Here is a 138,653-nt window from a genome sequence, read left to right as displayed (position 1 = left end):
AGCAGGGATTTGGGGAGCTGGGCAGGGATTTGGGGAGCAGGGCAGGGATTTGGGGTGCACAGCAGGGATTTGGGGTGCAGGGCAGGGATTTGGGGTTCATAGCAGGGATTTGGGGAGCAGGGCAGGGATTTGGGGTGCAGGGCAGCCCCAGCTCGTGTCTCTGTGTGTTTGTATTTGTGTGCACACCTCCATAATTGTGTTTGGGGTACGTGGAGCTGCGTGTGTGGGTGCAAATACAGAAGTAAATGCTTGTGTTTCAGAATTCTGCATTTTCCTGTCTCAGCCATCTCTGGCTCACAGTTCAAGACAGGCACACCAGCCTCTCTCAGCTGTCAATCCCTCTCTCCCTCTTGAGCCTGACTCTCTGTTCCAGGGCTGAGGGTTTTCAATTTATCTGCAAAAGCACTTGTGCTCAGGCTGGAGGCTGCAGGGACATCCTCAGCCCTGGCCAGCTCCAGCAGGGCAGCACTGACACCTTTTCTCCTTTTTTCCTCTTCTTCCTTTTGGGTAAACTGGAGCCAAACAAAAACCAACCAAACAAAACCCAACAACAAATCCCAGCCAGGTTTTCAAGGCCAGTGTGCTACAGGTGACCCTTTTCCCTCTCCTCTTTCAGTGTATTTTGCCCCAATATTCTGAATTCCCTTCCCTGTCACCCATTCTTTCTCTGCTCAGGAATGTCTGGCTGTGGGGACAGGGTTTAGTGCTGGGTTTCAGAGCTGGTTTAAGCTGGGCTCAAAGCTCTGAGGGCTTTTCCAGCCTCAGGGATTCTCTGTGTGTCTCCTGGGTGCAGGATCATGACCAGGGCTGTGCCCTCAGCCTGGGGCTCCTCTGAGCTGGAGGAGGAATCCTCATTTGTGCTTCCAGGTGTCCAGAGAGCTCCTGTCCCTCCCCAGCCTCTCCCTATGGAGCATCCCAAACTCTGAGCTTTCCCCCCAGGCACCTCCAACCAATGCAAGGCTGGGATGAGCCACATCTGAGCACTGGAACACAGGAGAAACATTCCCTGGGGCTCTTCGAGGATTCCCGGCACCAACATTTCCATTTTAACAGAAAACACTGGGCTGAATTTGGAGCCAAGGCTCTCTTTGGGGCCTTTTATTTTCTTCTGTGATGGATATAAGAAATAGGAATAAAAGCACCATCTGAGTCGTTCCTGTCCAGGTTAATAACCAGGTTGAAGAAGGCAGAGGCACTGCTCTGACTTGTGTTTTGGGAACAGGGGCACACAGTGGCTTGGGAAGAAAATCAAGATGTAAGGAGCCAGTGAGGAGGATGAAGGGGCCACTGAGCAGGGTATGATTAATCTGCAACCTGCTTAATCGGCCTCAGGATAACTGAGAGTTGTCTCTGGATAATTGAGATCAATGGAGCATCATTAGGCACTGCTTTAGAGAGCAGCCAGCTCTGAGCAAGGCAGGGGAGAGAGCACAGGCTGGGGAGAGGGGGATGTGAGAGCCCAGGGAGTGCCCTGGAGCTCCAGGGGATGCTCTGAGAACGTGGCTGGTGGGGATTCTGTTCAGGATCAGAGCCTGGCACTGCCCAAGCACTGATCTCTGCCAGGGGATATTTGGGAGAGTTGATTCCTGCTGAACAAGGCTGCAATTCCTGCCCATGCTGAGAGGACAGGGCAGCTCAGATTGGTGATGAGTGTGAGCTGTGTGTTCCCTGCTCAAATGTGCACAAATCCTTGGTGCTTCAGCCAGAGATGTTTCCCAGAGCAGCTGGGGCTGCCCTGGATCCCTGGCACTGTCCCAGGCTAGGCTGGACACTGGGCTGGGGCAATGGGCAGTGGGAGTGTCCCTGCCATGGCAGGGTGGCACTGGCTGGGATTTAAGGTCCTTCCCACCCAAACCATTCCAGGACTCCATGAAAGCTGCCCCTGATGGGAGCATTAAACCTTCACTTCATGCAGGTGCTCTGTGTCCAGGCTGTGCCTCTGAGAGAGGCTGGGTCAGACATTCCTGAGAAGGGTTTTATTCCCTTCACCTAAACTGTCTGAAAAGAGAAAATGTGTCCAGTTTCTTGGTTTGGTGGGTTTTTTTTTACCCCATTGTGCTGATGAGGTCAGGGAAAGAAGGTTGTTAATTCCAGAGTTTATAAGAGGAAGCTTTTAGCCATTGGTTCCTGTCCAAGTCCTGGCACAAGAATCAAACAGGCAGAAAACAAGACCCCAGTGAGGGAGAGAAGTGTCATTTCACATCAGGGCAGATCCGAGTGCTGGTGGGCACAGACAAAAGGGCTTTGGCAGCCGTTGGCCAGGCAGCTTTTCCTTTCTTCTCTTGCCCTGTGGCCATGGAAACTGCCTTGTGTCCTTGCTGAGGGAATGCAGAGCTCCCAGGGAAAACCAGCCACGGGCACAGGGCAGGAGGGGCTGGGCAGGGGAGCAGGGCAGGAACCCACTGGGACAGGGACAGGGATGGGGCAGGCAAAGGGACAGGGACAGGGACCCACAGGGACAGGGACGGGGCAGGCAAAGGGACAGGGGCAGGGACCCACAGGGACAGGGACAGGACAGGGCAGGGACCCACAGGGACAAGGACAGGGACTGGGGCAAGGACAGGGAAAGGGACAGGGATGGGACAGGGACAGGGGCAGGGAAAGGGACAGGGACAGGGCAGGGGTAGGGACAGGGGCAGGGAAAGGGCTGAGACAGGGACAGGGCAGGGATGGGACAGGAGCAGGGACAGGGACCCACAGCACTGGGACAGGGATCTGCTTTGCCTCCCTGCTCTCCTCTGGTCAATCCATCACGGGGAAGGGAATCATCTCCAAGGCCTCTCCCAACCCAAACCTCTCTCTGATTTTCTGTGGTCTGAGCCTGAGTGGCCACGCTGCTGGTGCTCACCAGGAGTGACCATCTCCCTTCCCCATTTGATTAATTTTAGTGACTAAACTGGAGATTTTTAAATCTGATTTTTAGTATCTGTTATCAGTTTCCTTTGGCTCTGGGTGGTTGGGTTTTAAACCCAAAAGCCCTTTACAAAATACTTTCCACAATCTCTCATCTATTGAGGATTTTTCCCAATGCAGATCCCTGGACTCCAGAAGCTCTGGTTGGAAAAATGGAAAACAACTGTCGTGAGATTTGAGCTGCTGGGCTCAGGGATGGGGGTGAGAAGTTTGAGGTTTACAGATTAAATATCAGGGAAGCCTCAGGGTGGTTTCAAAGGAGCATATTCAGTGTTCAGAGCAGAGTCTCTGTGAGGAATGGTCTCTGATCAGCAGAGCAGGAGCACTTTGGGATCAGCCCTTCTCCTGCCCTCTGCAGTGCAGGTTCTGAGAGGCTCCTTCCAGCCCTGGCTGCAAAGGAAGTCGTTCTTTTGAGTGGTTTGCAAAGGTTAATGAATAAGGAATCAATTAATGGTTTCCTAGCTTTGCACTTTTTCTTTTCATTTAAAGGGTTCCCTTTCCGAAGATTAGTTTAATGTTGAGAATAATCTGGGTTTGCTGGGAGCTAATTAAATGTGGCACCTTCTCTCCTTGCCCTGTTCTTGCTGTTAGCACTCTGGGACTCCAGGGGCTGCAGCAGGAGCCCCCAGCCCCTTTCTGGGGCAGCAGGGAGCCCCCAGCCCCTACCTGGGGCTGCAGCAGGAGCCCCCAGCCCCTTTCTGGGGCAGCAGGAGCCCCCAGCCCCTTTCTGGGGCTGCAGGGCTCCCCCAGGGCCCCACAGCTCCTCAGGGCAGCCCCCAAAGCCTTGGCAGCTCTTTCTGGCTGCAGTTGCTGAGCCTGTGGCTGCAGCCCAGGGCAGATGCCCCAGGGGTGCCCCAGACAGGGCCTGGGGGTTTGGGGCACTGGAGCTGGGCAGGATTAAAGCCACACGAGTTTGGAGGAGCCAGGGGCAGATTCCCCTCCTGCCCCACCAGGGATCCAGCCTGAGGCTCCCACAGGGCAGCCCGGGTGTTTCCTCACAGAGCAGGAGCATCACAGGATGCAGGAGCGTTCTTGGAGCTCCCTGCAGCTGTTCTGCAGCTGGATCCAGCAGAATGGGTCTGCCAGGCCCCAGCTGGGGCAGAGCCATGGCAGAGCTCAGGGAGAGCACTCACAGCTCACCTGGGGCTTCTGGGCATGGCAGAAGAGTTACCATTCGAGTTACTAACTGAGTTACTGAGTTAGAGTTACCATCTGAATTACCATTTCAGTTAGAGTTACCATTTCAGTTACCATTTGAGTTACTATCTCAGTTAGAGTTACCATTGAGTTACCATCTAAATTACCATTTGAGTTACCATTTGTTAGAGTTACCATTTGTTAGTTACCATCTCAGTCTCCGAGTTACCATTTTCCCCTAACTCAGGCACTGCTTTACCAGAACATCTCCCCATCCCGGAGAGTCTGAAGTCATCACAACCTTCTGTGACCCAAACCCAAAGCCATCAAATGCACAGGCAGGACCCACTGAGCTCAGCACACTTGGCTGAATTTCCCCATTAATCTGGTCCATTTTACAGGCCCAGCCTTGGAATGAAACACTCAGCACATATTAGCAGCAGCACCAGAAAACTCAGGGGTTCAACTGGTGGCAGTATTTAATCAAGAAAGTGCTTTTATCTCCCCTTCTGCATTGGAAACCCATCACACCTGGGCAGAGCCTTTTGGTCTGTACTGCTTGGCTGAGATTTTGGTCTGATTTATTAAAGTAGTTCCCCTATTACCGAAGAGCTGGAGCAGAAACACCCATCAAAGGTTTAAGAGCCTAAAATGGGTGTTAATTAGCCCAGCAGGGAAGGCAGAGTTTCAATGAGGTTTGGCTTTAAACTACTATTAAGTTTGACAATGTAAAGAGATAAATCTGGTGCTTAATCCCAGCCTCACCTAATCAAATAGATTATGGTTGTTACCCAAAATGTAAATAATCTTTAACTTCATGGGGTGTTGGTGGCAAGGGGATCCTGTTGATCCTTGTGACAGAGCTCTGCTGGGCTCCCTCTCGTGCCCCTGCACCAAATGCCCCCAAATCCCCCCTGGACCCTCCTGCTGGGGGCACTGGGAGAGGGGGCTGGAGGGGGCAGGGTGGGACAGCGAGGGCAGGGCAGGGGTCTGGTCTGGGGGATTTGGGGCACAAAACATTGCACCAACCTCCACTGGAAGCATGCACTGGTTTGGCCACAGTGGGGCAGATCTCAGGGTATTTTTAAGGGAAAAAAGTCTATTTTAGTGATTTTTTAGAAGTGAGATAAAAACCCCCAGATGCCTAAACCTTGTCAAACTCTCCATCTCAAAATTCTGCTTAAGGACACATCTCTATCCAGCCTGCAAGGAAATTCTCAGCTTGAGCATTGTGCCAGAAGGAAAAGCCACTTTTCTAAAACTCTGTTCCTTTTCTTTTCCTCTGTCTCCTCTTCCCCCATGTTAATCCAAGTCAGGAAAAAAGGCAGTGGGAATTTACATGCAGCAGATTTTCACTGGTGCTTTTAGATATTTACAATACCTCAAGGAATAAAGAAAACCATTATGGATTATGGACTTGGAAACCAGGCTGTGCACTGTGTGTGTGTGCATGAGTATAGGCACTGAGATATTAGCCACAGACCCAGAAAAAGAGCCCACAACAAATTTATCTTTACAACTCCTAAATTATCTTTCAGTTGACACTTATTAACCTCCTGCCAAACTCATTATCTACGTGAATAAAGCCCCAGCTATCAAACAGAAATGGCTCATAAGGCTGCTGCCCATGCTTGGGAAAATGTGATTGTGAGCAGGCAAGCTGAAACAAGGTTTTATGTATTATTTTTATTTCTCTAAAAAGCTGCATCCTAGACCTTGCTGGAGGAGGCTCCCAGCAGGACACAAGAGAGAGTGCAAGCAGCGAAATGGCCCAGAGGGAGCAGAGATCCGGCAGGGGAGGCTCCTCCTGCTCTCATTTACACATCCCTGGCTCCGAGCAGGAATCCTCCCACCCCTCCAGGCTGGTGCTGGGAGATTCCCCGGGCTGGTACATGAAATTCAGGGATCAGGAGGGGAGGGGGTTTTGTTGGCTAACAAGGAGAGTTTGGGTCTGGGATTTGCAGCCTTGGTGAAGGAGGAATATCTGTTACTTCATGACGATTTATCAATGGAAATAAGCATTTCCTTTGGCCAAATAGCAGAGCCCCAGGGATTTAACTGCTGGCTCTGGACCTGCATTTCCCACCTGCTCTGACACTGCCTGGGTGACTCCAGTGCAAAAAACAGATTACAGACATGTTTCAATACAGCCCCCACTAAGGGCACAATGAGGGTTAATGCCTATAAAGACCAAGAATTGAGGTTTTTGGGAAGGGGTTTTGTTGTTGCTTAAAGGAAAGAAGGGATTTGCATACCCCAACCTTCTGGAGAGGCAAAAATGCCCCCACTCAGCAGCTGCTTGTTGAGTCTTGGTATTTGATGGCTCCAAATTAATCGAATAAACAAGGCATCTCTGCACAAAGAGCAATTAGAGACAGCCAAGCCTGCTCCTTCCCCAGCTGCCTCTGTGACAGGTTAAACCCTTCCCTGAGCAGCTCCTGGAGCCTGCAGAGCTCGGGCTGGGGGCCAGGCTGAGCTCCCCCTGCTCAGCAGCACCAATTAACCCGATGGAGGGAGGAGGAGGAGGGTCAGCCAGGGCTCTGCAGGGCCCTTCCACCCCAGGAGAGGAGCAGAGACAGACAGGAGCAGCTCAGGGGTGCACAGAGCCCCTTGTGTGACCTGCTGGTGTGTGGGACACCTCCACTCAGCCATCCCTACAGAGGGCAGCCCCTCCTGTCCTGAGATTTCCTATTGCTGCTTCTCAAAACACTCCCAGTGTGTGTGCACATCCCAGCTGTGATTCCCAGGCCAGGGATCCCTGTGACACCACGGCAGGGGCTGCAAACAGAGCTGTGAGTGGCCACAGGAGCTCCCAGAGCTGTGAGTGACCACACAGGAGCTCCCAGAGCTGTGGCTGTGCCTGGTTTGCAGCTGCCCAAGGCTGTGTGAGCCAGGCAGCAAACATCTTTAGCTGAGAGCTGCAAAGGCTGGGCCTGTTCTGCAAGGTCAGCCCATGAAGTGGTGCAGGAGATGGGAGGATCAGGAAGAAGCCAGACTGATGCTGAATCCCTCTGTGAGTCAGAAAAATGTGCTCAGAGCACCTGCAAAGCCAGAAGGAAATCAAGCCCCTTCTCAAGCATCTGGCTTTCAGGCTGAGCCAGGGTTTTTGGATTTCCCCTTGTTAGGATCTCAGTTACTTCCTTAATTTTCCCTGTCACTCCTGGAGCTGTCTCAGCCCCAGGGCACACAGGGACTGATCCCCAGTGAGCTCTGGTGTCTGGGGCACCTCAGAGACACAGATGGACTCGGGCAGGCTGAGGCATCATCAGCCACATCATCACATCCATCACATCAGCTGCATCCCTGACACCCATCCCATCCATCCCATCAGAGCTGCCAGCAGAGCTCAGCATCCAGCCTGCCTGCCCCTGGCAGAGGCTGCTCCTTGCCCAGTGCCACCACAGGGAATCCAGGCAGTGCTGAGGCTCTGAGCCTGCAGCCTCAGGGCTGGGCCCTTCCTCCTGTGCCAGCACGGGAGCTGCAGCTCAGTCTGTGCCACAGGAACTGGGGTGTTTGTTGGCAGGGTGAGCCCAGCCTGTGCCCCACGCCTTGTCCCAAATCCTCTTGTCTCAAATCCCCTTGTCCCAGCTCTCATTGTCCCAACTCCCCTTGTCCCAAATCCCCTTGTCCCAACTCCCCTTGTCCCAAATTCCACTGTCCCAGCGTGCAGCACAGCGAGGGTGGCAGGCACAGGGAGCTCAGAGAGCTGCTGCTGTTGGACTGGACACTGCTGGGCCAGCCCTGCCTGCCCAGGTGAGCCCCTGAGTCCCTGCAGGCAGAGGAGACTCTGCCCTGGGCTGAACTCCCTGCTGCAGGCAGAGCAGGGGCTGCAGCGTGTTTAATTCATGGCTCATGGTTCTATTTCTGGCTGGGTGTTCAAGGGAGGCTCTCAGGAGCTCCTTCCCTTCCCTTCCCTTCCCTTCCCTTCCCTTCCCTTCCCTTCCCTTCCCTTCCCTTCCCTTCCCTTCCCTTCCCTTCCCTTCCCTTCCCTTCCCTTCCCTTCCCTTCCCTTCCCTTCCCTTCCCTTCCCTTCCCTTCCCTTCCCTTCCCTTCCCTTCCCTTCCCTTCCCTTCCCTTCCCTTCCCTTCCCTTCCCTTCCCTTCTGTCCTCTGGGTGCTGGGGGCAGCTTTGGGGTGATGTGGGGGCACAGCAGGGCAGGGTCCTGGTGGGAAGGGTCACCCCAGCTCCAGGCTGCCCCTCTGCAGACCTGCCTGAGCACCCTGCCCCTCTCCACGTGCCCGTCCTGCTGTGTTGGGCCCTGATTCCCATTCTGAAGGCAGGAAAACTGAGACTAGAGGTGTCCAGGTTGTACACGAGTATAAATTTGAGCTCAGGCTCCCCTGAGTGTGAGATAAGGCTGGAGATCAGCCCTGATGGGTCAAACCCTCTTCAGCCTGGGCTCAAGCTCCTGTTTGCAGCATCGTGAGGGGGCACAGGCACTGCTGAGCTGCCCCTCCTCATCCACCGGGCTGTGCCCGGGCTCAGAGCTGCCCCCCCGACCCTGCAGCCCCCCCTGCCCCCGGCTCCTGCGGGAGGGTCCTGGCAGGGCAAGCTGCAAGATCGAGAAACATGGAGATACAAACAGATAAATGCATTTGTCTCTCCTTTTCCCGCGAGCTGCTTGAGAGCAAATTCATCGTTGTGGCATGAACGGGGAGCACCCCGGGCATCCGCCGGCGCGGCTGAATCCCCCGCGCCCTGCTGGTTCCAATTTGTGCCGTATTTTAATTCCCGGCCCCACTGTTCCCTCCCCGCTCGGCGAAAGCCGCGGCCCCGCCCGGAGCCGTTTGCAGCCAGATAATGACGGAGATGCTTCGCTTCTCCTCGGGGCTCCAGCCGATTCTGCTGCTGTGCCGCCGAACGACAGAGCTGCCGCTCCGCCTTTTACCCTTTTCCTCCCGCTCCTCTTCCTTAACTGCAGGGCTGTTTTTATTTTTGTATTCTTATATCTGAACCCCGCATCGTGTTCTGTTGGAGGTGGAGGAATGGAAATGTTTGCAAAGCAGAAACTGCACCAGCTCTGCTCGTAAAGCATCCTCGTGCTGATTTAGAGCAGAGTAATGCTGCTGCATCCCTCCTCCCCACCACATGACACAGGACTGTGAGAGGCGAGCCTCATCTCGCTGCCAGTCCCCAAGTGCTCGGTGGATTGGTTTTGCAGGCAGAAGCCTGGGAGGGGAGCGAGGGGAAAACGCAAAACGTCACAAAGCAGGAGCAGCCACGTGGAGAGGAAGGCGCTGGTGGAGCATCCCCTGAATCCATCCCCTGCCCTTCATCTCCTGCCCTGCATCCCCTGCATCCATCCCCTGCCCTTCATCTCCTGCCCTGCATCCCCTGAATCCATCCCCTGCCCTTCATCTCCTGCCTTGCATCCCCTGCATCCATCCCCTGCATCCCCTGCATCCATCCTCTACTCTTCATCTCCTGCCCTTCAGCCCCTGTCGAGCATCCCCTGCCCTGCATCCCCTGTCCAGCATCCCCTGCATCCATCCCCTGCATCCATCCCCTGTCCTTCATCCCCTGCCCTTCATCCCCTGCCCTTCATCCCCTGTCCAGCATCCCCTGCATCCATCCCCTGCCCTTCATCCCGTGCCCTTCATCCCCTGCATCCCCTGCACCCCCTGCACCCCCTGCATCCCCTGCCCTGCATCCCCTGTCCAGCATCCCCTGCATCCATCCCCTGCATCCATCCCCTGCATCCATCCCCTGTCCTTCATCCCCTCCCCTTCATCCCCTGCCCTTCATCCCGTGCCCTTCATCCCCTGCATCCCCTGCACCCCCTGCACCCCCTGCATCCCCTGCCCTGCATCCCCTGTCCAGCATCCCCTGCATCCATCCCCTGCATCCATCCCCTGCATCCATCCCCTGTCCTTCATCCCCTGCCCTTCATCCCCTGCCCTTCATACCCGTGCCCTTCATCCCCTGCATCCCCTGCACCCCCTGCACCCCCTGCATCCCCTGCCCTGCATCCCCTGCATCCATCCCCTGTCCAGCATCCCCTGCATCCATCCCCTGCATCCATCCCTGCATCCCTCCCCTGGTTTCTGCCGCGTTCCAGCCGCCAGAGCCTCCCCGGCACAGCTGAGCCCCCCGGGCAGGGAGAGCCCGCAGGGGGATGGGCACAGAAAGGTGCCAGGTGAGAGCTCAGGTGATTCTGCAAGAGCAGTTCCCGTTCCTGGAGGGTCCCAGCAGGCTGCTGGAGCCCTTGGCTGGGTGCTCAGCTCTGCTCTGCCCTCGGAGGGGAAGCACACAAAGGATCTGCCCGGGGGCGTTCACAGCTCTCACTAGGGGTGAATATTTCCCTGGCTCCATCTCACACCCTCCTGACTCTCTTCATCTCAAGCAGGTGGGCAGGCATCAATGGATACCCTCTCTTTCTTCTGCTGCTGGCTCATGAGTAAATTCAATGAAATTGTGGGAGATTTGTTAGGATTAAGGTCAAATAAAAAGTGAAAAGGCAATTGGATTTGTTTTATGATTGATTATAGAAAGTGCATATATTTATTAACAGCCAACAGGATAACTGTCAAAATGATTCTACATCAACAAAAAGAACCCCCAGCAGATGAGTCAAATGTTTTCAGCCTTGTGGGAACAAGATTAAATCAAATACAATTGATGCAGCAAATAAAGATGCCAATGTTAACAGCTACTATATAATTTCAACTGGTCACTCTCTATTTATTTATATATATAAATGTATTATGCATTTTTTCACTTTTTAAGGAGTTTTTGCCAATTGCACACGCTGTCAGTGCCTTGGGTTAGAAGTTGAGTCATTTTGTCTGCTCATCATCTGATCCATGACAGAGACAGGGAGCAGAAGAGCCCCAGAGTCACAGGGCAGGGACCTGCAGCTCTGGCCACTGCCAGGTGAGCCTTGGCTCCATTTCCCCAATTTCTGTTTGTTTTAAAAGAGAGTTTGAGCTGGCTGGGTGAAACAGAGCTGGGAGCCCTGGGCTATGCCAGCTCCTGTGTCCACAGCTGCCCATCCCCAGCCTCTGCCAGCTCCCAAAATCCCATCCTGGTGGAGGGGAGTGGGTGCTGAGCCTGCTGTGCCTGGACAGCCCAGCCCCCTCCCCCTTGTCCTGATCCTCCTGCTCCCCTCTCTGAGTGGCTCCTGGGAGTACAGAGCCATTAAAACTTAAGGTCGGATTTGATTCCATATTGATCATTACCAGGCAAATTAAAGACATCTTTCTTCTCTTCCTCTCGTGTTGCAGAGCCAGGTTCTCATTGTTCATTTCCACAGGAGGCTGCTGCTGCCCCAGGGTCTCCTTGGGTGGGATCTGCTCCTCCACCTAGGCTTCGTGTTTCCTGCTAAGGAGAGATTCTCCAGGTTTTAACAAGGACAAGAGTGACTGTGAGTTGGAAATGCTGTGGGTTCAGATCTCTGGGCTGCAGAGGAATGCAGGAATCCCTTTCAGAAAGGATGAGTGCAGGCCTGAGCAGCTCTCTGCTGTGCAGGGTCTGCTCTTCACGAGCAGTGTGGGACACCTTGAGACTGAGATTTCCCCTTCTCCCCTCCCCATCCAAGCTGAAATAAGCAGCACCCCGTTCCCTCAGTGCCCCAGCCCTGAGGGGTCCCACCCTGGCTGGGGGGGTCTGGGGCTGTTCCTGCCCTGAGTGCAGCCCCAGCTCTGCCTGCTCTGCTCTCCCGGGCTCTGCCCCCTCCCAGCGCTGCTTGCAGAGCTGCCCTCCCCTGGATGACAAATTCCAGCTCTGACCTTACACGGAGCACTTGGAGGGGAGTCTTGACGCCAGCGTGAGATCAAAAGAGAAACTCTCTGACAAGTCTCTTTGTAAAGCATCTTCCAAATTATTTCTGTTTATTCTTTGCCAGTGACTCATGCGTTGATGTTCTGTCCTGTAGGTTACTCTAAAAACAGGAATAATTACACTGCTAATTATCATCTGAATTATTCATTTTGTTCCCTTCTTCCTTTCTCCTGGAAGAGGGAGATGTATTGTCAGTCGTGGCTGTCTTTGTGGCGTGATTAGATCCTCTCTTGCGCAGTGACTGGGGAGATCTCATCAAAATCTGCTCCCAGAAAAGGATCCAGGGTGGGGAATTTCACAGGTTCAACAGGTCAAACACCCCTCCCTGCAGCTCTGCATGGCCACACAGAGTTTAACCAGGCACTGAACCACATCCATCCCTGCCAGCACAATCCCCTTTCCTGGGGAGGAGAGGGAGCCTCTGATGAGCCTGGGAGTGTGTGCCTCATGTGTTTGTATGTGTTTTCCTAATTATTGCCTTTCAAGTAAGATTAAACATCTCTCAAAGCTGGACATCTTTCCAATAGGTGAATGAACTCCAGGGCTGATGGTAACATGAAAAATTTTCCCTGTCACAGGCAGACAAACAAATTGTGTTGGCTTTTTTTTTTCCTTAGGAAAAACATTGCAGTGAAATTACCATTCTCTAGTTGTTGCCAGAAGTTCAGCTGAAGGGAGCCCAGTGCTGTTCTCACTCAGGCTGGGGCAAATCAGGACAAAGAACAAAGGGGGTTGTGGCAGGAGGAAGGTGTGAAGCTGCTCTGAGGGTGAGTTTGGCATCTGGCTCTTGCTCCCAGGTGGAAGATCCCAGGGTCAGGGCCCTGCTCAGTGGGCTCAGCATGGGCTGGGGATGGAGCTGCTCAGTGGCACAGCTGAGAGCTCAGACTGAGGTTGTGAAAGATGCTCAAACCCCATGTCATCCCTCTTTCCCCTTCTCCAAGGGATTGAGGTGAGATCCTGCAAAGCAGCCCTGAGCCAAGACCCCTCTGCACTGGCCCCTGCTCTGTGACTCAATGCAGTCCTTGTCCAAAGGCCCAGCTGAGGTCCAGCAGCCCTGAAAACCCAAAGCTCCTCTGCAGCCACTGCTGGGCAGGGTTGGGGCTGCTCCCCTTGGCTCACCCCAGCACCTTCTGCCCTGTGTGTGCAGAGCATCCCTTCCTCCTGTGCAGAGCATCCCCTTCCTCCTGTGCAGAGCATCCCATCCCCTCTGTGCAGAGTATCCCCATCCCATCCCCTCCATGCAGAACATCCCCTCCCCTCCCTGCAGATCCCCTCCCTCCTCCCTCTGCCCTCTCAGGGCTCTGAGCAGCAGCAGCCTCAGCAGAGACCCCCAATCTCTCCTCGCTCCTCTCTGAGCAGCACCCGAGGATATCCATTAACTCGAGCAGGCTCGTTCCGTTATCAGGGATTCCTGAGGAAGATCTGGCTGCCTGGGAAGCCGCTGCTTCAGACAATGTCTGCACTTCACAGCTTCATTTGGGGAACAGGCTGATAACAGCGCTGCCTATTGCACCGCGAGAGCCCCGACCAGGCAACAGGTTCCTTCCTTTATCTGCATCAATCTCGGCTGATTTCACCCTGGAGACTCTGGAAAAAAGATGCACAGTCAGGCTGTTCCTCTAACAGCTTTGTGTTGATATTGGGTTATTGTTTCACTGTATTTAAATTAACAGAAATGAGGGACACGGTGTGTCTCTCCCTTTCTCTCCCATTATCCTCTGCTGAAGAGAGACAGAGGAATGTGTCAGGGAAAGGATTTATCAAAGCCAACAGTCCAATAGTTTTATTTCCTTCTTGTCAGACACGGGGCCCTTATTCAGCTCTTTTATAGGAACCCAGGATTTGCCAGTCTGGATCAAACCCAGTCTCTGTCTCTGATAGCAGGCACTTCTGCTGGCTCCTGTGGCAGCACAGAACCCCTGGAGCTGGAGCTGGTGGCAGCAGGAGCCCTTTTCACCATGGGAAGGTGCAGGCAAGGCACTGGAGCAATGATGTTTCTGTCCTTTCTGGAGATTTTAGTGCCATCGATCCAGTGCCTCGGCCTTGTGCTTTGTTTACTCCAGAGGAAAGCAAATAAATCCCATCAAGGTGGCTAACAGGCCATTATCCTGATTCCAAAGCACAAGCACTGCCGGGGTGAGGATGTGTTTCAGGGTGGACACTGGGATGGTTTGATCAGGCCACTGAATAGTTTAACTGCCCCTGTGCATGGCCAAACACGAACTGCTTTAGTTTTGCTTTGCCTCTGCCCCAAACAGGGTTCTGAGGCCAGGCACCCCAGGGCTGTCAGACCCTCCTGCCCCAGCCCCAGCTGAACGAGGCTCCTGCTGCTGTGCTGGGTTTGCAGCACCTTCCAGCCCCTGCCCACCTGCAGCTCCCTCCAGCAGGAGACGAGCCCAGGGGATGCAGAGCAGCAGGAACCATCCAGCCTCAGCCTCTCAGGGTGACACAACATCCCCGAGCCCCAGCTCACACGCAGAGCCTGGGGGAGCTGGGAGAGGAGCTGGGAACAGGGACAGGAGCTGGAGATGGGACAGGAGCTGGGAACAGGGACAGGAGCTGGAGATGGGACAGGAGCTGGGAACAGGAACAGGAGCTGGGAACAGGGACAGGAGCTGGGAACAGGGACAGAAGCTGGAGATGGGACAGGAGCTGGGAACAGGGACAGGAGCTGGAGATGGGACAGGAGCTGGGAACAGGGACAGGAGCTGGGAACAGGGACAGGAGCTGGAGATGGGACAGGAGCTGGGACAGGAGCTGGGAACAGGGACAGGAGCTGGGACAGGAACTGGGGGAGGAGCAGGAGCAGGAGCAGGGACAGGAGCAGGGGCAGAAGCTGGGACAGGAGCAGGAAGAGGAGCAGGGACAGGAGCAGGGACAGGAGCTGGGACAGGAGCAGGGACAGGAGCAGGGGCAGGAGCGGGGACAGGAGCTGGGACAGGAGCAGGGACAGGAGCAGGGGCAGGAGCAGGGACAGGAGCAGGGGCAGGAGCAGGGAGAGGAGCTGGAGCTGGGACAGGAGCTGGGGCAGGAGCAGGGACAGGAGCAGGGACAGGAGCTGGGACAGGAGCAGGGACAGGAGCAGGGGCAGGAGCTGGGACAGGAGCAGGGGCAGGAGCAGGGAGAGGAGCTGGAGCTGGGACAGGAGCTGGGGCAGGAGCAGGGACAGGAGCAGGGACAGGAGCTGGGACAGGAGCAGGGACAGGAGCAGGGGCAGGAGCTGGGACAGGAGCAGGGGCAGGAGCAGGGAGAGGAGCTGGAGCTGGGACAGGAGCTGGGGCAGGAGCAGGGACAGGAGCAGGGGCAGGAGCTGGGACAGGAGCAGGGGCAGGAGCAGGGGCAGGAGCAGGGGCAGGAGCTGGGACAGGAGCAGGGGCAGGAGCAGGGGCAGGAGCTGGGACAGGAGCAGGGGCAGGAGCAGGGGCAGGAGCAGGGGCAGGAGCTGGGGCAGGAGCAGGGACAGGAGCAGGGGCAGGAGCTGGGACAGGAGCAGGGGCAGGAGCAGGGGCAGGAGCAGGGACAGGAGCAGGGGCAGGAGCAGGGGCAGGAGCAGGGAGAGGAGCAGGGAGAGGAGCAGGGACAGGAGCAGGGACAGGAGCAGGGACAGGAGCAGGGACAGGAGCTGGGGCAGGAGCAGGGGCAGGAGCAGCAAACTGGGAACCCCTGGAGCAAAACAGGCAGTGAGGGGAGGGCAGCAGGGACAGGGAGGGGAGAGAAGGAGGGAGAGCACGGAGCAGATGGCTGGGGGAGAGATGGTGGAAGAGGAGAGAAGCAGACAGATGGAGGACAGAGAGGAGTGGGGTGAGTGACATCAGCGATTCTCTGTGCTTGTTCATATTTAATCAAGAATTTGCTGTGCTGCTATTTGCATGTTGGCATTATTTGCTTTGGAGGAGCCCCAGTCTCTGCCAGGGGCCAGAAGCTGGAGCTGTGCTGCTGCTCAGGGAGCTGCTCCTGCCTCGTGGGCTGTGCCCTGGCCAGGGGCAGGGAGGGCTGGTACCCAGAGACACAGACCTGACAGCAGGGAGGGCAAGGGATGGGATGGGATCAGGGGATGGGATCAGGGGATGGGATGGGATAATGGGATGGGATCAATGGGATGGGATGGGATGGGATGGGATGGGATGGGATGGGATGGGATGGGATGGGATGGGATGGGATGGGATGGGATGGGATGGGATGGGATGGGATGGGATGGGATGGGATGGGATGGGATGGGATGGGATGGGATGGGATGGGATGGGGATGAGCCTGAAGGGAACAACGCTCTCAGCACAAAATGTGTGGTTTTCTATCCAGCAAGGGACTCTGAGTTTTAGAGATAAATTCCAGCTTTTTCAGAGTTCCACACAAGCCATGATGTGTTGCCCCTTTGACACATCCCCAGCTGATGATGCCTTAGACCAGTTCTAGGAGGAATAATAAGAGTAATCATTATTATTTGTCACATCTAATCCAGCCTCATATCCTGTGGGATCTCAGAGCTTGTTAGCAGAGCACAGGGCTGATCTGCTCCTCTCTGCCACCTGCTCCCTGCTCCTGGAGGCAGCCTGAGCACTTGTTGGGAGCCTGTGGCATTCTGGAGAGACAGAAACAGACCCTGAGTGCACATGGGAAACTGAGGCACAGTTTCCCTCCAGGGGAAACAGTGGTAGAATTAATTACCAGTCGAGTTTTGCACCTTGGAGCTAATGTTGCCTGGTACTTTATCAAAAGAGGGGGAAATGCAGGGAAGAGGTGGTGCAAGGAGATAAAAAAGGGAGGATGGACTTTCCAAAATGGAGCTTGGGCTTTTTGCAGAGCACTGAGATGAAACCTCCCTCTCCTCTTGTTTTTAAAATATGTTTAAAGCAATCCTTTAATTTCTGGGTGACAAAGGCAAAAGCATCTGAAAACCTCTCCAGTTTTCTCTGGCTCCACTATTTTTTTTAATTGTAATTATGAAACTGTCCTATTATCATATTGTGATGTGGAGCCTTTCAAGTAATGAGAAATTCAAGTGAAGTCTTGATTACCTCCCTTGAGAGCCAAATGTGATGGGGAGGACAGAGAAAGGGGGAAGGGAAGACACAGACAAGTTTTATAATAATAAAATAAAGAAAAAAATTAATCATGGATCCATTAGTGTTAATACAAATGCTTTATGACTCACCTCAATCATTTCACATTATTTAATAACAGAAAGTCATTATTTCCCAGGAGAATTAGGATAAAGATTGTTGGGGAGGGGGGAAGGGTTGTGTGGTTTGGGGATTTTTTTCACAATAACTAGAAATGGGGCTTTGGGTGCAGTTAGAGCAAGACAAGGAGCGTGGCAGGGAGGTGTTTAACCCCTCACAGCCCCCACCCTTCTTGAGCTTGTGCTGCCAGGGTGGGCTGGGAGGGTGACCCAGGAAAGGGAGGGGGGCACAGCAGAACATCCCAAACCCTCCTGGGCAGCTCAGCCTGGCTGGGGGTGCAGGTTCAGTTCAAACTGGATTTCTCTCTTACATTTGCAGGTTTGTGACTGCACAGCAGCTTGAGGTGACCTTGCTGCTGAAACTGAAGCTGTTGATGCTCTGAGCATCCTCCTGCCCCATCAGGTGCTGTTCTTGTGGGGTCCTGGCTGCTTTAAGAGCCCAGGTCAAAATTCAGTGTCTGCTCACAGACAATAAGCAAAGGAGGAATTATTCCTTTCACCTCATTGTGAGGAGCAGAAGGACAGAGGAAAGGTAATTATCTGGGGAGCTCAGCTTCTGCACCAGGGCCAGGGAAGGTGCTGATTTCTGAGTGTCTCAGGCAGAATTTTAAAGGAGAAAAAATCCCAAGGAGACAAGGAGACACCAGCTGCTTAATCCAGCCATGGAACCACGGCTGGAGCTGTTCAGAGAGGGCTGGGGAGGATCCTGCCCTCTCAGGGCATCCTGAGGACACTGCCAGGGGCTGTTTACCTGAGCTCTGTAATTGCTCGAGCTGTTTGCTACTCCAGGAGTTGAGAAAGTGGCAGAGGCAAACAGGACACCCAATTTTCAGTGGAAAGTTAACTTTCCCGATTGCCATTGAAAGCCTGGTTCTTTTGACCTAATTTCACACTCCAAGGGTTAACTGCTCTCTGTGGTGCAGCAGCCCTCCAGTGAGTGCAGCCAGACAATGCCATTTAAGTGAATATTCCTAGCCTACAGAAGTCCTGGAGATAGCTCCATCTTGCTCACAGTAGGTGTTACATTAGCTGCTCAAACCATATTCCAGTAAATTAGAGCTGGGCTGATTTAGACAATCACTGGGTCATTCTTTCCTCCAATTCCCCATCTCACACAGAGATAACAGCAGCTGGGGGAAGCAGGGCGGTGCACGAGTGGCAGTTTGCTCCTTATTAGGGGTTGGATGCAGTCTGAGTCTGTGATTTGCAGTACACTGACTGATACCAGCCACAAAAGCCTCCAAGTTAAATGATGTGGTATTTGTTTCAGGTCTCCTAAAGACAGTTAAACAAGTGCCAGGCACTTTCTTCCTCAGGAAGTCAGCGCGTTAAAATGTCTTTGTAAAGCAGAATGAAAGGTGGTGAGCAGGGATTGAGGAACTGAGTCCCGGGGGAAGGGGGCTGCAGTCAGAGCCCCCTGCCCATGGCGTTTGTGGTGTTTGTCTCCCTCTCCAGCTGCCACAAACCTTTGCAGAGGTTTGTAGTGAGCCGGTGCCAGAGGAGCCCGGTGTTCTCCTGGCTCTGATGGGGCAATCCCTGCTGCAGCTGGGATATCAGAGCTGTGGTGCCAGCAGAGCTCACGGCAGCCCCTTCATTGCTGGGCTTTCTCTGCTCTCACAAGGGTCTGCATGTTCTTCAGGGGCTGGCTAAAGGGATATCAGACAAGTGTTGTACCGAGTTCTGTGGGTTCTGACACCTTTTCTTGGCCCAGTTTCAACCTCCAGCCCAAGAAAATATTAAGCAAGTGCTTGGAGAGCTTTCCCTCAGTGCCTGTGATGGACCAGGTTCCTTGAGCTCAGCTGCCTGGAGAGGGGCAGATGCTGCTCCCCACGGCAGCCGAGCCCTGACCTCTTTTCTCACCTGTAATATCCCTGGCCAGGTAAAAATGCAGCAGAAACGCTCTGAAAAGCAGCCCCTGCAGGTGTGCAGCAGCTTCCAGGGATTCAGAACTGGGAGGAGGCAGCAGAAGACAGGAGCCAAGGTGAAGTACAAGTGCCTGTAATTTAAAGGGGGAAAGGCTGGGTTTAGCTCTGGAGGATTGCTTGCTGCTTACCTTGATTTTTTTCAGCTCTGCTGTGAAATGCTGTATTTCAGAAGGTGTGTCCAAGGCAGGGAACTGCTCTAAGCTTCAGCATACAAATAGAAAGGACACTACAGAGAGAATTATTTATCTCTCCTATTCCCATTGCTCTCTTTAAAACTCCCTGTAATGATATTGCTGTGACCCAGGCCAGTGTAATACGTGCCTCAGGTAACACAGATTGATATATAAATACCTGAGTTTATTACGCTTGAAAGACCTTTTGGAAATCAGGGGGAGAGAGAAATTGTGGGATCTAATCTGCTGTCCCTGAGGGAGAAAATGAGTCCATGGCCAGTCAGAGCATTGGGATGCTGCAGAGGAGAGTGCTTTATGGAGTGGGTCAGGAGCCCTGAGCCAAGGTGGGGTCCAGCTCTGGAGCCCCAGTTCCAGCCCTGCCCCTCCTGCAGTGCCCCAGACTCTTCTCCTGCAGCCCTGGGTGAGCTCAGTGGTGCTGCCCTGGTGTCCAGTGATGAATGAGCACGAGCATTTCCCCTGGGAAATCAAAGGCAATCAAAGAGCACTGCAGACTGCATCAGCAGGTGCAGGATCACGTTTATTTAACTGGGAATAACGTCAGAAACCCTCCCCTCCCTGCCTGCCTGTGCCCTGGGCATTTCCAGTGCTGAAGGTTCCTCTGCTGCCTTGCACTGTCCTGCAGGAAGCTCTGAGTGCAATGAGTGTGAGTCCTCTGAATTCTGAACTCTGAGTGCAGAGTGTGAGTTCTCTGAGTGCAATGAGTGTGAGTTCTTTATTCTCTGAATTCTGAGTGCAATGAGTGTGTCAGTTCAGTTCTCTGAGCTCTGAGTGCAATGAGTGTGAGTCCTCTGAGCTCTGAGTGCAATGAGTGTGAGTTCTCTGAGTGCAATGAGTGTGAGTTCTCTGAGCTCTGAGTGCAATGAGTGTGAGTTCTCTGAGTGCAGTGAGTTCTCAGTTCTCTGTAGCTGCCTGCTCTGGTGGCCTCAGCTGTGGATTTTTCTCTCCTGTTAAATCATGTTGCACCCATGGTTATAAAGGCTCTTGCTGCCACCAAGTCACAAAGTTCTGCAGGATGAGTTTTTGAGCCATGTTTGGGAGTGACAAACACGAGGCTGTGGTTTCCTGCCCCGGGGGCTGCCTGGGCTGTGGGAGCTCCTTCTGTGCCCCTCCTCAGCCTGCAGGGCTGCTCACACACACCTGCAGCTCACACTCTGCTCCTTCCCAGCACAGCCCTGGCCCAGGGATGAGCAGCCCTGTTGGGCTGGGAGCTCCCACCTGTGGCTGTGCCACTGCAGGCACAGCAGCTGCCCTGGAAAATCTCCTTTTCTGCTCCCTGAGTGCTGCCTGCCCGTGGCACAGGGGATCCTTGGCACAGCAGCAGAGATGAGGGACCAGACCTCTGAGCACAGGCTGGATCACAGATGTAGCCAGAGCTGCATTAACTGATTTTAAAAGTGCTCTTTAACACAGGGCATAATTACCATGAGACTCATTGCCACAGGAAGCCACTGGGGCCAGGCTCTTAACGAGAGGCACCAAAGACATGAGCACTGCTGCAAAATGGAAAAATGCATAAAAACACGATGATGAATTTTGCTGCAGGTTTATTAAGCCACACATTGAGGCCAGTCCCTTGCTGGTGGAGTGCAGGATGGGGTTTGATGTGAGCAGGAGGAGCAGGCAGACCCTGGCCCTGGGGCAGCCCCTCCGAGGGGACACTGTGTGACACAGCCCTGATCTCCTGTGCCAGGGCTCTGCCACTGCCCCTCCACACTGGGGCAAGGAAATTTTCATAGTCTGTGAACAGTAAAAGAGGGAGCACAAAGTTGAAGCCAGTTTTCTTCCCCCTAAAGAGGAATACATTTCCCAGATCATTACGTTTTTGGTTCATGCGCTGAGGCTTTCTCTCCCTGGGAAGTTTTTACAGTAGATTGAATCTGATCATTGAAAAACTCATCTGGAAAACAGGTTAGAGCAAGAATAAAATGCCTCCCTCCCTTCCTGCTTCTTTCTTCTTTGTACCCACACAGACAAAAAAAAAAAAGATGGTGGATTTAGCCGGTTTTAATTCCCATTTATTGCCTGGGTGGATTCTCAAGCCTCTCTCCAGAGTTCATCTCTGAAGAATGGGTCTGAGCTTCCCAAAGGTGCTGTGGGGCAGAGATGAGGCTCCGGGGTCGGGGAAGGTGAGCCAGGTTTAGTGGGCTCTGCTGGAGCACAAAGCCAGGCCCAGCCTGCCCCAAAGTGAGTCCTGGAGGACGGGTGGAGTTGAATAAAAAGCTGTGAAACTGCCCTGCCAGTGCCTGCCTTGACTCCCTGCGCTGCAAACACTTGCTCTGCTTATAAATGGCTCCATGAAGAATTTATTTCTTTTGCTGTTCCTGGGTTCTCTATTCCTCTGCTCCGTTTTGGAGCACAGGGGGAAATCACTCTTGCTCTGTGCTTTGCTGTCCATCTCCTTCCTGGGCACTTTTTCTTCCTCTCCTACAGCAGAGCCATTTAGGCATCCATAAAACTCCCATAAAATTTTCTCTCCCACAACTTTTGCAAGAGCAGAAAAATGTCTCCTTCAGATCACAGACATTTTGATGTGGGGGGGAACAGACTTTATGTTGAAGAAATGAACAGTGAGTAAAATAACAAGCACAGAGAAAAAGGGCAGCTCTGGCAGAGCTGACAAACTCCCACCAGCTCACCTGCAGAGCAATTCCCCCAGGAAAAATCCCTTTGCAAAGGAGCAGGGAGAGGGAGAAGCTGCAGCAGCCCCTCAGTTTGTGTCCCTGCTATGACACAGCCTGGCTGTGGGCCAGGCCTGTGCAGGGAAACATATTCACACTTTGAATGAGCAGGGGATAAACAGGAATTTTCAAAGTTTGGTGGTTTCTGCAACTCCAGGCAACGCGAATTAGAGTCTACAGTTATTAAGTTCCCATCTGGTGGCTTCTTTATGAAGGAATGATATTTGCATGTTTCCAGCAGAGAAAAGCTGTTTTTAGTTCAGATAAAATGGAACATTTTGCGACAGTATGGGAAATAACAGACGATGCTGATTTTAGCAACTGGGGTTGTAGGTTTCACCAGCTGCCCTTTAAAAAAAATTATTTATCTTTAAGTAATGTTTTTCCAAGTGCTCTTAACACCCATTGATTTGGAAGACTTTGGTCAGAGGAAATGTTGGCATCTTGCAGAGAAAATAAACAGCCCCTTGGGTCATCTTGGGTCATCACCCTGAGCTCAGGTGCAGAGTTTGGCCCCTGTTTGGGAATTCCCTCTGCTCTTTTCTCTTGCTCCTGTTCTAAAAATAATTTTTAATCCCTGCAGAACTGAAGAAGCTGGGCTGGCTCTGTTGTAGCCTCCACCTTTCCCCAGGACCTTTCTGGATTCACTCAGCCCCTGGAGACAGCTCCTGGAATAAGAGAGGTGCTGCCAGTGCAAGTCACTGCTCTGAGGGCTCCTCAGGTAAACCTTTCTCCTTCTTGCCTCCTTCAAGGTTTTCTGTTCATGGAGAAGCAGGTGAAGCAGCAGGACTGCCCTTTGCACAGGTGTGAACAGGCAGTGCCCAGAGCTCAGCCAGGTGAGTGTCACCTGGGTCCTGCAGGGATCCTCCCAGGTCCTGGCAGGGGAGAGAATCCTGAGCACGGAGCTGGTTTTGTGTTTGAGCCCAGCCCAGCAGATCCCACACTTTGCTGGAGGCTGCCTGGGCTGCTCTGCAGATGATCCTGCCCTGTTCTGACAGCCCAGAGAGCCAGATTATCCCAGGCTCTTGCCAATCACCAGACTGCTGCCAGTCTGTGTCAAATGAAGCGTCCCAGCCCCTGTCACATTAAATCCAGCAGCTCTTTCATTTAGAGCAGAGCAGTTTGTTTATTTGTGCTCCCTCCCCTCCTTTTGGGATGCCACACTCCATCATCTCTGTGCAGAGCTGTGAACACAGTGGAGCTCCTGAAGGTCCCCTCATTGTCAGGCAGGGGCTTTGCTGCAGGTTTGGGCAGAGTGAGGGTGTGAGGAGGGGATCAGAGCCCTGTGTGGCTGAGCCTGTTCCAGCCCAGCCCCTCACGGGTGCACTGATGGGTCCAGGGCTGCTGAGATCTCTGTGAGTGACAACAAAAGATGCAGAGCAGGGGCACATCTGGCTGCCCCAGGCAGGGCTGAGCAGCCCCTCTGTGCGTTCCCCAAGGCAGGTGGGCAGTGGTCAGTGCCCTGGAGCTGATCCTGAGCAGCTCCTGCCCTCTGCAGCCTCTCCCTGCTGCAGCTCTGGCTGACAGGACAGGGAGGGCTCTGGGAGCAGGGACAATTCCCACAGGAGAATTTCCCAATTCATGCAGGGACTGCAGGTGGACTACAGAGAAAGGTCTGCACAGAATGCAGAAATGAAGGGAAAATGATCATGCACGGGCTGGAAACACAATTATGGGACAGAACCAGGGTCCTGCACCTTCACCAGCACAAATTCTGCTCTTGCAGGAAGCCTCTTCAAACTTCTCTGTGCAAAGCTGTGAAGTCTGGTCAGCTTCTCTTGACTTCTTAGCTTGGAAGGACAGGGAAAAAAAGATTATTTGGGTTTTTTTATTTATAATGCATCTGCAATAAGAGGTGGTTCCTTTCTTGTCATTGCTTGCTTTGGTGTCTAATTTGCCTCCTGTAGAATTTGAACTCAAATATTATGATGGGAGTCTTTTTCCCTTCACAAGAACTAAAAGCAAATGCACAGTTAAAAGACAGAATTCCAGGGCTTCAGTCATTTGACAGAATGAAGTCTGTGAGCCAAATTAACTGAGCTTCCTCATTACTGGTGTCACTTTGTGTGCTGGCTGAATGCTCTTGAATTCAGCCCTGATCCAGTACAAGAAATACTCTCCTTACCTTTCTTGCAAGGGGCCCTCGAGCTGATTAAAAGCAAAAGGGATTTCAACTGTGCTCCTTTTCCCCTTGAAGAGTGGCTTTTATCTGTTGCTGCTTGTTTCACAAGACAGTTTCTGGTTATTTCATGGTTATTGTGCAAATTCATGGGGAGAGCTTCCCCATGGATGAAGGGAGATCCTTTCAAGGCAGAGGGATGTCTGCTGCTTTGAAGGAGTGTCACGTAGCAAAACCTGACACAAATGCCCGTCTGAGGTGTCTCTGCCCCTCCAGTGTCCCTTGGAGAAGGAGCAGAGGTGGGCAGCTCCATTTGCAGCGTGCCCAGGCAGCAGCTGGTGCCACCCACCCCTCCCTGCGGACAGAGCCGGACTCAGCTCCAGCCCGCAGCTGGAGCAGCTGCGGACCCGGGGACTCTCAGTCTCCACGGAGACAGCACACTCACAGCTCAATGCCATCAGCAGATGCTGCAATAATCTTCAAAGACGGAGAAAATGTTTCAAGCCGTGTTGTTTATGGTGGCTCGGTGGATGCTCAGATTTGCTCTGTTGTGCCTGAGCTCCGTGTAAACACACTCAGGAAAACACACAGAGCTGGGTGTGCAGGGAGGCAAAGCAGGAGCCAGTGGGCCACCGCTCCAGTGTCCTCTGTCCTTGGCAGGGCAGCCCACCCTCTGCTGTCCCAGCTGAGCTGGAGTGGGGCAGTGCCAGGCGCTGCTCTGGGGGATGGCTGTGCTGAGATGGAGCTGCAGGCTCTGATGGATGAGCCATAATCTCAGGGAATTGAGCAGGGATCTCCCTCTGTGCTGCATGACCTAATGCTGGCGCTGACGTCAAGATCTGCAGAGCAGATTTATACCCGTGCTTGATTCTCCTGTGAAATCTCTAATGAGTGATATTTCCCACTCCATCCCATAAGCTGGAGGAAAGAAATGACCTGTTTTCTGTCTTCCCTGCTCTGATATCGGTGCAGCCCCCATTGCTGGCACATCTGGACCCCTGCACCAGCCCCAGAGGGAGGGAGATGCTCGTTGCACACCAGAAAAATTCCTGGAGCATTACTGCTGGAGAGGATGTTCCAGATGTAAGAGCTGGCTCAGCCTGCATTTCACTGGCTTGCTGGTGAGATGAAAATTCCTGCTGTACTCGTTTCTTATTCTTTCCCCAAGCATCCTCTGCTGGCCACTCCTGGAGATGGGCTGCCAAAACCACATCAGCAGGCAAACTTTATTTATAAGCACACAAACCCTTGAATGAGCAGGCTGAAAGCACCAGGACCAAGGTCTCAGAGGGAATTCATCAGCACTTTGATGGGGAGCACTTCTGCAAGCACTGTCAGTGGCTCTCCCTCCTCCCTGAAGGGGAAGCAGAGCTGAACATGAACTCCCTGTGGCAGAGCTCTGCACGATCTGCTCCAGCAGGGATGAGCTGCTCTGGAGCTTTGCTGGAGCTGGGGCTGGACCCTCTCAGAGGGCAGAGCTGGGGACTCCATCTGCACAGCTGCACCAAGGAAAGGCACTTCAGAGTCAGCATCCTGCTGGAAACCCCTGTGGCAGGTTAAATTCAGCAGGGAGGATGCAATCCCTCCCCAGGGATGCTCTTCCTCCACCCAGGGCCAACCTTTGCCCCCCAGGCTTTCTCCCAGCCTGGCTGTGCTTGTCCTGATCAAGGTCCTCAGCAGGGTGACCTCTCCTCTCCCCTTGCACCCAGGGGTGGGGAATTGCCAGGGAGGGACCTCCAGGACACCTTGGGTGATCCAGCCCGGGGAGATCCCCATCCTTGGCTGCACAGGGAGCTGCAACCACAGAGCAGCTGTGAGTATCAGCAGCAATATTGATCAGGGTCTGGCTCCAAACAGGGACAGAAATGCACCTCCCCTCCTAACAGACAGGATACCTAATTCAGTGAAAGGAATTCCTTGTTGAAATCCCAGATAGGCCCAGAAGATCACCCTGATTATTTTTTGAAACCTTGGTTCCTCCAAATAAGACTGAAAATTGAATTAGCTCAGAGAGAGACAACCCTGGCCAATCACTCAGGGAAGCTGAAGGACAGCTTATTGATTTTCATGTTTCAGAAAAATTAAATGATATCCCTTTTTGTTATTTAAAATGCTGCTTAAGCAATTTAGTAATGTGATGTTGGAGGCTCAGTTCCAGGCTTTGAATCAGCTGAAGAAGGGGGAGGAATTTCCCTTGACAAGAGAGCTAGGTGGAAGAAAGATTTAGTATAATTGCCTTCCCTTCCAAATAATGGATGGCACCAAAAGAATGGCTATATTCTGCTGGCTTCCTTTCCTGCATACCATTTATTAAAATATAGTAATTAATTATGTAAATAGTTGATTTATAATCAGCAACACTGGTGGTTAATTGATTTTTGTGCGTGTGAATTTATAGGACAGGGAAATACTGATAAGGTGATTATCCTGAGTGGGGAGGAGTCTGGTGAGCCTCACACGTGGGGTTTGCTCCTTTCCTGGGGAATTTCATTCTCCAGCTGCTTGGGACCCTGTGCTGGGGTTCAGCTCTGCTCTCTGATTGCTTTCCCTGCTGCCCACCCCTTCCCTTCCTATTGTTTCAGGCAAATCTTCCAGAAACAGCTCTTAATCAAGTGAATGTGCAGTTATAAATAAAATATCTTCTCCTACGACCTCAAATGGTGAACCTTCACCTGAGCAGGAGAATGGGAATCACTTCCAAGTGCAGAGGGTGGCTGAAGGTGATGTCTGTGTTTCCAAAAACCTGGGGACACCTGGCTGCTCCTGCAGCACTTTGGGGGGAAGGTGGAGTCTCCCCAGCGTTACCTGTGTGCTGGAGTCTCAGTCTCCCCAGGGTTACCTGTGTGCTGGAGTCTGAGTCTCCCCAGGGTTACCTGTATGCTGGAGTGTCCCCAGGGTTACCTGTGTGCTGGAGTGTCCCCAGGGTTACCTGTGTGCTGGAGTCTCCCCAGGGTTACCTGTGTGCTGGAGTCTCCCCAGGGTTACCTGTGTGCTGGGGTCCCCAGGGTTACCTGTGTGCTGGAGTCCCCAGGGTTACCTGTGTGCTGGAGTCTGAGCCTCCCCAGGGTTACCTGTATGCTGGAGTCTCCCCAGGGTTACCTGTGTGCTGGGGTCTCCCCAGGGTTACCTGTGTGCTGGAGTCTGAGTCTCCTCAGGGTTACCTGTGTGCTGTCACAGGTGTGCTCCCCCAGCCCAGCAGGGTCGGTGCACCTGCTAGCTCAGGTGGAGCTGCTCTTCCATGCAGGGGCTGCCAGTGTAGGGGCACAGTCTGTGCCTCTCCCTGCTGGTTTCGGCTCAGCTCCCCGAGCTGCCCAAACTGCTCCTTGCAGAGGGAAGGGCAGAGATGCTGCAGGGCCTGGGGGCTCAGGTGAAATCTGTAAAATCTGTAAACCCACCCCAGGCTGCCTGGAGCTCCCTGACCTTCAACCAAGACCCGAGCTCCCTCTTTTCTGTGATGAGTCGACGCTGTTAATTGGAAATCCGATTTTGGAGGGTAGCCAGGCAGGTGCTGAGCCAGCAGCACTCGGCTCTGCAGGCAGCACGCAGGACATGCCTGGGTCTATCTATAGCCAGGAGAGGCAGCTTGTTCTGCCTCATTGCAGGGGAAAGGGGTAAAGAGGTCCCAGCTCCTCCCTCACCAGTCTGGCACCTCACACGCTCCACTTTTTCCTATTTCTAGCTTGAAGCAACAGAAACTGTGCAGCAGAACTGCCAGGCAGAGATTTCTTTAGTCAGACGGAGAACAGGGAAAAATGACATCAGCCCTCATCAGGGAAAGGATCCCATGGGATCCAGAGGGGTGGGGAGCAGCTGGGGGAGATCCCAGAGCCGGGCCTGGGGCCAGTGCACACAGACACAGGTGTGAGCACAGGTGTGTTCAGAGGTGTGAGCACAGGTGTGTGCACAGGTGTGTTCAGAGGTGTGAGCACAGGTGTGAGCACAGGTGTGTTCAGAGGTGTGAGCACAGGTGTGTGCACAGGTGTGTTCAGAGGTGTGAGCACAGGTGTGAGCACAGGTGTGTGCAGAGGTTTGAGCACTTACATCCCTGCAGTGTCAGTGTTGGGATGTCTCCTGAAGCAGAGCAGAGCAGGTTGCTGAAGGCACCAGCAGCAGCAGCAGCTCAGTGAGGTGGGTGGGAGCTGGGCACAGGGTGGGTGATGGGTGGGTGATGGTGGGTGGTGGGCACACAGGGTGGTGGGTGGGTGGGAGCTGCAGGGGCTGTGTCTCTGTGCCCCTGCAAACAGGAGCAGCAGCACTGCAATGCCCCACAGCTGGCTCTCTCACAGGCACGGTTTGTGTGCAGAGGCTCTTGTGCAGGGCTCCTTTGATGGGTCTCGGCAGATAGCACCAATTATAAAATTATTAACAAACGAATGTGCTCCTTTGCTCCAATTAAATGATAAGAGCCAAAGCAAAGGGGCAGATTTCTATCATTATCAGATGACAGGCCCGCATTGTGCTGATAATAAAGCAGGCACTTCCTAATGTGTTACCTCCAGTAACTCGGATCACGGGCCTCTCGGATCATTGTCTGGGCAGAAGGGATGATAATGTGGAAGTGTCCTTATCACAGAGCACTGCAGGCAGTGCAACAAAGGGCCCCGGTGACTCAGGCGGTGACAATGGGGACAAGGAGAGCATCAGCCAGGGGAGGGGGCCCACCCAGTACAGCACCTGGGTCTGTGCAGAGATGGAGCCTCTGGGGGAGTTCAGCTGGGAGCAGCTCACTGCAGCCCCTGGAGAGTGAAAAGAGCCTCGGGAGGAGGAAGAAAGGAGCATTAAAAGCTTCTCCGGGGGTGGAAGGAGTGTTTCTCTCCTGTTCTTTCTCCCATGTAAAGTCGGGTTGGATTCTGGATGCAGCTACAAATAAACTGCCCCTCTTTCACTGCCTGAAATCTGATGTTCCAGAGGTGATAAAATGTAATTAGGCAGTGTAGCTCTAATTCAGCTGCCATGTGATGTGCTGAAGGAGGAGAATACCAACTGCATGGGAGGAGAGGCAGAATGAGTTTCCCCTTCCTGACCCTGGAGCAATCACACCTAGAAGCCTGAAAGCTGATTTTATTTTCTTCTCTGCAGGTGAGAGACAGCAGTTTAAAAGAGTCCTACTCCGATCTGCCCTGCTTGTGCAGGTTGTTAGGCTGGTGAAATATGTAGGGGATGTGAGTCCCTTCCTGCACTGACATAAATCAGAAGTCACTCTAGCTGTGCTGATTTACACAAGCTGAGGGTTTGCCTTAACAAAATTATAACAGCATAAAGGCAGTGAGGAGGAAAGGTCAAGGCTGTCTTATCTGTCTCAGAGCATGGTGATATCAGCCACGACTGATCAGGGAACCTCGTCATTGAATGATTAATTATTATTAATTATTACTTATTACTCTAGCACCAGGGAGCCCTTGTCACATCTACGTTAAGTTCTTTTGAACCTGGATCCCCTCCAAGTTTTCTGAAGTCCTTGAGCCTGCAAAGCAAAGCTGCTGACCTTGTAAGAACAGGTCTTGGAGTTTAATACTCCCAGGATCTACAGCCCTCAAAGGAGGAGTGCCATGAGCTGCTTGGAGAGAGGAGAGGGGTCCTGAAGGAAAAGTGCAACTGGGGATTATAATGTGGAAATGGAGAGCTGAAGCTAGAGCTGTGCTTAACTCAGGATAGTTCCTGGAGTGGGGCTCGTGTGCTCCTGGTTTCCATCCCCAGTGTCATCAAAGCCTCTCAGTGAATCTCACTCATTTTCACCAGTGTGAGTCCCCTCTCTCCTGTCAGAGAGCTGGGCTGGATTTACACCCAGGGTAGCAGAGGCTGGGAAATCTCTGCACTGAATTCCTGCCAGCTCTTTCCTGAGTCCCAGCAGAGACCCCAGAACCAAGGGACATTTGCCTTCCTGGGAGCTGAGGGCTTGGGAGGTGAATTAATGTTATCTCAGCACCAGGTCAGGGAGGTGAAGGGCTCTCTGCTTGTCCTGGTGCAGCAGCAGCACGGGCACTTGTACAGCCCCAGCCTGCTGCTGCTGATTCTGCTGGCACTGCCTGTTATTTACAGCCCTGCACACAGCAAGGGCTGCTGTATTTATTTGTGTGTTTTTGCTCCCCGGGAAGATCTCCAGCCACGGGCTGAGTCAGCAGCAGCTCTGTCAAACAGGAGCCTCTGTCCCTGAGGACCCTCTGAGGCTTTGCCTGAAGGAGAGAACTCTCCCTCTGTGTGCCACATCCCTCCCTGGCTCCCCATCCCTCCTGCAAGCCAGCTCAGCCCTCTGGAACACAATTCCTGTGGGAAGCAAATGGTGTCTGTCCTGCTGAGCTCTGCCGTGGGGCTCACAACCAGCTCACTGCTGGCCCTGAGTCGCAGCCTGCAGTGTTTCAGGGCTTGGGTCGGACAGATTGCTGTTTGTTACATTAAACCACTCTGCCACTGGCTGGCCAAAGTGTTATTTTCCCAGATGGCAAGAGGTGGTGGAGAAAAAACCACAAAGTAAGTTGTGGCTGGGGCTCCTGCAGGTTTTTCACCTGTGCAGCTGCACCAAAGGGGGACAAGGAGCCCGAGGAAGGGCAGGTGCTGCAGGTAGTCAGAAGTGAGCTGGAAGTTAAGAATTTTAACCTAAAATACTTGTTTAGGTTTTCCTTGCCAGCAAAGGTGGGAAACACAAATCCCCAGAGTGCAGGTGTGCTATTTTGTGGGGATGAGTAGTAGTGTGGGACCTGAGAGCAAGTGGATTCCTGTCCTTGATCAGGGCAGAAGGTTGGTGCTGCTTTTCCCAAGTGGTTTGGTCGGTGGGAACTGAACCTGCACCCTCATTTTATGGATGTAACATGAGCAGAGAAGTGACAAGCAGAGATTTGGGAGTGGAACATCTCCATTCAGGCTTCCACCTTCATTTCAGGCTCCCTGAATCCCAGGACTGTTCCCTGCCCATCAGGCAGCACAGCCCTCCTTGCTGCCTGCAGATTGTCCAAATTCAGTCAAAGCCATGTGCAAATTCAAAGAAGAGACAATAAATTAGATGAAAGCCAATCAGAAACTAAGCAAAGTCCATTAAGATCACCCTTGGTAACTCTCCATTTAGCCTGTTCTTTAAAGAAGCTGCCTGAGATCTGAGGTGTGTTTCCTCTGTAGACAGATAACTCTGAAAGCAGAGTCCAGTCCCCAAAGAGCTTTGAGCTTTCTTAAAAGGAAGCAAACGACTCTGTGTCATGCCACATAACATTAATCATTAAATGTTCCTCAGATGACTGTGGAAAGAGGCCATTTGTTACAGGAGGGAAAAGAGGGAAAGTAGGAATTTTTTTGGCTGTGCTGCCAGGAGAGCCAATTCCCATCTGTGGGTTTGATGCATTGTTTCATAAGTAACAGTGTTGGTTTTGCACAGTAGCAGCTCTCAGAAACCACAGCGTTTAATGCAGAATGAAATGCAGTGGAGGAGAGAGGTTTTCTGGGCTATTTTTGCTCTTGGTGGAGAAGGATATGTCTCAGAAAGTTCTCTCCCCAGTGCCCTCTGATCCTGCAGCAAAGACATCGTTTGTGGTCCTTGTATCAAATGTTGCTCTGTGTACCATGGGCCATCTCTGGGATATTTTTGTCTTCAAAAACTGTTGCCATTGCAGAAAGTGAGCCAGAAAATACACAGGTTGTGTTGTCCTGAGCAAGAGATGTTATTTTGTTCTTTCTCCTTTGGTATGCTCTGAGTGAAAGCAAAAGCAATTTGGGCTGATGGGACTTGCTGTTTGTGGGCAGGAAAGAGTGCACAGCACTGGGAAATGCAGCTGTGGAGGGGATCCTGGGTTCCTGCTGCTGCAGAGCAACAAGCTCTGGATGTGGAGCAGTTTCCCAAAGGTGGTTCCCAAGGCAGAGCTGTGGAACTCGGTCACCAATCCTCCACAGAGTGACTCAGCCCCAGCGTGGGCAGCTCTGCATTCTGCTGCTCAGTGCTCTGGGTGTTTGACTACAGCAGGAGATGCTGCAGGCTGAGTGGAGATGCTGCAGGCTGAGTGGAGATGCTGCAGGCTGAGTGGAGATGCTGTAGGGTGAGTGGAGATGCTGCAGGGTGAGTGGAGATGCTGCAGGCTGAGTGGAGATGCTGCAGGCTGAGTGGAGATGCTGCAGGCTGAGTGGAGATGCTGCAGGGTGAGTGGAGATGCTGCAGGGTGAGTGGAGATGCTGCAGGGTGAGTGGAGATGCTGTAGGGTGAGTGGAGATGCTGTAGGGTGAGTGGAGATGCTGTAGGGTGAGTGGAGATGCTGTAGGGTGAGTGGAGATGCTGCAGGCTGCTCTTGCTAGAAGAAAGCCAATGCTGAAGTTTCCTTACATGGATGTACAAAGGTCTGGATTTTAGATCAGGAAGAATCCCACAGCCTAAAGCAACAGCTCCCAACTTTCCCTACACAAACACAACTCAGAAACATGTTCTGTGAGTCTGCCTCCCCACAAGACACACGTGGCTGTGTTTGGCTTTCCTCTGCTACTCCTTTTATCTCTCCCTCTCCAAATTAAACCAGGAATTCCCCTCAAAGTGTTCCACTCAGAGCAGCTCTGCATTTCCTTCCTATTTTCAGTGAGTGCATGTGTTTAACTCCAGTCTTACTGAGGAGTAACAGGCAAAGCCTCCCAGTTTCAGTGTGGTTTATCCCAGTCTGGAGTAAAAGCCTGACTTTCCCGTTAGAGATGGTTCTGCTTTGGATACAGGAAATATTCCCAGGGTGCTGCATTGCCCTCTGGCCCATCTATCCCTCCACGGGCATAATCAAAGCTGCAGCTATTGCTGTTCTACCATCGAGCACAGTTCCTCCTAATGATAATATTTTTCTCATCTTAAAACAACTGGAACAACCATGACTAAGTACCCAGCAGGTCAGTTGGGAATAATCAGGTTTCTGCCTTTGTCTTTGACACGGAGCAGTGCCTGGGAGGCATCTCCGGGGTCTCTCACACACCAGGCTTTGGGGGAATTGCCTTCCCAGCTGGGAACTGTCTTGGCTTTTCTCTTAATCTCTTATCACAAGATTAGCTAATGTCTGTGAAGCCCTGGAGGATTGGGTAATGATAAGGGATCATCAGGAGAGATGGAAAGATAAGTATTGTTCTCTAAGAAGCCGTTAGGGTTTATTCTGAAATAATTCTCTCCTGCTCTCTGCAAGGCTCTTGTCACACAGGCCCCCAGCCCAGGGGACCCTGGAGCTCCCCCGGGACCCCTGGGATGGGGCACAGCAGAGGGGGAGCTGTGCCTGGGGCTGCTCAGCCGTGGAGATGTGCTGGGGGTGTGAGCAGCCCAAACCCTGCTGTGCAGATGTGCTGGGGTGAGTTTGGGCAGCCCAAACCCTGCTGTGCAGATGTGCTGGGGTGAGTTTGGGCAGCCCAAATCCTCCTGTGCAGATGTGCTGGGGTGAGTCTGGGCAGCACAAACCCTCCTGCTCAGCCTGGCCCATCCAGGCTCTCACAGCCCCTGGCTCCAGGGTCCAGCACCATGTGGGGCTGGAGATCATCTCCCTGTGTGGGGCACCATCAGCCCTGTGCCAGAGGGGATTTTAGATTCCCCTTTCCTCTTCCCTGCTGCACAGAGGGCTGGGAGAGCAGGGCTGCAGTCCTGCTGGGTGTCTATCTGAGACATTCCTTCTATCAGCTGCTCATAACCTGTCTCATCTGAGACAGTCACCCACAGTGCCTGCACATTCCCAGCTGTTCCCGTGCAAAATGAGACTGATTCCCCTCATCTGCCTCTCCCCACGAGCACAGCTCAGGGCTCCCTGGGGCAATCATTCCTTCAGAGCTGCTGCTTTGGAGAGCAATCCTTCACACCCTGCAAAGCAAGAGTCAGGGCTCCAGCAGGGCAGCAAGGGCAGAGGCAGCAATCCCAGAGCAGCTGGAGCTCTGGGACCAGGAACTGGAAATGGCTTCAAGGCTTCCCTCCCAAAGCCACAGGGGAGAGGGGCTGGAAAAGCACAGACTCCAAAGCAGAGCATCTCCAGGCTGTGCCCTCTCCAGAGGGATGCAGCACTGGGAGAGGAGCAGAGCTGCTGGATCTGCTCCCCTGCTCTCCTTGCCCTTGGGGCACACTCACCTCGGATTCACTCTTTGGACTCTGTGCTGCTGAGTGCCCAGTTCATTATCTGCCTGTGATTGTTTTGTCTTCTCTGATCTGTTGTTCACCGTGGAGTGTGTGCAGTCAGATTTGCTCTGCTCTGACATGAGTCACAGCCCTTTGGAACCCGCACTGATCAGTTTCTCCCCTCCTCAGGTAAATTGGTTTCCATAGAGCTGTCCACTAGTGTGGCCCTTCACTCCCTGACTCACATCTCCCTGCAGAGGGGTTCTGGTCATTGTGCCAGCCTCAGAAGTTGGGGTGGGTGTGTTCCCAACCTGGTGGATCTGCTGTTGTTGTTTTCTGGCGTGTTTCCTTTCTGCTGTGTGTTGTGACAGAAGTCCAGCACTGCTCCTGCTGGAGCCCAGCTGCAGGGAAGGGGTCACCAGAGCTGAGCTGCTCTTTGCAGCCCCTTCCTGGCTGGTTTGTGCCAGGGGCTGCCCCAGGCACTCCTGTGAGGAATGGGAGCTGGAACCTGCCTAGCCCTGCACCATCGCTCCTGCCTGCTTCCTTTGTGTGGGAACGTGCAGAGAGCACAGCAAGCCAAAGGGATTGCAGGGTTCTGTGGAGAGGTTTGAAGGATTATTCTCTGTTTGAAGGATTATTCTCTGTGCTGGAAGGGGCTGCAGGGTGCAGGGGGAGCCAAGGACCCCAGAGTCCTGCCTGAGCCCTGGAGCCCCTGCCGGGGCTGGGGTCACAGCTCAGATGGGCCCCCTCAACAGGGGTGCATTAAACTCAGCTTCATTATTTTCAGAGGATTCTGCAGCTCTTCTCTGGCTAGCAAAGATGCTTGGGAACTTGGCCAGTGAGTGTGTTAATTGGCTAGTTTGTTAGGTATTTATTTAACTGTCAGTTTGAACAGAAATCAATTTTTAAAAAAACACTCTTAGCGTGAAACTGAATAATGAAGCAGCAGTGGAATCAGACATTTTCACCAGAAAGAAATGCTTTTTTATTACTTAAAACAAGCTTAAATTAACAGCTGCAGATAATGATTCCCTGGAGCTAGATAAGGGGTTAAGGATCATTGCTCGCAGTGATGACAGGCTACTCACTAAATTTGGTGAGTTATGGCTCCAGTTGAGCTTTTATAGCTCAGATATATTGTCTCCAAGTGAGTGAGACTTGGTTGACTGGCAAGCCCAATGACTCACAGGCTGACCTGAGGAGCAGCTTCGCCCCTCAGCTCATTGGGTAAATGATGTTTGGAAACCACCAGCTATGTGACAAATTATAAGAATCACATTGTTTGGAGACGTGGAAAAGATGAGTGTAATCTGGAGACAGAGGATCAGGTTTTTGGCAGAGCAGCTGAGTGCTGATGTAGTTTCAGAGGCTGCTGGTGGTGGTTTGGAGGGGAGGTGACACCAGGACAGGTCTGGAGCAGGATGACAAGAGCAGGCTGGGTGTCCCTGCTCCTTTCTGTGCCCCTCAGCCCTGCCCTGCCCTGTGTGTGGGGTGGGTGTGCAGCTGATCCCGCTGAGCACCAGAACAGAAAAACAGAGTTTGTTTTTCTCCTCAGCTGATCCCTTGCCCAGGCTGCCCACACTCCTGGTGGGTCAGCAGGGATGAGGATGAGGAGATGAGGATGAGGAGATGAGGATGAGGAGATGAGGATGAGGACGAGGACGAGGACGAGGATGAGGATGAGGATGATGATAAGGACGAGGATGAGATGAGGATGATGATAAGGACAAGGATGAGGACGAGGATGAGGAGGAGGATGAGGATGAGGATGAGGATGAGGAGAGCCTGCTGCAGTGGCACTTGCCACTGAAGGGTGCAGGAGCCCAGGCACAGCTCAGCTCTCCCTGCCTCCTGATGCTGCCCAGGCTCTGCAGAGGGCTCAGCTCAGGACATTACTCCTGCACTCAGATTAGAAATGGGATTTCAGTGGAGTTCTGCATCAATAGCAGCTCTGTGAGACAAGATGAGAGTCAGTTTGTGATGAAAAGCCAAAAATATCAAACAGCTCTGGCAGAATGAGGATGGCCAGTTGCAGCAAAGCTTCACAGAGACATTTGTGCCAGCACAGGGGCTGTGGCCAGCCCAGTCCAGCTGCAGGGCACCACAGAATCCTAGGATCAGTTAGAATCAGTCACATTTCCATCCAAATGTCACAGAGGGAAAGTCTTTGTGTTTCTGTATATTTAATGGTGTCCAAGCTGAAAATAAACCTGCTGAAGGCTCAGCTCACCTTGGGTTGCAGCTCCTGTGCAGTCACTGCATTCAGAGTGGTTCACTCATCCCATCCCGTTCATGCCCATGCAGCAGGGGAATGTGGCCTCTTTCCTCACTACAAACTCTGATGTTTCCAGCTCCAAGTGTAATTGGACACTCTTGCAGCGTTTCCTGATTATTGTTTGCCTCTGCTAAGAACAGAAAGTGATTCTTAACTCGAGTGAAACTATGAAAACAGAGAAATTTGCATTGAAACTTCCATTCACAGAGGCACTCTGGGCTGCCTGGGCTGTGCAGTGGGGTGGGGGTACCCTGAACAGACCCTGTGTTCAGTGTATTGGGGTGTCCCAGAGCCTGTGTTCAGTGGATTGGGGTGCCCCAGGCCCTGTGTTCAGTGTATTGGGGTGTCCCAGATGCTGTGTTCAGTGGATTGGGGTGTCCCAGAGCCTGTGTTCAGTGGATTGGGGTGCCCCAGGCCCTGTGTTCAGTGGATTGGGGTGCCCCAGACCCTGTGTTCAGTGGATTGGGGTGTCCCAGATGCTGTGTTCAGTGGATTGGGGTGCCCCAGACCCTGTGGGCAGTGGATTTGGGTGCCCCAGACCCTGTGTGCACAGCCAGAAATGAGCTGGGGCAGTGCAGGACCAGCAGGGATTGCTGGTGGCTCCCAGGGCCACGGGCTGCACTTTATTTATTCCTTGGCCTGGAGATATCTGTGAGGGGACCCTTATCCCTGCCAGTATTTACTGGAGTCTGTGCCACTGTAAACATCCCCTGTCAGATATAAACCAGCCTGGGAAAATGCACGGCAGACAAGGATACACCAGAGAAACACAGACTAAAGCCTGTCAGATTTATTTTTATTTATGTGGGTTTCTGCACACATAAAGCAGCTCTGCAGGGCTTTGAGGAGCCAGGGAGATTCATGTTGTATCCCCACACCCCCAGGAGCTGCATGCAAAGCTGCACTCTGGGTCTGACAGCAAGGATTGAGCCCACAGCCCCGGGTCAGAGCTGAATTATTTCAGCAGCAGAAACAATCCCCAGACTGTGAAAAACAGCTCAAAGCCACTCATTTCTGAAATACAGAAGGCTCAGCCAGTGTTCACAGGTCCAGGGTGTGAGCTGCTGGAGCAGAGGGTTTGGCTGCCAGGACAGCAGCTCCTCCCAGGTCCCTGCGCTGGGCTGAGGATTTTGGAGGTCAGCTCTGAGCCAAGGTCAGGGCACCTGCTTTTGATTCTAAAGATTTTAATTAACTTTGCACCACACAGAACCTGGGCATGCTTGAAAAGAAATATAGATAAATTTTACATTTAAATATTTGAATAGTGTCTATATATTATGGTGGAGGTAAAAAGCCCTGCTCAGGCAGGCTGCAGGAAGAGTAGAGATTTGCATAGCAGAATAATTGGTTTTGCAAATAAATCTGGTTCTTGAAATTTGTAGATTAGCAATAATATGTCTCCAGATGAGAAGGAAAGGTCATGGATGAATAAAGCAACAATTAAACTTTCGGGAGATTATAAAACTAAACACAAACCTGGCTAAATGTGTGTGAGAATGTCAGCAGAGGACGGGGTGGCCTGCCAGCCCCCAGGACACTGGTGGGGCTTGGGACCTTCCCTTCCCCTGCAGCTGCTCCTCCTGAAGCAACAGCCTTGCAGATTCCCCTAATCTGCACAACCCATTAAGAACCCAGTTAATTTAAGCCATTTAAATCCAATAAGGCTGGTGTGTAATGCCATAAAACTCAAAATCCTTGGGGAGTGAGCAGGTCCATGCCTGGCCAGGGGGGTCACACAGGACAGGGACCCCTGAGCTGGTCAGGGTGGGGTTTGCTCTGAGCCTGGCAGGAAAAAGAGCAGAGCTAAAGAGCAGCTTTCCAAATGGACCATGAAATCAATCTCTTATGACAAGGGGAATGAAGGATGGCGAAATTCTCATTTTAAAGTATTGAAAAGTAGTGCCCAGACCACCCTCTCAACTTTTGTTTGAGGCTTTGAGAAAGACCCTAAAATCAAATGTGCACTGGGGCACCACAGGGTCAGGGGGGCCAAAGGGGGCACAGGAGATGGGGAAGGAGCAGAGACTGAGGGGAGACCCCTCAGCCTGTGGGTCCCCCCAGCTCAGGGTAATCCACAATCCCACGACCCACACACAGCCCCAAAAATCAGAAATGTTCATGTGTGAGTCAGGGCCTCTTGCTGGATGTCACTTTTGCATCAGCTGGGAAACCATAAGGAGGTTTTCATCACCATCATTAGGAATTTGCTTTAGGAAAGAGGCAGGGAGAGCCAGTGGCTGGTGAGAGCCAGACTGAGACAGCTGGGCTGAGGGCAGCCTGCAAATTGCTCTTCTGGCTAAGGACTGCAGCTGAGTGAGAAATCTCTGATTTGTCTCATGGCTTTAACTGGAGGAAACTGGAGAGTGATGGGCTGGGGGGAGGTCACCTGAAACAAAGTTTTTTCCATTGTCCTTTGCCCAAGTAGAAGTAATTTGCCTCAAATAATTGTGTTTGTTCCTCATCAAAACAAAGATCCTGTTGCTTCCTTGGATGCACTCACCCTGCCATTGCAGTTCCAAACAAAATGCCCTTTTTTCAAAGCTAAGTATTGAGAAGGTTTTGTTCTGGTTGCTTCAAAAAATGAATTTCCCCACACTTTTAGGCCATCTTGACCTAAGTGCGTGAGCAGTTCTTGCTGACCTGCAACCCAAAGTGATTATTTTCTTTTTCAGTAAGTATGGAAAAAAACCCAGATAGTTTTTGGGGGATTAAAGGTTTGTTCAAGACTGAGTAACTGTTCTATCAAAGCATCTGCTAAGAGATGCTGTCAGATGCTGCCATTTCTTTGGCTGAGGGTCTTCCCTTTTGTATTTTGTTTTCTTGTTCATACCTGGGTGTGGAAGCAGTGCCAGACACAGTAGTGCCAGGGTGTTTCAGGCACTTAAGGAGCAAAGTGACCCTGTCCCCAGCATCCCTCCCCTGTCCCCAGCACCCCTGACCCATCCCCAGCACCCCTGACCCTTCCCCAGCACCCCTGACCCGTCCCCAGCACCCCTGACCCGTCCCCAGCACCCCTGACCCTTCCCCAGCACCCCTGACCCATCCCCAGCACCCCTGACCTGTCCCTGGCCCTTTCTTTGCCATGGCAGGTGGAAATCCTCAGTGCTCCTTGCTGGGCTCCTGCTCACCTCCCTGCTCCTTTCTGTGCAGAGCCAGAGCCCAGGTGAGCCCCCAGGTGTTTGTGCAGTGGCAGGTTGGTGCTGGGAGCAGGCTCTGGGGGGCAGGGAGCCTGGGGGGGCACAGAGGGATCCCTGCTGAGGTGCTGCCCTCCTCCTGCACAGCAGCAGGAACGGGGCCAGCCCAGGGTCTGGGTGTGCCAGGAGAGCTCCGAGCCCAGGGCATCCTCTCATCAGCCACTAGTGCTGGGTAAGGCTGGTTTAGCTCCAGCCCTTCCCAACACACATCACCACTCCACCCTGAGGCTTCCCAAACCTGGTCTCTATGGAAACCCTGCTAAAAACCACTGCTGCTGTCCTTGCAGAGGGTCTGAGCTGTGCATGAGCACCCACCCACCCTGACTCCACCCTGCTCCAGCCTGGCACCACCCTGACCCCATTCCTGAACACCCTGGCCCCACCCTGACCCCACCCTGACACAACCCTGCTCCACTCTGACCCCATTCCTGAACACCCTGGCCCCACCCTGACCCCACCCTGGCCCCATTCCTGCCCAACCTGACCCCACCCTGACCCCACCCTGACACAACCCTGCTCCACCCTGACTCCATTCCTGCACACCCTGACCCCACCCTGACCCCACCCTGATCCCACCCTGCTCCAACCTGGCCCCATTCCACCCACCCTGACACACCCTGGCCCCACCCTGACCCAACCCTGCTCCACCCTGACACCACCCTGGCCCCATTCCACCCACTCTGACCCCACCCTGCTCCACCCTGACCCCACCCTGGCCCCCCCCCCCCCCCCCCCGGCTTCCTCCACCCTTCAGGTGACATTGCTTGGGGTTCATTTCTTCCCAGCACTGCACGTTTAGAGCTGCAAACCTCTAAGGAATCTTTGTTTCCAAACTGAGGGAGGTGGGGAGAGAGGGAAGGTCGAATGCTGGTGATGCTCAGTTGCTGCTCAGCTGTGCTGTGGATTTGGCAGGATGCTGTGGGTGCTGCTCGTGGCTCCCCAAAGCCACAGAAACCCAGCTGAAGGTGTGGAAAGCCCGTCCTGGAAATGTTGTCCCGTCCATGAGCAGCTGCTACTGATTGCTCTGTTTCTCTTGTGAACACAAGAGGGCCACGTTTGGTGGAGAAAAGAGGCTGCCAGGAGCTCTGGGAAGGGAGGGGAGCTGAGCTGGAGCTGTGGTGCCCCTGCAGTCTCCTCCTTGGGAAGGTTCAGCTCCAGCAGTTCCAGCTCTGCCTCTCCAGTGCCCGTTTGGTGCCCAGTCCATGAGGAGCTGATCCAGAGCCTGCCTTGCCTGCCCAGTGTAAAAGGCAATTCCATCACTGTGCAGCCCTGGCTGGGACCCAGAGCTGGCACCAGAGATTGTTTTTATGAATAAATGGCAAAATAGAGCTGCTAGCAGCTTGGGTGGGATTTCTATTTGATTCTCATTCTTGCATTGGCTGCAGGGGCAGAGTGTTCCTGTGCTGCTGTGGGGCCCCGTACTCTGCAAGCCCAGCTGGCACAGAGACAGGGCTCAGGGACTTTGCATGTGGATTGCTGGCAGCCAGACCCCAGAATCACAGGCTCATTACGTTGGAAAGACCCCAAGATGGTCAAGTCCAAGCTTTGGCCCTCTCGGGTACCACAAAGTGCTCCAGGTACTTGAGCAGAAGTGCTTTGCTGCCTGGGGTGTAGGGAGAAAATGAGAATGAGAGGTTTTTAAGGAACAGGTAAAACTGGATCACCTTCAGATTGCCTTGCCCTGCTGCCCTGGCTGGTGGTGTTTGCTCTCTGCAGAGCCCTGCAGCCTTGCAGGAGCAGGCAGGGGCTGGGCTTTGCACAATTAACGAGAAACTGGAATAGCAGCACCAAAAACTTCATGGAGACATCAACACCTCAGCATAAACTCTCAGCCTGTGATGAAATCCCGTTTTGTGCCTGTCTCAGGGGCACCAGGCAGCATCCAGAAATCACTGCTGACACTTTCTGCTGGGAGCACAAATGCCCTTGCACAGAAGCACAGCAGAGCTGAACTTCAGGGCTGGAGCACCAAGCCCCTTCCTTGGCTTGTGCTGCTCAGCAGGCTCAGGCTGGGAGAGTTTTCCAGCTGCCAGAGTTCTTCAGGAGTTCACAGAGTGCAGCAGGTTGTGCAGCCTGCCCTGTGTGCAGGGGGAGTCAGCTGAAATTCAACCCAGGGGCAGCTTCCACCCTTCCAGATCAGGGCCAGGACACTTTCCTGGCCCAGGACAGGGGCACCCAGCAGACCCTCTGCCTGGCCCCTAATCCCACAAAACCCCAGCAGGACTTTCCCTGCTGGTCTCCAGTGGGATGGGTGCTCTCACTGAATCTGGCTGGAAGGTTTTTCTTCAAGAACCTTACTCTGAGTGAGATAAATGCCATGTGCTGTTCTCCAAGGCAAGATTCCTTAATTTGATCTTTACTTAGAAGAGGGAGGAATTAAGGCAAGAAGGGGGAAAACTCTGGCTAAAGAGAAGAGAATTTCAGTGCTAGGCAGCAGGGCTGGGTTTCTGTGGCTGGTTTGGGAGCAGAGCCTTCCCTGCACAGAGCCAGGCGCTCCCAAGGTGACTCATCCCCTTGCAGTGCAGGCAGCTCTCCTCTCTGCTGTGCTGAGAAACCTGCACAGACCAGTGGCCTTCCCTTAACTGTCAGATGATATCACTGGCCAGAAACAGCATCCAATTTCCTGATCCTTTGTTTGAACAGCAAACAAATAAGATGTGAGAGCTGGAGCCACAGGCACATCCTCTCCATAAACAGCAAAGGCACGAGGCTCTGGCACCAAACACCCAGCTCTGAGAACCCTGGAGCCAGAGCTGGAACCTGCTGCCCAAATCCAAATCAGCAGGTTGCAATAATAACAAATAAAACAGGAATCATAGCTGGGCAATACCTGAAAATGAGCCTGTCACTTTGTGTCTGGGCTGGAAATCAATCACCAAGCCTTCGAATCAGCTCCTGCCATGCAGGGCTGGAGGCAGCAAAGATTAAAGACGTGTCCAGGACAGTCTCTCCTCAGTATGCTGATCCCCCACAATTCTGACAGGATTTTTGCCTTTCCTTGGCTGTGATTTCTGTCACTGTTGCTCTCCTTTGGGGCTGTTATTAACTAGTCACGTTAGAAGGATCTGTCTCCCATGGGCAGGTTCAGTGGATTTGGTTTTGTGGGGGAACAGGCACATCCAAACTCTGCTCTCTGCCACAGCAGCAGGGTGGAGGAGCTGATGGAGCCCCAAAGTTTACAACACCCAGAATTTACTGACTGCCACCCCATGTCCTCAGAGGGACCCCTTGGCCTGCAGAGGCAGCTCCAGCAGGGGATGTCTGGAGAGCAGGGCAGGGCTGGGCTATTGTTGCACCAGCCAAGATATATTCACCTCTTTCCATATTTTACTAATTGTCTTTCTGCATATTTTCATGTTTCTCCACACACTTAGCTGGTTTTCTATTTATTTATTAGTTTAAACCAATGTTTGTAACAAATACACAAAAGAAACCATTTTAAAGTATTTTTCAACAACTTATTAAAACACGTCAACACCACTAAAACATCAATTATACAAAATCCAAAAAACTTCTAAAAAATTTAAAAAATTAAAAAACCCAAATACTAAAAATAAACAGTAAAGTTTTAAAAAACCAGCAATCATCATACCTAAAAAACTCATACAACATGCATAAACAAACAACATAAAAATGAAAAAAAAACATAATCAGGTAAACAGTAATCTTAAAATATATAATTAAAACTAGAAAATAAACAATGAATATGGAATGATGTTAGTTTCCTGTGCCAAAGTGCTGTTCCCCCACTCAGCAGCCCCTGGCTCCACTCCCTGAGGGGGAATTGCTGCTGGCTCTGCACCCTCAACAGGTTCCCTCTTTAAATCTCTTTTAAACTTACAACACAAAGTGTTTCTGCCTTTGCTCTTCCCTCCCTCTGCTTCCCCTCTGAGTGCTTGGGGAGAGCTGTGTTTTAACTAAGCAGCATTTCACATCTCGTGCTCTGCACGTTTGTTTCCCTGTGCCCTGACAGGTCTGGCATTATTGTGATGAGAAGATTCCTCATTTTCAAACCGTGTTCAGTCTTCCCTTGCTTTGGGGGGGTTTCAAACCCTCTGAGCTTCACCAGCAGCCTCTGAGGGAACCTGCTGGAATTTGGGGGCTCCAGTTCCCTTTTCACTTCAGTCTGCAAGTGGCCTGCAGGGCTTTGTGCACCCAGGGAAATTCCCCGTGGGTAGGTGGGTGGGTTATTCTGCTGCTGATGTGGGGGATTAGTGGCCTGCAGAGCTGAGGTTTGATTGGAATAATGAATCCTTGCCATACAGGCAAATCCTCCCAGAGAAACACTTCCTGACCACAGAAGATAAGAGGAAAGCTGCTCTGCCAAAAGCAAGGAAAACCTTCCCTGCCTTGGCACAAGCACAGACAAGGAATGATCCCCTCACTGTGGGGCACACAGGGTGGGGGTGCCAGGAGAGGGCTGAGCAGCTGGAGGAGCCCAAAGAGCTTGGGAATGTCCAGCCTGCTGCACCTGATCCCACAGCACAGGAGAGCATCAGTGCCCCAAAGTGCTGCCTGTGCAGCAGCTTCCCCCAGAGCTGGGAACGACCCCAGAGCTGGGAATGGGGGAGACCCCAGAGCTGGGAACGACCCCAGAGCTGGGAATGGCAGAGACCCCAGAGCTGGGAACAACCCCAGAGCTGGGAATGACCCCAGAGCTGGGAATGGGGGGACCCCAGAGCTGGGAACGACCCCAGAGCTGGGAATGACCCCAGAGCTGGGAATGGGGGAGACCCCAGAGCTGGGAACGACCCCAGAGCTGGGAATGGCAGAGACCCCAGAGCTGGGAACAACCCCAGAGCTGGGAATGACCCCAGAGCTGGGAATGGGGGGACCCCAGAGCTGGGAACAACCCCAGAGCTGGGAATGACCCCAGAGCTGGGAATGGGGGAAGACCCCAGAGCTGGGAACGACCCCAGAGCTGGGAATGGGGGAGACCCCAGAGCTGGGAACGACCCCAGAGCTGGGAATGGGGGAGATCCCAGAGCTGGGAATGACCCCAGAGCTGGGAACGACCCCAGAGCTGGGAATGGGGGAGATCCCAGAGCTGGGATTGGAGATTACTGCAGGGCTGGGAACGGGGGAGACCCCAGAATTTAACTCTGTCCTCCTGTGGGGTGGGCAAAAACCAGGGGAGGAAGAAAGGGAAGAGAAGGAAGGTGCTTCAGGACAGCAGCTGTGCTTGTGCTTCGTGCTGCAGCCTTCCAGAGCCTTCCAAGGAGCCCAGAGGAGTCTGCAGGTAGGACATGCTTTCACATTTCCTGGCATCTCTTAATCATTAGCTGCATCCAAGGGGAATTAAAGAATGTCAATCAACATAAGTTATTCTTCAAGGGAGCATCAGCAGGGTGGGCAGTTTTTATTGTAACTTAAGCAGGAAATTGAAATATCAGCATTGGAGTGTGAAATATTCCATTGCAGAGAACCCTTCACAGTGCAGGAGGAGGAATGGGAAGAAGATTAAACACTGTTAGTCCCACGAGGATTCTGCTCTTAATCTGCCATGAATGGAAATTGTTTGGAGGTGTTAACAGTTGTCTTGTGCCATGAAAAGGGAGGGGGTGCCACAGGCACCCAAAGCTCTGAGACCTGAGGGGTGCTTGCTTCAATCTGAGGCACTTGAATACACTAATCAATCGAATCCCTAATATTCTGAAAACAGGGAGGGCCTGTCCTTCCACCAGAGCAAAAGAATGGCATTGATTAACACTCAGGAAAAGAAAATTCCAAGAAAACATCTTCCTGGCCCTGGTGGATTGTTTTGTTTCAATTGTGCATAATCATTTCACCCAATAAGGTTGAAAGATTTCATTTGGGCTTTTATTGTATTAAAATATTAACTGCAGAATATAAAATTATAATAAAACCTTAGCATTAATATTTTAATACAATCCAAAGATTGAAAGAAAGCATTAAAACTGCAGAGGAAGTGTAGGGTGGGGAAGAGAGAGCACAGAAAAGGAGATTTATTCACATCCTCAGCCGGGTCTGTCTCCTCTGCATCCCAATTATCCCGATGTCCCCACTGTACCTGGGCAGCTCTGCTGCTGCCTCAGCATCTGGGAAGCTCCTTCTTCCTTTAGATTTAGGAAGAGACTCAGGCAAGAAGGAAAAAGTGTCCTCCCAATTTTTGTAAATGAATGCCTGCTGATCTCTGAGCTGACACCAAGGAGACAGATGCAGCCAGAGCCCTGGGCTCCAGGGCACCGTGGGGAATGTCACTGAGCTTGGAATGCATGGAAGGAGAAATTTCCTTGCAGGGAGAGAGTTTATATCCACAGTATGTCAAGAGGAAAAGGAAAGAGCAGGAAAAGTCTCTGAGGGGTAATTTTTATAGCAGGCATTGAGAGAAGAGACAAAGTTTGCAGGCTCCCAGCAGCTGATCTGTTAGTGCTGCACAGCCCCTGCTCCCATTGTGCTTGGAAGAGTGTGGATGGTTCAGAGCAAATAAGGCAGAATGCCTTTGACCAGCCCTGGCCTTACTGGGGACATTCATTCTCTCGCTCACAACCTGCCCTTGATTTTGCAGGGAGCAGGGATGTGGGCAGATGTGTGGTGGGATTATTTACTATAAATAACAGTGATCAGCCCCCTCAGGGGCTCTGCTCCTGGGGACAGGGCTGGTGGCTGCACACACACAGCCACAATGCCTGTGTGACCCTCAGCTGGGGGAAATCAAAGCTGTGCTCAGGGTTCAGGGGAGCTGGGGCCGCCAGGGCAGGGAGCAGCCCAAGGTGGGCTCTGTCCTTTAGTGTGCCCTAAAGACACAATTAGCAGCTGGCCCCACTGGGCATAAATACCCACTGGGGCTCAGCTGCACTCTGTGAACCAAAAAGCTCTGAATTTCCCCTCAAGTGTCCACTGCTAACAGAATTGAGCCCTGTATTACTGGGCAGATTAGTGGGTTGGAGAAGCGTCCAGGAATCTGCCCTGTCTCCTCAGGTGTGGAATTTGTGCTCGTGGCTTTTCTGATCTTTGCTCTCTGCTGTCCTTATGCCAGGTTTCTTGGTGTGGGGCAGAACCTGCTGCTTTTTCTTCCATTTCCAGTCGAAGCCTGGGAGTTTTGTGCTCTGGTTTGCTCAGAGGTGAGCTCCAGCCAGGGAAACAGAGCTTTGGAGAGGCATGGTGCTCCCAGGGGAGTTTGATGCTGCATTTAACTCCTGCTGAGGAGAAGACTTTGAACAGGGAACTTCTTTTGACCTTTGGTTGTGCCTCTGAAGCTTTGTTCTCCAGACAGTGACTGATGGGTGAATAAAAGTCCTGGAAAGTGGCCAAAGCCTCAGAGAAAGCAAAGAGCTTTAAACCAGAGGCACAGCAGGAAAGTGGTGAGGAGCGGCAGGAGGGAGGGAGGGAGGGAGGGAGGGAGGGAGGGCGGGAGGGAGGGAGGGAGGGAGGGAGGGAGGGAGGGAGGGAGGGAGGGAGGGAGGGAGGAGGGAGGGAGGGAGGGAGGGAGGGGGGGGGGGGGAGGGAGGGAGGGACGGAGGGAGGGAGGGAGGGAGGGACAGGAGGGAGGGACAGGGAGGGAGGGAGGGAGGGAGGGGAAGCTGAGGCGCTGCCTGGAGCAGGGAGCAGTGCTCAGTGCTCAGTGCTCAGTGCTCGGTGCTCAGTCCAGGCTGATGCAGTGCCTCTGCTGCCCAGGCAGGCCAGGGTGACAGGTCACTACATGGGCACCCTGCATCACCCACCCTGCATCACCCGCCTGCATGGGCACCCCTGCATCACCCGCCCTGCATCAACCCACCCTGCATCACCCCCCCACCCTGCATCACCCACCCTGCATGGGCACCCTGCATCACCCACCCTGCATCACCCACTGCATCACGCCTGCATCACCCTGCATCACCCACCTGCATGGGCCCTGCATCACCCACACTGCCCACCACCCTGCATCACCCGCCCTGCATCACCCGCCCTGCATCACCCACCCTGCATCACCCACCCTGCATGGGCACCCTGCATCACCCACCCTGCATCACCTGCCCTGCATGGGACCCTGCATCACCCGCCCTGCATCACCACCCTGCATACCCACCCTGCATGGGCACCCTGCATCACCCGCCCTGCATCACCCACCCTGCATCACCCACCCTGCATCACCCACCCTGCATGGGCACCCTGCATCACCACCTGCATCACCCACCCTGCATCACCCGCCCTGCATCACCACCCTGCATCACCCACCCTGCATCACCCACCCTGCATCACCCACCTGCATCACCTGCATGGGCACCTGCATCACCCACCCTGCATCACCCACCCTGCATCACCCACCCTGCAATCACCCACCCTGCATGGGCATCCCGCTCTTTGGGGTCACCCTACTCTTTGGGGTCACCCTGCTCTCTGGGGTCACCCTGCTCTTTGGGGTCACCCTGCTCTTTGGGAGCACCCTGGACCTCCAGAGCTGCTGAGGAGCAGGGCTGAGTCCCCACCATCCCTCTCACATGGAACCAGTGAGTTCAGACCCATCTGTTGCTCTCCCCTGGTGCCTCAGGAGCTCGGGAGGAGCAGATCAGGCACAGATAACTGGGATCTCCAGCACATTTGTGCCAGAAATCTGCCAGCTTATAATTAGCCTGGATGAATAATTCATGGCAGACACTGCGTCCATCAGACCTGACAGCCCTAATCGTTTTGCCAGCAAAATATGGGGTTTGTCTTGTTTGTGAAAATGATTCAAGCAGCATTTTTTGGGTTTTTTAGTAGAAAAGAGAAGGGTGTGTGTGTCCATGACTATATAAAAATGTACATATATATAATGTACAAATATATAAAACCATATACATCCCCCAGGCACACACTCATGTATATGCTCTGCATCCTCACTCTGTAATAGAATCTCTGTTTGGATGTCATGGATCAAACCTATCAGTGATGTAATTGATTAAGCCAATAGGATTGCAGCAGCAATGAAGACATATTTATATCTGCTCTCTTTTACAGTCTAAAAATACACTGTAATTCTGAACGGATGCATTTTTAGCCAGATGGATGAGTTTTTAGGGAGCTGCATTTAGAAATACCCCCAGTCCCATATTCTGTTGTTGTTTTTGGAAAGCAGAGAAGGAGATCAGAGCCTTGGGGTCCTGTCAGGAGCCTTCAGATGTCCTGTCTCTTTAATGCTCCATCACACTCTCTCTGTGCTTTCATTCTTAAATACTGGAGGTGTCCAGGCTTTATTAATTTACAACAATAGCTGATGGTGCTGGGCAATGAGCAGGGCTGGGAGATTTCTGACATGGCAATTAGGCCTGCTATCACAGTGAGGCCTGATCTCTGCTGCAAGGCAATTTGCTGTGAACCACCAAGGTTAATTAATTGCCAGGGTGGAGGGGGTGGGAGGAAGGGGAAAAAAAAAAAAAAAACCCCACACAAATATTTGGGCAACAGTTCACTTCCTGCCATGGTGTAAATGGGAGAGATCCCCTGATGTTTGCTTGTTTATCTGCTGGATATGACAGAGCCCTTCAGGCACACTCAGGGTGGTATTGGAGGCAGAGGTGTGTGTGGCACCCCAGCAGTTTCCTCAAATAATCCATTAATGCAGCCTCGATGAATTGTGGTGCTGCAGAGGCATCCACAGCCTCGGGGGTTTCTCTTGCACTGAAGGGAGATGGTGCAGCCCAAGAGGAGCTGCCTGCAGGGTCGCAGGGGTTTGTCACCCGTGGTCAGATGATGGAAAATCACCTCCACCTTTTCTCCTCCTGTTCCTTGGCATTTTGCTTTTCTCCCTCCTCTGTGCTGTGCAGCCCTTGGATGTCACTGCACTCAGGTGCAGGGTTGGGTCAGTGCAAACCGGGCTGAAGGAGCTGAGGGTGTCTCAGGGTGCCAAGGGGCTTGTCCCGGGGAGAGGGGCTCCCCCTGGGCAGGTGAGGGACAAAGGGCATGGGCAGTGGGACAGCAGTCGGGGTGCCCAGCTCTGCCTCGGCTGTCCCAGGTCACCACACACCCCTGGAGAGCCCAGCTGCTCCAGAGGGCACAGACCCCCACAGACACATTTTGGGCAGCACCAAGGCCCCGAGCCCCAGGCTCAGGAGGCACAGGGGGGACAGGCAAGGTCCCAGCTCTGGCTCATGTCCCCAGGCTGCTGGAGCCAGGGAGGAGCAGGGGGCTGCCCCAGGCAGGGGGTGTCACTCCATCCAGCAGCTCCCAACAAGGGGTGACCTCAGAAATGCTGAGCAGGGACCAGCAGCAGCAGGAGAGGCTCTGGCACAAGGTCACCTGTGCTCCCAGCACCTTTCCCCACTGCTGCTCCCTGAGCCCAGGCAGAGGTGTGACACCACTGCTGACACACTGCTCAAGATGACTGATCCGAGTAGAAGTGACAGCTCTTGGCATCACATCACAAGCCTGAAAATTCAACCCAAGCCCTTCAAAATGTTCAACTGATTGTTAGAAAGGTGAATTCTTGCTTCTGTCCCTCTCCCCTCATCCAGAGCACAGTTGTGGAGGACGCCAGAGCACAACACCCTCAGGTGGGGCTTTGGGGTGGGGAGGAAGGTCTGCCTGTCACTGAAGGTCTGCTGCAGGTCTGCAGGCAGCCTAGGGTGAAAGAACCTGTGCCACAGCTGAGGTGTGGAGCACAAACCCATCCCTTCCTCCCACCCCCAGAGCACAGACACTCAGGTAGCCACAGCCACTGCTCTGCAGTGAGTGTGCAGGGGGAGGCAGGTACATTCCAGGGCAGGTGAGTGTTTAGGGTGTATTTAGCTGTACATCCTCCCAGCCCAGTAGCCTGAGCTCTGAGTGAGGTTGTGGGGCTGAGGAGGAGGATGGGATGTGCAGGTGAGGGTGGAATGAAGTCCCTGACCCTGCATGAGGAGCCAGAGCAGAAGTGGGAGTGGAGGGTGAGTGGGGGCCAGGTGACTGTGGGAGAGCTGTGTGTGCACAGGGGCTTCCAGTGGCCCCATCACAAAGAACAAGAGCTCTGGAACCCCAGCTGCTTTTCCCTTTCAGCCAGCATTTAGATGCCAGCACACTAACAAACATGATGCACTATTTAAAAGCCACTGTGCTTGACCCTGCAAGGATTTTCAAGCGCCCCAATGTCAAGGAGAAAGAAGCTGCTGCTCCATGGATGGCTGGTGAGTCAACTCCCTTCTCGTGGACAGGGAGAGGAGGTGGGAGGCACAGAGCTGCTGGGTGTGGGCACTGGGCACAGGTAGGAACTCGTGCAGGAAAGCATCAGAGTCACCCATGGAGCAGCCCTTGGGGCTGGTGCTCAGGGCTGGGGAAGGTCAGTCCTCAGGCAGGAGCACCAGTTTGGAGCAAGCAAGCTCTCAGCAGGTGCTCAGAGCTGTGGGGTGAATCTGCAGTTTGGGGCTGGTGGTGCTTGGTGCTGGCCCTGCCCCTGCAGCCAGCAGGGCCTGGGTGCAGTGCCAGCAGCTCTTGGCTGCTCCAGTCCTCACTGTCTGGAGCTGCTGCTCTGCAGTATTTCACTGCTGCCCCTCTCCCTCCTCTTGGGGCAAAGCTGGTCTGGCTGTGGTTTTGCACTGCTTGCTCACCAAGCTGTGAACCCTTCTGTCCTCCACTGGGTGTTCTTCCCTGGGCATGGGGAAAGGAGCTGCTAGGAGCAAAGTGCAGGATTTACTGGGTGATGGCTCAACTTACCAAGGCAAATGTGTCTGCAGGGCAGCAGCACGAGCAGCCATGGCAGCTCCTGGCTGAAAATGTTACAGGGATTTCCAGAGAAGAATTCTTGGACTTTCCTTGGCTAGCGTAGGAGAAAATGTTCTACGTATGGTTGTTTATTATTTCTGTTCCAGTCCCTGTTCTTGCTTATTGCTTCCATCTGTTGGCATCCAACTCTTGGCTCTTGTCTTATCCCTGGGATGTAAACCCTTCCTGGGCAGGGAGCATGGCTTGGTGAGAGGCAGAACAAAGGCACCAGAGAAATGGAAGTGCTTAAAGACCAGGGTGCCTTGGAATCAGTTCCAGAGAGGAGCTCAGGTACTGAATACCCAGAGGATTTGGGAGGAAATATGTTTGATGGCCTGAAATACTAAATGTCAAAGTTGTTGCCCCTTAAGTCTTGTGAAGTGGTTTGCTGCAGACCATGGTCTCCAGTGGTGCCCTGGGACATCACTGCCTCTGCTGCTCAAGGTTCTCAGGGAATCAAACAGCCCAGACCAGCTCCTGCTTGAAGACCACCTGAACTCCTACTTGGGCAGCAGTTGTTCTAATTCTTCCTTGCTGTCCTTGGTGCTGCCAGATCAGACAGGGCAGGGTCAAGCAGCTCAGAATCTCCTGGAAATGAAGCCACTCTCCAGGCTGTGTCTGCATCCAGTCAAAGCTATGGGGGCTGATTTTGAGGGAGCCACTGGTGGCTTTCAGACTCCACAAACCAAACTGTCTGTCCAAGCAGGTGAGATCCCCTCCCCAAGGGATCCTCTGGATAATCAATCCCGTGCAGGTGGACAAGCACTGCCATTTATCCACAGTGGTTTGTACAACTTGGCAGGATTGGGAGATGCTGCACTAGGTTTTGTGCTGCCTTACAAATTTTAATCCTCACTTGGAATTTTCCAGCAGAATGGGTTTGTTCTGCCTCTGGGCTGGAGGGAAACTTCGTTACCCTGGAAACATGAGGACGACAGATCCAGCGTTCAGTGGCAAGAGGGAGAGGAGAAGTACATGACAAAGAAGTGTGAGAGGCAGGAGCAAGGGAGCAAAAAGACCTTCCAGAGGTGCCATTTGACCTGCTGCCCCAAGGCTGGCAGCACAGGGAGTGCTGAGGGCACCTCCAGGGCTCAGGATTTCCCAGCACTTGCTTGGCTCTCCCACAGCAGCTGACTCACTGGAGTGATTTTGCTCCACTTTGACAATAAAGCAATGGATGATGGATTAATGTTAATATCTGCTCGCTCCCTTCCCAGCTCGGGCAGCCTGGAATCAGCTCACACTTTACATCCTCAGTCTCTCACCTCGTTTCAACCCGGGTGTTGTGCATGCAGAGCACACCCAAAGGTCAGAGAGCTGCTCTGTGAGCAAATGAGCTCCCGGCCAGCAGCTCCTGTCCTGGTCCTGCAGAAGGGAGCAGGAGTCCAGCCATGCCCACCCGGGAGCCCCTTCCCCCCATGAGGACCCCGAAGCCGTGCACCTGCTTCATTCCTGCTTCTGGGGAAGGCAGGGGGAAATTCCCATCCCAGCAACCACGGGAGGAACTCCCCCAGCCAGAGTGGGACAAGTGCCCGTGGACACAAGGCACAGAGGGATGGGAGGGATTGGGCTCTGGGGCTCTGTGTCTGTGTCCCTGTTTCTGTCTCTCTGTCTCTCTGTCTCTCTGTCTCTCTGTCTCTCTGTCTCTCTGTTTCTCTGTCTCTGCCTCTCTGCCTCTCTGTCTCTCTGTCTCTCTGTCTCTCTGTTTCTCTGTCTCTGCCACTCTGCCTCTCTGTCTCTCTGTCTCTCTGTCTCTCTGTTTCTCTGTCTCTGTCTCTCTGTCTTTCTGTCTCTCTGTCTTTCTGTCTCTCTGTTTCCCTGTCTCTCTGTCTCTCTGTCTCTCTGTCTCTCTGTTTCCCTGTCTCTCTGTCTCTCTGTCTCTCTGTCTCTCTGTCTCTCTGTTTCTCTGTCTCTGTTTCCCTGTCTCTCTGTCTCTCTGTTTCCCTGTTTCTCTGTCTCTCTGTCTCTCTGTTTCCCTGTCTCTCTGTTTCCCTGTCTCTCTGTCTCTCTGTCTCTCTGTGCTGCTCCTGCACACAGCCAGCACTGATATGTGCCCTTGGCTCCAGGGGAAGTTTTGGGTGGTGTGTCCTTGGTGAGGTTTTCTGTCCTGGGTTCTGGAGTGTGGCACCTGCAGCTTGCCACGGGCTCTGTGCCTCGGTGTTCACACCCAGGCACATCCACACTGCAGAGCCTGAGCCTGGGGCAGGGATCTGCACCCAGCCCTTGAGTTACTCAGTGCTATCACTTGTCCTGGAGGCTACAGGGCAAGGAAATCCTCAGTGCCACAGAGTTCCTCTTCTTTTGCTGTGAACTGAGAGCTCTGGAGACAATAAACTACTCCTTAGTGTCTTGGTGAGCTTATAATTAAATTATTCAAATTAAGGAATGTAGATTTCTGCCCCTCCCACTGAACTTGCAGGAGTTAGACTCAGGAATACTTTTTTTGCCTGATGGAAATTTGAGTGAAGAGCAGGTGGAAAGGACACTGCAATGCAACATCCAGCAGCTTAACACCAGGATATGCAGTTCCTGCCCCACTAAGTGCCCTGTGTTCACCTCCTGGTCCCACGCCTTGATGATATAAGTCCCCTTCCTGCACTTTGCCTCCCTTCTGCCCTCCACAGCACCAGCTCATATTAATCTTCTCTCTCCTTGCTGAGTTGCAAAGTGCTTAAAGGCAAGGACTCTATTTTCTTGCCCTTATGAAGTCCCTTGTGCCTTCATGGCACCATGCAAATAAATGCATGGCAATGAGCAGGTGCCTCTCATCCACTCTGCTCCTGGGGACAGGGAACCAGAGCTTCACCCAGGAGTGCAGGAGTGCCATGGGGAAGGTGCAGAATCACAGAAGGGTTTGCACTGGTGGGTTCTCAGAGCAGTGCCAGCCCTGCCATGGCAGGGACACCTTCCCCTAAACCAGGCTGCTCCAGTCCTGTTCACCTGGACTCTGCCAGAGGTGGAGCAGCCACAGCTGCTCTGAGGAACCTGTGCCAGCGTGTTTCCCTTTCCCTGCTGGGCAGTTTTGTTCTCCAGCTGCCCCCTCTGTACCTCACACTGCTCCTCCCTGCTCTGCAGTTCTGCCATTACGTCTCCAGTTCTCCACCTGTCCCAGCCCTGTGTCACTGCCTCCATCACACCTGCTCCTCCCAGCCCTGCTCTGGCTCTCTGCAGTCCAGGGAGCGAGAGAGAACAGGCAGAAAGCCTCTCCCTTGTTTCCTTTGGAGGAGGGCAGTAGGCAGGGCCAGGGAGCAGCTGCTGGTCCTGGAGGGGCTGCTGAGAGCCCAGGCTGCAGCTCTGGCTGGGCTGGATCTCAACCTGCCACTGCCATCTGGGGGCTGCCGTGCCAGCAGCACAGGAGGCAGTCTGGGGAGCAAATGAGCTGTGCTGAGCTTATTCTCCTCTTCCTCAAGGAAGTTTCAGCTCCTTTTCCCTCCCTTGCCTGTTGCTGGAGCAGTGTCAGTGCAGCTGCCAGGCAGAGTGGCAGCAGCAGCAAGAGACAAGTGCAGAAAATGCAGTTTGGCAGTGTGGTTGGAACACACTTCAGGTGAAAACACAAAAAAGCCCCGAGCCCGTTTGATCCTGGATGTACCTGCCTTCCATATTCATGTTCGTGCGCCTCCATGTCATTATGGGATTAAAGCATCATTAGCACACAGCCAAAGCCTTTGATAACACTGTGCCCTGTGCTCCTCCTCCTCTTTCCCTTTTGCATTTCTCCTGCCCCATCATCCTTTTCTCTTTCTTTTTTTCTTTTTTTTTTTTTTTTTTTTTTTTTTCTTTTCTTAATTAATGTAGTCTTTTTCTACCTTCCTTCATTTTTCTTCCCAGTCATGTAACGGATGATCTGGAGTAACACCTCACCAAGATGCAATACAGGGAAAGGGCTGATTGTGACTGTTCCTACACCAGTGAGAATTTGGTGTTAATGTGCCCATTTAATGTCACCCACTGCAAATCTGAGCAGCTGTGTCCTGTCCACTGCAGCTGAGTTGGTGCAAACAGGGTGGGGAACACAGGTAGGTCCCCAGCACAGGGGGTGTAAATCCAGGAGTTATTCCACTGACTTTGGGAAAGCTGCTTCACATTTACACCAGGAGAGCAGTGATCAGTACGTGGTGTTCAACATCCACTTCACAGCTCCTTCCTGAGAGCTGCAGGTTTGAAGCAGCTGCTGCAGGATGCCAGGAGGATTTTTAATAAAGGTGCTGAGACCAAGCTACTCCTGTATGGCAAACGTGACAGCAATTCAGATTGAAAGCCTGTGTTTTCCAGACAGACACTCAGCCAGTTAGTGCAAACAAAAAGGCACTTGTAACTCCAGTCCTTTAATCTTACTCTTTGCCTGGTGATAGATAAGGCTCTTGACACCCAATTGCACTAATGTGCTGCTGTGCAGATTAGCACTGGACAATGCTCGTGCCTGGCTTCCCCTGATACGGTTTCTGAGCACAGCAAGGTCTGGTGGTCAAAGCAGGGATGCTGGTGTGGAAAATGGGCTGTTCTCACACTCCTGCCTCTAACTTCCAGCCTGCCAGTGGCTGACCTTGCCTCTTGGTTTTTGCAGTCATAAAATGGGCATAAAAGGTACTAATTGCCAAGTGGGGAACTCGTTAGGGGGTGGGTAGTGATTATTGGTTTGAAAATTACAGAGAAGAGTGGAAAAGGAACAGAAGGAAGATTTTGCAATGAGTGTGGGATGCAGGAACTGCTTCTCTGGAGATCCCAGAGCTGTTTCCTGCATATGGTCTCATTCCTCTCACTTGAACTAAGGGGCAAAAAATGTGAGGTCAAACGATTTGCTCAAGGTCATGTGAGAAATCTGGAATGAACCCAAGTGCTGCAGGTGCTGGGCTGGGTTACAGCAGGCAGGCTGGAAAGGCTGGCATCACACACAAACCCTCCTACCTGGGCACAGAGGGAGCAGAGCCAGCACTGCAAGGGGACACGAGGGACAAGGGGGCTACAAGGGGGAAAGGGACAGCACAGGGCTGGGGGCAGCAGGATTGGGGGCGGGATTGGGGGGCAGCATTGGGGGGCAGCAGGATTGGGGGGCGGGATTGGGGGGCAGCATTGGGGGGCAGCATTGGGGAACAGCAGGATTGGGGGGCAGCAGGATTGGGACAGCAGGATTGGGGGGCAGCATTGGGGGGCAGCATTGGGGAACAGCAGGACTGGGGGGCAGCAGGATTGGGACAGCAGGATTGGGGGCAGGATTGGGGCAGGGACCAGGGGTGCCCTGGCTCCTGAAGCCCCACAGCTCTGGCCACTGCACAGGGCACGGAGGGGAACGAGCCTCAGCAAATTGAAACTGGGAACATTTCCAAATCCTTGTCTTCATGGAGCAACAGCGTGCAGGTTTGCATAAATATCTCTAAAATTCATCAGACAGCTCAAATGAAATACACTAAGGAAGGAGCCACTTCTGCATTTAAATCTGCCCACAGTTGCTCCCCTGTCTTTGAAATCCAGCGATGCCCACCCCTCCCAAGGTCTATTCCAGATGGTTCCCCCATCCTAAAAAACTGCTCTGCACAGCCGATTAAATTCTGCTTGTTGTAATTAAGCTCGACACAATTAGCTGTCAAGCAGGGCACTCATCTGTTTTATGTTGCAATCTCTTCAACAGGCAAGGCTGCTAGACAAGATTGTCACTTTTCGAAAAGATTTTCATTAGTTACCCTGGGCTCTGTGTCAGACACTGAAATATAAAAATGTGTTCTGTAGCCAAGTCAGGGAAATTCTCATTTAATGTTCCACACAGTATTATGAAAGTAATGTACTCTGAAAATGAATGCATTTTGGAACATTTTGGAAGAAATGCAATTTGTCTCCTAAGTAATAACTGCATGTTCATGAATTTACTGATTTTTTTTCAATATGCCTTTATACAGTTGGGAAGACTTTTTCTGACTTAAATGAGAGGAAGAGAAACTGTTGATTTTAGTGTTAGTTTCCTTCCCTCCCTCCCTCTCTCCCTCCCTCTTTCTTTCATTCCTTCTTTCTTTTCCATCACTTCTGTGAACTCTCAGTGTAAGGACCAAGCATTGTCCAATGGGTTTGGGAGTTTGGCATGGAAGAAATATGTAGCTGAGAAGTGGAAAAAAACTGAAATAATTGTGATTGATGAGGAACAAGGGAGCTCCATCTTTCCAATACTTTAAGAACAGAGAGCAGGAAATCCCCTGTTGCTCCTCACAGTGCCCCAGCCAGGAGATACAACCAGTTTTCCCCAGTTTGGGGGCACAGTGAATTTCCTGCATTGCTAATGGCAGAGGGTGGGTGGGGGTCAAACACACAGTCACGGATCCATCTCACCAGCAAAATTCAGATCTGCAGTCAGAGAAGATAAGTAAATATTCCCAGCTTGTGGAGTCTTCTCCTTTCCTTGTAAACAGCTGCTGGACTCTAGGACAAGCTGCTCAGCTCTCTGCAGCCATGCACTGCCCCCTCTGCTCCAGCTTGTGCTCGTGCCAGGGCTGAGCATCCACCCCTGCAGCCACCTCCAAAGGTGCTGCACAGGCAGGGTGACAACAGCCAGAACAGAGAAAAACTGATGGGCCAGAGTTACTGAGTTCAGCTGGGCAGGACTTGGATAGAGGGGAAATGAAAAACCAGATTAATGGCAACAAGTTGGGAACTAAGAAGAAAGCAGAGGGGGAGTTACAGTGATGGTGAGACCGCAGCCATGGGCTGGTGAGAGTGAGCCCAGCAAACTTCTCAGTGGCTTTCAGAGCTGCAGGATGATGGGCCAGGAGCTGGTGAGCAGCAGGCTGAGGTGATGCTGAGCCTGCATCCTCCAGGGGCAGGAGCTGATCTGTGCCCTGGGATTGCCCAGGTGTGCTCAGGGCAGGATCAGGCAGAATTGCAGGTCCTGATCTGTGCCCTGGGAGTGCCCAGGTGTGCTCAGGGCAGGAACAGGCAGAATTGCAGGTCCTGATCTGTGCCCTAGGATTGCCCAGGTGTGCTCAGGGCAGGAACAGGCAGAATTGCAGGTCCTGGTCTGTGCCCTGGGACTGCCCAGGTGTGCTCAGGGCAGGAACAGGCAGAGGGCAGGTCCTGGGGCTGCCAGCCTGGCACTGAGAGGCTGCAGTGCTCAGCTCATACGAGGGCATGTGCTGCAGCTGGGAGCCTGCTGTGGCAAGCACTACCCGGCTTTGTTTTCTCTTGTTATTGGCCATTAACTCCCCAGGCAGACGCTCTGATTCAGAATTCAAGTGCCTTTAATCAGGCTGCACTCACCTTCCTCGGGAAGGAGTAAAGTTAATTCAAATTAACACCACTTTATCTCCTACAACATCACAAACCCCAAGCCATCACCCTGTTCTCCAAAAAGAACCTGGAGAGATGGATGAGCAGCTCTCTGTTGTCTTTCAGGTGAGCACATTTAAATATGTAAGTCTGCCTGACAGTTTCAATTATTATTTTTTAAGGATGCTATGAGTGAGAGAAGAAAAAAAAGAGATTTATCAGAAAAGATTACTTTGGGGAAGGGTGGGGACAGGAGGGGGGAACACTAGAATGTTTTATTTATGGGAAAACTGCAAATTACCTTAATAAATTCCTTTACTAAGCTGTGTCAGCTACTAAAACATTGTTCTTTGTGGGTGAATAACTTTTAATTTGAGTGTTCTAGTATTCAGCAGAGTGAGGTAATGGATTAGCAATTGCCTGTATTGTAAATGTCATCTTGGCATAATTAGGGTGATTATTGTTAACCAGTGGAGTTTAGTATTTATCTGTCACTGGGTGAGGGAATATAACAAAGCCCCAATTAGTTATAAATGGTGGTGGGTGGTGGGGATGGAGCTGCCTTGGAAATGTTATTTTTGTTTTAAATTTATTTCAGTGTTTATTTGGTTTTAACACTGGCATTAATGTGATCTCCCCTCTCTAGGGGGACAGGCACCTCGTGGATGCCCCTCGTGCCAGGGCAGGAATCCCAGCACAGAAGGTGCAGAAGTGGGATCAGCTCCTCAATTCCTGCTGCTGGTGCAAACTGCCCTCCACTGTGCCCAGCTGGAATGTCATCCCTGAACTCATCCAGTGCTGCACCCTCAGGGAACCATGAAATGTGTAAGGAGAGCTCTGTTAGCTGATGTCTCCTTTCCTGACCCCCTCCCCTCTGCCCCTGGCGGCTCCGGGGCAGGGTCAGCTCAGATACTGGCGGGGAATTTTGGCAGGGAGGGGGATCAGCCCTGGACCCTGGAGTGTCCCGGGCTGGGCTGGGCTGGGCTGGAGCAGTGGGACACTGCAATGAGCTCAGCTTTGGGGTCCCTTCCAACCCAAACCATCCCGTGCTTTTTTTTGCCTTCAAAGTCACGTTTGCCCTTCAATGGCCAAAAGAGAATTTGGGCTGTGTGACAGTCACTCCCTGAGAAGTGGGAGCAGCAGAAGTTTCCCTCAGTGGAAGGAGGGGTTGAGCTGCTGGAAGTTTTCAAACCTGACCCAGCTGTGGTGCCCCTGCTGCCCCCAAACACGGCTGTGGGGCAGCCCAGGGCTCTACCCAGCCCAGCCTCAAAGCCCCTGCCTGGGCTGTGCCCTGCCCACCCTCTGATGGACACCAGCCCAGGCTCTGTGCCAGACACAGCTTGGAATCCCCCATTTATCTCCCCAGTGCCCGTTCAGTCCCCAGCACCTCGTGTCTGCTGGTCAAACGGATGCTCAGGAGGAGCCTGAGCTCAGCTGTGCCAGGGAAGGGCTGTAAAACCCTGTTCCAGCAGCTGGGCAGCAGCTCTCCCCTCTCCAGCTGGCTCAAGGCCCCGGGGTTAATGTCCTTTGTGAATACTTATCTGGCCTAATAGAACTGGGGATATTGCTATCACTCACAGATATTTCAAATCCTTCCTCTTAATCCTGACAAGCTCTTGCCCTTAATAACTTCAGTGGGACTTTTGCCAGAGCAAAGACTGTCAAGTCAGATTCTCAAATTAAATGGAAAGCAAAGCAGGAAGGGAAGTTCAAGGTGAGGGGTTTTTCCTTCGTGCTTTTTATGGATGTTCATAGCTGAAAACAGGGTTTTTTCCCTTGTGATTATCTAAATGATGTCAAATGTCCTGAGAAATATTTCTAGATCCAGACACAAATGACAGAGGATGAACTGAGCAAAGCCATCAGAGGCTGAGAAAAGACAGAGAAAGAAGACTTAAAGAGCTGATAGGAAAATAAAAGACTCAGTGGAAAGAAGGAGGTTTCAGAGGAAAGCAGGGATCATGTGCTTTGTGACGCTTACACACAGAAAGAGTTTATACATTTTTAATTTATGGTTATCTAAGTACATTGCAATAATCAGTGGGTTTAGGCTATGTCAGACAAGAGGTTCTGTGGCCACAGTATCTTGGGTGGGAGCTCTTTAAATTCTTGGAAATCTGTAGCAGTGCTCTGTCTCCTGTGCACAGATTATCTCAGCTTTCTTTAAAAATGAGAGGAATATTTCTGTACTCTGGCCATGGCACAAAACCTGGAAAATATGGAGATGAGAGCAACAAGCAAATAAAGACCTGGTTGTTGTTTTGGGATGTTCTGTGGTTGCTGGGGGTGCTGGAGAGGGAAGGGGTCTGATCCAGCCCTGCAGATAAACTCCGGCCAGGAGCAGCAAGAGCAGCAATCTGAGCTGCTCTCAGGAAGAATCCTCACTTTCCTGCACCTTTTTATAAGCACATGAGAGGCCAGGGGACCCTCTGGGCTGGTGTCTGGTGATGTTTAGCAGGTGAGTAACCCCTGGCATTGTGCCCCTCTCAAGCCAGGCTAACCCTGAACTATCTGTTTGCAGAACTCAGCTTTTTCCCCCAGGAAGGAACTGATGTCACCACTGGAAAATGCGTGGCAGCTCTGGCTGATCTGTGAGCCTGTGGCCACAGCAGGGACCCTGCAGCAACCACAGCTGCCAATAAAAACAGCAGCTTCTGCTTTTGGAGTGCCTGTGACCTGGATTTACTCCCCAGAAGATTGCACAGGTACTGCTTCCATTGGAAACTATGTAAAATTTGTAAATATTCACCAAGCCTAACTTAGATCCCAATTATACCTGAAGCCCATAATCCAATGTTTGGGGGCTTTTGCAAACGCAGCCAAAGTTCTGCTATAATTTATTTAGATTCATCTGGGAGTTTACCAATTTGCAGTGATTCACCAGTACAAGTATTTTTCAAAGAAAAAGGTTTCCCTCCTTCTCTGTAAATATTCTGCATCTGGACTTTGTGAGAAAAAAAAAAAAAATGTTTCAGCCAAAGCAGGAAAAAAATAAAAATCTATAAGCATTTTATAGAACTCATCAAATACAATTTTAGTTTAGTTTTACAGAGAATCAGGACTTTCTGTTCTCCTCAGTATCTATGGGAAGGTCAATATTACGCCTGTAAAACCTTCAGCAGCAAGGTTTTTACTTGGCCATGTCAACTTTCCACAGAAAGTCAATAGATACACTCAAAGCAATTCCTGAACTGAACAGGTGAGATCGAAGGGGAGTTTTTTAAAGCCTGAGCTGTGAACTGAAACACAATCTAATTCCTTAAAGGCTTGATCCAGCTCCATTGAGAAACAGGGAATTGCTTCACTGGAAACAGGAGCTGGCCTTTGCTGAGACAGGTGAGGCTTTGAGGAGCCCCAGGTGCTTCCCACAGCCCCAGGGAACAGAGATTCCACCAGGGATGGACGGGCAGGTTGGGCTCAGCAGCACCATTAACACCCAGAAAAAAAACATTTTCTGCAGTTTGTCAGGGCCAGTCCAGCAGGTAACTGCAGGTGGAGAGAAAATCAGATGTGAGGAATGAACAGGTAAATCCAAAAAATGATTTTTGCATTGATTTCTTGATTTCCAAAGAAATCAATGCAAAAAATCAAGTTGAAGGTAAAAACATAGAACTAATTACAGGAAGAGAACTGGGCCTGGAGTGGATGGAAGTCCTTGCTGAAGGAAATGGCTCAACCAGGTAAATGGAGCAGTTGGCCTCAATGGCTTCAGTTATTTGTTTTATTTTTTCTCTTTCTTCATGTAGAGCAGACGTGTTCCTGAGGGGGTTTCTCTCAACCTCCCTCTGAGGCTCAACACAGATTAACAACAACAACAGATAACAGAGCAGTTAGAGCAAAAGAACCTCAGAGGAAAACACAGTGCACTTAGACCAGAACAAATAGGAAGGGTTCAGGAGAAGGAAAATCAATGTGGCTGATATTTATTACCCTCTTTATGGAGGGAGATGGGACTCAACCAGAGCCCCTTTAGAGTTCTGTTCCACTTGGATTTTGCCATAAACAAAAGTAATGGGTCCAGCTCTTCATTACACTTTTGTGACCTGCACATTTTAATTAGGGTTAAGAAAATACATGGGGCGGGGGGTGGGGAGGGAGATAAGAAAACATAAGGACAAAGAAAAGAAGTGATAAAAATCTCCAGCCAATTCACAATTTACTATCAGTTCTGCTCAGGCTTCAGTTGGATTTTCCAAAAGCAATATTCCCTTTCATTTGGATTGGGTAGTTTCTCTTCAAACAGCCTTTTTATGCCACACATGAAGAGAAAACAAACAACCACGAGCAGGGAGGAGAAAAGGAAATAAAGAAGGCAAAGAATGCAATGTGTATGGAATCTAGCACGAGATGGAATCCCTGACTGGGAGCAGGGGCTGATGGTGGTGGCTGCCATTCAGCACAGAGAGGAAAAGCACACTGTGAATGCTGGAATGCTCTTTGTCCCCCCGTGTGCCCAGCACTGCCTCAGCCCTGCAGCAGCTCTGCAGGGTCCTGGCTGAGCCCTGGCACCCCGGGGGGGTCTGAGCAGGGCTGGTGTCCCTGCCCAGGGCTGGGCTGTGCTGCAGGTTCTCACTCACCTGCCCCGTGCTAGGCCAAACCTGCAAGTGTCTGCAATCCCCACTGGCTGCTCTCCCTGCTTGCTCTGTCCAGCTCCTGCCTGGCCTTGGCTCACTGGGATGGATTGTGCTGGGATCAGACTGCGGGCAAGGAACTGCAAATCTGATTTGGGGCGAGTCCTGCTTCAAGCACGGCTCAAATTCAGATTATTTCAGTTGTGACAGAGAGGGGGAAGAGAAACAGAGTAGGTGAAATAATAGCTACTGGTAGCCAAGATAAGCCAGGCAAGACAAAATATTAATTCTGATTCTGTTAGCACACCAAACAGAGAGAGATGTAATTCCATCCACCTGTCCACATCAGAGAACATAACTGTCACCCATGGTGCATAATTCAGGGGTGATAAATCATCAAAACCAGGTAGAAATGGTAACATTCTCCTATTAGATGCCGTTGATAGGAAGCCTGTCTGAGAAAGGCAGATTCTCAGTGAGTGGCTCAATTTCTTTGCAGGTGGAGGTGGGGCTGGCTCTGAAGCTCTCCAGGCTCCCAGTCCTCACCGATGGAGAACATTCCCAGCCCCCATCTCCTCGTGCCTGTGCCTGTGCCTGTGCCCACATCCCCCCTTCCCCAAAGGGGCCTCAGACCTGGCGAGAGAATGAGCCTCACCCTGCTCAGCCCCGCCCTGCTCAGCCCCGCCCTGTGAGCCCCGCCCTGCTCAGCCTCACCCTGTGAGCCCCACCCTGCACAGCCCCGCCCTGCTCAGCCCTGCCCTGCTCAGCCCCACCCTGCTCACCCCCACCCTGCTCAGCCCCGCCCTGCTCACCCCCACCCTGCTCAGCCCCGCCCTGCTCAGCCCCGCCCTGCTCAGCCCTGCCCTATGAGCCCCACCCTGTGAGCCCCACCCTGTGAGCCCTGCCCTGTGAGCCCCACCCTGTGAGCCCCACCCTGCTCAGCCCCACCCTGTTCAGCCCCACCCTGTGAGCCCCGCCCTGCTGAGCCCCGCCCTGTGAGCCCCACCCTGTGAGCCCCACCCTGCTCAGCCCCGCCCTGCTGATCCCTCCAGGCACGGCCCCTTCAGGTGTGCTCATTAACCTCATCAGCTAATGAGCCAAAGCCCCCACCGAGTCTCCCTTGGAGCACAAGGATTGCTCCACCAGCCCTCACGCTCCATCCAGCACGAGCAGAAGTCTCTTGCTAAGGCTTGCCAGCACAGCAGGGGGACAAGGAAATTGGACTGGGCTCACTGCTTGGGAAACAGAGGTTTTGCAGTGAAACGTGAGGAATTCAAATGGGGATTGAGATGAAACTGTTCCCTACTCCATGAAATCAGTGCATCTCGGAAAAAGGGCACAGCCAGTTTATGAAGCATCCTCAGCTTGCCATTTTCCCTGCTGCTCCAATCACTTTGGGCTACCCTGGAGAAGAGTAATCACCACCAAACACAAAACAAAGCCAGGGGAAAAATCTCCTGTTTTAGCGAAGTCGGGAAACCTGGGAGTCAAGCTGTGTCTTTGCAGGAGCTGGAGAAAGCTGCAGCTTTACCTGCCACTTAAAGGAATTATCTTCTGCCTTTATCCCTAAGAAAAAACAACTGTTGGTAGGGAGATAGGGAAGCACATTGGAAATGGCTTTGTAGACCAGCATCTTTCAGAGTGACAGAAAATAGAAACAATAATTCAGCCATCAGCAAGAGGAATAAGTGCTGGGAAGAGCAGGAGCTGAGGAGGAAAGGTGCCCCCAGCACCTCCTGGGCTCGTGTTCCACCTACAGCTCTTCCAGGCCCCAATCTCACCCAGGGGCCCTTCCTGGGTCAGCCTGTGTTGCTTTTGGCATTACCACCATTCATGTTTTTAGGGAATTCTCCCAGCATTTGACAGCCCAGTGCCTTCACTGGGATTCTGTCAGGAGTATTTCTTCTCTCCTATTAAGGAAAAAGCAGCTCTGTGCTCTTCCATGGGCACGGGATGAGCTCCTGCTGTGGGAGAGAGGCACTGCACTGAAATCTGACCCTGTTAAAGCAGAGTGTCTCCTCCCAGGGAGGGCAGAGGAGTCTCCTCTCCTGCAGCATCCTTGTTCTGTGCTCAGAGCTGCCAGGGAGCTGCAAGCAGCCAGAGCTGAGCAGCTCCAGCCAAGTGCTCCCCGAGCTCAAACCCCAGACTGGGCAGCTCCTGCTCCCCACTGTCACCCAGCCTCGAGTCCTTCTGATAACCAGCTCAGGGCCAGACCAGCCTTCACTCCACTCACTTTTCCTTTGCTTCTCCTTTCATTCCCCCTGTTAGTGTCTCATTAGTCTGTGGGTTGTTCTCCTTACTCCCACATCTGCCTTGTGTCCCTGTCTCTCCTTGATCCGAGCACATCTGTACAACTCAAAACATTAGCTGTTGCATTCTCAGCATTTGGCTTTTGAGCATTTGCTTTTAGAAGCACTAAAATCATCTAAAATAATCTAGGCTCTTCCACAGAACCACATTCTCCAATTTGCTATCAGCAAAGACTTTAATTTTTTTGTTTTGTTTTTTTTCACAGTGGAATATTTTAATTTAAACCACCCAGTGTTTCCTGCACACACCCTGGGAGGCAGAGCAGGAAAGCAGTGGGAAAGGCCTGACATTAACAGCATGAAAAGGATTGATGGAAGAATGGCACTGGGTCAGGAAGACTTGTTCTAGGTCTTCATGTCCCAAAGAATAGCTTGCAATTTTAGAATTTTTTTGTTTTTTTAGGAAATAAGATGTTTCCTGCAGTAACTACTCCCCTGGTCAAAAAGCTTAATTCTTAGCAGTTTATTTCTTTCATTTTCTTGTCCTTGATCCTCAGTTCAGGTGTATCAGACTCTTTTTACAGAAGTCAATATAGAGGCATCTGCTTATGTGAACTAGAGATCTGGCCCAAACCTCAATCTGTATTACAAACAATTTTCAAAGAGATTCTTGGCAAGTGAAGAAGGGAAAATAAAAGTCTTTTTGTACTGTGAAATCGCCCAGGAATAAAACAAATGCAAAGTCAAAACTATTCAAATGACATTTCAGGAGATCAGTCACAGAATCCATTAATGCATTTCTTTTTATCAAATGGAGTTTGCAAATTTACTCTGGGTTTACAGGCTAACCTGTTCTATTGCCAGTGTGGGCAAACCTGATCCTGCCATAAGACCCAGCTCAGAGTTCACAGAGACTCTTTGAGGAAAGGGACAGAATTCTTCCCAACATAATAGGGTTTAATTAGAAGAATAACTTAAATAAGAATTTTATCAAAGTTGTATCAGCTCTTGAAGGCACCTTTCATGCAAATGCAAGTAAGTCAGGCATATGCCCACCAGAAATCACTTGATTTTTCAGAATATTAGATCAGAAGCAAGTGTAGGGTCACACAACCACACTGGAATCAAACAGTGCCATTCCCTGGGGAAAGGAGTTCTGAAATCAGTGTGACTCAGTAAATCTCTGTACAGCACAACCAGTGCACAGCATTTACAGCTAAAGCTTGTAGCTACAAGCTTGGGCCTGACTCCCCACTGCATGCTGTGAACAGTAAATGATAATTATTCCCACTTTTAAGGTCCTTGCCTAAAGAGTTTTACTCCTATAAACACAAAAAACTGCCCCCCATCTTCCTGTATTGCTGGAACAGAAAATGTCTCTGCAATTGTGATTCTCTCTGGACTGTATTTGGTGGCCCCATTACACCCAGCTCAATATCAGCTTTATTGTCCTGTGCACTTGGATCATTCACAGGCAGTGAGTAAAGACAGTGACGCAGCTGGGACTCTGCAAGGAGGTTGGAAATGTGACTTTAGCGGGTTTCCTGGGACTGGGGGTATTTGCAGTGCAGTGCAAGCCCTCTGGAGCACAGGAGGCTGAGGGGAGACTCCTCAGGGCTCTGCCCTGGGGCTGGAGCTGTGCGGGGCTGGGATGGAGCCCAGGGAAAGGTTCTGCCCCAGCACTGCCCAGGCTCCCAGGGAATGGCACATCCCTCCCTGCTGGGGCTCCAGGAGCTCTCAGGGATGCTCAGGGAGGGTTTTGGGGTGTCTGTGCAGGAGCTGGGGCTCCGTGGTCCTGTGGGTTCCTCCCAGCTCAGGACACCCTGTGATTTTGGAGCTGTGTGACTGCACATGGTGCAGTCCTGCAGGGAGCTGGGACTGGGCTGAGCCCCAGCTCCTCCTCATTAACGCTCTCTGCTTCCAGGCTCACGCATGCCAACTTCCCTGGCACGGGTGGAACAGGCTGAGGCACATGGCAAACTGTCAGGGAGGCTGTGCTAACGAGCAGGCTGGGGCTGCTGCCTGAGCCAGCACCACCCTGGCTGTGGGTATTCATTTGTACCATGGCTGTGGGTATTCATTTGTACTATGGCTGTGGGTATTCATTTGTGCCCTGGCTGTGGGTATTCATTTGTACCATGGCTGTGGGTATTCATTTGTACTATGGCTGTGGGTATTCATTTATACCCTGGCTGTGGGTATTCATTTGTGCCATGGCTGTGGGTATTCATTTGTGCCATGGCTGTGGGTATTCATTTGTGCCATGGCTGTGGATATTCATTTGTACCCTGGCTGTGGGTATTCATTTGTGCCATGGCTGTGGGTATTCATTTGTACCCTGGCTGTGGGTGTTTATTTCTACCCTGGCTGTGGGTGTTTATTTCTACCCTGGCTGTGGATTTTTATTCCAGGTGATGCTGTCAAGGACAGAAACAAGACAGCAAGACCTTGCATTCCACACAGGGTCTGCAGCTGTGAGAAAGCTCTCACAAGTCAGGCAGAGCTCACCTGCAGGAGTCACAGAATCACAGAATGGTTTGGGTTTGAAGGCTTCTTAAAGATCATTCAGTTCCAAGCACCTGCCATGGGCTCTCCCCAGACCAGGTTGCTCAGGGCCCCATCCAATCTGGCCCTGAACACAGGCTTAGGAATAAGCCTAAGCAAAAGCCAGCCATAGTAGTCACAGGTCTTTCAAAAGCCTCTGTTTCATTAGAGAGCCTTTAATAGCTTTATAAAATCAGGGAAGTGTTTGTTTTATCAGTTTCCAGATGGGAACGTGAGGGCTCAGAGGGCGAGTGATGCTGTGGCTGAGATCCTCAGAGCATCTCCAGTGAAACACCTGCACATCAGAGCAACCACAGGCAGGGACACCTGTGAAAATCCTGAGGATCACACAGAAAATCAGTCACAGGGAAACAGAAAAGCAAAGACTGCTGACCACACAGCTCCCTCAGCTCTCCTCCCCACGAGGCTGATTTCAGGCTCTGTGGTACTCAGGCATTAGGCTTAGCCAGTCTCTTTTCAGAAAAAGCAAACAGTTACCCAACTTTCAGAAAACTCTTTACCTTTGATACAGTCCCCATAACTTATTAGCATGATTGCCTCAAGATTTGCATTTGAATACTGGCTTTGCCCCTCCCAGAATCCCATTGACTTAGGACTTTCGTTTGTGTGTCTTCTTCTCCTCCTCCTGTTTTAATTAAGATGCATTTTACTAATTATCTGAAGAGAAACAGGAGCACAGATTAAAACCTGAATTAAGTAAGAAGCTGGGGTACACAGGAATCAAGGGCTGAGGTGCTGTGCTCTGGCTCAGATATTGTGTTTTTCCAGTGATTTTCTCTCATGGAGTCACATTTCTTGCTCAGGCATTAATTAACCCTCTTGCTTTCCCATGAAAAGCACCCACAGGTTCCCAGGTTCCCCTGCACAGGAACTTGCATGTGGAAACAGGGTGTGACACAATTCCCTAATAATCAGATTCCCTGTTAGTTCCACCAGGGAGGGTTTTGGCTGCCTGAAGACAGCAAGAGTGAAAGAATTACAACATTTTGCAGATCTACTGAAGGGTGAATCCTGTGCCTCCTAGGAAACTGCTGGCCCTTGCTAGGGCTGGTGGGAGGGCAAAGAATTTGCCTTTGGGATTTCCCTCCTTTGGGGAAATCAGACTGGTTCTGTTAAGATCTGTCCCCCTTGAGCTCAATCCTGCTGCTCTGAAGTGTGAACACACAGGAGCAGGAGCAAGTTTAAGTGACTCTAAACCCAAGATCAGTACTTCATATTCATCATTTAGATTCTGCAAATGCTAGTGAGAGCAAGGCTTATTTGCTGGTGCCTGTTTGCAGGGGTTTATTTGTTTGAAAAGGCTGATCAGCCTTCAGGATGCAGAGGCAACTGCTTAAATATAAAGGAAAAGAGAAAATGTTCAGACGAGGTGGCTTGGTTTGAGTTTGGATGTCAGTGTGCTGCCAACTGACAAATGCTGAGCCACAGTCTGGTGTAAATCCAGATGAATTCCACTAGAATCAACAGACTTCCTTCCAATTTATTCTGATGTAATAGAGAGCATGATATTTCCATTCAGATTTACATTAGATTTGTTTCCTGTTTTCCATAATTCAGTCAGTTTCCATTGTGTACAAAAGCAGCCTGCGCCAGATCTTGATCTTATTTGCATCAGATGAAAACAGTTGTTTCAAACAGAGCTACGTTGAATTTATAATTGCATAAATAAGAGCAGAATCTGATCTATTCCAGGAGAGAATTTCCCAGGGCGTTGCTGTGTGAGAACACTCCTGCTGTGGTTATCAGGGGCTTTGCCGTTGATTTCAATGGAGAAATTTCACCTAAGTCCTGGACTAAGCTTGAGCTGCTTTGCACACCCAAGGTCCACAAGTCCCTGTTTCCTCCAGCTAGCCAATGAGCCAGCAGCTCCATCACCCTCTGAGCTGACAAACAAACCCCGTGGATGGGAAGAGCCCAGCCCTGCCTGGCAGAAATCCTCCTCCAAAGACAGACTGGCCCTGACAGATTTCATTTGTCGCACACATTATTCATAACCAAAGAGCTCCATGTTGACTTTGCTTCCTGCTGAGTTTCCTCCCTCAAGGCCCCTCTGACTGCCCTTGCTGCACTGTAATTGCAGATTTAGGAGCAGTGCAGTTATTCCCTGGCAGACACGACTGCCAGTGTAGATTGGGTTATTAGTGATAGCCAATAAGAGAGTTATTCCCAGCAATGTGTAATCAAGTGGATTTACTCCTCCCCATTGAAGCTGCTCATTTCACTGCTAGCAGAAAAATAAGGCCATTTAAAGTCATTTGTGGTAGTTGCAAAGGCTTTTCTGAGTAGGTACACAAGTCATGTTGCCATGGCTCCTAGGAAGACTTTGAGCTCAGCCATCCCTCTGCCTCCACCCTCCCCCTGGCTCCTTTCCTGAGCTCTGGACAGGCTCTGCTCCCTCAGGTGACCTGCTCTGCTCTCTCAGGTGACCTCACAGCACTGAGCTCCTGCCTGCAGCTCCCTGAGCAGACATCCCAGCAGCTCTCAGGGGTGAGGAAACATTCAGCTTCGCTCTTTGTTACCCATGGCCTGGGGAAATGCAAAGCAGATCTGCAGTAAAAGCAGCTGTATCAACAAAATATCACTTTACATGGCAGTGACTTGCCATTTGAAATGAAAACATACCTCTGCCATTTGACTTTTCAAGCTCCTGTGTGTTTAATTCCACAGAATATTTAGATTCCTTTACGAATCTAAATATTTCTCTTCATTTACAATATTTAGCCCCAAACATGGGGGAAACAGTGACAAGAACAACTGCAATGACACCGGTGACAGCATCACAATCACAAGGCCAGGATTAGGAGCACATTATGCAGCAGATTGGAATTTCAGCATCTCTGCTTGTCTCTCACGTCTCTCAGCCCCTGTGCAGAGCCTGGCAATCACCCCGTGGGCTTGGCCTGTAGCTGATGAAACAGAGCCTGGAGAAAACACGGCAATCCTGGAATTTGCAGAGTGGGTGGGATCTGCCTGCCGGGTTTGCACACTCGCTCTGGGCTGCAGGGCCTGAAGGCAGCCCCACAGCAGGCTGTGCCTGTGGAACACACACACACACACACAGAGATTCTCCCCTCCTGATCCTCCTGAGAGAGCAGCAGCCCCACAGCGGGCTGTGCCTGTGGAACACACACACACACACAGATTCTCCCCTCCTGATCCCCCAGAGAGCGGCAGAGCTGAAGTCATCGTGCCATAACAAAGGCTGGCATAGCTGCTTCTTTGGGATTTTGTTCCCCACGGCTTTTATTCCACTGTGCCATTTGCATTACAACTGGATCCTAATGGTCCGTTTGAGCTGGCAAAGAGCATTCAGGTACAGATCATAACAAGTGAGGCAGAACAGGGGTGTCACAGAATAGGTACCACCAGGCAGAGGCAGCCTTGCTGTGCCCCAGAGCTCTGGCTGATTAAACAGCAGAGCAGCACTGCCTGGAATAACAGGAGCCCAAAAACCCAGTCCAGAGCAAGTCTGCTGAAACAAAGCAAAAAATCCCTTTGACTGCTGCTTCCTGACAGCCTGGAATGTCTGAGGCAGTGCCTGACAGCAGCACTGAGCTGAGATGGTGCCACTGTCCTTGCAGAAGGGACACCTGGAATGACACACCTGGAGGGGACACACCTGGAGGGGACACACCTGGAATGACACACCTGGAATGACACACCTGGAGGGGACACACCTGGAGGGGACACACCTAGAGGGGACACACCTGGAATGACACACCTGGAGGGGACACACCTAGAGGGGACACACCTGGAATGACACACCTGGAGGGGACACACCTGGAGGGGACACACCTGGAATGACACACCTGGAATGACACACCTGGAGGGGACACACCTGGAGGGGACACACCTAGAGGGGACACACCTGGAATGACACACCTGGAGGGGACACACCTAGAGGGGACACACCTGGAATGACACACCTGGAGGGGACACACCTGGAGGGGACACACCTGGAATGACACACCTGGAATGACACACCTGGAGGGGACACACCTGGAGGGGACACACCTGGAGGGGACACACCTGGAGGGGACACACCTGGAATGACACACCTGGAATGACACACCTGGAGGTGACACACCTGGAGGGGACACACCTGGAGGGGACACACCTGGAGGGGACACTCAGGGCTCTGGGGGGAGCAAGGAGCCCCTGCCAGGCTCTGCTGGTCCCTGGCCCAAAGGGCCCCAGCAGTGCCAGGGCTGGGGCTGAGCCCCTTGCAGGAGACACCTCCAGGCGGGGATGGCACAGGCTGGGAGCACAAGGTGACAGAGCTGTGCCCTGGGCTGGAGAGTGTCTGCAAGTGCTTCTGGGGAGGGAAATCCATCCTGAGGAGCCTCAGAGGAGAGGGACACGTTGCTCGAGAGGCTGGCACCTCAGCACTGTGCTGAATTTTCTGCATGTGGAAAAACCATGGTATTCCCAGGACTGACAGTGCAGGCTCATTGATTAGGAGGCAGGGCAGGAAATTAAATGAGGCAGGTGAATTAAAGCCAGACTCACAAGCTGCATCTGTTTCTCCATTCCGTCTGGATACAACACTGATGTAACCTTAAAAAAGTAAATTTAGCAAGGAAAGCTGCCAGGCTGAGGGCCCTGCAAAGTGAAGCATTTGATGCATTGGTGTCTCAGGTACAGGAGGAGCACACAGGAGCCACGGGAACGTGCCCCAGGCTGAGCAGGCTGCTGGAGCCCAAGGAGCCCAGAGCAGCTGCTGGAAGGGCTCAGCTCTGAGCTGAGCTGGGGCCACACTGCAGTCTCTGCACAGCCCCTGGTGCCCCCAGCAGAAGCAGCCCAGCGAGCAGCCACAGATTCTCCATCCTGCAATCCCCTCTGGACCTTCCAGGGCTGCTCCTTGCCCTTGTCCACACCTGTGTTCACAGACAAGGGAAACATCCATTGCACAGCAGTTCTTTCTGTCAGCATCTTTTCTGGTGTCCGTGCAGCTCCCCACACCACCCCAGTTGATTGAGTCTTTCAGATATCCCCAAGCTGCAAAAAGCTTTCCGGAACTGCCCAGAGCTGCCAGCTACAGGCAGGAGGTGTTGGAATGGACCCTGGCCCTAATCCACCTCAGGTCAGCTTGCCTCCTGCAGAAAGGCAAAACTCCAAAGAGCCTGGCTGGCTTTGAAGGACCTAGAAAAGCAAGGAGAGACAGGACATCTCAAATAAAATACTTGTTTTCCCCCTAGATGTGTCCAGAAGAGGATTTGAAGCATCCCTGTATCATTTGGTGATCCCAAGAAATGAAGATTTGCATGGTTCTATTAGCAAAGCATTAAACAAATCTCCTGCAGGAAACACCACAATAAACAGGCAAACAAAGGAAAAAACAGCCAGTTCTTGTTCCTCAGAGCACAGTCCCTGTTCTCAAGTGTCTTGCATTGGATTGTGGCATAGAGGAAAAAAGCAGAAATACCTCAAATAGATGCAGTTATTTTTACCTCTTTTTATGCTGGTCCTGTGGCTCTTTCTAGATGGTTTGTGGGTTTTTTCCTGCTTTTTCCCATGTGATAAGATGCATCATTTGAAGGACAGCAACCGAACCAGTTCTTCCTGCTCTAAAGAAAGGCAACTGCACTTAGAATAAAAGATTGTCAGGCAGATTTGAAGTGTCAATCAAAGCCTATCTCTGAAAAAAACATTAGTCCAGGCAGCTCCCCACACCAGCCCAGTTAATTCAGTCTTTCCAGACATCCCCCTGAGCTGCAGAAAGGCAGAGCTGGCAGGAGGTGTTAGAGCAGACCCTGGCCAGCTTGCCTTGAGCAGAGCAAGGGACTGTGATTATCCAGTCCAGGGATGCAAATTCTGTCTCCCATGATTGCTTTGTGCAAAACTGTACCTTTTACTAGAGCAGGGGCACTCTGTTGCTCAGTGTGTCCCATCTCCAGTGGCACACATCCCCTTCAGTATTATTATTCCAATTTTAATTATTATTTATGGCCACACCCAGAGCAGTGTGAGGCACTTTCCAAGCACTCAGCAAAGCACTGGCTCTTCTCCAAGGAATTCACTATTCCAGGACAGAAGGACACACAGGCATGGTCAAGTGGCAGAGCTGCTGACCCAAGAGCAGCAGCTCTCCACAAGGCCCTGTCTTGGTGGGAAACTCACATTCCTCCTTCCCACGCTTGGTCCCATCCCACTCTTTGCCCATCCCAGTTGCTTGGACTGAAAGGTGTTCAGCTCTGACTGTGTTCATGGTTTTGTCTTAGAATCTCTTTCTGTGCAAGGTCTAAGTATGTTCTTGGGGGGAATAGTTTTGTTCTTCGGTAAAATTAAAATGAAAAATTCTGTTTTCCATAGCATTCTGTCAAATGCTTGTGTTGGAAAAAAAGAATCCAATGTTTTCTCATGGAAAAAAAAAAAAAAAAAAAAAAAAAAAAAGCAGAAAATGCAGATTTAGGGCATTTGGTAAGAGCTGCCAGTCACTGGAATTTTCTGGGGAAGGTACTGTAGAGATTAGTGAAACATCCATTCTTTTCCTGAAAATAAGTTTGAACCTAAAAAACAAATTGTTCTGTGAGTAAGAAACAGGTGAAACCCGTTCTTCCTCTGATTTGTATTACAACTGCTTTTTATTTCTTCCTTTCTTGGTGCTCCTGTCTTCCTGCAATATCCTCAGGGCACCCAATGCCCTCCAGACCTTCCCAGCAAAACCCTTGGCTGTTCCAGAAGCTTCTGGCTCTGCAGGGAAGGGGTGGCAAGTGCAAGGCTGGTTTGAAGGGGGCAGGAACTGACTGACCATTCATATTTCAGTGCCAACTGCTCACCTGGCTGCTGCATCCCAAAATAGGCAGGGAGCAAGAGGTGTAATTACCTTTCCTTCAACAGAATATTAACTTGAATGTCTCTCTTCTATCCAGCTGCTGTTTGTTGATAAAAACTGCAGTTATCTTGGGTCTGTGAGACCTCTCTCTTCCGTCACACCGGGCTGGCTCAGGTCAGCTGGGTCAGGAGCTGCTGGAGCAGGGCAGGGCAGGCACCAGACACAGAGAGAGCACTCAGGGAGGCTCAGTGCCTTACCAGCCCTGGCTCCAAAATGGTTTTGCTGTAACTGTGGGTCCCTGAGGGGGCTGCTGTAGCACAGACCAAGCAGCTCCTGTCCTTTGGGCACACAGAGACTCGCCAGGCTCCAGGACTGTCTGCAGGGCACTGATCACTCATTTGCTGTACAGAGCCTGTGACCTGGAAATGGGGCTCCACTGTACAAAACTGCTCTGAAGCCCAGACAGTGCATGGCCTGAGTCATTTAGAGCTGGATGGACAGCCTGAAAGGGGGAAAACAATTATCTCACACTTGTAGGAAAAGAAAAGCCAAGAGCAGCAACTTACTGCAGAACCTGAGAAGGAGTCAGAAGCAGGCAGGGCTGTCCTGTGTCCCCATGGACATGGACACAGGCCCCTGAGCAAAGTCCTCCTCAGCTCCATGGCCAGGCAGAAATGCCCTTTCCTGGCTGTTTCACTGGTCCATTCCTCAGGAGCTGAGTCAGTCTTACTCCACATGGTGTGCTGATGGGGAAACACTATTTGTTGTTTCCTTTGGGTTAATTATTCATGGGCAGCATGCTGGGAACCCTTGGAGCTGCTGTCTGCACAGTCCTTGCAGGAGGGACTTACCAGCCCTGGTGGCCAGGCTGCCTCCCCAGGCAGCTCTGTCCATCCTCAGCCCCCATCACACTCCCCGTCTCTCATGGCTCTGGCTCTGCTCTTCGGCATTACCTGAATAAGGAAGAGGACAATTCTTGGAGCACTGTAGAGATGCAATCAAAAATGGCATTTGAGCAAGCAGGCAGTGACCCTGACATGAGGAGGATGTAAACCTCATCCTCTGACTGCTTTTGTTCCTCAGTCACACTGGATAACTCAGAATAAGCCACTTGCAGGGTTTCAAACCTGTTTATCCATCCACAGAAGATGCCTTCACCCTCCTTCAGATAATTCGCAACTTTTTCTCACAAGTAAGGCTCTTCCTCTTTAGTACCTGCTCCTGGAAATCCATTTTTCATCTTAGAACAAGGGTGGTCTGTAGCTTCAGGAGCACTTTGAGAATGTTTGCAGCAAGACAGAGCTTGAATTGCTTTCAACCCATTCACCCTCAGGCATCAGCACTAAATGGAGGCTTTCTGGGGTTGTGGGTCCATCCACATTTTGTGACAGGGGTCCAGACCCTCCATAGAAGGCCTAAACTTAGCAAAAGTCGAATTATTTTTTAAGTTACTCCTCTGAAAACCCTTAGAAATCACCCAGTGCTATCCCCTGTGGTCTCCAGAACAGAGCCTAAAGCTTTCCAAGTTTGTAGAGATCCCTCTCCAGGGCTGGGGTTTGCTTGGAGAGCTCATTGCCCACCTTGGACTGTACCTGAGGCTCTCACTGCCCACAGCAACTCTACCAGCAGCCAGCCTACCCAGGTGAGCCAGCAGCAAATCTTTCACCAGGTCTTAGAGAATTTCAGAGTCTATGGGGTGGGAGTTTTTGCTGTGTTCTAGCAAAGGATCAGTCTAGTGAGGCTGGTATCAGTCACTGGTTGGGTTTTCTGTAAAACCCAGAACTGGATTCATATTTCAGCACTTTCTTCTTCACTTGAAATTTCAGGGCATCTTGATAGCCAAGGGCTTTCTGTAAGTCCACCCTGTAGCACATCTGTTCTATAAAACACCATAACACAGGAGGGGGGATTCATCCCAACTGGGCAAAACCCTCACCTGATATAAATCAGCACAACTACAGAGAAGTCCAGGAAGCTGGGCCACATCACACCAGGAAGAACCTACTTTGGAATGTTCTTCCCATTCATTAATTCCTTGCCTAGAGCCAAGACAGACCCCCAGGGGACACATTAGCTCAGTTTCATCTACTGCAATCCCATGCAACTGCACAGGGAGGAATTCAAATCCCACAGACCACATTCTGCATCGATGCAACCCCGTGTTTTTGTTAAATGAGCTTCTTGGGCTGAACAATAAGTAAATGAGATAAATACAGGTGTGACTGTCTGGCCTGTGTGCTGTGAGGTGTCAGCAGAGGAAACTGCACCAGTGCTTTCAGAGCCTAAAAATCACTTAACTGAGTCCAGCAGCAGAGAGCTTGGCCATGAGTAATCCACACCAACACCATCCTCAGCCACTGAGATGCAGTCAGCCCCAGCTGGCTGCTACCTCAGTAACACATCTCTACAGGATGTTTTTAAGCCAGTATTATTTATCTGCTAGGTGAAGCGGACCTGTTAGGGCCATACCAGGTCAGCATATGTCTAAGCATGTACTGAAGAACTCAATTAGTTCTCCCTGAGAAGAGAGACTCGCAGTGCTATGTGAAGGATCGTCATCCTGTGCGAGATGCCTGGAGCCTGCTGCTGGACTCAGCTTCACAGGCAAGGCTGTGAAAGTTGGATGGGGGTGAAGAGTCTCCCCCTCCATGCTGAGGAGCAATTACAGGAGCAGGAGGGTCAGTGAAAAGGGCAGGAATCACAACCCCCCCCTGAAACTCAGAGTGAAGAGCTTACTTCAGGTCTGAGCTTTCACGGTCTAACTCTAAAGGTCCTACTCCTATTTTTTTGTTTGTTTGTTTTTGTTTTTGTTCCTACAGGTCCAACATCACCTGCTGTGCTTGGTGACTGTGCCCCAGGCAGTTCCAGTGCCAGAGGGCAGGGGGACAGGACGTGATGGGAGTGGCAGAGAGCCACTGCCAGTGCCTGTCAGTGGTCCTTGTGTCATCTCAGCATCAAACAGAGGCAGGAGTTTGGCATCAGCTAAACTGGACCTTGTGCCATCGTTTTCATTTAGTTCTAAAAATTCAGGCATTGTAAACTGAATGTCAAGAAGGGAATGCAATGGGCTCCCTGAGGATAGATGGATTTGTTATTCTGGCAGGAGGTAAAATATCCACACTTGAGTGGATGGAGCTTTGGAAAACCAGACTGAGCAGCCCTTGAAGAACAAAACAGGTTCCCAAGCATGTCAAAGCTGCTACAAGGACTGGCACACACCAGGGACACTGGCTGGATTGCAGGAGAGGGAGGAAACTGGACAGGCTGATTTTGACCTAGGAGTGGCTACAATACACACGGTGGGACCTTGGTGTGCTCTTGGAGCTTCAGGAGCTGTTCCTGGATGAGTTGTTATGGTAACTGAGCTAATGCCTGAGATGGATGCTTTCAGGTGGCTCCAGGCCAGAAAATCAACACCAATAGATTCCAGATAATAGACTTCTGCTGAACTCAGTGCTGGTGTCTACTTTATTTAACCTATTCACCAATGACTTCCTGAACTCCATTCTCCAGGAAAGCCATGTATGATGAGAAAAGCTGCCTGGTCTCAATGAACCACAGCTTCCAAAAGGCTGAGGGGACCCAAGTCCTGTGGCTGAGTCTGTGCCTGTAAATCAAACATGCCTGGGACATTCTCCTGCATTCAGAGGACAGCTGGCACAGAATGGCCAAGGTTTTCCTATTAAATTCTTACTCTCCAAACCTGCATGGACATATCCAGGCATCCCATAAGGAGCAGCCCGTGGCCCATGCTGGCTCCTGAAATGCACCTGGACTGAGCCAAAAATTGCAGTGTAATGCTCCATCACTGTGACAGAGAGAAGTCAAGGCACTGCTTAATTTATCAGCACAGATCTTGCCTGGGTGACTGCTAGAGGAGACTGCACAGGGCAGGAGCCTGGAACCAAGAGCAGGGCTCTGTCCATGTGATACACCAGACACAGATCCAGCTGGAACTGTCCATGCCTAGGAATGGGCAGGGACAGACACACTGGGCACATTTAGGGATCGCTCTGGATCAGCCACTGACACCCTCCAGCTGAAACAGCTCACAGGCTGAGTCCTGGATTCACCAGTTCAAGGCAATCTTCCTCCATCTCTCACTGAACACCAAAACACAGCCAACAACTGACCAGCAAGGAGCAGCTACCTCCATATGTCCAGCTCTGCTCTCACTGCCCAGCTCTGCCCAGCTCTGCTCTCACTGCCCAGCTCTGCCCAGCTCTGCCCAGCTCTGCTCTCTGCCCAGCTCTGCCCTCTCTGCCCAGCTCTGCCCAGCTCTGCTCTCTCTGCCCAGCTCTGCCCTCTCTGCCCAGCTCTGCCCAGCTCTGCCCAGCTCTGCTCTCTGCCCAGCTCTGCCCTCTCTGCCCAGCTCTGCCCTCTCTGCCCAGCTCTGCCCAGCTCTGCTCTCTGCCCAGCTCTGCCCTCTCTGCCCAGCTCTGCCCTCTCTGCCCAGCTCTGCCCTCTCTGCACCATGCATGGCCCTGTTGGTTGGTGCTCCCCAGCACACAGCCTGCAAAGAGCTTCCAGCCCACACAAGTGGGGAAGAGCTGAGCCAGTTTCAGAACTGCCACGTCACCACAGAGCAGCTCTGGGCTCGGGCCCTGCGCCGCCTCCAGAGCTGACAAACGGGTTCTGCTGCCCGTGCCAGGGCTGCTCCTGCCCTGGGACAGCTCGCTGCATGGGTGGGTGCTGCTGCAGCCAGACTGGGCGCTGAGCTGCCCATGCCAGCACCCACTGCTGCTCCCCTGCTCGGCACTCAGCACCACCAGCTGGCCCGTGGCCACTGAGCCGGGCACTCCTCTGCTTGCTCGTGCCCATTCCAACTCTTGCTTTGCTTGTTTTACCCACTGACAAACCATGTTATTGCAATATGTCACTCTCTAGGGCAGAAACTGTTGTTCTGCAAGTTCTCTGCTCAGCCCCTACTGCAACAGAATTGCAATTTCAGTCAGCACAGCAGTAATGTGATTAACAGGCTCTGCACGAAGGGGAATTGCATCCTAGGTGGATGTGGTATTTGCAGTTCTGGCCAGCCCATGTGTTTTCCCAGGGCGAGAGGTCATGTTGACTGATCTCCAAAATGGCTTGCTCTAACTTTTAAACATTAAGGTCCAAATAAATGTTCAGCATTAGCTGGTATGCTGATGCCATTCCTGCCAAGCTGCCGCCTTAAGTGAATTTTTATGACTAAGTTACAAACCCCAGAAAATACGAGCAAGAAGTGGAAATGCTGACTCGGCTTTTGCTAAATGCCAATTATCTACAAAGGCATTAAGAGGGGAGGGGTAGATGAAAAATAGGGTCATTTTCATGTTTTCTCTGGTTCAAAGCAAACTGTCCCGTGAGCCCATTGTAGGAACACACAGCATGCAGAGTGACCATTAATATTTATAGGCATGACAGTGAGCTGCAGACCTTGGCAATCCCAGCAACTTCCCTCTTGGAATTAATAACACTCTGTTTGGCTGGTACCACAGTACAAAAGAGTAAGAAGGAGACATTAAGATTTTTAGAGAGAACTGAAAAAGTAGATGCTTGCCCCTGAGGGAGGGGGTCCATACTTCACCGAGTTGGTGAAACACTCAAACCAACTCTGAAACCCTCAGGACTGAGGGCCAAATGCAACACTCTTTTCACTATCCTCTCTGCTCCTGTGGCTCCAGGCACTCCCAACAGTGCATAGGCTACTCTTGTTGTAGTCCCCACGGTTATTCACTGTTGCCCAGTTGATACAGACCAGTGTATTTCCAAAGACACTATTAGATTTATAATACCTGGATTTATAATATTTAAAGATCTGCCTGAGTAACCTGAAGACTCAAATGGGTGCTGTAATCTCAGTTACAATGCAGCCTTCTCCAGCTCTCTATTTCCCTAAGTCCCAGTGGCAGCAAGAGACAGGCATCTGAAATCCTCTAAACCTCTCTGTGCTGGAGACCTGGCAAGGAGCTGAGTCAGTCCTGCCCCCAGCCCAGGACTGGCCCACGCAGGGCAGTGACTGCCCAGCCAACCTGAGCACACCTCAGAAACACCCAGGGAACCATCCTGCCACAGCTCACCCCAGAACTTCAGAGAAATGTGTCCCCAGAATCTGGGCATTTACACACCACAGAAAACCCTTTGGGAGTGGGTGAAGCAGGCACGACTTCAGGATGTGCACTCCATCAAATCAGACCCTCCAAACCCTTTTTTACTCTCAAAAATTTCAGACTGCAAAAATTAGGAAAATAAATAATGGAAACAACAAAAAATAGAAGCACTTCTGCCGTTAAAAACCAGGTGAAAAGGAGGAGCTGAGCCAAGTTAATCAGAGAACTGAAATGAGATGTTGGAGAAAGAGGCCGTGGGTGACTTGGGGTTTGCAGTTAGTTGAGTGATGTGAAATCTCTTGTGTCTGGCAGAGCTCTGAAAGGAAACGCTTTATTAAATCTTCTTTGTGTGAGATTTCAAGCTGTCTCTGGATTGGAAAATAGAACCATTCCAGTATGTGGGATATAATCAGGAACTGAAGTCTTTAGTGCAGGGTTTTCTGCAGAGGAAACTCTGACCAGCATAGACACATAACTCAGAGGGCTCAGGACTGAGAAAGATGAATTAGACACCACATACCCACAACATACCTCTTCTACCCAGTATCCCCAAAATGCTTCACAGAATTCATCATGCTGACAGCAACAACTGGGCATTAGGAAAGGCAGTGCAGGTGGGCATAAATTCACCACACCGAATCCAAACTGTCCTGTGGGCCAGTGAGTCTGAGGTCCATGATCTCAGCTTTCATCCCCCAGAACAGCACTTGCCATGATTGATCTCCAGGCACTGGCTCTCCTGGGACTCTCCTGTCTCCCACTCTGCTCTTACGCTATTTTCTGCTGTGATTCAAACACATTTTGGGAGCTGCAGCCTCTTGCCATCCCTGTCCAGCATTGCTTTGCTGGCGGCTCACAGCTCTTCTCCTGTCACAGCAGGACTGTGCCACCCCCAAACACCTGCAGAAAGTATTTACTACAAAGAAGTGGGGAGACACAGGCACAAGAGAAAAGGACAAGTGAGAGGTTCCCAGAACGCTCTCCCAAGTCGCACAATCTCCCCTTTTTCCTGCCATTCTCTCCCTCTGTGCTTGGCCACATACCCAGGAAAAGGAGACCTGACCAGAGACAGGACAGGAAGCAGCAAGCAGATTTCCTCCTCTGAACTGCTTATTTCACAGCAGAGCAGGTCTGGATATGAACAGCCTGGAGCCCGAGTTCCGTGGAAATGGCAGGGTTTGAGTTCCTGGTGTGCATCCTGCAAACCCCGATGAGAAAGGGGCCCAAGGGGCTGAGACGCACCGAGCACTCCCCTCCTCTGCAGTGCCCCCCGGCAGACGAGCTCCTCGCCTACCTTTGATTGCTGACGAGGAGGAGGACAGAACCATTCTGGATATTGGCTTCCTTGAGAGTCTGGTGCTCCTCGAGCTGCCTGGAGTTGTAATAAAAAGTCTTCTTCCAGGACGTGACGCCCTCCCGCACCAGGAGGGCGCGCAGGTCCATCACCGTGTCCCTGGGCCGGACGGTCAGCGGCAGCAGCAGGTCCTCCTCAGCCAGGTGCACCTTGATGTGGAACCTCTTCCAGCGGGACAGGCTCCTGCGCAGCGTGTCCATCGCGCCCGGCTCGGCTCGGCTCGGCTCAGCATCCAGCCGGCTCGGCACGGCAGGGATGTGGCTCTGGAGAGGCTGCAAACAGCTCCAAACCCCCAGCCAAACCTGTTCCTCCCACTTGCCACGCTGCATGCTTCACATTCCAGGGAAGAGCTCACCTGGCTCCACGAGCCTGCTGGCTGGGAAACATCTCCATGAATCATTTCCACACACCCCTAAACCCCATCATAATTACAGTGTCTTCACGAGGTACTCTTCATTCCAGTGGCTTGAAGAGGACTCTTAAAGCTGGATCTCCACAGACATTAGAAACGTGGGTGCATGTGAGAAATGAATGGGCTTAGCCACCTCATGTCTCCTGCTCCAAAAAGCTGCCAGCTGGGGAGATCAGGCAAAGCAGGCATTTAGCAACCTCACAGCTATTTAACGTGACCACTTTAATGAAGAGGAGTACAGCTGCATAGAGACAAATTCCTCACGGAGGAGAGCCACAGCACCCTGATGAGATGGAGCCCGGCTGTGTGAGCACCTCTGATCCCTGCAGTGCAAATTCCCTCAGGAGATGTGCACAGCTACTGTTCACAAACCATCTGGGACCCTCCAGAGGGGGCGGCGTTCATTCACTCCTCATCATCCCCTCAGATCTCTGCTATTGACTCACAGGAGCCCCTCGATGGTTCCAGCACTCCTCTCCCTTCGCGATCCTAATTGCCTAATTGGGCTGATTGCATCCTGTGCATCACGAGAGTGGGATCAGCACCTCAGGGCTGCAGCACGGCAGGCACACAGCTGGCACACAGAGGAACCGGGTGACACAGGTGGCACACAGAGGAAACAGGGGACACGGGTGGCACACAGAGGAAACAGGTGACAGGTGACACAGGTGGCACAGCTGGCACGCAGAGGAACCGGGTGACACAGGTGGCACACACAGGAAACAGGTGACAGGTGACACAGGTGGCACACAGAGGAACCAGGTGACACAGGTGACACACAGAGGAGCCAGCCACACTTTGGAAAATGCAATGGTACCTCTGGAAGGAAGGAGTTATGTCAGCCACAGGCTGGAATGTACTGATCCTGCAAGGCAGTCACTTCAGAGCAAACACCATGAAGATAAGGAAGCCTTTTTTGCTCTTTTTCTTGAAAAGATCAAGTCACCCTCTTATCTTGTGGGTAACTTTTCTGAAGCTCATATTACAGGCATTAATTCCCTTGTCCGTTCTCCCCAACACAGACCAGTATTTTCAGACCAAAGCACTGACAGTTGAGGAGGATCTGCAACAAAGACAGTTGAGTTCAGGATCTGCTCTTCACTAAAAAGCAGCTGCTCTTGCCTAGCAGATAACAAAACAGTCTGATTTTCAGATTAGGCAGCAGTCAGCTCCCATTGAGAATAAGAGACGTGTCCACTCTCCCATGGGGGAACAAGGAGGTTTCCACCTTTCTTCCACACCTCCCTTTTCCTTCCCCAGCACATCATGTCTCTGCCAAGAACAGAAGCAAGTATCTTCACTTACACCACAGGCAGTGGAGATTTCCCTGGGCAATTGAGAAGAACTAAAGCTTCCACTTGCAACATTTTCTTTTCAGCTTGGGTCACTCCAAAGGTATGATTGTTTTGGTGGGGTCTGGGATTCTTGGGTCCTGGTTCTGCCAATGAGTTGCTGCAAAGGTTTGAGATGAGTCATCTCATGCCTTGGTGCTTTTGTTAACTCACCTCACGACTGCAGGATTGTGTAACACGTGTTCATTAAGCACCTTGTGGGAAACAGGAACTTCGTTTAGCACAGTCATGGTTTGGGAGCGTTTCAGGATGCCTGGACCTACAAAAATGCCAATAATCTTGAGGACAGAACAACACTACCCCTATTAGAGATGGAGAAACTGAGGGATAAAGCTCTTATAACCAAGAAAAACAAAAGGTCAAGCTCTGGTCCCCATATTCAGGTACCTCAGGTCATTTCCAGAGACCTGCAGAAACCCTCAAGCCCAGGCCTGGTGATTCCTTCTCCACTGGGGTGACACTCCCTTAGAGAGCCAAACTTTATCTCTGGAGTAAAGCCAGGGTCTCAGGGGTAACCAAGGTCTGATCCAGTTCCCAGAGCCAGCCAAGGGCAGACTCTCATTGAGGGCAGCCAGACTGGAGCAGCCCCACACAGCGTGGTGTGGGAGCTCTGGCCAGGGAGAGCCAAGGGGAGCAGAAGGATCCTCACGGCAGCAGAGCCTGTCTGCTGCCAGCCAGGCCATCAGCTCCATCCTTCCAGCATACCTGACAGCCTGACAGTTGCCAAATACCTCCCTCAGACACCTTTCAGACAGATCCTGTTTATTTTTAGGACGGCTCTTTCCCATCAAGGCTCAGATGCAAATCATTCTAGAGAAAGCGGGGATGGTGGCAGGAAGAAAGCAGCTGTGATTTTTATTTCCTATTATGTGGTTGCAAACTTTCCTCATGTACCCCCACTGCCCACATTGGGACCTTCATTTTATGAAAAGGGATGATATCCTAGCCTATGAAAGCAGGATAAGGAGAAGTATAGCAGTGAAGTCACTTATGAAATATTGAAGCAATGAAATCCTCACTGGAGCATGTGAATGTCTAATGCCAGTTTCAATTAATTCTGGGTTTTTCATTAAACCACTATTAAAAGAAAGAGGACAGGAGAAATAAGGGGAATTGACTTGAGCAGTATATTAAATACCTTAGTTTTGCTTGAGGATGTTTTATTATCTGTCCAAACCAATTATTTCACCAGCTCCTGATGGTTTGTGGGCTAAATAGAGGTATAGGGTAAAGTTCTAGATGGTCTTTCCTCAAAATTATTTTCTGTCCCCTACCCTGCACCTGTCTCTAGTGATGTCTCTGGTATGTCATATCTGGAGGATAAAACATGGAGTTGAAGTTCTGGGAATCCATAATAAAGTGTTACTCTGGAATTATTTACAAATCAAATAAAAACTTGTTGACTTAAGCTTTTCCCTATATCGAGGACAAACAAAAGACAGGCAAATATTCAGAGACATTCATTAGGAAAGCCTGAAAAGCAATTTAAAACCCAGGTGGGCTGGGATTTTTTTTTTTTTACAGACTGAAGAAATAAAGCAACAGCATTTATAAAATGTCGCCACTTCTCAGAGCTTCCTTACTTCATTGACTAGAGCAAAAGAGAAACACCTGCCTAAATTAAATTCTTTGTTAAGATGTCTCAAGATGGTTGAGATGATCTTGGGCCTTACAACTTCTTCTCAAAATGGCAAAACAGAGATATTCATTTCTTAGGTGGGTGGGTTTTGGTGGGGTTGTTTGACAGTGGCTATTATCCTGTTTGCTGTGCTGCTCTCCTTGAAAAGGGCAACAGAGAAGAGGGATGCTGCTCAATAAGAAAATAAAGGTTTCAATATGGAAATAAAGGTTTCAATATGGAAATAAATGTTTCTTGCTACCAGGAAATAAAGAAACCTTTATTTCCTGGTAGCAATCATAGGGAAACTGAAACATCTGGGAGAAATCTGACCCTGATACCCCTGGCAGAACCTCTAAGTCTTTGAGGACATGACTCAGCACTGCTGCTGTTCTGCCAAGGCAGACCCTTTGCTGATCCCTGAAGCCCTCTGACCCCAGGATTTGTGGTCAGTAGTTCTGAACACTAAGGATTTTCCTCTGATGTCTCTTTGGGTTGAGTTTGTGTTTGGAAGCAGAGAGGTGACCACCCTGGTCAGGTTGACCAGATTTACACCTGCAGTTCTACAGCACTGGGCACCAAAGAGGGGCTTTTTGTCAGGCTCCCAAAAAGCCTCAGTTCAGCTGGTGGGCACACTCTCAATCCAAGCACTGCTCTCCTTCTCCATTAGCCAAAGGTGCAGAGAGAAGGTGGCAGCACTGTGGACTCTGACACCCACAGCAGGTGCTGGGGAGCAGGAGGCTGGGGAAGGCTCATTCCTGAGTGAACAGCTGGGCAGGCTCAGCAGCAACACAACAAGGTTATAAATCTTCAGTCCAATATGCAGCTGTCACCTCATTCATCAGTGCCTTGGATATCTCAGGTGATGGGACAGCTTAAGGCACTGGTATTTCTATTTGTAAAGTACCAGAGGCCCTAACTGGAGCTGTGCCACCCCGTGCCAAGATGAGTAAGGCCTTTCCTACCACTCAGTGCTTCACTCCTCCTGAGATGTGCTTGCTTATGAAATGACTGGGCTCACTTTATATGTCAAGTTACATCTACAGCAAATGAACAAAGAGCTAATAAATGATTAATAAATGCTTTGAGGAATGAGTAATTAAAGGCAACAGCTTTTTAGAGTCCTATGGATAAGCACAAAATATGTAAGCCCAAGTGATAACGCTTTCTCCTGATACAACTTATCTGCAGCACGCTGCTCACATCTGCAAGAGGGCTTAGGAACACTATTAACTTCTTGTGCATCAGAAAAAAAGGGCCCTTCTGTGATAGAGGAGCACTTCTCCTGGGGATTAAGACACAATCCTCTTTGTTTAGACGTTTTAAATCCAGAGAAGCTGGAAGGTGCTTCCTTTAATGTGCACGGGAGGTGCGAGCGTCAAGCGCAGCCCCAGCCTCCCCTCCTTGCCTGGCACAGGGAAAGTGCCAACGTCTTCCTGCCCTTCCTAAGCCACAGCCAGGAGCTCTCCATCTGCTCCACCAGGATAATAGATTTTTTTAAGATAATACTGTCATTTTTTCTGCTATAAATGAAGATTTCTGGCACTAACACAGCTGAAGTCACCAAGTAAAGCAGATCCTGCTGCAAGTATCCAAATCAGACTCCAAAAGGCCCTACAACTGCCCTAGCCAGCTGCTCACCAAAAATATTGCACTGCTGGGAGTTGGTGGACTGTTTGGCATGGAATTGAGCTTCAAACAGGCTCCAGGGGAAAAAAAATAGGTATTTATATTTCATTTTGAAGGAGAAAACCTGCCTGGATTTGGAACACAAATTAACCTGCAAGTTTTCTGAGCAAAAGCTGGATGTGAGTTGGTGACATTTTCTGGTGGAAAAGGCAATGTGAAGCAAAAAAACCCTGGTAATGCACATGTTAAATGAACCAGTCAAGTGCAGACAATGGAAAAGCTGAAAAAATGATATGGAGGAAAGCATTTTGTGGTGGTAGCTATTTCTCACTGCAGTTCTTTATAACTTCCCAGATGGGAGATTCATGACCCTCAGAAGTCTGTATCCTTGGGGTTTGGCCTGAGGCAGCCCATGACTCACTCGCCTGAGAGGGCTGGCTACAAGCTGAGAAATAAGCAAGACAACAAAATGGTGGTGGAAACAGCAAAACAAAAGACAAATGAGCCAACTGATGGAAGAGAAAAAACCCAAAGCACTGCGCACAAAGGAGGGCCTGGATGGAGAGAGCCAAGGCCTGTGCCGCTGAGGACTCAGAGGAGCTGCCGTCCCAGGCACTCAGCTACGTCTCTTTCAGGCAAAACGAATTCGGGTGCCTCAGTCTTAAAAAGTGAGATGGGCAGAAACAGGAGGTTTGGGCTCTGTGAGCAGCACCATCGTTTCCAGAGGCTCGGGGAGAGGGAATCTGCGGGTCTGCATTGCCATCTAACGGCCAGGAGAGCTCGGAGCACGGGCTGCGCTGGACAGTAAAAACCTGCAGGAGACGCCGCAGGGACGGTGCCTTGCCCTAAATGCAAATCTGCCTCTGCAGCTCAAAGGTCTCACCAATGAAGACCAGGACAGAGAAAAGAAGGGCAGCCAAAATCTCCCGCTCGAGGCTGCCGATTCCTCCTTTTGCAGGAACTCCATTCTGTGTTAGCCAGAAATGTCAGCATTGCATTCAGGGTGGCATTTGCTTTCTTCTGCTGCACCCGATTCTGGCAGCAAGACAGGCTTCCCGGCAAACCTCATTATCTCAGGTGTTCAAAGACCTGCTGGGAAATGCAGGTAACTGGGATTATTGAAGAAAATAGGTAGCTTTCCTTTGGATATAGACACAGGAAAAGCAGATGTACTATTTTCATCACACTCATTCCAGTGCCTTCTGTTCATCCGTGGTCAGTACCAGATCCCTAATAAGAACGTGTTTCAGGTTGGTACTGGCACACACTGGGAAGGACAGAGGGAGAGCACCCTGCAGGGACAGCCCACAGAGTAAAAATTCACAGAGATGTGAGCCTTTGCAGATCTTGTCATTTAAAAGGAAATGTCAGGAAGCGACAAATTTGATGTTCAGTCTAGTGGCACCTTTTTTACTGATACATAATATATCGTTTTCACAACAGAAAGTTTACAAGTGAGATGATTATTAGGAAATAATTAAGGAATTTGGTAAAGGATTGTAAATAGCTTCTTTCTTCTGCTCTGAATTGCTTCTAGCCTTGATAGATGCAGCTTTGTGTATGAGGAGTTGAAGCTCAATCAGTGTGAAAGAGAGGAAGGAGATCTTTTACAGCCCAAGTTTAGGGCAGAGAAGGAGCTGCAGGAGCAACTGGGGAATATGAAGTGTCTGTTTTCCCCAGTTAGTGAAATGGGCCGTGCTGTGGGTCTCAGCTAACTGCTGGGCCACAAAAAACGAGTAGGGATTGACAGCAGAGAAAATGTTGAGACTTGCCAAGTTCGGGCCACAGGTCTGACCACCCCCGTCTGTTCAGATCCCTGCTGTGACAAGCTTCCCTTACAGCCTCCAAAGGAATGAGCACACTCTCCAACAATCCAACTTCATTTCCTTCTGGTATCCTCTCATATTTACACACCAGCCACGCCAAGCTTTGCTCAGCCCAAACAACCCCTCAGAAAGAAAAGGAAAAACAAAGCAACTCTTATAGCCTGTAAAGCATCTTCCTGCCTGCTGAAACAAACAAACAAAAAAAGAAATGGTTTAGAGTGTTCTTCTTTCTCTTGGTTGCTCAGTTTCCCAAGCTAATGAAAACCAGAGGCTGTGGGACTGACAGGATTATCATCACTGAATTCTTCAGGAGTTTCTCTCCAGTTCGTGAAGCAGGGAAGGGAAGAAGGGCATGGATCTGGTTGAAGGGCTACAGAGGGTGACATGTCTCTTGATGTTCCTTTTTAAATGTGGCTCTGAGTCATGCAGCAGAGTTGATTAGAAAAATTATCTTCCTGCAGTTGAAATAGAAAGGAAAAAGAATCCTGTTCAGTGTTTGCTTCCCCAGCTCTGATTCTAAACCTGCCTGAGACTGTGGCAGGAAGGCGGCTGGTGACCTGACTGGAAAACCACTTGTGCTCCTCTCAATCACAGAAATTATGAAGAGGCTGTGAGAGCAACCACAGAACAGCTCAAAATGCACACTTAATGGTACAAGCAGCTGCTGTCCCAAGGAGCAGCACGTACAGCCTTGCATCAGCCTCCATTCCACAAGTCCCTACGTGAGCTGGGTCAAACAGGGCTAACACTGTCCTTGCCACTCTGTTCCCTCCCCTTGGGTCTTCAAACTGCACCCCCAGCTCGCTCCTTGGGCCGGGGAGCCGCGGGCCGTGCCCTCAGCCCGGGGAGCGCAGCCCGGGAGCCGCGGGCCGTGCCCTCAGCCAGCCCAGCCCGGAGAGGGCGGCCCCGCCGCCGCCATCTCGGCCCCGCCGCCGCCCCGGCCCCGCCTCAGTGCCGCCCCTCGGGGCGCGCCGCCGCCATCTTGGGGCGGGGTGAAGGCCGCGCGTCGGCGCTGCGGGCGGCTCTGGGTTTTCGTAAAATTAATTCATTTTGATTTAAACGACAACAGCAAATCGTTGTCGTGTTTTAACCCCAGCTGGCTAGCAAGCACCACGTAGCCACTCGCTCGCGCACAAGCAGGATCAGAGAGAATCAGAAGGGTAAAAGCTAGAGAAGTCGTGGGTTGAAAGTTTTATAGGGAAAACAAAAGCTGTGCACACAAGAAAAGGAAAACAGGGAATTAATTCACTGCTTCCTGTGGGCAGGTATTGCGCACCTTCAGAAGAACAAGGCCTCATCCCATGGAATTGTGACATGGGAAGACAAATGCCATCACGCCAAACGTTCCTCATTTGCTGCTTCTCCCCGTTTATCTCCCAAGTGTGATGACAGATGGTCTGGAATATTCTGGCGATGTGCCCTCTCAATCTCTCATGCACTCCCAGCCCCCTCCTCAGCATGGTCCTGTAAGTCGCAGGAAAGGCCTTGGCCTTGTGCAAGCTCAGGAATAACAAAAACATCACTATATTCCCAACCCTGTGTTCAGAACAAATTCAGAACACAGCCCGGTGCCATCCGTTAGCCCATCCATCGGCACTGTGCTGGTGTTGGCTTCATGTCCACTCTATCATCATGTTTAGTTCAATAAAGGGCACACTTTTCCCTAAAAGTCTCTTCCGAAGGTCTTCCAGTGCCGTGCATCTGAGCCCCAGAGGATGGGGAAGGTCTGGGTCCTGTGCCGAGCGCCCTCGTGGCTGGGGGGCTGCACAGGAGCTCAGCTGGGGTGGAGAGAGGGACCCGGGGCTGCAGAGAGCAGAGAACGGCAGAACGGAGCAGAGAACGGCAGAACCAGGCAGAGAACGGCAGAACGGAGCAGAGAACGGCAGAACCGGGCAGAGAACAGCAGAACGGAGCAGAGAACGGCAGAACCGGGCAGAGAACAGCAGAACGGAGCAGAGAACAGCAGAACGGAGCAGAGAACGGGGCTGCAGAGAGCAGAGAACAGCAGAACCGGGCAGAGAACGGCAGAACAGAGCAGAGAACGGGGCTGCAGAGAGCAGAGAACGGCAGAACGGAGCAGAGAACAGCAGAACGGAGCAGAGAACGGCAGAACCGGGCAGAGAACGGCAGAACGGAGCAGAGAATGGCAGAACCGAGAGCAGAGAACGGCAGAACGGAGCAGAGAACAGCAGAACGGAGCAGAGAACGGCAGAACCGGGCAGAGAACGGCAGAACGGAGCAGAGAACGGCAGAACGGAGCAGAGAACGGCAGAATGGAGCAGAGAACGGCAGAACCGAGCAGAGAACAGCAGAACGGAGCAGAGAACGGCAGAACGGAGCAGAGAATGGCAGAACAGAGCAGAGAACGGGGCTGCAGAGAGCAGAGAACGGCAGAACCGAGCAGAGAACAGCAGAACGGAGAAGAGAACGGCAGAATGGAGCAGAGAACGGGGCTGCAGAGAGCAGAGAACGGCAGAACGGAGCAGAGAACAGCAGAACGGAGCAGAGAACGGCAGAACCGGGCAGAGAACGGCAGAACCGAGCAGAGAACGGCAGAACCGAGCAGAGAACGGGGCTGCAGAGAGCAGAGAACGGGGCTGCAGAGAGCAGAGAACGGCAGAACCGAGCAGAGAACAGCAGAACGGAGAAGAGAACGGCAGAATGGAGCAGAGAACGGGGCTGCAGAGAGCAGAGAACGGCAGAACGGAGCAGAGAACAGCAGAACGGAGCAGAGAACGGCAGAACCGGGCAGAGAACGGCAGAACCGAGCAGAGAACGGCAGAACCGAGCAGAGAACGGGGCTGCAGAGAGCAGAGAACGGGGCTGCAGAGAGCAGACAACGGCAGAACGGAGCAGAGAACGGCAGAACGGAGCAGAGAACAGCAGAACGGAGCAGAGAACGGCAGAATGGAGCAGAGAACGGGGCTGCAGAGAGCAGAGAACGGCAGAACGGAGCAGAGAACAGCAGAACGGAGCAGAGAACGGGGCTGCAGAGAGCAGAGAACGGCAGAACGGAGCAGAGAACAGCAGAACGGAGCAGAGAACGGGGCTGCAGAGAGCAGAGAACGGCAGAACGGAGCAGAGAACGGCAGAACCGAGCAGAGAACGGCAGAACGGAGCAGAGAACGGCAGAACCGAGCAGAGAACAGCAGAACCGAGCAGGGCATGGCAGAACCGAGCAGGGCAGAGCCATCGTGTGCTCAACACGACTGCACTAGGGAAAGAACTGGGGGAGGGGAAAGCTGGATATCAGGAAAAGGTTCTTCCCCCAGAGGGTGGTTGGGCACTGGACACATTCCCAAGGCTGCCAGAGCTCCAGGAGCATTTGGGCAAGATTCAGGCACAGGATGCATTGGTGGGGTATCTGTGCAGAGCCAGGAGTTGGACTTGATGGTCACTGTGGGATCCATCTCAGTATATTCCATGGCTTTATGCTGGTGCCCAGGGTATCAAAGTCCAAAAGTGCTGCCAGAAAATTTCCAAATTTCCAAAACTGCGCTGGAAAATGCTGTACATCAGTACATGAGAAGGTCAGAGCAGTCAGGACAAGGCTGTGTCAGGCTGTGGGGCTCAGCAAGAGCCTGTAAAAGGATGGAGTGGTTTTGGGGATGTTTAATGAGCTGCAAAAGGAAGCAGAGCTCATTCTGGGGCTGTTGGATGCTCTGCTTGGTGTCCTCTGTCAGTGGAGCTACTCCTGTGCTCCCCAGAGCCTGCTCTTCCCTGACAGAGTGAAGGTGACTCCTTCAAACAGCAGAAGGAATAATTTATGGTGCTCATCAGACTGCAACTTCAGGTGTTGTTCATTTCCCCAAGTATTTAGTGAGGGAAATTTCAAGGACAGGCACTCAAACTCACTGAGTTTGCCTTAAGCCTGAACTTGACATCTAAATTTGAGCTCTCTTATGTGTTATACTATCACACATTATAGCTAGTTCCTTAACACCAGTGCTTATTTTTACAGCAAAAATCTCTGCTGTCTTATATTCTGTATCTTTTTACAACTTAATTTTAGCTACTTCTTAAGCATAGATTTTTAAAAATTCGTTTATTTATTTTATGTATTGATTTATTTTGGAGTAATCTAAAGAGATCCTTCCCTTCATTAGCTTCATTCTGTTATTCCAGGAAGGCAGGCCATCCCCAAAATCTGCTGGGTTGGTTAATTGCTCTGCACACACAAAGAGGAGATAATCAGCTTTTCTTCAAGCATGTGTTCATATGTCAACACTTTTGCTTCTGTCAGAAGCTTAAAAATGGAAACAGTTTTCTCTTTAAGAAAACAGGACCCAAATAAGGACATGGAGTGGTGAAGATTCCTCTCGTGAGTCTGTTCCAGCTCATTCCTTAGAAAGGCTGTGGATGGAACACCAGAGAAGAGGCCAATAGATCTGGGTTTTGTCCAGGGGGCTCTGGGTTTAAAGCTCTCTAAAACCACTTGTAGCTCATTTTCCCTGCGACTTGCCTGAGTACAACTTCACTCTCTGTCCTGCAGAGACAAGCTGGTAAAAACCTAAAATTTTTCTCATCAGATTATTTTAGCTGCGTGACAGATCCTTGAGCCTGTCCTTGAGCAAAAATGGAAGCTATCAAGAAAAAGATGCAGATGCTGAAGTTAGACAAGGAGAATGCCATTGACAGAGCAGAGCAGGCTGAGACGGATAAGAAGGCAGCTGAGGACAAATGCAAGCAGGTAAGTGGAAATAAAATCACTGCCTCTGTGTGTGCTGTGGAAATAAGTGTAACAAAATACTGTGTGGAATGTTCTGATTCAGAAAGCAAAATAATTTGATGTCAGTTTTCTGTTAATATTCTTCTGAAGTTTTTTTGCCTTTTTGTTATGCTTGTACAGCCAGGACTAAGCTGAAACTTCTCAGCCATCTCAGTCTTTCCAAAATTAACATCATCCACAGATTATTAACAGTACTTTGTCCAAGTTTTCTTGAATCTTACATAATTGTTCTAAATTTCTCATGCTTTGATTCCATGCAAAAGGCCTTTACATATTTAAAATCAAAGCTGTAAGCCCTGACACCTGTAGGACTAGTGCTAATAGAGTTGGCTGTGTCTGAACATTAATTAAGCCTCTCCTTGAAGAGAATTAATAAAGTTCACTTCAAGTTCTTGGTGCAGAAAGTGCCCCTTAGAGGTGCCACCTGAGACAGGAGATATGCTCTCTTATTTTTTTGGTCAAGAATAATGGGAAATATCTTAATTTGAATGCTGTTCTTTTAACTGAATTCTAATGACAACATTTTCATATTATTTTGCTTTTCAATGTCTTTATTCTGAATGTCTGTCTCCTATCCAAGCTTTGGTATTCCCAGAATGATCTTGAAATGTTAGCTGAGTATGTTCAAGTTTTTACAGCACTTCTTGTAAAAGTACCCCATCTTTCCCTTTTACGTTTCTAAATTTGGCTGCTTCTACATCTTCCACACTGCTCTAATATGTTGTAAGCATTCATCTGGCCTAATATTTCTTCTTCTTTAGAAAAATAAACCTTTGATCTTACTCCTCTTTTCTGAATTGTCTCTTTTTTTTTTTTTTTTTCTAAAGCTGCTTTTTTAATGTGGGCACAGTACTCAAATAGTTACTTTAATATTCATACACAAAGCCAGCATCTGCTTCATGCTGCTTACTGTCCCTCTGTTAGAACAGCCGAGCAAGGTCTGCAGTTCTCTCACACTGGCTGGTTACTCTCTGCAAGATAACAACATTCCAGAATAGCACACTTCCAAAAATGTCTTTAAAACTCTCAGTGAAACTAAAATGAAGGAAGTACACCAAAACACACACTATTTTGATATAGTAAATTTCTGTCAAGGTGGAGCTAAAAGGATAAATCAGTGTCTCAACAAACTGAGGTGTTTTGTGTTGCAAATGAAAGGATGAGGCAGATGGGTTTGCAGGCCCACCCTTATCAGCAGCAAGCCTTTGATAACGTGAATTCTTCAGGGAGCACGAGACAGTTTGCCACTAAACAGTCTCCCAGCACGTTATAAATAGCACCATTCTGTGAACAATATGGATTTATATGGTATGGAGGAGTCTGAACACTTTGTGTTGGGCCTCAGTGAGAGAATAATCCAGGTTGGAAAGGACCTCCCAAGCCATGAGTCCCACCTATAGCAAGGCCAGCCCTGTTCCCTCCTACATCCAGGGTATCTCATTGGGGTTGAAGTGTCCTGAAACACAAAGATCATTAAGGAAGGACCACAAATTTTTTTCAACTGTACAGGAATTGAATAGTTTCCTGAAAAATCATCGGTGATAGTGTTAGAACAAACACTAAAAGGACATTATTCAAAAACATCTATAATTATGGTGCAAAACTGCTGCAGGATGTCCAAGGGGGAAAAAGAATTAAATGGAAAAGGGTTTATACAAAGTTCTGTATTAAACCAGATCCTCTGTGTGTCTGTGACAGCAGGCAACATTATTCAAGAATGACATCTTTTTAATGATCATTCCCTGGCAACTGCTACCAGTTATTCTCAGACTACTGTCACCAGCAGAACTTTGATCTGGTCTTTTGTGGCCCTTTGTATGATATATTTGGTTAAAACAAATAGTAAAGAGTGTTTTTCTCACATTAACTGTAACTGATACTACATCACTGTGCTCACTTTGGGGTTCTTTTCTCTTGAAAGGTAGAGGATGAGCTGGTAGCTCTGCAGAAGAAGTTGAAAGGAACAGAAGATGAACTGGATAAATACTCAGAGGCTCTCAAAGATGCCCAGGAAAAACTGGAGCAGGCTGAGAAGAAGGCCACTGATGTACGTATCCATGGCTAACACTTGCCCATAACTCTGCTCTGTGTTTTGTACGCACTTCACTGGTTGTATGCACGTTTGCGGGGATAGCGAGGCGGGGTTACGGTGCAGGGGTTTGAGCCTCTCCCCTCCTCTGAAGGGAGCGGGGCTAGTCCGCACCGAGAGCACGGTGCGCCCGGCTGCCCCGGGAGCCGGCACCGCCCGGGGCGCCCGGAGGGGACCCCGAAACGGATGGGAATCCTTTAGGAAAGGAGAAATCTCCTTTAGCAGAAATAAACAAAATGGTGACTTTTCAAGGAAAATGGGACGGCAGCAGAACTGTGCCGTAGCATAAGGTGCCCTTTGCCTTCATCCCCGCGGCAGGGTAAAGGCCAGGGCAGGCTCCCCGCCACACCCCGGCCGCCGGGACAGCGGCGGAGCGCGGGCAGGGCCCGGCAGCGGGGCCAGCACCTCCGCTCGGGCGGGGGCGCGGCTGCATCCCGAGCGGGGAGGGGCCGAGCGGGGCCGGGTCCGCATCCCGAGCGGGGCCGGGTCCGCATCCCGAGCGGGGAGGGTCCGAGCGGGGCCGGGTCCGCATCCCGAGCGGGGAGGGTCCGAGCGGGGCCGAACGGGTCCCGGGCCGCATCCCCGAGCGGGGAGGGTCCGAGCGGGGCCGAACGGGTCCCGGGCCGCATCCCCGAGCGGGGAGGGTCCGAGCGGGGCCGGGTCCGCATCCCGAGCGGGGAGGGTCCGAGCGGAGCCGAACGGGTCCCGGGCCGCATCCCCGAGCGGGGAGGGTCCGAGCGGGGCCGGGTCCGCATCCCGAGCGGGGAGGGTCCGAGCGGGGCCGAACGGGTCCCGGGCCGCATCCCCGAGCGGGGAGGGTCCGAGCGGGGCCGAACGGGGCCGCGTCTCAGTCCCGCCGGTCCCGCCGTGCCGGCCCGGTCCCAGCGCGACGTCACCACTCCACCTCCAGGCGCGTGACGTCACAGGCCATTGAAAGGCGCGGGCCGCCACGTGCCGCGCTCCGCGCCCAGCCCGCCGAACGCGCCCATGGCCGCGCCGAGCTCCCTGGAAGCCGTCAAGAGGAAGATCCAGTGCCTGCAGCAACAGGCGGATGAGGCGGAGGATCGCGCCCAGGTCCTCCAGCGGGAGCTGGACCTGGAACGGGACCTGCGGGAGAAAGTGAGACCGCCCGGGCTGCCTGCTCGCCTCTCTCGGTCGCTCTCTCCCGGGCTGCTCCTTCCTTCCTGTCTCTGGCTCTCTCTCGCTGGGGCGCGCCCGGCTCTTCCCCGCTGCGGGCGGGCGGCTCGGCCGCCGGCACCTCCATCCCTGGGCTGTCCCCGCTGCGCTCGCTCCGCTGCGCTCGCACCGCCCGCCGCAGCCCCGGCGCTGCCGCAGCGCCGCGCCCGCCGCATCCCGCGGGAGCCGGGCCGGGGCCGCGCTCGGGGCCGCGCTCCTGCGGCAGCGGCGCTCCAGCGCCCATCGCACCGGGGAGCGCTCGAGCGCTTGCTGGGAAACGCTGTTTAATTAGGGAAAAGCGCTGCATGACACGGAGCGGGGTGTTCCCGCCTCTCGGCGCCGCACCGCTGGCTTCAGCACAGCTGGGAAATGTCCGAACTGCTGAAAAATAACTTTCCGTCCTAGTTTTCACAGAGAAATGCGAATTCTCCGCTAGCGTGCGGCTCTCCCGGGGTCGGACAGCTGGTTTCACTTAGATTTGTGTGCGATCAGCCTTCCCGGCATCTTCCTGCTATTTTATCACATGTCAGCGAGTTAGTTTTACCGTATAAGGACTTCGGGCTGCTGCTGGGAGAGGTGGAGCCAGGCTCACCCCAGATTCCCAGTGGCCCCGGCTCCATAGCTTTGGAATCTTGCTGAATTAAAATGGGACTTAAAAGTACCCTGGCTAGTGAAGGAGTTCCTGCCACAGAACAGATGCCAGTTTTGTACATGATCGATGCCTTGTGTATAAATCGGGAAGTTAAACACTACACTGGGTAAAAAACAGATTAAATGTTGGATAATTTATGACTAGACGAATCTTGGGTCAGCTTCCATTTGGATCAGCCACTGAACTCCTTTCCAAGATGGCTCAGAAGTGAATGGAAACCACTTCCTCCAGCTTAGGAGTGGTCAGTGACCAAATTTGCTAAGCTGCAGCAATTTTTTTTTTTTCCCCTGAAGTGTTTTAACATAAAGCATAAAACAGTCGTCCCTCCAGGGTTTATATCACATAGAAGTGTTTGGAAGACAAAAAAGTTAATCTTGTATATGGCAATCCTTCTCAGATTTGGGGACAACAAATGCACAAGCCTAGCAGTTTAAAAAGCAGGGCTTTTTTTTCCTTCAAAAACAAGCAACTAAAGGAGCCGTATATTAATAAACATTTGTGGACATCAGTTTGTCCATGCTGTCTGCATTGAGCATTTCTCACAGCAGTCTCTTCCATTTATTAACTGATCTTTTTTATGCGTTAATGGTGTTCCAATTATTGTGAAGTTTATTCAATAATATACAAACAGATCTTACTAAGAATTAGGCATCCTGCCTAATTCCTTTAAGTACCACAGGAAGCAAAGTGAACTTATTTTAAGAATATATCTAATTTTGTCCCAAAAAAGCCTGACTGTGCCGTGCTGAGGCCACTGTCTGTGCCCAGCTGACGGCGTAGATTGTAGAGCGTTTGCAGGCTTGGGAGCCAGGATGGATCAGGAACGGGCTCAGGCTTCACAGGGAGCTGTGACAGGCTGTCACTGTAACCAAGGGCAGAGAAAGCAACGGTGAAGGTTTTGGAACTATGCCATCCTGGAAACAGTTCATCTTTTAACTTTTGACAGACGCAGCCCTGTGAAGTGCTACAAAAATACCCCGATCCATTTGCAGTCCGGTAGAGTTCCTTTTTGTGTGTCAGGAATGATAAGTGCCATTAAAAAAAGAAAGAACAGGCACAGACTCCATACCTTGACATTCCTGAGATGCCACAGTTTAAGCAAACAAAGGAGCAGAGGCAGAAGGGCCCGGGAGATGCAGCCCGAGGAGCGGGTGGCGGGAGCGCTGCCAGCGGCCGTGACCTGTGCGACCCCGCTCGGGCGGGGGTTTCACGCAGGCTGAAGGGGAGGTGGCGGCTCTGAACAGACGCATCCAGCTCGTGGAAGAGGAGCTGGATCGTGCCCAGGAGCGACTGGCCACAGCCCTGCAGAAACTGGAGGAGGCTGAGAAAGCAGCAGATGAGAGCGAGAGGTACATTGTTTAAAAATGAATATATATGAGCAAAATATTCCTGTGTAATTTCGTATCTGCGTGTGCTAATGTGGGCTGCAGGTCCGAGACTTGAAACTTTTTTACAAGCTTGATTGGGTAATTCTGTTAGCCTTGACAAACACAATGGTCATAATGGGCCACTTTTGAGTAACGAATGTCAAGTTCCATTTTGTGAAGTTGAAGTACAAGTGCCAAAATGCTTCTACATTAAACATGCTTTAACTTCTGCAGAGGAATGAAGGTTATTGAGAACAGAGCAATGAAAGATGAAGAGAAAATGGAAATTCAGGAAATGCAGTTGAAGGAGGCCAAGCACATTGCTGAAGAAGCCGACCGCAAATATGAGGAGGTAAAAGGGAGAAGGAAATGGTGAAACGTACTGGAGAGCCATGAATAATAATGTCACTCCTCAGTTTAGTCCCTCTGTTCACTTGGCACTGGGTGATGCTTCAACCTTGGAACATTCCCAGCAAGGAGGAATTTAATTTGAATTTGATTTGCAGCATCTTAAGTACTTAATGCTAAAAATAGTGCAAAATCTAACTAATTGGGGAGGGCTGTTACATCTGTGGGTGTATGCTTTAACCTCATTCCCTTACTCCAGAGGAAGCAGGAGCAGAGTACTGCTGAGTTCATTCTGAAATCTGACAGGAACTTGTTCCCAGCCTGTGGCAGGGGATGGAACTCGATGGTTTCTGAGGTCCCTCCCAACCCAAGCCATGCTGTGATTCTGTGAGTTACAGCCTGGCCTGACACGGCTGTTGTCTTTTTACAGGTTGCCCGTAAACTGGTTATTTTGGAGGGTGAACTGGAAAGAGCTGAGGAGCGTGCAGAGGTGTCTGAAGTGTGAGTAACTTTTTAGAATACAGGAAAGATCAACACTACATTTCATTAAAAAAAGTCTCCTGGAACGCAGGCACATAGTTAGCACTTGTAGAAAAGTTTGTTTGGACACTATATACCCAGTTTTCTTCTTTCAGACTTAATTACTTCGTCCCTTGTATTTTTTAGATTACTCCAAATCATAACAAAGACTAGCAATTCATACTTCTGTTTTCCCCTTACAGTAAATGTAGTGACCTTGAAGAGGAGTTAAAGAACGTCACAAACAACCTGAAATCATTGGAAGCTCAATCTGAAAAGGTTGGTTATTTCAGTAAACTAAAGAATATGGGCAAAGCAAAACCTTGTAAGTAGAATTCATAGAAATAAACCAGAAATACAAAGCAAATGAGAGGTTTTACTTGCCTGCTTGTGGATACCACTTGATCAGTTCTGCCCAACAAGCCTGAAGGTGTGGGGGAGAGGGGAAAAGCACAGAAATGGTGTTTGCAGCTGTTGTAAAAGGAAGAATGCTTATAAATAGGTCACAGTTTCTTAAACAGTTATTGTTGCTATATCTTCCCTCAAAGAATGTTTATTGCTTTCACAGTACTCAGAAAAAGAAGATAAATATGAAGAAGAAATCAAGATTCTCTCTGACAAGCTGAAAGAAGTAAGTTTGGCCATCTTCAAACTGTCTTTGGGCATAATCTTTCTAGGAGTATCCAATGATTCTATTTCAACATTTTTAGGCTGAAACTCGTGCGGAATTTGCCGAGAGAACTGTTGCCAAACTGGAAAAGTCTATTGATGACCTGGAAGGTATGGAATGAGTCAAGTTTCTTTACAAGTGGTCAGTTTCAAATCAGAGAACAATTCTAGGAGTGGATGGTGGATTTTATTGGGAAATAACAGCAACTCTCTTCAGGCATATTGGTACATGGGTGTGATGTGTCCACTGGGCATCTGCCCTGTGTGGTGGAAGTTCTCCTGAAATAGGTTTTCTTTCATAAAGTTGGTAACAATGACCTGATTTTAGCCAACTTTCAGATAGAGGGACTCAAGGGCTCAAGATCCCTGCCCTACTGAATCTGCTTACTGGGAAAATAATTGTGAGATTACAAAAAGACAGGAAGTTTACATAGGTGAAACTTCGACCAGGCAGCTTTGTGGGTGTTTTGCTTTCCTTCTGATACTCAACTACACCTCTGTTCTCTTCTTTTGTTTTCCTCCCCAACTGCTTTGGCTGCTGTTGCCTTTTGCCTGTCTCCGTTCTCCTCCTGTGGCCTCTTCTCTCCCCTGCATTTCTTGCTGGCCTGTTCCTGCTGCCCTCGGGACTGACAGATGAGCTCTACGCTCAGAAGCTGAAGTACAAAGCCATCAGTGAGGAGCTTGACCATGCCCTGAACGACATGACTTCTTTGTGACCTGCCCTTGTGTGGGGACACAGGGGGTTCTCACTGTGTTTTCTCGAGCTTTTCTTGCCTGTAATCCCTGTCACTCCTGTGTCACTTCCACAAGCGACCCTTCCACCTCTGTAGGAGCTCAGTTCAATAAAACATGATACCTCTACCTTTCATCCTTTGGGGTTTACTTCTGTATAAATCACCTCAAATACACCGGTGATCACACCCAGACACATTTAGCTCCTCGTGTGGGGGTGGGCAAAACACAGTCAGGATGGGACAGGACCTGGCAAACACCAACTCTAGTGTTCCCAGGGATGTGGGTGTCAGCAAAAAGCTTTCAGTGGGCTCAGTGTCTACTTGTGCTCCACCAGCCTGCTTTAAAATCTCCCAAAGTCCAAGGAAAACCCAGCAGGATGTGTCCTATAAATGACACATTAAAACACAGGTCTTTTCACATCTCGTGAGACATGTCCAAAAACCTCCCTTAAGGACGGGAATTACAAAAAACTGGCCCCGTTTTGATGATATAGCTTTAAAGGCATCTTAAATATGAAGGTAAGTTACCCAAAGTTTTATTTAAAGAGGAAAGGCTATAGAATAATGTAATTTAAATCTTGTGTTTCTCCTCTTTCCCTCCAGAAAAACTTGCTCAAGCCAAGGAGGAGAACTTGGGCTTGCACCAGACACTGGACCAGACGCTAAATGAACTGAACTGTATATGAGAGGCGAGAGCTGAGCAGCCAACAGGAGCCAGCCCTGTCCCTGCAGCGCCCCTCTCCTTTCTCTCTTTGCGCCCTGGAAAAGCCGATTAAGTTATGAGCAGCGCGGCCGCACGATGGGCTCTGGGCAGCCCCGGGCGCCGCCCCGCCGGGGCCGCTGCTCGGCCGTGCCTGCCTGCTCCTCACGGTTCCTTAGTCCTTGCGTATAAACCCCAGTAGAAGCTGCACCCGAGCGGCGGCGCCGCCCCCGCGGGCACCTGTCCCTGCTGTTTCATATTAAACAATTTCTCACAGTCCCGAGGCCTCTCCACGGCTTTTTGTACCGCTGCTGCTGGGGGAGTGACGTCATGGCGCGGGCAGTGACGTCACTGTAGCCGCCCCTCCTCGCCAGTCCGTACAGGAAGTGACGAGGAGCCGGCGGCGGAGCCGACAGCCAATCGCGGTGCCGCTCACACCCGGGTCGCGGCCGCTCACCAATGGCGTGCCGGCTGCGTGCGCTCCCCGCCGAGCTCGACCAATGAGCGTATGGCGGGCGGGGCCGGTGCCATCAACATGGCGAAGACCTACGACTACCTGTTCAAGCTGCTGCTGATCGGCGATTCGGGCGTGGGCAAGACCTGCGCCCTGTTCCGCTTCTCCGAGGACGCCTTCAACGCCACCTTCATCTCCACCATCGGTGAGCGCCGGCCGGGGCCGGGCCGCGCCTCGCTGCGCTGCGCTGCGAGCGGCCCGCCGGGGGTCCCGCCGGGGGTCCCGCCGGGGGTCCCGCCGGGGGTCCCGCCGGGGCGCTCCGCGGCGGGGGCGCGGCCGTGTCCGGAGGGGCGGCCCGGCCGCTGCCGCGGAGCAGCGGCGAGGGAGCACTGGGCACGTGAAACTGATCGGCGGCACTGAGGGGAAAGCGCTGGGACTTGGCCTTTGGGCAGGACGTGTGAGTAAAGGAATCGGTTCTCGTTTCAGGTATCGACTTTAAAATTAGAACGATAGAGCTCGATGGCAAGAGAATCAAGCTGCAGATCTGGTAAGGCTTCTCTGCTGCAGTGAGTGCCCGATAGCCGCACCCTGTGGGGTGCCTGGCGATGTGATGGGTGTTTACCCACTTGTCTTAGAACCCAACAGGTAGTTCTAGTGCTCTGAAGACTGTTTTGAATTTGCTTTACACTTTTGTTAGTGTTAACTTGAGCTGCTGTGGACGTGGTTGTGTCTGTTGCAGGGACACGGCCGGGCAGGAGCGGTTCCGGACCATCACCACCGCGTACTACAGGGGAGCCATGGTAGGAGCAAATCCTGCGGGGAGTTTGTGGCCGCTGGGGGGTCAGGTCAGCTGCTCTGAGGTGGAACTCGCAGCTGACCCTCTCGCAGCATGGTCTGCCAGGCTGGACCCTCAGCAGTGCTCATGCTCCCAGAGCTGCTGAAGCTGTGCTGGGATGACACGGGACTTTGAAAGGCAGCTCCCTCCATGTTTTGCTCTATAAATACATGTCCCGCACACCTTATCTCACTGACATTAACTGGGAACCAGTTGGCAAAAATAGCCACTGTTGAGTCGCTCCTCTCTGCGGTGGATAAACCTTTAACTCCTGCTAAAACAATCTTTTTCATTACCTTTAGGGCATTATGTTAGTGTATGACATCACCAATGAAAAGTCTTTTGAAAATATTCGGAACTGGGTGAGGAATATTGAAGAGGTAATTTCTCTCTTTCCTTATTACTGACAGTTAAAGGTGTCATTTTTTCCTCTGAAAGTAGTTGAAGCTTTAATTGCTTCAGAAGCATTACTGAATGCCCTGCAGAGTACTCGAAAGATAAGTGGGGGTTTGTTGTGAGGGCTGTAGTCCTTATACTCTGAAGGCACCTAATGTGACCATTTCCTGCCACAGTAACTGATCCAAGAATTGCCATGGTGCAGGTCACATGCTGGGATGAGGGATTGGTGGGAGCCTGGAAATCTCTGGAAGATTCTCAGGCCTGGCATCTTTGTTTTGGGTACTCAATTAGACCTCATCTGTCTGACAGTGTTTATCTACAAAAGCCAAGCACAAGTCTCTGGTCTATGTTTGTTTCAGCATGCCTCTCCAGATGTTGAAAAAATGATCCTGGGGAACAAATGTGATGCAAATGACAAAAGACAAGTCTCTAGAGAGCAAGGGGAGAAGGTGAGTGCTGTGGCTTTGATGTATTTTGACTCAGCTTTCCAGAGTCTAGAAACTGCACTGATGCTTGTCTGCCGTCGTAGCACAGTTGGGGTTCCTGAGTGGAATGACTGAACCTTCCCCAGGCTGTCCTGGCAATGCTTTTCCCCACTGGGATCAAAAGCAGAACTTGCCTTTAGGATTCTTGTCAATTATCTAACAGATGCAAGGCAGTGAGCGGGACTTTTCTAAAAGGATGCTAGAGTTGGACACAGAGAAAATGTCTTTTTTGGCTGAAAGCCACTGAGACAAGGTAGATGGGATTGTCTTTTCTGATGTCAGGTATTAGTTTGTCGAGGCAGAGTTTTTTTCTGCACTGTGGGTGTTGGGAGACTGATGAGGTATCTGTGCAAGAAACAAATAAAAACCAGCAAGTTAAAAATGTGTGCAGAATGTAAAAGAGCAGAGCAAAGCCAGTGAGAACAGATGCCAATTGCAGCAAGATTTAATTCCTGATTTTTGCAAATTGTTCTGCATGAGTAAATCCCCAACTCCGCTGACTGGTGGCAGCAGGGACAGATGCTGTACTCAGGGGTGTGTTTGGAGCTGTTCCTGCAGTTGTTTAACTAATGTGCAATCTGCTTTTGTTCAGCTTGCTGCAAGTTTTGGGATTAAATTCATGGAGACCAGTGCAAAAGCAAATATAAACATAGAGAATGTAAGTACTAATGCCTTTATCTCATATTTATTGTCCTCTTTGTGCAAAGCAGCAGTGTGGAACAGTTGCCCATCCCAGTGGGATGCAGAGCTCCATTGTTGGGTGCCACAGAGGGGTTGTTAAGTGTTTTCCTGCAGTACAGACCCTGGCTGGAGGGGCCAGTGAGGCTTTGGGGCTCAGAAAGGAGCTAGAGAAGGAGCAGAGGGGAAAATACTGTTCTTGTGTAGTATGTCAAAACTTGGGAAGGCAGCTTATTGCTAAACAAAACTGTTAGAAAACATTTTATTTATCCTATAACACTGAACTGTTGGACTTGTCACAGGCATTTTTCACTCTTGCGAGAGATATCAAAGCAAAAATGGACAAAAAATTGGTGAGTAACTGATTTCATCCATGCTGGATTTAGATAGGAAAAACAAGCAAACCAAAAGCCATATTGCAAGAACTGTTTTACAGTGTATACAAATGTATCATAGTCTCTTTCATGAAAGATCACTGAAAGTTCTAGAAATGTATTTTTAGTTTGTCAAGGTGTACTCTGATGTTGGCTGTGTCTGCATTTCAGATGCAGTTCTCCATTTTTTTTGTCGTGGCTGGTGTAAGACTCGGATAAATGATTGAAGCTTCTTACTGATTGTGGGAGAGGTTTTTGTGTATGTCAGGCTTGGTTCAACAGAATGAAGAATCTCTTGAGTATAAATAAGTAATTGGATATTCTTTCCATCTTCAGGAAGGCAATAGCCCTCAAGGCAGCAACCAGGGAGTCAAAATCACACAAGACCAGCAAAAGAAAAGCAGTTTTTTCCGATGTGTTCTTCTGTGAGGGACACGGCCTTAATCTGAGCTGGACGGTGCCTGTGCTAAGTGAGGTTTCCTCTTTCTGTGGACTTAGTGCTCCCAACATACCTTGTCACTTTGTGACCATCTGAATAAGAAATGGTGTATTTTGGTAACTGTCTGACTCTTCAGTTTTGGAGATGAAACAAGTTTATTTTTGTCAGATTGCCACGGGGTGTGTATTGTCTAGCAGAGGAAGAACGGATCACGTGACCTGGGATGCAGCACTACTGCTGACAGACTTCAATCTTATATCTGTCACGTATCCAGTTTAGAAAGATGAAGTTATGATCAAAATAAGGAACTTAAATGCCACTGTAATGAAATCCAGGTGTGCATACATGGTACATGTGCATATCCAGTTTGTAGCTGCACACAGAAGAGTGGCATGAGAGCATCCCAGAAATGCACCAGGATGAGCAGCGCAGGCTGATGCTTTCCCAGGAAGTACAAGGGAGCCTTCTACAGCTCCACCTCTTTACTCCTGCAGAGAAACTCCTTTATCTGCCTGTCTCCTACTCAGTTGTTTTACTCTAGACAATCCACAAGTACAATTGAAGTTTTAAAAAAATTCTCCTCAAAGGAATCTCTATATTTTTTAAAAAAGAATATGTGCTGTAAATAGAATGGGTCCTTACCATTGATAATTCATCCATGTTAGGTTTGACTGTTTAATTAAGTACTCCAGACATTCAGACATGTTTAACAGGAGCTGATGGCTACACTGTGTCCTGTACAGATGATTTGTCATCTGTTCTTGGACAACCAGGGTCAGGCAGGGAGACACTTACATAAAATCCATCACCTTACAGTGGGTGATTTTTACCACTCTCCCTGGGAAAGACTGCAGACCTGTCAAGCTACAGTAGGTAGTTTTAAATCATGACAAGGAAATGCAGTGCACTGCTCCCAGCTGTGTGTTCCTAAGCACACTTGCTCACTTATGCAAATCAATGTTGCACATCAGAACAGTTTCTGCCAAGAGGCTCTCAGACTGAGACTGTCCTTGCTGCTGGCTGACCGCAGCTGTCAGGCAGCAGCAGCCTGTTCTCACAGGAGCTCTCTGTGTTCCTCATTGCCACCAGCCCAGTCCAGCACGCTCCAGTGTGAAATGCCAGAGCCAGGGCAGCTCTGGGGGATGCTGGCTCCCAGCCCAGGAGCTGCGTTAGAGCCCGACTGCACTGGACTGATGGCAGGGGCTGCATTACAGCCCGACTGCATTGGACTGATGGCAGGGGCTGCATTAGAGCCCGACTGCACTGGACTGATGGCAGGGGCTGCGTTAGAGCCCGACTGCACTGGACTGATGGCAGGGGCTGCGTTAGAGCCCGACTGCACTGGACTGATGGCAGGGGCTGCATTAGAGCCCGACTGCATTGGACTGATGGCAGGGGCTGCCGGGGCTGCGGCCGGGACTGGGCAGTGCTGCACCTGACTGCAGTGAACACTGCACCTGTGTCCTGCAGCCTGCTGTAACTGCAGCTTGCTCTGTTCATATGGACAGCTGCACTTAAGGGTAACATTGAACTTGGTTTTGGAGTTGTGGAGTCTACTCACCAGTTTTGTTGTCTTCAAGTCTGTGGTATTGAACTCTGGGCCTCAGAGTAGTTCTAAAAGGTGTTGCTGTAGTTAAGTATCTGTTGGATTCACAATTAAACTGTATAAATCTGCAGCATGCAATTGGGCCCAACAGGAATACTGCCTGTTTTAAAATGGAAGATTTCACTGTGTAACTTACTGGTTTATAAAAATGCATTTTAAATGCATTTTAAATGCATTTAGATGATCTCTTTCTGATTAAAGCTTTCCTCTAAGCAGAACCTTATGATGGTTTGGGTTTTTGTTTACTTGTGGCTTTTTAGCATGAGGACTTGATGAACATGCCCTTTAGTGGATTTACACACAGATGTATTTGTAGGATAAAACCATGTTAAGTTACTGAGGAGGCTTCAGAGTGTAGTTAATACAGAGCTATAGACTGGACAAGCAGCACCTCTGTCTTGAGCTAAGGATATTTTTAAAAGTTTGTGAGTACTTCAATAAATGATTGAGGCACAACTGGGGCAGTGATAAGATAGGCTGAATTTCCTACATAACTGTAAGGATTTGCTTCTGGCTTAGTAATAACTGTAATAGTTATAACAAGAATCTGTCTTGTGCTTTTTACAGACAGTTGCTGAGCCAGATTTATTTTTCAGAGTGACTGGAACATTGGTGGTTTATCTGACTTGATACCATGGGTCTGCCATGATTCTGGTTCTTGCCTGTGGACTGTATCAATAACTCACCTCAAGATGGGAAAGCAAACTGCATTCATGTACAAATGGGTAATACATGAAGGATGGTATTGTGATTTTTCACTCATTTTCTAAATCTGAAATTACTCTTTCATTCAGAAGGTATGTGAATACCTTCTGTTTAAATTTACACTGGTTGTTGCATGTGTTTATATACCTAATTATGACATTATTTCCTTTGAAATGGTTGTGTTTACAAACAACAACATTATTGCTTGATCTCAGGAAGTCTCAAACTGACTGCAGTCATCACTGTACTTCTGGGTATGAAGGCTCTACACAGACATTAGATCTGTGTAAACAACATGAACCCTAAAATGCATGTGTAAGAGAGGAAAAGGTTAAAGGCTGCACTGCACATGGGCTTAGCTATGTGCCACTAAACACAGGTATCAAATCTAGGAGAAGTACACTGTGTTTCCATCACATCATTCAATTACTGTGTTTATTAACTATGAATGTGATGAAAAATGCAATTGTCAGAGAGGTACTGTGAAAATACAGTACTCGTGTCTAAGCTTTCTTGAACTAAGGAGGAAAAAGTCAATTGGCTACAAAGAAATTTGGTACAAAATTTGTAAAACTGAGGAACTGAAGTAGGTCTGCAAAACTACCTGTGCTTACTACACATTCTCAGTGTCTAAATACCACTAAAATGTAACTGATTAACATTTTTTGTAGTGAAACAAATCTATTTTTGAGCATGTCATCAGAGTCCCTTACTTCAGTATTATGGAATTCTGTGCATGACCTTATTTTTGAGGCTGGTTGCAGTACTTGCAGACTTGTCACTCCTTGGGGTGGAGACCTGTGGGTGTGTCAATAAATAGCGGAGCTGCTCTTCTAACACTTACTTTAACACTTGTGTTGTCCATGTCCTGTGCTGACAAGCACAGCTTATGTTTCCTGACATCAGAACCTTATGCCAGCATCAGACTTTCAGCCTCAGATTTATAAATCCTATGGATTATTTTAAGTCTCTACTGCTGCTGAAAATTATTTGGTCTCTCCTTTCATATGAGATGCTGATCATCTCCCTGGTGATTGCTGAGGGGTTATTGTGGTGTGTTTGGCTGATGATCGTGCTGAAAACTGCCATGATTCCTTCTTCTCTTGGACTTGCAAGGGGAATGCATGAACACCTGTGTGAGGATGGGCTCCTTTGTGCTTGTAGAAGTTGGAGGGCTTGGGGAAAAACGATGACTAACTTGCATCTTCATTTCTGGCTCAACTGAACTTCTGTTCCAAGGAATTGAATGGTAACTGCAGTCTGAGTGTTGCAGGCTGCCCTATTCCCTGACCTTCCGTCGCTGATCCCTGGAGATGCTGTGGCTGATAAAGGTAACTGCCTGGTTAACTGGTCTCTCCAGCCTTTCTGCAGGAATCATCTGCTCCACACTGAGTGTGAGTTGGGACTTACAACTTTGTTTTGAAGGGAATTTAACGCATCCCAAAATTTGTAAAAATAACTGTAAATTGTATTTTTTGAATGATCACTTTTGGCTGCCACCCTTCCCACATTACAACTGCTTTCTTAAACACTTTTCATTGATTTTCCTGTTTGTATTAAAACAAAGCTATTACAGTATGTCTGTTTTTACTCTCTTGTACAGGACCCTGAGCACTGCACAAATAAACTTCTTATGAAAAGAGAATTTTACAAACTTCAGTTTTCAGTCCTATTAATCATTTGTGCATAGGGAACCTGGTGGGGGTGGAAAACGGGATTTCTGAAAATGGAGAAGAGGGACAGGACCTGGGGTAGGTAGACTCTTTTATGTCTAAACTATGCTGACTTTTTCATTGTAAATCCTGCACTGTGGGAGAATACTTCAGGAATTGATTCACTGGACAATTTATTAAGACCATAAGTAATTAGAGGAGTTACTTAGGTTTTGGAAACTAAAGGGATTTTTTTTTACTGGTTAAGACATTTTTGGGTGAATTTTTAGAGGTTATAGGTTAATACAAATTCCTTTACTATCTGGTGGTGTCTGAACTTCAAAAAAAAAACTTCCCTTTTGACTGTCCAGGCCAGGTTTGCTCTAGCTGAGAGTGGGGAGTAGACATTTTGCCAAACTGCAGGGAAATCCTGATGAAGAGCTTAGTTAATCATTCCCTTGAAAGAGAGAAACGAAAGAGAATTGTCTGAGTGGTTCTGTTACCAGAAGTTGTCCTCTTTGCCCCTCTCATCCTGTGCTCTCATGGCTGGTTATCTCAAGAGCTGTTGAAAGCCCCAGAAGCGCTCCTGTCCCCGCGCTTGACCGGATTCAGATTCGAATATGAAAGGTGCTGTTAAAAAAAGGAAGTCATGATACTTATGTATGACTCTCTTAAAAGGAATTACTACATAATTGTAGGACTCTGTGATAAACTGGAAACTTTATTTTTCAAAGCATTTGCAAAGATTGGGTGCATTAAATAAACGCAAGATTTGAGTGTTATTTTGTGTAAGATAAGCACCAGAAACCACAATAACACTATGTTAAGCACTGAGTGAGCAAATACCATGCATTTATCATGTAGCCTAAGCACTAATACTAACTTTTTTAAGTTACAAGGACCTTTTAGCATGTAAAAAGTACTTTGGAAGTTCAAAAGCAAGTCAAGAAGCGTCCAGGCTTTTTCAAGCATCTATTTTTGCAGTGTTTGCAATGGGCAGCTCTACTAGAACCTGCAAGGGAAGAGTGGTGATCTGCAAATGCTGAGGAGATGTAAACACACACTTCAGAGGTTTCTGACAAGGAAACGAAGATAATTTTATGTTAGAAATGAAAAGCAAATATTACCTGAGGAAATCTGGAGCTCGTACGATCATATGCTGAAAGTCTGCCAAGGACAACTTGCCATCATTGTCCACATCAGCCTCGTAAATCACCTTATCACACACAAGGCTGACTTCTTCTGGGGTCAGTTCATTTCGGGTTAATTTGTTAACAGTTTTCTCTAGATCTGATTTGCATATGTAATCATCATTGTTGAAGTCTGGCAAAGGAGACAAAGTTAATTTAAAGCGACAGAAATCAGCATTTTACATGTTTGTTTGTTTGTTTTTTTTTTGCCAGGACCCAATAGAAGGGTTTGGTTCCCAGGTTGTGATGGATTTTTATCAGAACTCTCAAATCAGAAATGAAGTTACCACTATCTATTTGTAAAAGAAATCAGTTACAAAATAAAAATCTCTAAATTTCTCCTTTTCTTACATAAGGGTAACAACTGTAAGTAGTTTAATGGTTAAACATAGCCTAGCCATCATTCCGTCGTTCCAGCAAGATTATGTTGGTTTGATATGTTGTCTTTAGCTGATCATAAAGAAAGTAACTGTAAATGGTACTTAAAAAAAAAAATCTTCACATTTGTCCTTGGAGAAAAAAGGCTGCAGTGTGCTGCTCTGCCTCCCCCTCCCAAATCCACCCCACAGATTCACAGGCTGCCAAATCTCCTGTGCTGTACTTTTCCAAGCAACTCCTCAGACAGAAATATTTCTTAATGTTTGTCAGCTCTTGAAAGCTGCAGATAATTTCAAGTTGTAAATTCTGTAGTAAATTTTAATGCCAAATAATTAAGAGACAAAAGGATAAAGAAAACCAGAAGTTTTTAGAAGAGGGAGAACAAACATTCAAGTGCAATTAAAAGACATGATAACTAGAAAACATTACGCTGACAAAGTGAGGATTTTGCAGCCCTACATGAAGCTACAGAATTTCCCCACTTACTTTTTAAACATGTCTCACTCACCATAAATTTTAAAAGCATAATAAGCTTTCAGGTCTCTGGGAGCCATTTCACTTAGCACAGAAAACATGTCCAAAAAATTATCTAAAGTCATATTGCCATCTCCGTGCTCCGAGAACACCTCTGCTATCCGCTGGCGGAACGGGTTGTCCTGGGAAACAGAGCACAGCAGAAGGGAAGGTCATCCTCACTAGCATTCGTTTCAGTGCAGGTAAGGCAAGTGCAGCAAGACTTTTTGTTGAAACACCTTTTCTGGCAAATTCTCCCCTTTCTGCCTTTAAATTCTTAGTCTAATGCTGGGTCAGAAGCTGACACAGCTGCACCCTGTTTAATCTTTGTGCTGTTTCAGCGTGTTTTCTGGGAATTACTAGAAGCTTCCAGAAAGACTTTGACTTGAATAGTCCAAATTTATTTGTGTGTAAGCCTCCCAGCAATTAGTGGTGGATGAATTATTGACAAAGGGCAGAAGGAGCTGAGGTGTGTCACTGAGCAGAGCGCTGGTACCTTGAGCTCCGGCATGCTGCTGATGAGCTGGTAGGGCAGAGTCACGGCTGGGCGGGCAGAGTAGTCGAGGGGGACGAGCTGCGGGGCCAGGTCTCGGTACCTGTAAAACAGCCTGACACACACAAGGGCTCGGTGGCTGAACGGGCTCTTTAGACTCCTGGCAACAAGGTGCTCTTCCTCCTCGTTTTTCACACTTCGCATCCGTTACCAGATGGGCATCGGTCACTAAGTAACAGTATGTTTTTTGTTGGAAAAACCATTATTAAAACAAGGAACATCGTGTAACTGGTGAAAAATACAAAGCTTCATGATAAAACTGTCAGGTGAAGATCCTTGCACAGGACACGCAGCCAAACCCTTATGAAAGGAGAACAAGTTCATGTTTTCAGTGAGGACTCTCACTTCTGTTCCCACCCAAACAGAATCCTGATCCTGCCTTTGTCAGATCCTTTGGCCAGAGATTAAATAGGGAGTTCAATGAGGCACATGAAGGCTTCAGGAAAAATGCATCGTGGAGCTGCAGTGCAATCATTTACAAGAAAACATGAAGAAAACTTGACACAATCATTAAAGTTTTCATAAACCAGTAAAATTATTCTGGAGAATAAAAGTACACTTTGAAGCATCCGTCTGAAAACCATGTGAGAGAACCATGGACATCGCTGCCACTAAGACATAATTCATTACATTTATTTCTAATAAAGAGGGACTAGTACATTACCACAAAATTTAGAATTCTGACTCAGTTTAGCATAGGGTTTGTAAATGAAAAAAGCCAACAAAACTGCTCAGATCACTCCAAGGTATCACTTTAAATTTGAGTGAATCCATTTTAAAATTATTTTTTAATACCTTACCCCATATGTAACCTGCCTTTACAGCAATCTCTGCCCTTTACTCACAACATGCATACAGAAGATTCACCTCAGAATTTCTTTCCTTGTGAAAAATGTGCAGTCCTATGAAATAAGAAAAGGTATAACACGTAAGGACAGTTTTTAGCATGCATTGGTCTAAATTTCTCCCATACAGTGACTTAAATGAAGTTATACTATAGTTTATGTGTAAGCATTAAAGATTTCCTTTTGGCATACAATTAGAAGTACTTTACAACCCTTCCTTTTGTAAAAATGAAGCTACGTTACTAAAATCTTTGCTGCAACTCAGTACTTCTATTTTTTCATTTTTAAAAGTTGTGGTTTCAAAAAACCCAACACCACCTTTGCCATTATTCAATGTCCTGTCCAAACAGCCGTTTAGTTTGCTTTATACCTGATATGCATCCAGTTGCTCTTGAGTGAAAATGGTTTGCTTGTTGCCCATTTCGAGCTGGAATACTGACTCTTGTCACTTCTTTCCTCAAAGGCACCTTTACAGGTCGTCTGGATATTCAGTTATTAAAAGCTGCAACAATGAAGCTCAGGTAGAGCAGAGGATCAAGTAACCAACTTCTACAGGCTGCAAAGTATCATAATAAGAGCATTTCATCAAATCTTTAGTGCGGCTGCTTGAGGCTCTTATCCAGCAGCATTCAGCCGTCTCCTGTGTGCACCACAGAGACTCGGGTTACAGGATTTAGCCAAATAAGTAATGGCTGCTCATTAGTGCTCTTCAGCTGCAGGTAGACACAGTGGATCCTGCTTTTTCCCGCCTTCACACATGGTGAATTAACTGAAAAATGTTAGTAACATTTTCCTTCTTCAAAATTTAACACCAAATGATGGAAATTTGGTAGTTCCTCCTCCTTTCCTTCTCACTTCGCATAGTCAGAATTGTAGAGGTTGGAAAAGCCCTTTTAGATTATGGAGTGCAACCATTACTGCAGCGCTGCCAAGGTCACCAGTATACCATTCCCCAAGTGTCCACACGTTTTTTGAACACTTCCAGGGATGGTGACTCCACCACTGCTCTGGGCAGCCTGTACCAGTATTTTCCCTTAATGCACATTGTTATAACACACTAATGCTGATGGTAGCTTATACTGGAAGTAGTGCCCATAAAGGCTGCTCACTCCCTTTCTTCTGCATCATCTGCTGATGTATGTTACTACTAATTAATGGCTATTAGCATGACATCCATCCATACTGATGCATATGACCTTTACACTGAAAAGATGTGTGAGTGTGTAGTTTATACATGTGAGCAGAAATGTGATTCTGCAGGCTGTATGAAAGATAAAAAACAAGGGAAAAAAAAGAGGAACTGGCTGCACAGCATGTGGCAAGCTGCTTTTCATGGATCTATAAAGTCTCTGTTTCTGGGTCACTGGTACCCTCTGGCTGCTGGAAGATCCATTCCTGGGGCGAGCTTGTGCCTCGGGGCATCTTCCCACAGCAAAAACTATCCGGAATGGTTCTGTGCATGGTGCAACAAGACGTGTGGGGAGGGATGGAGGTGGTTTCTCCTGGTGTTGACTGGATCTCTGGGTGTTCTCCTCAAGGCAGTTCCATCCTGTTGTCCTCAAAATCAGATGTATTATATAGTGTGCAACAAGCCAATAATTACACACTCGAGGGAGACATTGCTTGCACAAGCATGGATGCATGGGGGGGTTTCCACAAATCCAACACACCCCACTGGACTTCCCACGCCATTATTTACAGAAGTTCAGAGTGAGTCAGTCTTTTTCCAAGGTCAGCCCCTCTATTAAGATTATTTAGTGATTTCCATACAAGTTAGCCAATCGCCAGCTATCTCCACATGCAATGGCGAAGGGTCTGCACCTGGAAAGGGTCTTTTTGGCCTTTAGACATGATCTTAAGTGTCATAATGAAGATAGTTCAGATGTAGGTTATATAGACCTTGAGGCCTTTGCTGAATTATCAATGTATACACACATGCATCAACATTTTGATTTAATGCATCCCTAAAGCTTGTTAGTACAGTTAGCATACAAGGAGTTTGCATTTTAAACAACATTCTAATTTAAAATAATCTTAACATACTCCACATTTTGCAAGTCCCGCTTCTGTTCTGCTCACGGATACCCTCAGACTGGGCTCACTGCCGGTTCCCCTCACCAAGGGGCCGGGCAGGGCCCGCTCCCGGTGCCCCTCACGGAGGGGCCAGGGCTCACTCCCATCTCGGTGCCCCTCACGGAGGTGCGAGCGCTCGTTGCCGCCTCGGCTGCCCTGAGGACGGCGCCCCTGACGCAGGCGCCGGACGGGGCTCGGTTCCCGGCTCCCGGCTCCCGGTTCCCCTGACGCAGGCGCCGGACGGGGCTCGGTTCCCGGCTCCCGGTTCCCCTGAGGGAGGCGCCGGGCGCGGCTCGGTTCCCGGTTCCCGGCTCCCCTGACGCAGGCGCCGGGCGCCGCTCGAGCGCCGTTCCCGGCCGCGGCGGTGCCGGCAGGGGGCGCGCCGCGGCCGTTCCGCCATGGCGGATTACGAGGCGGTGCAGCGCGGTCCGCTGCGGCTGAAGGGCAGCGGCGGGGCCCTGGGGGCCGGCAAGCGGTGAGGGGTCGGGGGGAGCCGGGGCAGAATGGGGGCGGTGAGGAGACGCGGGGAGAACGGTGGGCGAGGAGGGATGCACAGCCCGGCGCTGACCGGGCTCTCCCCGCAGGAAGAAGAAGAAGGCGAAAGACAAGGCCCAGATCCTGGAGCAGATCGTGAGCAGCAAGAAGCAGGAGGAGGAGAAGAAGCGCGGGCTGGACAAGCGGACCCCGGCGCAAGTGGCCTACGAAAAGATGCAGGAGAAGCGGGTAAGGCTTTAAAAGCCCCGTCACCCCCGGTGCGGCCGCTGAGGGGGCTGCGGGTGCCGGGAGTAACCGGCCTTTCCGTGTCTCCTGCAGCAAATGGAGCGGATCCTGAAGAAAGCGTCCAAAACCCACAAGCAGCGAGTGGAGGTGAGCAAAACCATCCCGAGTTCCTCAGGCCAGCGTGTGTTTATTGTTGGGCTGAAGGAACTGTTTCACCTTGGGAAACACAAGGGACCCAGGGGGTCTTGTGGTTCAACATGGTGATGTCAGCACCGGTTTTCTTTCTCTTTCCCTCCCCCAGGACTTCAACAGGCACTTGGATACTCTGACTGAGCATTACGACATTCCCAAAGTCAGCTGGACTAAATGACCGGGCTGCTGTTCACGGCTCTGGAGCTGGAGTGGTGTTTTGTTTGTATCAAGCAGGGTTACCATGTAAATCTGTCTTTTCTCCATATTGTCTATTACATCTTCTGGGCTTTTATGACTTTATACTGTCTTATTTTATAGTCTTGTCTTTTAAAACCAAGTATCCATCAATGTCTCCTCTGGGCTGAGGAACTCTGGTTTACGTCAATGCACAGGGCTGGTTTTTTTAGTGTTTATAGTGAGATTAAGACAAAAACGAATTGCTGTGAGCCAGATGGAAAACATTCGTTTATTTCTTTGGTTCTAACAGTTCTCCCTTTTTAAAGTGAAGAGTCTCACATTTAAGTTTCTCTTGTAAGTTATGTGAATTGTATAATTACTTTCTGTCAAGTTCTGTCAGAGGCCATGTTGCAAAATGTGAAATACATAAAATTGTCTTACGAAAGACAGTCGATCTTTGTATACTTTCAAGCCTAATCAGCAAGAAGGGAGGTTTAATGCATGAAGTACAGAGCAGCCAACAAGCTCTAAGTGATGTCCAAGTTTTGATGTGGTGGATTTCTGGAACCCCACCGAAAACCCAGGTTTGTGCAACTCTGAAATAAATTGTCTGTTTGTCTCTCGAGCGTCTAATTACTGGCTCACTGTGCGCCGGGTACTGAATCCGATTTTTGTGGAAAACAGTATCATTTCTACCTTGAGCTCTTTCAGAGGAGCCCACTGCAACTTGTAACTTCGATGTAATTTATTTAAACGCTGCTTTCGTCCCTTTTTTTGGTGCCGATATAACTATAAAATCGGGTCGGCGCGCTGAACAAAGCTTGTGTGTGAAGTTTTGGAAGCGCCGAACCTGCCTTTAGGATTCTTATCCCCTCCGAGGCATAACGAATATCCTGAAGTTCGAAATCCTAAGACGCCGCTAAAATCGGAACATTGTTACTCGAGTTCGGCCGCGGGCGCCGTTGAGCCCGGGCAGGCGGTGTGTGCGGGCCCCGGCTCGGCCGGGCTGTGCCCGCGCTGCGGGGCCGGTGCCGGTGCCGGTGCCGGGGCGCAGCCCGCCGGCTCTATTTAACGGCTCCGCCACACCGATGTCCTTCCGCCGCAGCGCGCGCGTGCTGCGCGCAGCCGCCGCTTCCGGCTCTGGCGTCACTTCCCGCGGAAGCGGGAGCGAGCGGGACGCGGCCCGGCGATGTCGGCCAGCGCCGTCTATGTGCTGGACCTGAAGGGGAAGGTGAGACCCGGCCGCGGGGTTCAGCGGCCCCGGCGTCGAGCCGGGGGTTCCGCGGCCTCTGTGAGGGCTGCGGGGGCCGCGCTGCCCTTCCCGGCACCGCCTCGCGGCCAGCCCCGCGTTAGCCGAGCGGGGACGGGGCAGTTGTGGCCTGTAGCCCCTCGCCGGTAGAGATGTTGAGTGAGGCGGCATGCCCAGGGCAATAATCTCTGCCGTTAGTGCGGCTGCTTTGCCTCACAGGAGTTGGGTGTGTTCCTATCCTAAAGTCATTGTTAGAGTGTGAGCAGGAATAGGGGAGGGGTAGGTCTGGAAGATACTAATACATGACTTTGCAATTAAATATTGGTATTTCCCTTCTATTTTGTATTTTGGCATTGTGATTTGCGCTTCTAAATGCAGAGAGGCTTGAGGGAAGCTGGATTACTTTAAAGGGGCTTTTCAAGCATTTAATGTCTTGCATGATAACGTCCTTATGAAAGAGGAAAAACAAGTGAAAGAGAAAAAACGAGGATTTGGTTGCTTTCTTGATAGGTTCTGATCTGTCGGAATTATCGCGGAGATGTGGACATGTCAGAGGTGGAACATTTTATGCCAATCCTTATGGAAAAGGAAGAAGAGGGGACGCTTTCTCCTATCCTAGCACATGGAGGAGTTCGTTTCATGTGGATTAAACATAACAACCTGTATCGTATCCTTTATGCCACAGATGTGTTGTCATGCCAACAGTTACTGGTTTGGGGCTTTTTTATGTCAAAGTGCGAGTCAGAGAATGAGTGAAGTGGCATATAAGGCTATATTCAGTAATGTTGGTTATATTAAATAAGGTTTTTGTATGCTTTATGTAGTGTAATATACACCAGCAGTATAAAGTCCAGAAAAGTATTTTTATTAATTTTACTTTAATTAATGACTTCCTGAATGTTTATCTTCATATATCCATGGAATATAGGTGCTGTGAAGTAGTCAATGCATCAATCTTCTAGGCAACTCTAATTGCCTAAAATTAGGCTTTTTAAAATGCTCCTAGTAAACTTTTTTAAAATGTACATTCCTGAACATCCTTTTTCAGTTGTTGCAACTTCTAAGAAAAATGCTTGTGTATCACTGGTGTTTTCATTTTTATATAAAGTAGTTCAGGTGAGTATATTTTAAAAGTAACCTATGTGTTCTTTTCTATCTCAATAGAAGTGCATAGACCTTTTGCATTTTTTAAGAACTTAGATAATAGCCTTTTTACTTTATGTTTGATAATTTTGTAGAACTATCTTCTTAACTGCTAATAAGGGCACTGGTATTTTGTAGCTGTGTAGGAAGAGGATGAGGCACAGTGCTGTAAGCAGTCACACAGGACCTGAGCACCTGTGGAGACTGAATTGTGTGTGTCGTGGTGCCTCACACCAGTCTGTGCTTGCTTCATCTGCTTGGTGTGGAAAACACTTTATCCTGAATAAATATTTTTCATAATAGCTTCTTCTAGGATTCTCTGTATCTGTTTTGATTGTGTTGGGTTTCCTGGTGCTGATCTGAGCAGAATGCTGTTTGGGAAGTATGGGGTTTGGGTTGCAACTTTAGAATATTATTATTTTAGATGCAAGATTACTTTCTGTATGTGCTGTGCTTCCTCGGTTAATGTTCTTCTTCTCCCTCTCCCTCCTGTTGTTGCATTTCAGGTTTTTTCTGAATATTTCAAGGAGCTGGAAGAAGAGAGCATTAGGGATAATTTTGTTATTATTTATGAGTTGTTAGATGAGCTTATGGATTTTGGTTATCCACAAACCACCGATAGTAAAATTTTACAAGAGTAAGTATCACTCTGCATCACCTACAGTGACAAAAGCTCTTGGAATGTTTTGAGCCTTTTTCCATGAGCAAACAAATGTTTTGGTGTGTTCTAATTATCAAAAATATTGATTTTCTTTTTTATCAATGCCAATTCTATGGTTGTGAAGGTACATCACTCAGGAAGGCCACAAACTTGAAACTGGAGCCCCACGCCCGCCTGCCACTGTTACAAACGCTGTTTCGTGGAGATCAGAAGGGATCAAATACAGGAAAAACGAGGTGTTCCTGGATGTCATAGAGTCTGTTAACCTTTTGGTGGGTACCTTGTAGTCTAACTTTTGTGTGACAATTGTAGTAAGAAGTGTTAAAAAGGGCTTTTTGTATGAAAACCTGCAGTAAAAAGTCTGACTGTGGAGGGTGAGCTGTGACACTTAAAGCAATGTGATCACTAAGTTCCCCCAAGGAAATCCAGTACAAATAATGCTTTAATTGTGTGTATTGCTGATGTTTGGATTTGTCCTTTCCTCCTCTGTGCGTGCTCCTTCAGCTCCCTGATCTCATTCACTCTACTGGATTAATGCCTCATGAAACACATCCAAGAAAACCCAGAGTGTCTTTCCTTGCTCTTGGTCTTTGTTCAGGTCAGTGCCAACGGAAACGTGTTACGGAGTGAGATCGTTGGCTCCATTAAGATGAGAGTGTTCCTCTCAGGAATGCCGGAGCTGCGCCTGGGCCTGAATGACAAAGTTCTCTTCGATAACACAGGCCGTGAGTGCTGCAGAGTCGCGGTCATCGTGACGGAGTTGGGTGGCATTGTAATCATAGAATCACAGAGCTTGGAAAAGCCCCCTAAATTTATGAGATCCAACTGCTGGTGGCCCCACCAGTGCCCTGAGCAGCCTGTGCCAATGCATGAGCATCCTTTCAGTGAATAAATTTTCTCACAACATAACCTAAACCTCCACTGGCACAACTTGAGGACATTTCCACTTGGCCTGTCCTGTGCTGCCTGGGAACAGAGCCTGACCCCCTGGCTGCCCCCTCCTGTCAGGGAATTGTGCAGAGCCAGAAGGTCCCCCCGAGCCTCCTTTTCTCCAGGCTGAGCCTCTTTCCCAGCTCCCTCAGCCACTCCTGGGGCTCCCGTCGCTTCCCCAGCTCTGTTTCCTTTTGTGGACACACTGCAGTCCCTCAGTGTTTTCCTTGTTGTGAGGGGCCCAAAACTGATGCCAGATTTTGAGGTGCCTCAGCAGTGCCCAGCGCAGGGGCAGCAGCTGTGCTGCAGTGAGTCTTGGGCCATAGTTTGTGTGACCTGTGTGTTTTGTGCTAGGTGGGAAAAGTAAATCAGTAGAACTGGAAGATGTGAAGTTTCACCAGTGTGTTCGTCTCTCTCGCTTTGAAAACGACAGGACAATCTCTTTCATTCCACCTGATGGGGAATTTGAGCTCATGTCATACCGTCTCAATACCCACGTGAGTCTGGATGTTTGCCTTCTTGAGAATGGTTTAGACTGTAGCCATAGTGGCTTTCCCGCATTTTGTTTTCTTGGAATGTGAGCAGCACATGGGTTTTCCAGTTAACTGTTAATAGCAAAACTTGGTGCTCGCTCCTTCTGGAGGAAGAGAAAGTTTAGACTTAGCAGTAAGTCTCTGTATTTTCAGCTGCTGTTGAAACTGTTTTTGAAACACTGTGGCTATGTTTTTAATCTAACTACATAATGTCAGTAGCAATTCATTGTGCTTGTTAACAAGCACATGCTGGCCATGAGGATAAAGGTGGTCTTTGTTTCAGAAGAGTCAAAAAATTCAATCTAGAGAAGGTCTACAGCAAAGAAACAGTTCAGTCCCTAGTATGTTAAACTGTTGAATATTTTCTGATGCAAGTGTTTGTCATTAGGGATTAATCTGAGATACAACAATGATCAAATGTACAAGAATTATAGGTTTAAAAATGTATATCAGTGCTTGCTCCTTGGTATAATTATTTTGCACAAAACTACAATTCTGTAATTTTGAACACCACAGGCTGCATGTTCTGTATGGTTCATATATTGAGTGTATTCTTATGGGAAAGCAAAATTTTAGTGACTCTGTCTAAAACTCAGAGCTGCGATGTGTTTTTTCCCCACCAGGTAAAACCCCTGATCTGGATTGAGTCTGTGATTGAGAAACATTCCCACAGCCGCATCGAGTACATGATCAAGGTCAGACATCCTTAAATAATTATGGCAAATTTTAGTCTTCTTTTGTTGTTTTCAAATCTCGATGAGCAGCATACGCATTTTTGTAGAAGAATTCAGTATTTCTGTGGGACTTTAGATACTTTTGAAGACTTCATTTGTAAGTTATGGTCTCGGTGTCAGTTCTGGTTCTCAGGATAACAGGTTGGGCTGGAGGGGAGCTGTGTGTCTCACAGCTCTCTGAGCTCGCCAGCATCATGAAAATACTTAGGCTCTGCTTTACTGCTGTGTTATTTTTCTTCTTTAGGCGAAGAGTCAGTTTAAGCGTAGGTCAACTGCCAACAATGTGGAGATTCACATCCCGGTTCCGAACGATGCGGACTCGCCAAAGTTTAAAACCACTGTTGGAAGTGTCAAATGGGTTCCAGAGAACAGTGAAATCGTCTGGTCCATTAAATCTTTTCCAGTAAGTGTTATTTTTCACTCTTACCACCCAACAGTGTAATAATTACTTAATGCTAATATTTCATTCACATTTAGACTCTGCCTAAAGCAGTTTCTGTTGGTCTCAGACAAGTAACAGTGGATTCTGCCTCTTTTTCCATGGATGAAAGATTGGAACTTGCTAATAGATGTTGTTTATTTTTTTTTCACTTGGATTTTTTTTCAGAACCTGGGCAGAGAGCAGATTTTTGAGTGATGTCTCTGGGTGGAGTAACCCTTGGCCTGGCTTCAGCAACAGCTGTTTGAGTTTTGTCAGGCTCTACTTCTTGGGTGGTTCCATGAGCATGAGCTCTATCCACTGCTAATGGTGTGATAGTACAGCTGTGTGTCACTATTTAATCTGAATTTTTGAGTATGAGATTGGAAGAAAATGCATTATGCCTCGGGCTGGATCTGCTTTTTTTTTTTTTTTTTTAAGAAAAGGATTTTTAAAATAAATTTTGAAGCCCTGGAGAAGAGCTAGAATAAATAGTGGAGTTCAGCAGCTTGACATTAAGAAAACTTGTATCATTGCAAGTTTTTTATTATTATTTCAAGAAAAAAAACCTAAACTGTCCCTTTTGGGTAGGGTGGAAAAGAATACCTGATGAGAGCTCACTTTGGACTTCCAAGTGTTGAAGCTGAAGACAAGGAAGGAAAACCTCCCATTAGCGTAAAGTTTGAGATTCCATATTTCACCACTTCAGGAATCCAGGTTAGTGACTGAGAGCAGAAATACTGTAAAATTCACATGATGGGCTTTAGCATGCAAGGTGTTTCTCATCTTGGTGTTCAGTTTTATCCATAAGACAGATTTTTACCCATAAGAAGGTCAGATTTTTTGCTTTTCTTTTTGGTAAATACTGCTTGGCCAATGTGGGAAATTTTGTATCTTACAGATCTTTTTTTTCAGGTTCGTTACTTAAAGATAATTGAGAAGAGTGGCTACCAGGCTCTGCCCTGGGTCCGGTACATCACCCAGAATGGAGGTGAGAGCCAGGGAATATTTTGTTTCTCCAGAATACACCAACAAATTGAAGCTCGTATTTTTGAGCCTGGAACTGTCTGGTTTGGATACACAGTAGATTAAGCTACAGCTCTTTGTTTTCTAGTCCCCTTTTTGGTGTCTTAATGAAAGACCCAGTGGGGTGGAGTGGTAATGCTGTTCAAGCATTTTCTAATTGAGCTGGAATTTGGTAAATTTAAAATCAAGCACATCATTAGCAGTATGCTCAGACATATCATTCTGCCAGCTTTAAAATGTGTAAGACACTGTTGAGTACAAAATACCAGATTTTTAGTGGGAAGAGACCTTAAAGCTCATGTTCCACCCTCTGCCCTGGGCAGGGACACCTTCCACTGTCCCAGGCTGCTCCCAGCCCCATCCAGCCTGGCATTGGACACTTCCAGGGGTGGGGGAGGCCTCACCCCTGCACAGGAAAGAATTTATTCCTGATATCCCATCTAACCTGTCCCTCCTACAGTTGAAGGCTATTCCTCTCAGTATTTATTGATATTTGCATATTCTTGTGTTAATATATGTTAATATGAGAATGCGTTTTATCACTTTTTTCTAATTTGCTGCTCTACTTTACTTCTTTTAATGAGACAAATTACTAAAATTGCATTTTTGTTGGTTTTTTCCCCTTCACAGACTACCAGCTCCGAACACAGTAAAACACCTCACAGGCACCACAGACAAGGAGCCTTTGGGCCCAGAATTCATTTGCAGAAGCCTCTGTGGTCCTGAGAGCTGTGAGTGTTGTTGCCAAGGGTCTCGTTTCTGCAATCTTGGATTGACAGAAGAAAGATTGGAAATTTATTGATTTCAATAATGTGTTTGAGCTTTTGAACCATTAGTATTGATTGTGTGAATATTTATTTCATTCTTAGAACATGCTGATCTTGCTGCTAAATGCTAATTACATTAGGAGTAGCAGTTACATTGAGGAGCCAGGAATCCAGAATGAACCTTGGGAATGTCTTGTCGATGCCTTGTCCGTTACAGTCACAGAGTTTCTAGTATTTGTATTTTAGGATCCCTAAAGACATTGGCAGCATTGTGCTACAAATTAGGGAGATGATTGTGCAATTAAATGACTGCTGAACACTTTGTTATATTTAGCCCAAGGTATTTATTTTTTTTTTCTGGGCATTTGGGTGCCTTAACTCATTCACAGCTCTGTTAACTTAAAAAATTGCAGAATACGAGTTGAAATTACCTGAAGTAAAAAAATACTGTTAGTTTGTTTGGGTTTGGTGTTTTTTTTTTTTTTTTTTGTTTTGTTTTTTTTTGTTTTTTTGGGGGGGGGGGGTGTTTTTTTTGTTTGTTTTTTTTTCTTTTTTTTGTTTTTTGTTTTTTTTCATGGTTTCAAAGGAATTAATCTGAGAGAACTTCCAAGTAAAAGGTTTGGAAACAAAAATAGGGGTTTGATAAAGACTGGGTTAACTGAGAACAAGAGATGACAGGAGTAAATGCCTGTGGGAGAGGCTCTGGAAGCAGGAGTGCTGGCTTCAGTCAGTCGAAATGCAGGTGGAAGAGTTCCAACCTTGTGACTCCCCAGGGCCTGGAAACCCTCTGCCAACTGACCAGTATTTGCTTTTTAAAATTTCTGTTCATCAAACAAGTTCCCAATTGTAATATGCAGGCATAAAGCCTTAGATTAGGTATTAAAAGACCAAAACACCTCTAGAGGTGATGTAATTTGGTAGGAAGATTGGGAGTTCATTATTTTTCCAGACAATAGTGCTATACTCCAAGCTCTTCCTGGAAGTTACTGTATAAGAAGAGGCCGACAGAAATACAGTTGCCATCTTTCTTCCAACTTGCCTTTTGTGTTAATTTAGGGCAAATACTTCCCTTTTTGCTATAGTTAGCTAGAATTGTTTAAATTCATTTGCCCTAAGGAGAGTTGTTTTCTTTCTCTATCTTTTCTGTTTGCAAACAGCTATTACTGTATCTTCCTGTCAGAATGAATAACAAGTCACAATGTTATTCTTAAAGGTATTATTTTTTTACATGCCATTTAATTTTTTTTTTCTGAGAAACTACAATTGGCATGAGTGTACATAGTTATTTTGGGTTTTGGTGAGGTTTTTCTTCAGAAAAATTGTGACGGTTATCAGTATTTTCTTTACACAACTTTTAGGATGTTTTGGGTTGAATTTAGTATTCCTGAGAGGTGCTAAACTTAAACCATCACAATCTAAATATCTATGTCTGCAGATGTGATGTGATAATACATTGTGTGTAAAATTCTCCACTGGTGGGAGTTGAGGAGTGTCCACAGAGAGTGAGAAGATAATTCAGTCACTGTCCTCACTGAGTCCTTGTAGACTGTATAGAGACACCTGTGTGTACAGTTAGCCAAAAATCAGCTAAACCCCCGAGCTGCAGCTGCTGGGACATTGCAGATCTGCCTCAGGAAATAGTCTGTGGTGTTTGGCAACAACTGCACCCCAGTTTTTGGCAGCCAGGGTGTGGACAGGTGTGTTCTGACTCTGTCACCCAGCAAGCTTGATGTTGAAACAAAATCACCTTGTTCAAGATTTCAGTTCCACTACTCATTTTCATTTGAACAATTAAGCTTATGACTGGACTAAAACTTTTTGTATTAAAACTGTAACTGGTTGACAAATCACTTTCTGCTGACTTTCTTTTTCCAAGTGTTGGCTCTAATTATGTCTGTAAAATGTGACTCTCCATATCTTTGTTTTCCTCTTGAAGTTTGGATCTTGTGGACCAGAACCATGTTTTCTCCTATTTTGTTACAGTTTGGTTGTTTTGATGATGGGGCATCAGCCATGCTTGTCCAGAAGGTAATAAAGGGCAAAAAGTCCTCTTTGAATCAGTTGTACTTTGCCTGATTCTTTTTCAGTTTGATCTACACCAGGTACTAGCCTCTAATCTCAGAGTATGTTCAGCTCTTCTAATGTGAGGCCTGAATAGGTGCAACAGACCTTTATAAAAGCAGGAAGTACTGATATTCCTGGTTTGTTTACCAAATTCATTCAAAAAAATTCATTTTTCTATTCTCTGCAAAATCCACCCATGCACCATAAAATGCACCCTCCCCCCCTTTCATCCATTCATTATTATAGTGTGGGTGCCTGTGTAGCTGCACAGGCAGAAACACAGAAAGGAGGGATGTTTTTCCAGCACTTGCTCCTGTACAAGGAGGGCGGGTTTGGGTGGGACACGGGTAGGGAACTGCCCTGTGCAGGTGGGCAGGCTGGCACAGGCTGCCAGAGGAGCTGTGGCTGCCCCTGGATCCCTGGCAGGGCCCGAGGCTGGGTCAGACAGGGCGTGGAGCACCTGGGACAGTTCAAGGTGTCCCATTTAGAGTGAGATAGGCTGTGATATCTCTTCCAACACAAACTAGTCTGTGATCCTAGGAGTAATTTTTTTCCCTCAAGTTTTTTTCTTAGACCAACTGCTAAATCTTTATCTCACGGAACTGTTTTCTGCTTAATGTGGTAAAATGTAAATGTCTTGGTTTGCCACCATGTTTATAGGTAATTATCTAATACAAAAAACTTTTAAAAGACAGTTTGCATGTTTCGAATCTCAGTGAAGTGTATAACTGTGTTTTCAGCTGCCCCTGGTTGGTAGCTGGCAGCTGGCTGGAGGTGCTGGCAGCAGGAGCTGTGTGCTGTCCCTGCCGGGCGCAGTCCTGTCGCTGCGCTCCATTGCTCCCCGGTGGGATAACTGCTCTCCAGCTGTGCCAGCAGCACCCCCTGCCCGGCAGCTTCATCTCCTCCAGCAGTGGGATAACTGCTCTCCAGCTGTGCCAGCGGCACCCCCTGCCCGGCAGCTTCATCTCCTCCAGCAGTGGGATAACTGCTCTCCAGCTGTGCCAGCGGCACTCCTGCCCCGGCAGCTTCATCTCCTCCAGCAGTGGGATAACTGCTCTCCAGCTGTGCCAGCGGCACCCCCTGCCCGGCAGCTTCATCTCCTCCAGCAGTGGGATAACTGCTCTCCAGCTGTGCCAGCGGCACTCCTGCCCGGCAGCTTCATCTCCTCCAGCAGTGGGATAACTGCTCTCCAGCTGTGCCAGCGGCACTCCTGCCCGGCAGCTTCATCTCCTCCAGCAGTGGGATAACTGCTCTCCAGCTGTGCCAGCGGCACTCCTGCCCCGGCAGCTTCATCTCCTCCAGCAGTGGGATAACTGCTCTCCAGCTGTGCCAGCGGCACCCCCTGCCCGGCAGCTTCATCTCCTCCAGCAGTGGGATAACTGCTCTCCAGCTGTGCCAGCGGCACTCCTGCCCGGCAGCTTCATCTCCTCCAGCAGTGGGATAACTGCTCTCCAGCTGTGCCAGCGGCACTCCTGCCCGGCAGCTTCATCTCCTCCAGCAGTGGGAGAACTGCTGTCCAGCTGTGCCAGCCGCACTCCTGCCCCGGCAGCTTCATCTCCTCCAGCAGTGGGATAACTGCTCTCCAGCTGTGCCAGCGGCACCCCCTGCCCCGGCAGCTTCATCTCCTCCCCGGTGGGATAACTGCTCTCCAGCTGTGCCAGCGGCACCCCCTGCCCGGCAGCTTCATCTCCTCCAGCAGTGGGATAACTGCTGTCCAGCTGTGCCAGCCGCACCCCCTGCCCGGCAGCTTCATCTCCTCCCCGGTGGGATAACTGCTCTCCAGCTGTGCCAGCGGCACTCCTGCCCGGCAGCTTCATCTCCTCCAGCAGTGGGATAACTGCTCTCCAGCTGTGCCAGCGGCACTCCTGCCCCGGCAGCTTCATCTCCTCCCCGGTGGGATAACTGCTGTCCAGCTGTGCCAGCCGCACCCCCTGCCCGGCAGCTTCATCTCCTCCCCGGTGGGATAACTGCTCTCCAGCTGTGCCAGCGGCACTCCTGCCCGGCAGCTTCATCTCCTCCAGCAGTGGGATAACTGCTGTCCAGCTGTGCCAGCGGCACTCCTGCCCGGCAGCTTTGTCTCCTCCAGCAGTGGGATAACTGCTCTCCAGCTGTGCCAGCGGCACTCCTGCCCCGGCAGCTTCATCTCCTCCAGCAGTGGGATAACTGCTGTCCAGCTGTGCCAGCGGCACTCCTGCCCGGCAGCTTTGTCTCCTCCAGCAGTGGGATAACTGCTGTCCAGCTGTGCCAGCGGCACTCCTGCCCGGCAGCTTTGTCTCCTCCAGCAGTGGGTGTGTGTGAGTGCTCTGGCTCTCTCGGTGAGTCAGAGCCCAGCACGCCTGGGAGCAGCTGTGCCAGCAGGTGGCATCCCGAGCACGCTGAGAGTCACCGTGGGATGTGCCCGACCTGCCTGCACCTGAAGGCACAGCTGTTTTAGTCGCTGGGTGCATTTAATTATTTTCTTAGCCTTATGCAGTGTGGTTTTTGGAGCTGAGCAAGTTGTCAATTTAACTGGACAGTTTAACATTCTTCTTTCTTTCTTTTTCTCTCGTGTGGCTGGTACTGGTACTCCTGCAAAGTGCAGTAGAGGGTCAGTACCAAGGGAAGGGATGAGTCAGTGCAGCACCACAGGAGCAGCTACTCGGGGTTGTATGTGGGTACTGGACATCACTGGGTCACAAACTAAACCTCAGCTGGTGGTCTGAAAGCTCCTGTGTGATATAGTAGAAAAGAAAGAGAAGCTTTTCACTCCCACACACTTGATTAGCTCTAGGAAAAACTGGTTTTGTCTCTATAAATTAAGCCAAAACCTGCTTCCCAATCAAGTAAAATGGGTGCCTTAGAAAAGCTTCATTCCACCTTAATCTTCCAGCTGCAGAAAGTCTTTCATTGTGTGTTCTTTAAAGTTTTCCCACTCTTCCTTCTTTCTTGGCATCTTTTTATGCTGGAATACTGTTTGGACTGCTTGTATTTGCTTCCCAGTTCTAGTCTGAGCTGGTTTTGCCTATAAAACATAAAGAGATCATGAGGCTACCTGGAGTGGAATTGCCTCTGGTTAGGAGATTGCACCTGTTTATTTCTGACTTTATTCTGTGAAAATAAAAAGGCTAAACCTTGGCACCTCTGTCCTTATCTTTTGCCAAATGCAGTGTTGCAATATGTTCAGTGCTTTTTTTCCCCTTTGTGGTTGACACCCACTGCTGTTTGTAATTTCAGCAGCCCTGGCACAGCGAGGGTTGATGGCCTTGCAGAAAACAGCATGAGAGAACAAAGTCAAGGGACAGTATGAATTATCTTAATTGCCATAGTAATTAACTATGCAACAATATTACTAATGCTACAGGAGACGTGAAAATGTAAACAAACAATTGTAAAACTTTTTTCCAGGGAACTTTGTGCAATTCAGTGTGTTCTCTATGTCATACCCTCCCTCCACACAGATAAAACTTGTTTCTCCTGTAGTTACAGCACGTCGTCCTGACTCAGCATTTGTGAAAGCAGTTACAGCTCACTGCAGGCAGATGCAGGAGGTTCCTTTTTGTAGCTGTTGCACATTAGGGAATTAGTGAAAAACTTTCAGTCTTTGGGGGCTCCAGCACGGGAAGGACACAGACCTGTTGGAACAAGCCCAGAGGAGGCCTCCAAGATGATCAGAGGGATGGAGCAGCTCTCCTGTGAGGAAAGGCTGAAAGAACTGGGATTGTTCAGCCTGGAGAAGAAAATCTGTGCAGTGACCTATGTGTGACCTGCCAGTATCTGAAGGGAGCCCACAAGAAAGATGGAAAGAGACTTTATAAGAGCTTGGTGTGACAGGACTGGGGGAATGGCATCACACTGACAGAAAGAAGGTTTAGATTGGATATTTGGAAAAGTTTCTGCTTTTGAGGATGGTGAGGCCCTGGCACAGGCTGCCCAGAGAATCTGTGGCTGCCCTATCCTTGGGAATATTCAAGACCAGGTTTGACAGAGCTTGGATCAGCCTGATCTAATAGAAGGTGTCCCTCCTCCTGGCAGGGTATGATAGAACAGGATGGGCTTTAAGGTCCTTGTCCAGTTCCTGTGCTGTGACTGTGACCTCGTGGGCTTTGGCAGTGCAGGGGCTGTGTGGGGATTGTGGTGTGGGCTCAGTGTCATCACTGCTCTGGGCAGCACTCTTCCTTCACACCAGCTCCTAAAGAGAAAGATGTAGGGGTTTTTTTTGATAGGAGTTATAGCTAAACTCAGATCTGTATTAGTTCTGAAAATGAAGGAGTATTGTTTTATCAGGATCTATCCCAGACTAAGCTCCTGAGAAGTTGGTGCAAACAGCCATCTGAATCTGAGACCTTCCATAGCCCTGCAAAATCCATGGCATTGCACTGGAAGATTAAAGCCACTTTTCCCACTTCAGCTGTTCTGCTGCTCTGTGGTTGTTGACAAACTCATTGAACTGGAGGATTTGGAATTTTGCATTTAACATCAGAAATTATGCCCTGTTTATAACCTCTCCTTATCTCATTCCTCTTCAACACTGCATCTCTTTGTGTCCATCTGGTCTTAGGTCCTACCCTGACAGCTGAAGCTTTATTTTGCTGTACATTGAATTACTGAGTTACTCTCAACAAATAATGGACTAGATCATGGAGCCTCCAAGTTTGTTTGCAGGCTGATGGTCAAATAAATAAATAGAACAATAAATAAATGAATCAAATGATCAGCAACATGAAGAACAAGATGCTCTAGAGTCAGCATGCTGGGCTTCAGCCTGTTCTGGAGCGTTTTGTAGGCCTAGTTCAAATCTTGGCTGTGGATTTGTACCCTGGATCAAAGTTTTGTTGCAGGCCCTTCTCCAATATAAAGCAAAGAAACATAAAACAACAAATAGCTAGTGAAATCCAAACACAATCTGCTCTATGTTATGCTACAAAAATGAATGAACTCTGCCTCCCACCCACTCCCACTGTGACTTGCTGTGAATAAGCAGCAGAGGAAATCGCTGCAAGAAGTTCTGCCTCTTTCCAGCAGGAATAACAATGGAGAAAGGAAGAACACTGGCTAGGTTTACCTCTGCTGTTCCAGTTGGGCAGCTGTAGGTGAAGAGGAATGGGCTGCTTAAAAGACCATTGAAAAGACTAACTCTTCACACTGAACTGAAGTCCAAATATTCAATTATAAATATTTTAAAATGTTTTTTTCTAATAAGTTAGGAAAAGCACTTTTGTCAAGGAATTTCCTATATCTCATCAGAGAATTTCTTCTGAGAATTTCTCATCTGAGAATCTCAGACCATCTGAAGCAGCATGGTGGTTGCACTACAGATTTTGAGGGATAGAAGAATACCTAGGGAAATCAGGCACATGGGGTGAATCCATCTATCTGTTATTTATAGATCTTCAAGCCACTGGGTTACACGTCACTGATGTACCTGTTGGATTTCAGGGGAAGCTTTGCTGGTGATGCTTCATGGACAGACTGGATAACTGATGAGAATGGTTGTTGCTCCAAATCAGGGCAAATCTTGCTCTGGATTTTTCTGCTTTAATTAGTTAAAGATGTCATAGAAGCTGCTGGCTCCTCCCCAGCAGACAATGAAGAATTTAACTCACAAAGTCTAGGAGAAAGTAGGGACACTGGGTTTCCTGTAGTATCAAGATTTAGGGGGGTTTTACATAAGGGCTTTGTGGGCTGGCAAATATCTATTGGATGGTGGATGTAGGAGATCTCAAAGGTGTGCTAGAAACAGCCAGTTATTGAGGGATAGATAATATAACACCCAAACTCAGCTGCAGTTTTCTATTTTCAGGGAGCCCTTTCTTAAAACTACTGGAAGGCTGCTCCAAGCTGTACCTGTCACTGCTGCTGTCTGGCCAAGGAAATGGAACAAAACTGCACAGGCAGGAAGGAATTTCAGTATAAAAGTTGAGGGAAAAGCTTGAGGGAAAGGATAATGAAGGAGGACTGTTCAGAAATGCTGACAGTATAAACAAATGAAATCTGCTTTTTTCATCTTCAAACACAAAAAGCCAGTCTATAAAGTTGAAAATGAGTATGTTTTAAGTGGACAAAAAAATATTACAGTGTATTTGCTTAGAAAAGGCCTTATCAGGCTCTGCATCAGAGGTAGGAACCTGTTGCTCCTTGAGTTGAGGTCTCTGTGTTTCAGCCATCTCTAATTACTCCCTGGCCAATAATGAGCATATGGCTGCAGAACAAGTGTTTATTTCTTTCTTGCTTATTTATTCCAACAAAAGCACAAGAAGAGAGGCTTCTGCGTGTGCTGGAATCTACAATTGTTAAAGTTTCCGAGAGGTCATGAGGGTCCCAGATAACATTAGCAGCTAAGTGCTGTGTTGTCCTGTTGTGTTATCAACAGGAAACATCTTTACCAGCACAGGAACTACAGCTTTGTAATTGGCCTGGTGCAAGAACGACAGTATTTTCTCATCCTATCAGGACTCGGATATTTTGGGAACTGGTATATAAAGCTCGCAGCACACAGTGTCTCTTGGACATTAGGAACAGGTTCATGTCAGAAACCAATGTGCTTTGCTATTTTAGTAGTTGCTATAGTTGCAGCATGAATTTTCTTGCCCTGCATGGTTCAGGATGGTATTTCATTACAGTCCATATGTGTATTTTTATTATTTGAGTGCAGATGGACATGTTTAAAGGAACTAATACGGTGATATAACCCTTGAAAAGGAGCCTTTAGCATATAAACAACAAATCCATAAATCATATCAATGCAGGCCATGTTTAGCTTTCATTAAATACTCATAGACTTCTATGGTGCAAGATTGAGTTCTATCCAAGCAAATTTCAGATTCACTTGATGATAAAATGTTATATTTGGGCTCTGAAATGAGCAGTGTTCTGCATGATCCATGTGTTGAACAGAAACAACCCTTCTGCCTCACACAGTTAATGGCAAAAAAAGTGCAGTAACATTTATAACCAGTGTTAGATCAGAGCAAATAGAATTTCAATGGAGCTGTAAAGAGCTCTGTTGGAAGGGTGCCAATATTGCAATTAATATTCTGCATGGAATTACACCACTTGCTGATTATGACAAGCCTCACTTGGCCCATTTGATAAAGCTGGAGTGGGTTTTTCCACAGCTGTTGCTGCTGTTTTCATCCGAAGTAATTGTAACTACCAAGAAGGAAAAACTAAAACTATCACAGCGTGAGGATTGCCCAAATTTTTCCTAAAAAGTGCATAATGAGAAATTCTAATAACTTGAGGGTCATTTTGATCCTTCAGAATAATCAGTGCAATACAACCTTTAATGCACTATTGTGTATTTCTCTGAGAGAGTTCACACAGCCAGATTTTCTAACTTCCACTGTTACTACAATTTTTCTTAAATCTCTTGACATCAAAAATCAAAGATATCTTTTACATAGCAAATGTTTTGCAAATATGGACAACAGGATCATTTTGTTACCAATAAAATTGGCTTCTACAATGAGAAAAGTCAGGATTTTCTTCCTATTTTATTCTATATAGCACACACTAAAAAAATCAACCTGAACTAGAAGTTTGCAGGCCCATTTGAGCACTTAGCTTCTCACAGAAACTTCGTTTGGCCCTCACTGATGCCAAAACAGGCACCTCCAGGCAAAGCCAGAGCCACGAGCTGCAGAGCCTGAAGACTCACGATTGCAGGGCAAAATTATGTCCCCAAACTCATCGCTCATGTACTCAAATACCCAAAATATCATGGGCTGAGTGATGGCAGGCCTTATTTTGGAGGGGTGACACAGTCGTAGATGGAGCACTAGGAGATTTATTTCCTCTCTCTTGCTCACTCTTGAAACATGCTGGTGGAGGTGGTGGGAAGGAGGGAACATTTTGGTCTCCCTGCCTGAAGTGTTGGAGTGCCCAAACCCTCTGAGGCAGCAGCACCAAAGCAGCTTTCTCTTTTCCAAGCAGTATTTTGTGACAGTAAAGCCAGAGGGATGCAGATTAATGAAGTGAATTTTTTGTAGCAAATACAAGATTTTTTTTTTTAAATTGGGGTTAAAACATGAAGTCAGCAGAGAAAAGAAACAGCAGCTGCAATGCCTGGAAGTTAAAGCTAAGTCAAGCTAGAAGAGTTTGCTTCCAGGAGAGCCTGTGTCTGTGTGCAAGCATTTACTGATAGAATTGATGCAGGGGAGAGCTCAGAGTCCTGTGTGAAGGTGGGGAGGAGCCTCTCCCTATCAGAAAATGCACCTCTTCCAAAAATTGCAGCCCCAGAGCTGCTGCCACAGGTCCTGTCCTTAGGTGGACTCTACAGGTGATGCTGCTCGAGGGCCGTAGGAGCTCCTCAGCTCCAAAATATCAGCTCTCCTTCCTCGAGGCTTTTCCCCCTGCTGGTCTCTCCCCTCCTGCCCTCTCGGCACCACCAGCCCACAGGCAGTTCAGGTTTCCTGCAGGTGCTGTGGGACGTCCCCAGCTGTGACTCGCCCCACGCTGAGTCAAGGCACAGCCCAGCAGGGGGGAGGCTGGGCTGGTGCAGGATCGTTTCTGCTCTCGCAGAACCTCACCCGCGTTTCCTGCACGGCTCCTGGGTGAGAGCGCTGCTTCTGCCAGGGCACAGGGACAGCCAGTGCTGTGGGAAAGTGCAGTGGCACACGGTGGGTCCCACTCTGCCTTGCTGGGCAGCTGGTATCAGAAATGATCTGCTCCCTGCCCTTCATCTGCTCCCACAGCTGCAAGTGCTGCCTCATATTTTAGACTGAACACCAGGTATTTTTCCCTTTTCCCTCCAGCCCATTGGTTCCCCTGTCCTCTGCTATATGGGAGGGAAGCTGTTGGCTTGGTGCTTGTGTGGAGGATGTTGGCCCCACATCTCCTGGCTTCTGACCATCTCCTCTCCCCATAGCCACAGAGTGAGAGAGAAAATAAATGTTACAGCTGCTTTCTCTGCATCCATAGTGCAGTTCTGAAGGGAGGCTGTCAGCCTGCTGTTTTGTGGCCCAACATTTAATAGTGTCCCACGTCAGATGCCATCTTCAACAGACTTTGGTTCAGAGCCATTGAACAGCTCTGCCAGCAGAGGAAAGGTTTAAACACCACCCTGTGGGTTCAGGACCCTTTCAGGGCACAGGAGGCATTAGCAGGTCAGTCACGACGAATCACAATTGTCAGTCACAACAAATTTCCTCTAAGATCCTCCTACCGGCAAAGTCCAGGTGTTCCAGAAGGTTATTTGGACAGCAGGCCACTGCCCCAAGCCCATGTCTTGTAAAGGCCATTCCCTATAAAGTGGAGCTTAAAGCACTTGGGATATACCTGCTGGAGCTTGGGGGTGGGCCACGCCTGAGCCGTGCCAAGCAAAGATTGCTGTGCTGGGGGCACCTGGCAAAAGGGGCTGCTGGAGGTGCCAGAGGTGCCAGAGCTGCTGGTGGAGGGAGGCGAGTGCAGCTGCATGGGCTGAGGAGGGCGAGCATCCTCAGGGCCAGCAAACCCCAGCCTTCTGCAGAGCGGGCAGCTCCTCTGGGTGCTGAGGTGCCTGGGGCTGGGACTCTTTGCTTCTCTTTTTGGGGTTTTTGGGTGGCTCCACCACTGCTTTTATCTTGGTCTGTAACAGGGGAAGGACAGTTGTAGCTAATTCCCACGGGCCAGAAAGAGCACCAGTGAAATAAATTGGAAAACCTCTTCAGAGAAAGGCAGAGAACTAGTACTACCAGCGTGGCTGAAAGTGAAAGGACTGAAGGAGCCTTTGGCCCACATAGGGAGGGAACCATCTTCTTGTTTTTCTGATACTCTTGAAAAGAAAGAAACAGCTGCTTTTCATTTTCTGTGTAAAGCAGCACCCTTCAGTGCCAGGGCTGCTGTCACAACCCCACGATGCCCATGAAGCTGGGCTGAGCCCTTGTCTCAGGGGTGCTGGGGGCACCACTCTGCAAGAGCAGGCACAGGAGCTAAGGCACAGTGGTGGGAAAATGGCTAGAATTTTAGATTTCATTAAGAAAAACCCCACCAGATATATTCAGCTTGTTTTTAGACTATTGCCTTTTTAGCCATTGTTAGAATTAAAGTAATTGGCAACATAAAAATTCCCATTGCACACTGTATCATTGAACCTCTGCAGTAACAAAGAGCCATCACTGAGCATGGTGCAAAGGATAAATTAACTTTGTCCATTATTCTGTTGAAATATAAACTCTTGCAGTCTTCTGTAAAAATATCTTTGGGCAAAACAGATTATTTTGACTTTGGACAACATCATTCACGAAACGCTACACCACAAGTTTGGTCTGAAGGAAACCACACATGATTTGACTCTTTTTATCTGCAATGGGTGGCGGGGAGCTCGGTGTGGTTACAGTTCTCCCCGTTTCTCAGAAGAGACGATCGTATTTAATCATTGTGTCAGTTGGCACAAACACCATGTTTGTAGTGAAATGCTAAAAAACAGCACATTTATCTTTCCCTCGATCAAGATTTGTACGATAGAAGCTCTTAACTTTAAAACTCATCAGTAATGAAACATTTGAAGGGCTGAGCTACCCAACTTGTTTACTGTAGCTTCTTTTAAAGAATGGTCTGATCTCCCCTGTCTATTGAAGCAAATACAGCACCAGTAATCTCCACCCAAGGGCATTCATTCCTTGGCAAGCTTCACTTTGGCTCTAAGATATTATTTCTGGACTTCTTTGAGGGAATGACAGCTACTAACTTGCTTCACCGAGCAGCACATTTCAGAATCCCGAGTGCCTGTAGGAGTTGCCTCACAGCATGTCCTTACCAGCTGCACCGGTGCAGGAGCCAAGAGTAGTTTGTAGGGGGAGAGAGAGTTGGAGGTGGGCTGTGATTCCCCAGCTGAGCCGCAGCAGAGCGTTCATCGCTCCCACCGCCAGCACCGCCGCCCCTCGCTGCTCCAAGCACACAAAAACCTCCCCTGTGCCCCAGAATGGGCGAGCACCAAGGGCAAAGTCAGCCCCTGCCTAAAGACCTCATTTGTAATTCGCATTTAAATTTGTTGGGCTCGTCTCTCTCCTGTAGGGCCAGGGTCCACTCCCCACCTCGCACACCGCTATCAGTGAGAGCACAGCCGAGAGCTCAAGGACACAGGCAGTGCTGCTGGTGAGATGCAATGAGTTTTGTTTGTTCTCAGGCTGCAGTTTCAAAGATGGTAGTAAGTTTGAAAAATTGCTTTTCTGTCAAAAAGGCTGTTTGAGCACTCAGAAAACCAGCAGGAGGGGAGAATAGCTACAAGTGCCACTGCCTGGCATGCAGAGCTGTCCTGTCCTTCTCCAGGAGCATCTTCCCTGACCACAGCAGCATCCTCCAAAGCAGCTCCAAAGGAAAAAGGAGCACTGCTGATAGTCATTGTAAGTCACCATTGCCACTTTAAAAGCTGCAGCAGTTGCTGCTCGGGGTTGTAGAACCATTGCTTTCGTAGAGGGTTGAGTTTCAGTGGTTTCCAACGACTTGTTCGGTTAATGTGAAATTGTGGAGGAGTTGAAAACCCATCTATGCTCTAAGCCAAAAAGACAAATTAAAAGGCTGCACCTTGCTCTGGCCAAAGAGACGAATGAAAAGGCAGTACAAGCCTGCACCCTGTCCCTGAAACAGCTCGCTACACTCCCAAAGCTGCCAGTTTCCCTCCTGTCACCAAAGCCCCAGTGTCAGGGATACCTGGAAAGTGTGCACTTGTGTTCTGCAGGATCACCCATGTGCAGAAGCTTCTGGAATCAGAAATGGAGCTGCTCCTCTGCTGCCACAAGCCCATTTACTCAGGAAGTGCTGCCACACAGCCAGGGGCAGTGACAAGATGGAAAAAGCAGAGTATTGGCACCACATCCCATCACAACAACCCTTCCCACAGCACAGCTGAGCCAACACATCACTGAAGTGGTGATGTTTAAGCAAAAACCCCACAAACACAACCACCCAGATGAGCTCATGATAGGAGAGTTTATGCAATTTGTATCCATTGGGTAGTTACTTGAACCTTGTACTTTTTTCTTCCACCTTTTTAATGCTGGAGCTTTGGGCAAGTTGTTTGGGGAGGTTTAACTGGGGTGTGCTTGTTTTGTGCCATTTGATGCTGAGCTAGTGATGGTTTCTGGTGTATTTATATACATGTGACATGGATTTATTATATAGCATGGGCATTTGTTTTTCCTAAAAGATATATGGAAACAATTTCAAAAACCTGCATTATGGCTAAATAGCTTATTTTCGCACAGATGACACTGGTCCTTCTCCTCTTGTAGCCTTTCTTCAGTGCCCCTTTCAGACAAGATCTTTGGATTTATATATATGTGTGTGTGTACATATGAATATAGCTTATACAGAGATGGCTTATATCTTATAAAAATAAACATATATAATTTAATCAGAATGCAATGACTTTACTTGCTCTAAAGAGTAGCAAAAATGAGTTATGAGGCTATAAATTTCTATCAGATAGGAAACTAGATCTTTGCTAACATTAACGAATTCAGCACCTCATACTACCCATGACAGAAAAACAGGGACATGCACATTTCACCATGGCACTGGCATTTTATTGTTATCAGGAAGATTTTCTCTCTCTGGAGGCTTTCCCCTCCCCTCTCAGTGTGTCTGAGAAGGGAATTGAGTGTCCCATCAACATAAAGAGAGAGCCAATGATCATATGGCTGGTTTACTACTCTGCTTCTGCATTGACTGAACCCAGATACAAATCCTAAAGACAAGCATTAAAAATCCTTTATTTATGTATTGAACTATTTATTTCTTGTATTGAACTATTCTGGGTGCCTCAGGAAGGCTAAAGTTCTTTGGACATGCCCATTTGGGCTGGATTGGGAAAGAAGCATCTACAAAGATAAATCTACACAACCAAAAAACTATTGTTGTGCTATAGTCCCCAGTCTGGGAATATAGGGAAGGAGTAGCTCAAGTAAATATTGGTTAGAAAAAAAGAAAATAGGGTAAAGAAAAATTAAAAGGAAGAAGAAAAGGAAAAAGAAAAGTAAACTCAGCGGGAGTTGGTCATGCACGTATTTCTAAGTTTTTCTTCAGGTGAAAAACTTTTTTTCCAGCTTCAAAGCCACTTGTGTCCTTTACTATAGAGCATGTGGTTCTCCACAGCCCCTTGAGGTTTTCTGCTCAACTCTTCTGCTGCTGGGGGTAAGAGCAG

At 49.7% G+C, this 138,653-nt stretch overlaps 6 protein-coding genes across 11 annotated transcripts; 4 read left to right on the top strand and 2 right to left on the bottom strand.

Moving 5' to 3' along the window:
* Nucleotides 1–75,408: 75,408 nt before the first annotated feature.
* Nucleotides 75,409–82,560, bottom strand: TINCR (TINCR ubiquitin domain containing). The gene is made up of 2 exons (XM_079328501.1): nucleotides 81,882–82,560; nucleotides 75,409–75,448 (listed from the first exon to the last, which is right to left on the bottom strand). Exons 1-2 carry the CDS (start codon nucleotides 82,268–82,270, stop codon nucleotides 75,445–75,447), a joined length of 393 nt encoding a protein of 130 aa, XP_079184627.1. The 5' UTR covers nucleotides 82,271–82,560; the 3' UTR covers nucleotides 75,409–75,444.
* Nucleotides 82,561–93,221: 10,661 nt separating this feature from the next.
* Nucleotides 93,222–102,040, top strand: TPM4 (tropomyosin 4). Of its 4 annotated transcripts, none has more exons than XM_079328504.1 (9): nucleotides 93,222–93,468; nucleotides 95,429–95,554; nucleotides 98,640–98,773; nucleotides 99,026–99,143; nucleotides 99,570–99,640; nucleotides 99,862–99,937; nucleotides 100,227–100,289; nucleotides 100,369–100,438; nucleotides 101,665–101,816. In XM_079328504.1, exons 1-9 carry the CDS (start codon nucleotides 93,355–93,357, stop codon nucleotides 101,745–101,747), a joined length of 855 nt encoding a protein of 284 aa, XP_079184630.1. In that variant the 5' UTR covers nucleotides 93,222–93,354; the 3' UTR covers nucleotides 101,748–101,816. The 4 variants fall into 4 exon arrangements, with proteins under 4 accessions (XP_079184630.1, XP_079184629.1, XP_079184632.1 ...); XM_079328503.1 differs by lacking the exon at nucleotides 101,665–101,816 and adding an exon at nucleotides 100,961–101,195; XM_079328506.1 differs by lacking the exons at nucleotides 93,222–93,468; nucleotides 95,429–95,554 and adding an exon at nucleotides 96,512–96,715 and having other exon boundaries at nucleotides 101,665–102,040.
* Nucleotides 102,041–102,210: 170 nt separating this feature from the next.
* RAB8A (RAB8A, member RAS oncogene family) lies at nucleotides 102,211–105,545 on the top strand. Its single transcript, XM_079328507.1, has 8 exons — nucleotides 102,211–102,420; nucleotides 102,702–102,762; nucleotides 102,955–103,015; nucleotides 103,353–103,430; nucleotides 103,809–103,898; nucleotides 104,527–104,592; nucleotides 104,915–104,965; nucleotides 105,323–105,545. Exons 1-8 carry the CDS (start codon nucleotides 102,270–102,272, stop codon nucleotides 105,413–105,415), a joined length of 651 nt encoding a protein of 216 aa, XP_079184633.1. The 5' UTR covers nucleotides 102,211–102,269; the 3' UTR covers nucleotides 105,416–105,545.
* A 3,640-nt stretch (nucleotides 105,546–109,185) lies between these two features.
* On the bottom strand, nucleotides 109,186–115,242 carry CIB3 (calcium and integrin binding family member 3). 3 transcript variants are annotated; one of them, XM_079328509.1, is made up of 6 exons: nucleotides 113,238–115,242; nucleotides 112,890–112,924; nucleotides 111,966–112,077; nucleotides 111,465–111,612; nucleotides 110,516–110,711; nucleotides 109,186–110,018 (listed from the first exon to the last, which is right to left on the bottom strand). In XM_079328509.1, exons 1-6 carry the CDS (start codon nucleotides 113,286–113,288, stop codon nucleotides 109,997–109,999), a joined length of 564 nt encoding a protein of 187 aa, XP_079184635.1. In that variant the 5' UTR covers nucleotides 113,289–115,242; the 3' UTR covers nucleotides 109,186–109,996. The 3 variants fall into 3 exon arrangements, with proteins under 3 accessions (XP_079184635.1, XP_079184636.1, XP_079184634.1); XM_079328510.1 differs by lacking the exons at nucleotides 112,890–112,924; nucleotides 113,238–115,242 and having other exon boundaries at nucleotides 109,705–109,845; nucleotides 111,966–112,294; XM_079328508.1 differs by lacking the exons at nucleotides 112,890–112,924; nucleotides 113,238–115,242 and having other exon boundaries at nucleotides 109,871–110,018; nucleotides 111,966–112,294.
* A 19-nt stretch (nucleotides 115,243–115,261) lies between these two features.
* FAM32A (family with sequence similarity 32 member A) lies at nucleotides 115,262–116,152 on the top strand. The gene is made up of 4 exons (XM_079328511.1): nucleotides 115,262–115,415; nucleotides 115,525–115,663; nucleotides 115,754–115,807; nucleotides 115,962–116,152. The coding sequence occupies exons 1-4, from the start codon at nucleotides 115,339–115,341 to the stop codon at nucleotides 116,028–116,030; spliced, it is 339 nt and encodes a 112-aa protein (XP_079184637.1). The 5' UTR covers nucleotides 115,262–115,338; the 3' UTR covers nucleotides 116,031–116,152.
* A 988-nt stretch (nucleotides 116,153–117,140) lies between these two features.
* AP1M1 (adaptor related protein complex 1 subunit mu 1) lies at nucleotides 117,141–123,953 on the top strand. The gene is made up of 12 exons (XM_079328195.1): nucleotides 117,141–117,260; nucleotides 117,789–117,945; nucleotides 118,327–118,394; nucleotides 118,928–119,058; nucleotides 119,207–119,354; nucleotides 119,681–119,807; nucleotides 120,367–120,509; nucleotides 121,169–121,240; nucleotides 121,524–121,682; nucleotides 122,289–122,414; nucleotides 122,613–122,688; nucleotides 123,354–123,953. The coding sequence occupies exons 1-12, from the start codon at nucleotides 117,219–117,221 to the stop codon at nucleotides 123,374–123,376; spliced, it is 1,272 nt and encodes a 423-aa protein (XP_079184321.1). The 5' UTR covers nucleotides 117,141–117,218; the 3' UTR covers nucleotides 123,377–123,953.
* The last annotated feature ends 14,700 nt before the right edge of the window (nucleotides 123,954–138,653 follow it).

The sequence above is a fragment of the Erithacus rubecula genome (assembly GCF_903797595.1).
Source record: "Erithacus rubecula genome assembly, chromosome: 28".
NCBI classification, from domain to species: Eukaryota; Metazoa; Chordata; class Aves; order Passeriformes; family Muscicapidae; genus Erithacus; species Erithacus rubecula.
This window is presented reverse-complemented; position numbering and strand designations above follow the sequence as displayed.

What these genes read in the sequence shown, in the direction of transcription:
- AP1M1 (XM_079328195.1), top strand. Translation starts at nt 117,219, where the DNA reads ATGTCGGCCAGCGCCGTCTATGTGCTGGACCTGAAGGGGAAG. An exon ending in TAAACATAACAACCTGTATC is followed by an intron (nt 117,946 to 118,326) that starts GTATCCTTTATG and finishes ATCCTTTTTCAG; the next exon opens with TTGTTGCAACTTCTAAGAAA. An exon ending in TAGAGTCTGTTAACCTTTTG is followed by an intron (nt 119,355 to 119,680) that starts GTGGGTACCTTG and finishes GTCTTTGTTCAG; the next exon opens with GTCAGTGCCAACGGAAACGT.
- RAB8A (XM_079328507.1), top strand. Translation starts at nt 102,270, where the DNA reads ATGGCGGGCGGGGCCGGTGCCATCAACATGGCGAAGACCTACGACTAC. An exon ending in CACCTTCATCTCCACCATCG is followed by an intron (nt 102,421 to 102,701) that starts GTGAGCGCCGGC and finishes TTCTCGTTTCAG; the next exon opens with GTATCGACTTTAAAATTAGA. An exon ending in CTAGAGAGCAAGGGGAGAAG is followed by an intron (nt 103,899 to 104,526) that starts GTGAGTGCTGTG and finishes GCTTTTGTTCAG; the next exon opens with CTTGCTGCAAGTTTTGGGAT.
- FAM32A (XM_079328511.1), top strand. Translation starts at nt 115,339, where the DNA reads ATGGCGGATTACGAGGCGGTGCAGCGCGGTCCGCTGCGGCTGAAGGGC. An exon ending in GCCCTGGGGGCCGGCAAGCG is followed by an intron (nt 115,416 to 115,524) that starts GTGAGGGGTCGG and finishes CTCTCCCCGCAG; the next exon opens with GAAGAAGAAGAAGGCGAAAG. An exon ending in AAAAGATGCAGGAGAAGCGG is followed by an intron (nt 115,664 to 115,753) that starts GTAAGGCTTTAA and finishes TGTCTCCTGCAG; the next exon opens with CAAATGGAGCGGATCCTGAA.
- TINCR (XM_079328501.1), bottom strand. Translation starts at nt 82,270, where the DNA reads ATGCAGCGTGGCAAGTGGGAGGAACAGGTTTGGCTGGGGGTTTGGAGC.
- CIB3 (XM_079328508.1), bottom strand. Translation starts at nt 112,166, where the DNA reads ATGCGAAGTGTGAAAAACGAGGAGGAAGAGCACCTTGTTGCCAGGAGT. An exon ending in GCAGCATGCCGGAGCTCAAG is followed by an intron (nt 111,613 to 111,965) that starts GTACCAGCGCTC and finishes TCTGTTTCCCAG; the next exon opens with GACAACCCGTTCCGCCAGCG. An exon ending in CGAGCTCCAGATTTCCTCAG is followed by an intron (nt 110,019 to 110,515) that starts GTAATATTTGCT and finishes TTTTTTTAACAG; the next exon opens with CACCTTTCATATTCGAATCT.
- TPM4 (XM_079328504.1), top strand. Translation starts at nt 93,355, where the DNA reads ATGGAAGCTATCAAGAAAAAGATGCAGATGCTGAAGTTAGACAAGGAG. An exon ending in CCGACCGCAAATATGAGGAG is followed by an intron (nt 99,144 to 99,569) that starts GTAAAAGGGAGA and finishes GTCTTTTTACAG; the next exon opens with GTTGCCCGTAAACTGGTTAT. An exon ending in GTCTATTGATGACCTGGAAG is followed by an intron (nt 100,439 to 101,664) that starts GTATGGAATGAG and finishes CTTTCCCTCCAG; the next exon opens with AAAAACTTGCTCAAGCCAAG.